Source organism: Vigna umbellata, chromosome 4 (assembly GCF_029865625.1).
Source record: "Vigna umbellata cultivar VRB3 chromosome 4, Vumbellata_1.0, whole genome shotgun sequence".
Lineage (NCBI taxonomy): Eukaryota > Viridiplantae > Streptophyta > Magnoliopsida > Fabales > Fabaceae > Vigna > Vigna umbellata.
Genome location: NC_142168.1, coordinates 33,480,088 through 33,621,160, shown reverse-complemented (window position 1 = coordinate 33,621,160; position 141,073 = coordinate 33,480,088). Strand labels below are relative to the sequence as shown.

Genomic DNA, 141,073 nt, shown 5'->3' with positions numbered 1-141,073 from the left:
ATAAAAGTTTTATGAGGTTTACGTCTTAATTGATATTTTATTTAGTTGTTAACAATATCATACCTTTCTAATATAAAAATATATATTTTTAATTTGGGAAAAAAATAAAATACAAGAGAACACTCAAACTTTTATACCATTTGTTTCAACAACTAATGTTGTTATATATAATAATTGATATAATCAAGTTTCACTATATCTAAAATTTACAACATGTAAAGTTTTAAATTGATATGTATGAAGATATTTTTAAAATGTATGTAAAAATAGATTTTCAAAATTGCTAAATTTATTTTTAGCTTAAATATTTAATCTCTGTTTATTTATACAAATTAAGTTAATGTTTATTTATATAAATATTTTATATCTCCACAAAAGTTCAGTAAAATATTAATGAAAGTATTAATTGTATAATATCATAAAATAGAAATAGAAAGAAAAAAATATTAAAAGGAATGACTCCTAAAGGTAGACGTTTTATTGTTATCATTTTAGCATAGAAAAACATTTAATACTTCATTAAGAAAATAATAAATATTTATTTATTATTAATTAAATTTCAATAGTGCATTAAAGAGACACACAACTTACCATAAATGCATATTTAAATCAAGGTAATAAATTCAATACAATTTACCATTGAACAATGTTGTTATTGTATAAAATATAAAATCATATGTCTTGTTTTGAATAATAAATATTTATTTATTTTGGATAAAGTTATTATAAAATAGAAGAATTTTAAATAACTTAAAAAATATAAGTAATTTTAAATTCTACTAATTTTCATTCTACTCCCACTCCGTTCACAAGAATGAGTCGAGTCGATTCAAATTAAAGGATTAATCGAGTCAACTTGAATTAAAGGTTAATCGAAGGTTAAGATTAAAGGTCAACAAGGGCCAAAAGTAGGAAAAGGTCGACATGAATTTTTGAGGTTAAGGGTCAGGACAAATCGGCCTGGGTCGATGGTTGGGATAAGTTGATTCAAGCAAAAATCAGAATAAGTCGATTCAGGCAAGGTCAGGATGAGTCAGTCTGAGCTGAATGTTGGCACGAGTTGTTTCGGACTGAAAGTTAAGTTGAGTCAGTCCGGGTCAAAGGTCGATACAATTTGGCCTAGGGCGTAGGTTGGGATGAATCCACTTAGGCTTAAAGACGAGATGAGTAGGCATGGGCTGAATGTCAACTGATCATGTTAGGTCAAAGCTCAAGACAAGTTCGACGAGCCAAAGGTCATAATGAGTTAGCCTCGGTTGAAGGTCGAGATTATTTTTCTAGAGCCTAAGATCGAATCAAGTTAACCTGGACCGAAGGTTGAGACAAGTCAGCCTTAACCAAAGGTCGAGCTGATTTGGTCGAAGTTCAAAATTGAGGTGAGTTGGCCCCAGATGGTTGAGGTGAGTTGGACCCGGATGGTTCATCCTAATAAGTTGAAGGTCGATAAGAGTCAACCCAAGTCAAAGATATACTGGAGTAAGCTTTGACCGAATATTGAGACGAGTCAATTCAAATCCAAGATAAGTGTCGAGTTGAGTCAATTCAGTCAATTTGTTCCAAACCTTCGTTTAACATAAATTGAGAAAAACTTTGACAATTATAAGAAAAAGAAAATTGACAAAAAAGACATTAATAAAGTTGACACTAGTCCAAAAACAGCAAACAGGAAAAATAAAATGTGGTGGCAATATAGTCATTAGAGTGAACTTATAACTATTGTTGTCATTTTAACCGTTGTTATATGCCATAAAGGTGAAACAACGATTACTAGTATAACACCATTAAAAATGTAAAAACAATGACGATTGGTTGTTATAAGGTTTTTATACAACGACGATTTAATGAAAAAATTGTCGTTAAAAAACACGTCAGGTTAAAGAGTTTTCACTTTTAACTTTATCATGCATGAACAGTTTCTTCATATTCAATTCTCGTCGTCGATGTAGCGCTGCTAACACAATTCAAAGTTGTTTTCGGAAAACCTTTTGCCGATGTTCATCGTTGCGTTGTCCACATTGGAGTTCGCCACTGTTTGGTCGTACCTTTCTTACATTTTGAGTCTTTGAAACCGTTGTTCATTGCACCACACTGTCACTTTTGTTCGCATTGCCAATGCCTCTACTTTTATAATCATTGGATGAAATTGTTTTAAATAATAAACACTAAATTTAAAGTTAGTGTAATGGTTATAAATTCAAAATTTAAAAGCTTTTAGTTAATGAAGTAATATTTCTTATTAGAAAATTTTGAAAGAGTATTACTTTTACATCATAAATTATTAATGATTTAAGCTATGATATTATTTTAATTCGTATCATTTAAATAATTGTGATTTCTTTTTTCTTAATTGTTATTTCTTTTTTCTTTTAAATTTAAAATGAAAATATAATTTGATTCATCTCGCCTTGTCTCATCTGTCACTTGTGTGTTTGGTTGGTAAATTAAAAATGCCAATCTGACTACCAATGTCAACACGTTTTACCATAAAATTTGCGTATTAAAAAGTTGTAATAATATTTTAAGAATTATAAATAAAAAACAAAATAAAAATTCAAACCATAATCTTATTAGACATCATACTCAGAGGACTTTATATATCCACCAAGTTATTACAGGAAGTTATTGAGAAATTATGGTATCAATCTCCAGATTTACGTTATTATTTTCTTTGCTTTTCACTACACTTTTTTCTTTGCAATTGAAATGGAGTGAGGTTGGAGTTTTATCTTTGGAAGTAGATGAAGGAATTCTTCCTCCATCTAGAATATATGTTGCAATCACCAATTCTTTACTTTTGAAGAACTTGAGTGTTCATTGTAAAGACAAACACCATGATCTTGGTATTCATATATTGAATTACGAAGAAACATACCAGTTTAGGTTTAGACCTAGTTTTCTTAAAAATGTTACTTTGTACTTTTGTCGGTTTAGGTGGGAAGAGGGAAGTTATTATTTCGACATTTATAAACAAAGCAGAGATATGTGTGTCAAATGCGTATGGAGAATATTTGAGGATGGACCATGTAAGATTTATCCCAATTATACTGATTGTTATGCGTGGAACCAATAAAAATTATAAATATGTACCTTTTAATTTCCTTTCCATAATTATGAAAATTAAATAGTATTATAATAAAATAATTGAGGATATTCTGAGAGAAATACTTATGTGCCAATTGAAGTGGGATGAAGTTGACTCAACGAGATTACCTAGGACTATGTGTTTCGATTAAAAGTGTATGAGGATTGGTCGTCTTTCCTTGCTTTGCTATCTTTTGATCGTGCCAACGCAATCCACTCTGATGAGTTGTTGACTTGCATAAGACACTCTAACGCTCAAGTCAGAAAGCTTTTTCAGGGAAGTCTATATTTTATTAAGATAGATCAAAGTTATATTACCTGCACATCAATTGTATATTTGTAGAGCTTGTGGTAACCAAACACATTGAATAACCATTAACGCAATATATTTTTAAGCAATCAAACCCAATAATACTTAACTCCGATTGATATATTTTATATAATACATTATGTAAAAAAGGATGATATAAATATAAATAAATAATTATAACAAGAAAAACATATTTAACATAAATATTAATAAAAAATTAAAATATCTCAATATCATAACACAATTTTAAAGTCATTGTTAATTTGTCGCCATCCTAAAACCACCACCACAATTAGCTTTATCACATTACCATGAAAGTTAAAAGAATATAAATGTAAAGACAACAAGGATTAATTAGTTTAGATATCATAAATGTTCATCAATGACGTACAATCCGCAATAGTAATTACATACGTCGATCTCATTAAATAACTATAATAAATGAGACTAACTTATAATAGAGGTTTTGATATAATTTCATTCACATTACTTAAGCTATGTCTATTACAATTGTAAGAACATTTATACTATGGAACTCATTCGAATCACAAGTTTAGGACTTAGATATTAAAAAAGCCATACATTATCAAAGTATACTAACATAATAAATTTAAGAGCTTAATCTTAAATTTGTAATATAAAAAATATTTTATTTATTTCTAAGCATAAGATAAAATAATATTACTTTTATTTGAACGTAAAATTTTATAAGACTCATACTTTAATTAATATTTTATTTTATTATAAAGAGAAAAATGTTTTTAAGATAATAAAATATATTTTTATTCATATAATTCGTATTTTTATTTAAAACTCAAGATTTTAAATTTTATGACATGTCATTATGTAATAATTGTATGTTATTTTAATTTATAGTTTGTAGATTATATTGTACCACATAATTTTTTTTCAACTTTTACTTTAATGCAAAGGTCTTAGTTAATTTTCATTCATTGAATATATATATATATATATATATATATATATATATATATATATATATATATATATATATATATATATATATATATATATATATATATCCAGCAACTCGTAGACTTGAAAGTTATCGAGGAAGTTATTGAGAAATGATGATATCAATCTCCAAAATTACTGTATTAATTTATTTGGCATTAACAACAGTTTTGTGTCTGCAACTGAAAGAGATCGAGGGTGGAGTTGCATCTTTGGAAGTAGAAGATAGGTTTTTTCCTCCTTCAAGAATATATATTGCAATGACGAATTCCTTAGTTTTGAACAATTTGACCGTTCATTGTAAAGACAAGCATCATGATGTTGGAACATATGTATTGAATCACGAAGAATCATTCGGGTTTACTTTTAAACCTAATTTCTTTTGGAATACTTCTTTGTTCTTTTGTCGCTTTACATGGAAAGAAACAACTCATTATTTCGATATTTATAATGAAAGTAGAGATACATGTGTTCATTGCATGTGGAAAATATTCGAGACTGGACCATGTAGTCTTTATCCCAAGTATACTGATTGTTATCCCTGGAAATAGAAACTACCTTTCCAAGATTATCAAAATTAAATAGTATTGTAATAAAATAATTCAGAGAGAAATACTTGATGTGTGTTCTATTATTTTCATTCATTTTCTACTTTTGCCTATTTTTTTTTTCTATCTAACCAGATCATAAAATATACTTACGAGTTTTTTTTTTTTTGCTTTTGATATTTTTAATTGTATTTTATTGAATATATAATTGAAAACATTTTCTCTTAACTCTTATAGAAATAATTTTAATATTCTACATGTATAACTTTATAACCAGAAAAAATAATGGAAATGAGCGGGGATCCATATACTCTATGATTTTTAGAGTATTGAACATAAATTACTCGTAATCTTAGGTGTCCTTTTTAATTTATAAGCTTAAAACCATTTCTTCTCATTTGACAGAGTGATATAATCATAGGAACAAAGGTCATTTTTTATCCTTTTCTATCGTGTTTGGGAATTAAAAATGTATTTCTTTTGCATAGTTTTTGTTGTTTGTTACTTTTTAATTTATGAGTTTCCAGAATTTTTTTATCATATATTTTGATGATAAACTAAAATTTTAGTTTGGATTGAATTTTAAAACTATTAATCATGTTAAAATTTAATGGAAATAAAATTTTTAATAAAATAAATAATGAACACGAGTTGAAATTAAAAAATAATGTAAAAATAAAAAGAAATTAATTATAGTAATTTAATTGATAATTTTAAATAAAAAAATTAAAAAATAAATTTTAAATAAAATGTTCCATTCTTAAATTTATTTTAAGTCTTTCAAATCTTGAGTAGCCCTAATTAAGTATTACCATTATTAATATTAATTAATAATTAAGTATTACCATTAATAATAGTAATTAATGTAAATCTAAATTAAAACTCATAAATACAAATACAATTAGAACAAACGAGTTTCAACATTTTAAATATTCATCAATAAATATCATAATAAATATCATTAATGGTACTGAATGACCTCATTAATACTCATTAATGAAACTTTATTAATTGAGACTTGGTTATTGTTTTCCCAAGACAAAAAAAATTACTAAGGTTTAGACAAAAAATATTTTTAGACTAGGATTTGATTTAATTTCTCTCACATTAAGTTATTTTATTTTTTATATTTCACTTTATATCGTATTATTTATAAAAAAAATTAAATTTTTTAATTTAATATAAATGTTTTATAAGGTTAACATCTTAATTAATATTTTATTTAGTTGTTATATATATATATAAATACTCGAAGAGGAGTTTACACTAACTTGACTACTAATGACATACATGTATCCGGTTTCACTTCAATTCAAATGTTATTTTTATTTGGTGAGAATAATAGTAAACGTACATTTATTTTAGTCTTTTATCAAAATTTGATTATAACAAATCAACGTTAAACAAGACACGTGAAAAAAAACCTTCAAAACTTATTCTTAATTCATTTTGTCTCAAACATCAACCCTTGTCTCATTTTTTATTGACGTGTTTTGTTGATAAATTAAAAATGTCAACTTACCTATCAATATCAACCTATTTTATCATTTTTTTAACTTTATAAAATCTGTGTAATTAGAAAATTTGTAATAATATTTTAAGAATAGTATATTTATGTAATACTTAGAAAACATAAAATAAAAGTATACTTGGAGGACTTTATATATCCACCAACTCTTACACTTAAAGGTTATATAGTAAGAAGTTATTGAGAAAGGATGGTTTCAATCTCCAAAATTGTGTTATTACTTTCTTTACTTTTAACAACACTTTTTTCTTTGCAATTGAAAGGAAGTGAAGATGAAGTTGTGCCTTCCGAAGTGGAAGAAGGGCTTCTTCCACACAAAGTAAACGTTGCAATATCAAATTTCTTGCTTTCGAAAGATTTGACTGTTCATTGTAGAGACAAGCACAATGATCTTGGAACTCACGTGTTGAAGTATGGGGAAAGATACGATTTTGATTTTAGACCTAATTTCTTTGCGAAACTTACTTTGTATTATTGTCGCTTTACATGGGAAGGAGCAAGTCATTCTTTTGACGTTTATAATCAAAATAAGGATAAATGTAATCAATGCGCATGGAACATATTAGAGAGTGGACCTTGTAAGGTTTTTCCTAAGCAATGTTATGCATGGAGAGACTAGAAGGAGTAGCTTATAACATTTACTTTTTAAGTTTTTTTCTAAAGTGGTGAAAATTAAATAGTCATATATTAAAATAATCGAGGGTATTCTACGAAAAAATATCTTGATGTGTTATATTATTTTCATTCCTTTTCTACATTTCTTTTTCTTATTTTCTTTATGTTTATCTAACCAATTCATGAAAGATATACATACGGTCCCCTCAAAAACATTCATTGTTGACAAAAGAAAAAATACGTTGTTTCTAAAGGACATGATAAAATGACAGAATCAAAAACCAAATTTATTCGATTAACTTCTTCAACATCTCATTCATACATACAATACAATCATATTAATTTCTTAAAGCTAACCATGTAACATCATAAAATGTGAAATAAAGAGTTTATTGCATACATGAAATAGTATAATCATTTTCATCTGATCAAACATATTAGCCAATTTAGAAACTAATTTCAATTTTTTTACAAATTATGCTTTCAAAGAATTATGAACTACCACAAAATTACTGAGGTGAACCAAGATGTTGTAAACCTTGCTCAGATACCTGTAAGTGAAGCTTATTTGAGTCGTGTTATAAATGCCCTGGCTAAACCAATTGACGGTCGAGGAGAAATTTCAGCTTCGGAATCTCGATTAATAGAATCTCCCGCTCCCGGTATTATTTCAAGACGTTCGGTATATGAGCCTCTCCAAACAGGACTTATTGCTATTGATTCGATGATCCCCATAGGACGGGGCCAGCGAGAATTAATTATTGGAGACAGACAAACAGGTAAAACAGTTAGCCAAAGAAACAGACTCCACTTGTAGAAACATAATAAGTGAAGATTCATCAACAACATAAATATTATCATCAACTGTCATTGGCTAAGTTGTCACTAAGCAGTAGGCTCTATTATAGGATCCACCACAAGATCCATAGGTTTCACCACATGATCCACAAGTTCTATCATAGACTTTAGGCTCCACCCCAATAATCACTACAAGAAAAATTTGAGTTAGCTACCGATATTTACATACAAATTTTATTTCGTAGGTAATGTAGGTATTACATACAAATTTTATATACGGATTTTTGAAAATGAATTACATACGGATTTTTAGCTACCAGAGCGGACCTCCGCTCTGATAATAACTTAAGAATTAAACTGTAAAATAATTCTAGAGGGCTTGATTAATCCTCTCATAATCTTCTATTTATAAAAATAAATTGGTACACATGATAATTAGGGTAACCCTAGACACAATATAATCGTGATAATTAGAGTAACCCTAGACACAATATAATCCTGATAAATAAAGTAACTCTAGACACAATATAATCATGATAAATAAGGTAACTCTAAACAATATAATAATAATAAATAGAATAAATATCCTAACAGAAACCTTAGTTGTTTCTAAGGTCATCTTGTTAGGTCCATCGTCATCGTCATCGTCGTACCTCTCTCGGCTAGCCAAAGTCACTACAAACAATGCTAGTGACTGTTGTAGTGTTGTCAGCAAGAACCAATGTTACAATTGCAAATCACCTCTCTTCTCGTTTCTCCCTACTCGTGAAACACCGCCTCTTCACCAGACTTGCCACGGTTGGACCTTCTATGGTCGATGAACCTTATCCTCCTTCCACTTCCACACCTCTACCTCTTGGAAGAGGTTTTCCAAGTCTACCTCTGATTCCAAGATTAAGTTCAGTCTTCAACACGAGTTTGGTGACTCTTTTCCTCACATTTTCATTCTTAATCTAAAGCGATCTAGAATGTAGTTATCAAAAGTAATTAGAATCTAGGATGTGGTTATCAAAATAATTAGAATTGTATAAACTGTTATAACCTACTATATATATTTAACTTTAGTTTCAAATTCAATTAATATGTGGTTATTTTAACTTAAATTGACTTGTACTGAATTTTGACGTTGTCTTCTATCAAATATTATTAGAATATTTTTGACAAAATACTTTATTATTTATTATATATATAGTTATTTGTTAGAATATTAATGTATTATTTTTTGAACTCTTTATTCAACTATTTGTGTTGTCTGACAACTTTGTAATAGATTTTGGGCTGTAAACATTAAGAAAAAAATACCCCTCACTTTTAATTATGATTCTTACGAAAACTTCATTTTAAAGCAATTTATTATTACGATTTTAATTTTTGACTGGGTTTATAACGAAGATTTTGGTCCTAATCGCCCTTATAAACCACTTTCATTTTTTAATTTTCAAAATTTTAGGTAAATTTTGAGGACAGTGTGTGAACACTGTCGTTATTTAGAATTTTCAATGATTGTTAAATTTATCCGTTTGACCATGATGGTTGGATGTATCCTCATTTAAAAAATACTTTTTAACGACGATTAATTTAATGAATTAGACACTGGAAAATTATTTTTAATTTCATGGATAGAGCTTTTTATAATAGTGAGACTACAAAAGATAATCTATATTAATATTTTTTTCTATTTTTAATAATTATTTAATATTTAAATAGTTTTTTAAATAAATTGTAGGTGAGAAAGTGGAAAAGAATTATTTATTTAAAATCAATTCAATTGTTGAATAATTTAGAGATTAGAAATGTGTTCTTTTATCTAGTTTTGTTGTTTGGTACTTTTTAGATGTATGAGTTTTGAGAGTTTTTTTTATATATTTTGATGATAAACTAAATTTAGATTGAATTCCAGAACTATTAACTAGATCAGAGTTTAATCTTTTAATAAATAATAAATATGAAATCTCGAATTAAATGAACATGAATACGAGTTGAAATTGAATAATAATGTAAAAATAAGATGAAATTAATTGTAATAATTCAATAAATAATTTTGCATAAAAAAATCTTTAAAAATAAATTTTAAATAAAATGACTCATTCTTAAATTTGTTTTACCCCTAATTAAGTATTACCATTATTAATAGTAATTAGTAATTAAGTATTACCATTATGAATAATAATTAGTGTAAATCAAAATTAAAACTCATAAATACAAATACAATTAGAACTAGCCAGTTTTCAGCCTCTTAAATATTGATCAATAAATATCATTAATGGTATAGAATCACCTCATTAATGCTCATTAATGAAACTTAGTTATTGTTTTTTCAAGACAAAAAATTTTTTAGTAATGTTTAGACGAAAATTATTTTTAGACTAGAATTTGATTTAATTTCTCTCACATTAATTTATTTTATTTTTTATATTTCACTTTATATCGTATTATTTATAAAATATTTTTAATATAAAAGTTTTATAAGGTTAACATCTTAATTAATATTTTATTTAGTTGTTAACAATATCATATCTTCGTAATATAAAAAAAATATTGTTTTACCATTTTATAATCTTAATATATATATATATATATATATATATATATATATATATATATATATATATATATATATATATATATATAAAGAGTAAATTAGAATAATATTATTTTTAAAAATCATAAATACTCGATGATGAAGAGGAGTTTACACTAACTTGACTAATGACATATCATGGATTTGGTTTTACTTCAATTCAAATGTTATTTCTTCCCGTGAGTATGATTTTTCCACCCAGATAAACGTATACTTTTTTTTTAAATAGATTTATATTTGACATCAATATTATTATTGTAACATTCTACGATAGGATGTTACATTCCATATAAATTTTAGTCTTTTCATCAAAAATTGATTATAACAAATCAACAACCTACCAATGTCAACCTATTTTATCATTTTTTTAACTTTATAAAATTCGTGTAATTAGAAAATTTGTAATAATATTTTAAGAATAGAATATTTATGTAATACTTAAAAAATAAAATAAAAAAGTCAAATCATAATATCAACAAAAGTATACTCGGAGGACTTTATATATCCATGAACTCATACACTTAAAGGTTATTGTAAGAAGTTACTGAGAAAGGATGGTCTCAATCTCCAAAATTGCCTTATTGCTTTCTTTACTTTCAACAACACATTTTTCTTTGCAATTGAAAGGGAGTGAAGATGAAATTGTGCCTTCCGAAGTGGAAAATGGGTTTAGTTTCAAAGTACATGTTGCAATATCCAATTTCTTGCTTTCGAAGAATTTAAACGTTCATTGCAGAGACAAGAATCATGATCTTGGAACTCACGTATTGAAGTATGGGGAAACATACGTTTTTGGTTTTGTACCTAATTTGTTTTTTAGGATTACTTTGTATTATTGTCGCTTTACATGGGTAGGAGGAAATCATTCTTTTAACGTTTATAAGCAAAACAAGGATGATTGTGAGCAATGCGCATGGAACATATTTGAGAGTGGACCTTGTATGGTTTATCCGAAACACTGTTATGCGTGGAGAGATTAAAAGGAATAGCTTATCAACATGTACTTTTTAATTTTTTTTAGTGAAAATTAAATAGTCATATAATAAAATAATTGAGGGTATTCTATGGAAGAAATACCTTGATGTGTTGTATTATTTTCATCCCTTTTCAACAATTCTTTTTTTTATTTTCTTTATGTTTATTTAACCAATTCATAAAATATAGGTTTAATGTCTCCGTAGGTCCCTATTTTGGTCATGAATTTCAAATAGGTCCTCTTTATTTTCGGCGTATCAATTGAGTCCTTATTTTTGTAAAATTGAATCAATTACAGGCCTGCCGTTAAATTGGACAAACGGCCGTTACAGTATTGATTAGGTGGCATGGTTTAATCAGACGTGGCATTTAAAATGATTTTTGTGGGTGGGGAATGTATTTATGTAATGAAATTGAACATAAACCACCTCAGATGAACACTGAATCATCCGATGAACACTGAAAATTCCATTATATTCTTTCTATTCAAGGTTACAAGATGTGATGAAATTGAACATAAACCACCTCAGATGAAAAGGAAGAAGAAAAAAAAACAACTCACAGTTTACAACAATAATCCATGGCAAAGTCAAAAGTGCTGAAGAACAAACTCATAGCACCGTACACGATTTATTGTGGATTGGGAATTGATGTTAAGCAAAACATACAAAGAAAAATCAAGAACCACAAAAAAGGGTCCAAGAAAAAGAAAAGAAAAAAAAAGGAGAAATCCCGAGTGTGAGTATCCAACCCCCTTTTGAAAGGATCATTCTGCTTTTTAGTTTCCTAATATGTGTGTACATATTGATTGTATCAGTACTACCAGCGAGCTAAGAGCTAACCCCTTTCTTTTCCTATGGCGTTTGAATACTCACCCCTGAAAGTGAAATAGAGATAGAGAGAATCTATTAAGTTGGAAGGCGGAAAGAAGCACTGGCTAAGACTTGAATGGAGATGGGGCAAGTGTACTAGCATATGAGTTTCCAGCTTTTGAATTAAGGTTTGTCAAACCCTAAGCTGCTACTTAGAAAGGGGGCGTAGCGGGTAAGGCAAAAGAAAAGGTGTCCGCCTAGACTACTGCCACTTGACTTTAGGATAAGGTTTTTGATTCTCTGACAACATACTCCATTGTTTCCACAAACAGATTCAAGCTTCTGATCGGTGGCACATAAAGGGTCAGAGGAACTGTGGAGAAAGCCACTGTGAAGAACAGCTGCAACATTTCTTCTTCTTTTTCTAATTCTTTTATGACCCACTTGGAGAAAGCTTGCAAAGGTGGAAGCTTTGGATTTAGGAAGAAAAAGGGTCTTTTGGATTTGGATTTGGATTCGGGTTTTGTTTGAGTTTCTGAAATTTTTGTGAATGGTGTTAGAGAAGAAGAAAGAAAGACTTTGAGTAATAAGACGTGGCATTTAAAACGATTTTAAAAAATGTGTTTCGAAACATTAAATGTCATTTAAATGCCACGTAACTGCACTCAATCATGCCACCTAACCAATACTGTAACGGCCGTTTGTCCAATTTAACGGCAGGCCTGTAATTGATTCAATTTTACAAAAATAAGGACTCAATTGATACGCCGAAAATAAAGAGGACCTATTTGAAATTCATGACCAAAATAGGGACCTACGGAGACATTAAACCTAAAATATACATACTTAAATGGCCCCGTCAAAAACATTTATGGTTGACAAAAGAAAAAAAAAAGATAAAATGACAGAATCAAAAACCAAATTTATTCCATTAACTTCTTTAACATCTCATTCACACATACATTACAATCATATTAATTTGTTAAAGCTAACCAACACGGTGCAACACCATGAAATGAAAGAGAGAGTTTATTACATACATGAAACAGTATAATCATTCATTTCAGAAACTAATTTCAATTCTTCCACTAATTAATATATTCAGATACATTATAAGGGATTTTTTATTTCTTGTAATTAATGTATTTCTTTAAATAATAATAGTTGTATTTATTTCTTTGAGCTCTATTTATGAGCCATCTAATAAAGTTCTTATGTTTTAATTATTTGTTTTAAGCATAATTACTTTTGTAGTAATTATTTAAAACGTTATTAGAAATTTTAATGTTCAAGATTTTATATTAATAGTATAACTACTAGAAAAAATCAATCAAATTAAATTTGTAAAATAATTTACATACGGATTTATTCGTATGTAATTATATCTACAAATTTATTTACATGTAATTATCTATGGATTTATCTGTAGGTAACGTTACCTACAATTATTTTACTTGCAGATTTTTGTTTGCAAATAATTCGTAGGTAATGGTGTATTATCTACAAATTTTTGTTGTAACTAATTGATTTTTTTCTTGTATTGAACTACATGCTCCACCACAAGTTCCATAAGCTTTAAAATTAAACCTAAAGAGACCTTAGTCTCATTCTGAACACTAACCACTTTAGGATGATAATTGTATTTTTTTTTTAAAGAATTTTCTTCCCAACCGAAATGACATTTATATCTTATTGTAACAGTTTAAAAATGGATAGATCATGACAAAAAAATTTACAATTTGAACAAAATAAGGACAATTTGTCACATTTTTAATATCAACCATAAATGCAAATTTTAGTCTTTTAAACAAAATTTGATTAATAAATCAACATCAATAAAACACGTGCAAAGAAACATCGAAACTTGTCTTTGATTCATTTGTCTCAAACACCAACCCCTTATCTCATTTGTCACTCGTGTATTTAGTTGATTAATTAAAAATGTCAACTTACCTACAATATTAAACCTCTTTTTTTAATTTTATAAAATTCGTGTAATTAGAAAATTTATAATAGTACTTTAAAAATAGTATATTTATGTATCAGAAAAAATTAAAATAAAAAGTCAAACCATAATCGTAAAATAGATATCAACAAAAATATACTTGGACGACTTTATATATATATATCCACTAACTCATGCACTTAAAGGTTATATAGTAAGAAGTTATTAAGAAAGGATGGTCTCAATCTCCAAAATTGCGTTACTACTTTCTTTACTTTTAACAATACTTTTTTCTTTACAACTGAAAGGGAGTGAAGATGAAATTGCACCTTCCGAAGTGGAGAAAGGGCTTATTCCTAACAAAGTAAACGTTGCAATATCCAATTTCTTGCTTTCCAAGGATTTGACTGTTCATTGCAAAGACAAACACAATGATCTTGGAACTCACATATTGAAGTATGGGGAAACATATGATTTTGGTTTTAGACCAAATATCTTTTGGAAGGTTACTTTGTATTTTTGTCGCTTTACATGGGTAGGAGCAACCCATTCTTTTGACGTTTATAAACAAGATAGGGATGAATGTGATCAATGTGTATGGAACATATTAGAGAGTGGACCTTGTAAGGTTTATCCCAAGCATAACCAATGTTATGTGTGGAAAGACTAGAAGGAGTACCTTATCAACACGTACTTTTTAATTTTCTTTCGAATGAGAAAATTAAATAGTACTATAATAAAATAATTGATGATATTGTACACTAAAGAAATACCTTGTGTGGTCCTATTATTTTCATTCCTTTTTTTTCTTATTTTCTTTATGTTTGTCTAACCAATTCATAAAACACTCATTGTTGACAAAAGAAATAGAAAAAAATAGTTGTTTCTAAAGATCAAGAGAAAATGAGAGAATCAAGAACCAAATTTATTCCATTATCTTCTTCAACATTTCAAACAGACATACAACACAATCATATTAATTTCTTAAAGATAACTCTGCGACATCAGTTTATTACATGCATGAATTGGATAACTGAAAAAACTATCGTAATGTAATAGCAGACGTGTGAAAGTTTATAATAATACCTAATATGATTTTATTTAGATAAACAAATTGGAAAGGGAACTCCACATGAACTAGCAACCCTTCTGGAACCAGGAAAGTTTAAGTAATTCTTGAAACTAGGGTTTTGGAGGTAACCACAGAGACATTGTATCTGTTCCCTCAGTTTCTGGCAGCAAGCAGTTGTTGGTAGAGATGACGAAGTTATTGCCCCCAAACAAGGACTCAGCTCCACAAGACTACATGTCACGCCTTCTGCCGTCGGAGCCACCTCCATCGCCACCACTGCCACCACCATTATTGCAAAAACAAACAGCTTCTTCATCTCTTTCTCTCACTTCTTCAATCTGTTATGTGTTCACACTCTAACATGGATGCTTTTTATGATCCATGGATTGGACTCAAAGTAAATAAACATACTAAATATTATCACAAACCAGTCTGAGCCTTCACACGTAACCTCCGCTAAAGATGTGGACAATTCCACATAGGTCACTTTCTAAATATCTAATAATTGAAAGGCTAACGTATAAATTAAAATTAAGATCAATTTAAACTGTATATATTTATAAATTTTATCTTATAAATTAATTTGGCAAAAGTTAAGTTAAATTATTTCATATGTTATTGGAACTTTATCTTAATAAATAATTTTATTTAATATGTATTAAGAATTTTAGTTTTATGAGTTTGAATGTAGTAAACAATTTTATTTAATGTGTATGAAAAAAATGAGTTTTAGTATGAGTTTGAATGTAGAAAAAGTGTGTTGAGGAAGTAATGTGTCTTATGAATGTTAATTTTGAAAGATTAATTTTGGAAGTCCTATATTTGTAAGTCATTGTTTCTCCTACGAGAGAATCTGTGTGGAGGAAAAAGTTGGCATGGCATTCAATTATTGGAATTTCGTGTTTAGTACTCATTTTTCACTCCTCTTATTAATAGAATTCAGAAGTTTGTGGTTTCTTCTTGGGCAGTGGAAGATTCGTTCTTCTTGGGCAATGGAAGATTCATGAAATGAATGCAAAATCCTCAAAAACGAAACTAGATTTGGTATGTATGTGATGTATGAAATAAAATTTATATTTATAACTATCTAAACTCTAAACTTCAAAACTTAAAAATTTTGTTTGTATTATCTTTTGAAGCCACACCAAGTAAAGATTTTTTACTCTTCTTTATTTTTTTATTTGTTAATATTTTTATGTATTGTTTTGAAACTATTTTATATTTTATGTTATTTATTGTCTTATGAACTTTGAAATTAAAATTATTTTTAATTATATTTTTGTGAATATGAATAAGTTTGTATAACTAGCGAGATTTACAGAGACGTATATAGAATCTATTAAAATTGAACTCATTTAAAATGCAAATTATAAGGACGCAATTTCTTTTAACAGGATTATTGCCAGTGTCGATTTAAATAGACAAACTTAAATATCCAACTCTGATAATCATATCTATCTAAATATTTATCAAATATTTTGTTTATAAAAAATAAAAATTACACAAAAAAAGTGATATTATAAAAAAATTAATATAAAAAAGACACGTCGTATTTTTTAATTTAAATAAAAACTAAAAATTATAATTATATAGTATTCAACTTATAGTATCAAATAAAGTAAAAAGATTTAAATAATTTAAAAGAAGAATATATATATAAAGATAGAAATAAGATGAATATACAGGTATGCAAACCTAATCGATCTAAATATTCTTATCAACACTTATGGCTTGAATGAATTATCACATTACGTTGCAAGGAAAATATCTACATTTTGCTATGATGTGCTCGATTTAACAATGGCTTCATCACAAGTAAGGAAAATTCAAACCGAAAACCTCTTTCTGGGATAACATTCTTAAACTCTTCACTCACCCATTCGAGGAACGTAATCACATCAACCAGAGATTCTGTCACAAAATTTTGCCATTATCAAACCCCAATTCAAACTTCTACACAATCTATACCTATTGACGTTTCAACACTACTTTTACAGATTTCAAACTACATTAAGGAATTCCAACATACGAAATGAAGAACGACTTTTCCTTTTTTACTTTGGAATTTTTATTTTTTTTTTGAACTTTTCCAACTTTAATCTCAGCATCACAAAGTTAATCTTACAAGTTTTACTACTGATTCGTCTAACTTGAGCCGAATCTTTCATAAATGTCTATTGCTTTATTAATATAGATTTCAAAAAGATATAAATTAAACAAAAATTTTATATATATTGTTGAAATTTTATTTAAGAACACAACTTAAATAGATTTTCTGTAACGTGTATCATCATTATCCTTAAGAATTTATCTACCTACCGTGTATGTATAAATTTACTAAGGTATAATAGAAATGTCTTTATATTAAGGAATTTAGAACTAGAGATCAAAACTCTTTTAAAGAATAAATATAAAGTGAGGATCGAATATAAAGAAAAGAGAAAATAAAAGTGAGAGTGAAAGAACATATATGTGTTCTTTTTGGATGTGAGAAAGAACATTTATTTATAGGAATAGTTATTTATAGGAATAGGAAGGGTATAGGTGAGTGAAAATAAAAATATCTCATAGTGAAGGAGAAAAGTCCAATAAATATATATATATATATATATATATATATATATATATATATATATATATATATATATATATATGAATGTAAAAATGTATATAACAACAACTTCAAACAAATTTGGAAGGTTTTCTTGTATGTAAGACCAAGGATTACCAATACTTGTTGTGTGCGATCAATTGCTCTTTTCAAGGGTTCTTTCCTTCGTTGTTCAGTTTGTTCGATGGGTTCATTATTTGTCTAAGATATTCTAACGCTAATGTCAGTATTTAGTATATGTAGAATTCAATATACAGTAGATTCAAAAGTAATAAATGTCTTACCTTTAGTCGTACATCAAATTGAAGGGTGATTCTCTTGTTGTGCTATGTGGTGTGTATCGATATGTCCATAGGATTCCTGGAAGTTGTTCAGCCCAATTCCCTTTAGCATTTCTCACCTTTCATTTTATTTTTGTAGCAGTCACCTTGTTGGCTACCTCTGCCTGACTGTTTTTCTAAGAGTGTTCACGGAGTTAGTGATATGTTTTATGCCTAACCCTTCATAAAATTCTTTTAATTTTTTGTGTGTAAAATGCTGACCGTTGACAATAATTATCATCTTTGATAGACCGAATCGATATATCAACTAAGTTTACGTTAAATAATGAAACATGATTTCGTTATGCAAACTTTTGTAAGTTTTACTTTTTATTAGGATAGAAAAATTTAAAAATCTTTTGAGACTCAATGGATTACATTTTCAATTATTTCATTTCTTAAATGTTTTCTGTAGATAAGTTAATTTAGTTTATTGAATTTTAATTAAAATTTTAAAAAAAAACTAGACAAATAAAAATAAAGAATTTGAAATTTTAAGCAAAAAATATAAGTTAGTTCCATTAAAAGAGTTTCAAAAGAATTGATTGAAAGATGTTGATAGATATTAGTAATTGATAAATAAAAAATAATCATCAATGTTAATGTTAGATAAAAGAAACTCTTAATAATATTGGTGAGGAAAACATTTTAATCAACATTATTAATTGACAAGATGACAAAATGTGTTTGATATAAAATAAAATTTACTAATGATATGTGAAAAAAAAAACTTTAACCAACATTAAATTTGAAAAACATTAGTTTACATTGATAAAAAATAATATTGATAATGATGATAAAAAAAATAATCTTACTCGATTTTAGGAGAATTTCACTTACATTAATTGAAATAATAATGTTGATTCTATGATATGCATATCTTGGTTGAGTCATTGATTTTTCAATTGAAGTGGGTTGAAATTGACTCAACGAAATTACCTAAGACCATATAAAAAAAGATGGTATGAATAAAAAAATATAAATACTAGACGACAGAACGTTTGAAAAATCTTTTAGGTCAAATTGAAACTATCTAGTAATCAAATCATCTTTACAAATTCTTAAAATTTTAATTTTAATTTAAAATGTTGTATACAAACAACTTATTTTATCATAAACATTTGTCTAAATTATATACAAAATGTAATATACCTTAAAAAGTTTATCACTCAAATAAGAAAAATCAATTTTTAATTAGTAAAACAAGAATCTCACTAAAAAGTCAAACCATAAACCAATTAGATATCAAACAAAAGTATAGTTGGAGGACTTTATATATCCACCTAACTCATACACTTAAAGGTTATTGTAAGAAGTTATTGAGAAAGGATGGTCTCAATCTCCAAAATTGCGTTATTACTTTCTTTACTTTTAACAACACTTTTTTCTTTGCAATTGAAAGGGAGTGAAGATGAAGTTGTGCCTTCCGAAGTGGACAATTGGCTTAGTTTCAAAGTATATGTTGCAATATCCAATTTCTTGGTTTCGAAGAATTTGACCGTTCATTGCAAAGACAAACACCATGATCTTGGAAGTCACATATTGAAGTATGGGGAAACATACGGTTTTGGTTTTATACCTAATTTGTTTTGGAGGGTTACTTTGTACTTTTGTCGCTTTACATGGGAAGGAGCAAGCCATTCTTTTGACGTTTATAATCAAAAGAAGAATGATTGTGAAGAATGCGTATGGAACATATTAGAGAATGGACCTTGTAAGGTTGATCGCAAGCATAACCAATGTTATGCGTGGAAAGACTAGAAAGAGGTACTTATCAATATGTACTTTTTAGTTTTCTTTCTAATGGGAAAATTAAATAGTAATATAATAAAATAATTGAGAGTATTCTACAAAAGAAATATCTTGTGTGGTTTTATTATTTTCTTTCCCTTTCTACTTTTCTTTTTCTTATTTTTTTTTTATGTTTTTATCTAATCAATTCATAAGAGACGTGTCCTTTGTTTCTTCACTTTCTTATTTTTTTTAATAGAGTATTGATCTCATGAATTAAAATCTATATTGTATTTATTAAATATATCATTCTATTTGTTATCATACCATTATTTTAATAAGTAATATTATTTAATATGTATCAAGAATTTTAGTTTTAGTATGAGTTTGAATATAGTAAATAATCTTATTTAATATGTATTAAGAAATTCGGTTTTAGTATGAGTTTGAATGTAGAAAAAGTGTGTTGAGGAACTTATCTAATGAATGTTAATTTTGGTAGTACTATATTTGTAAGTGATTGTTTCTTGTTGGACAATCCGTGTGTAAGGAAGGAGGAAAAAGTTGGCATAACAATTATTGGAATTTCGTGTTTAGTACACAACTTTTTCAAGAAATTCGTGGTTTCTTCTTAGGAAGTGGAAGATTCGATTCGTGAAATAATGAATGCAAAATCCTCAAAAACGAAATAAGTTTTGGTATGTATGTGATGCATGCCACACTGTTCTCACTGTTTTTCATCTTTTTTTCCTCCATTTTTCCTTTCTTACTCCTCCTTCTTCATTTTCGCTGGTCAAGCAATTTTGGTATTTTAAAATTTGTTTTCCATGTTTATAGATTTCGAATAATATTTGATGCGATTAAAATGTGCTTTTGGAGGAAAGAATTGGTTGATCAGTTAAGTTGGGTTTGAGAATTTGGATTTAGAAATGTGAGACTCCTCGTCGAAAATGGGTTTTCATCGAATTTCGAAATCCAATATAATCGGATCGATTTTTGACATTCGATACAGTCCTTTCGCGTTTAAAAACCGATTCAGTTATTTGATTTTCTTTTCTATTTTAATGATTTAATTTTATATAAATTTTATGTTTAAATTATTTGCATTTTTAAATTTTATGTGATTATAAAAAACAAAAACTAAAGCTAAAATTTAACATTTATAATAAATTTAACATTTACAATTAAATTATACAAGTAATTCAATATTTACAAATTATCTATTAAACATAATAAAACTAAATTAAATATTTAAAAATTATCTAATTAAACATTATAAAATAATGTAATAAACTTATCATATAATTAAACATTCAAAAACCGAAATCAAATATGAAAATCCAAAAATTACAACATGGAATACTGAAATTCGATTATTTCCTTATTGATTTTCGAAATCTAATAAAGATAGGATCGAATTTTGGTATCTGATGTTATGATTTTCAGATTTCTTTATCTGATTCATGTTTTTTACTTTAAACGCAATTTCTTCTTCCTCTTCTTCGGATGTCGAGATCCGATGTGCCCTTTATGCATATCGAAATCTAATAAACGAAAATCGAATTTTGATATCCGATCAAATTTCTATATCTGATTCCTTATTCATTGGATTTCCATATTCGTCTACGAAATACGTGTTTACTAGTAAATTCATGCACCTGTTTTGACACAAGAATCTTTAAAAAAAACTCCTTTATCTTACATGCCAACCACCAACACAACACCACCACCTTTAGATGCCTCGAATCACACCACCTTCAGTTGCCCTTAACACGAACAAGCTCAACAAAAATCTCTCTCAATCTCTCTGAAGGTCCACTAAATGAAGGAAGGAGAAGAAATGAAATGGAATGAAGGCACGACAATGAATTCAATCTACTTCAATCAATGCATCACTGAATTCCTCTACCATTTTGGTCAAAATAATTTATTGAGCAATGACCTCATTAATTAAGAGGGCATTTATGAAAATTGGGAGTGTAAGATAAAACCCTTGAAGATGCAGGGTGAAACGCCCTGGAAAACGTTAACCATGATCTTTCAGGCATGGGATCTTTTATGGGCTTTAGCCCAATATCCCAACCATGATCTTGTACAATGACGTTCTTTCTGCACCTTTATTACTACTAACCACACCTCCATACTAATGAAAAAGAGGCTGAAGTATTCTCCCAAAATACAACATATTATTACTATACCATCATTCCTTTCATTTAAATATTATTGAAAAAACTCTCGTGTTTTCATATATCTTAAAAGAAAAATGTTTAACCACATTTATATATTCCTATAACTGCCATCATTAATTGAAAATTGAAAAGCGTGCCAATTTAAATGATACTTAATTCATCTTGACCAGTTGACGCCAAAGTCCTAAACTGTTCATAGGCCTTCTCTCAAAGTGGCCCCGTCAAAAACACTCATTGTTGACAAAAGAAAATAAATAGTTGTTTCTAAAGAACAAGATAAAATGAGAGAATCAAAAACCAAATTTATTCCATTATCTTCTTCAACCTCTCATTCACACATACAACACAATCATATTAATTTCTTAAAGCTAACGCTGCGACATCAGTTTATTACATGCATGAATTGGATAACTGAAAAAGCTATCGTAATGTGTGAAAGTTTATAATACTACTTAATATGAGTTTATTTAGATAAACAAATTGGAAAGCGTACTCCACATGAACTAGCAACCCTTCTGGAACCAGGAGAGTTTACGTAATTCTTGAAACTAGGGTTTTTGAGATAACCACACAGACATGGCATCTGTTCCCTCAGTTTCTGGCAGCAAGCAGTTGTTGGTGGAGATGACGAAGTTATTGCAGCCAAACAAGGACTCAGCTCCACAGGGCTACAAGTCACACCCTCTGCCGTCGGAGCCACCTCCATCGCCACCACTGCCACCACCACTATTGCAAAAACAAACACCTTCTTCATCTCTTTCTCACTTCTTCAATCTGTTATGTGATCACACTCTAACATGCATGGTTTTTATGGTCCATTGAGAGGACTGAAAGGTAAATAACCATACTAAATATTTATGACAACAGTCTCAGTCTTCGCACAGAACCTCTGCTAAAGATGTGGTGGAGTAACTTTCAAAATATTTAGTAAATGAAAGTCTGACATACAAATTAAAAATAAGATGAATTTAATATATATATATATATATATATATATATATATATATATATATATATAATTTTATGAAATTAAATTAAATTTAAAAATTTATTTTTTAAAAATAGATCCGCCGGTCCATAAATTGGCGGCATAACCGGCCAACCTCATATGAGTTGCTGTTTATCCGGATGACGAACGACAAAGTTGCAAAATCATGGTGATACGGACGTCCAGTCTATCACGTCCGATCCCTCCCGATGTTGAGCGGAAGGATAGCGTGGTTAGACCATTACGATTATGCGGACGTCCAGTCTCTTTGATGCCCGGTCCGAATCAGTATAGTCATAATGACTTGTTAGCTTTTAATAAAACAATGGGTGAATCATGAATACACAGAAAATTAATAAGTCCATCAGCATTAACTTCATTGAATAAAAGTTGAACTTATCAACTTACTATCATTTATGATCCACCATAGATTATATTATTTTAATAAAAACAGATATGCCACTATATCAAATGAATGTTTAGTTAGACTCATCAACATGTCAATATATCGTTATTTTTTTAATTATGGCACAAACAAGTTTTCTTCTCTTCATCCTTGAAGTCACACTAACTAAAGTTTTATTACTCTTCTTTATTTTATTTTTATTTGTTAATATTTTATATGTATTGTTTTGAAACTATTTTATATTTTATGTAATTTATTGTCTAATGAACTTTGAAATTAAAATTTTTGTTTAAATTTATTTTATTTTAAAAGCACTTAAGTTATGTTTGAAGCATATTAAAAAAAAATTAATTATATTTTTGTGAATATGAATAAGTTTATATAACTAGCGAGATTTATACTCTTTCTTTCACTTTAATTTTTACATTTCATTTGGACAAATTTAAATAATACTAACAAATATGAGTTTATTTATCCTACTATAGTAAGTTAACTAACTATAAAAACTATAAAGTATAATTATGTAACCTCTTGGTGTAATTATGGCTTGAATCAATTGTAACTATAAACTATAAAGTATCTATATTTTGCTATGATGTGGTCGAATTAACAATGGCTTCATCACAAGTAAGGAAAATTCAAACAGAAAACCTCTTTCTGGGATAACATTCTTAAACTCTTCACGCACCCATGTTTCAACGTTCGAGGAACGTAATCACGTCAACCATAGATTCTGTCACAAAATGTTGCCATTATCAAACCCCATTTTAAACTTCTACACAATCTACCTATTGACGTTTCAACACTACTTTTACAGATTTCAAACTACATTAAGGAATTCCAACACATAATAAATCAAGAACGACTTCTTTTTTTACTTTCCAAAAAAAAAAAAACTTTTGAACTTTTCCAACTTTAATTTCAGCATACACAACGTTAATCTTACAAGTTTTACTACCGATTCGTTTCAATGTTACGAGCCATTAACTTTTAATTATTTTTGTTGGATTATAACTTGAGTCGAATCTTTCACAAATGTTTGCTTTATTAATATAGATTTTAAAAAGATATAAATTAAACAATATATATATATATATATATATATATATATATATATATATATATATTTGAAAATTTTGATAAGAACACAACTTAAATAAATTTATTGACACGTGCATGATTATTGTCTTCAAAGATTTATCTATGTAAATCTTCTAAGATACAATAGGAGTGTCTCTATATTGAAAAATTCAAAACTAGCAAGATTTTTTTTTAAAAGAGTAAATATAAACTAAGGATAGAAGATAAAGAGAAGAGAAAATAAAAGGGAAACTGAAAGAAGAGATATATGTATTGTCTTCTTTTATGTGAGAAAGAACACCTATTTATAGGGATAGGAGGATATAGATGAGTTAAAAAAGAAAAATATCATGCGAAGAAGAAAAGTCCAATGTTCACAACCACCACCATAGTTTGCATGACAAGACGTGCAACGTTAAAAAAAATTGATTGTAACAATTTTCTTGTTGCTTAAAAAAATAAAAAGATTTATGTAGTTTTTATACTTTGTTTGCACCTACATAAGCTATATTCTTTAACAATATATTGATTATCACAACTATATATATATAATTGAATGTAAAAATATATATAAGAATGACTTCAAACTAATATGGAAGTTATTCTTGTATGTAGGACAAAAGATACACTAAAACTTCATATGTGTGGTCAATTTCTCTTGTCAATGTTTAATCTTCTTCTTCAAGATTATTTCCTTCATCGTTTATTTTTTTCGATCAATCGGTTATTTGTCTAAGGTATTCCAACACTAAAGTCAATGTTTAGTATATGCATAATTCAATAAATACTGTAGATTCAAAAGTAATAAATGTCTTACCTTTAAGCGTATGTCAAGTTGAAGGGTGATTCTCCTGTAGTGTTGTGTGGTATGCATCGATATGCCTATATGATTTCTAAAAGTTTTTTGACCCAATTCCCTTTAATATTTCCCAACCTTTATTTTATTTTTGTAGTCATCACCTTGTTGATTGCCTCTACTTGATTATTTGTCTAAAAGTGTTTCATCGAACTAATAAAATGTTTTAAGCTTAGGCCTTGATAAAATTTCTTTAATCTTTTGTTTGTAAACTATTGACCATTGATAATAATTATCATTTTGGCATATCAAACCGACATATCAACTAAGTTTACTTTAAAGAATGAAACATGATTTCCTTATGCAACTTTTATAAGTTTTACTTTTTATTAGGATATAAAAATTTAAAAATCTTTATGAGATTCAATGGTTTACATTTTCAATTATTTCATTTTTTAAAATGTTTTTTGTGGATAAGTTAATTTAGTTTATTGAACTTTAATTACAATTTGTTTTTTTAAAAAAGAACTAGACAAATAAAAAAAAGGAATTTGAAATTTTAAGCGAAAAATATAATTTAGTTCCATTTAAAGAGTTTCAACAACATTGATTGAAAGATGTTGATAGATATTTGTAATTGTTAAAAAAAAACATCAATGTTAATGTTAGATAAAAGAAACTCTTATCAATATTGGTGAGGAAAACATTTTAATCAACATTATTAAATTTACATGATAACAAAATGTGTTTGATATAAAATAAAATTCACAAATGATGTGTGACAATAAAAACTTTAACCAACATTAAATTTGAAAAAACATTAGTTTACATTTTAACGAGATTTATATATTCTTTGATAAACGAAACCAAAAATAATGTAGATACTAAAAATATATTTAACTATTTTTAAAAAATATATATATTCCTAAAAGTGTTTAACGACGTTTATATATTCCTGTCATCTGTAATTGAAAATGGAAAACTTTGACCAGTTGACGCCAACGTCATGAACTGTTCATAGACCTTTTCAAAGTGGCCCCGTAAAAAACACTCATTGTTTGACAAGAGAAAGAAATAGTTGTTTCTAAAGAAGAAGATAAAACGATAGAATCAAGAACCAAATTTATTCCATTGTCTTCTTCAACATCTCATTCACACATATAACACAATCGTATTAATTTCTTAAAGCTAACCAGCACGCTGCAACACCATGAAACAGATTGTTTATTACATACATGAATTGGATCACTGAAAAAACTACCGAGATATCATCGCAGAGATGTAAAAGTTGGTAGTAATACTTAACATGATTTTATTTAGATTAACAAGTTGGGAAGGGAATCCCACATGAAGTAGCAACCCTTCTGGAACCAGGAGAGTTTACGTAATTCTTGAGACTAGGGTTTTGGAGGTAACCACAGAGGCATGGCCTCTGTTCCCTGACTTTCTGGCAGCAAACAGTTGATGGTGGAGATGACGAAGTTATTGCCCCCAAACAAGGACTCAGCTCCACAGGGCTACACGTCACACCCTCTGCCGTCGGAGCCACCTCCATCGCCACCACTGCCACCACCACAACTGCAAAAACAAACACCTTCTTCATCTCTTTCTCTCACTTCTTCAATCTGTTATGTGCTCACACTCTAACATGGATGCTGTTTTTGTACTCCATGGACTGGACTCAAAGGTAAATAAACATACAAAATATTTATGGCAACCACTCTCAGTCTTCACACGCAACTCTGCTAAAGATGTGGACAATTCGACATGCTGAGACCACTTTCAAAATATCCAATAATTGGAAGTCGCACGTGTAAACTAATATATATATATATATATATAAACTTTATTTAATAATTCAATTTTTTAAAATAAAATAAAATTTAAAAATTTATTTCTTAAAATATGATTAAAATTTTAATGATATATTTGTGTTGGTTGAATATATCATTTAATTTATTATTAAACTGTCATCTTAATAAATAACATTGTTTAATATGTGTTAAGAATTTTAGTTTTAGTAAGAGTTTGAATGTAGTAAATAATGTTATATAATACGTATCAAGAAATTCAATTTTTTAGTACGAGTATAAATGTAGAAAAAGTGTGTTGAGTAAGTAATGTTTCTAATGAATGTTAAATTTGAAAGATTAATTTTGGTTTGTAAGTCATTGTTTCTTGTACGAGAGAATCCGTGTGGAAGAAAGGAGGAAAAAGTTGGAATTTCGTGTTTAGTACACAACTTTTTCACTCCTCTTATTAATACAATTCATAAGTTTGTGGTTTTTGACGATTCGTGAAATGATGAATGCAAAATCCTCAAAAACGAAAAAAGATTTGGGATGTATGAAATAAAGTTTATATTTATAACTATCTAAACTCCAAATTTTAAAACTTAAATTATGTTTGCATTATCTTTAGAATAAACGAATTTTACTACTAAAAGTTTACTTTTACCCGGATTTAACGTAAAAGAAACTCAATACTACAACTTAATATATATAATAGGGTTTTTTTTAATTCCATATTATGAATAAAAAGTTCAATAGTTATACTATTTCTTTCACTTTAATTGTCATCCAATTTTTACCTTTTATTTGTCACCTTTATATTTTATATAAGGTTTTTTGTTTTTGTTTTTAATTTGAAAGATAATGCATTTATCAACTTTTATTAAAACAACGGATGATGATGAATGAGAAAAAAATTAGCAAATCCTACAACATCAACTTTATTGATTAAAAGTTGAACTTACTAATTTACAATTATTTATTATCAACCGTAGATTTATTATTTTAATATAAGCAAACATGTCACCGTATCCAATGAATGTTAAAACATGTCAACATATCAACATATTGTTACTCTTTTAATTATTGAAGCCACATCAATTAAAGTGTTTTATTCTTCTTTATTTTTCTTTATTTGTTAATATCTTTTATGTATTGTTTTGAAACTGTTTTATATTTTCTGTAATTTATCATTAATGAACTTTGAAATTAAGATTTTTATTATTTTTAAAAGCACTTGTATTATGTTTGAAGTATATTAAAATTATTTTTAATTATATTTTTGTAAATATGAATAAGTTTGTATAACTAGCTAGATTTATAGAGACAGATACACTGTTAAAAATTAATTGAACTCATTTAAAATGCAAATTATAAGGACATAATTTCTTTTAACAGGTTTATCGTCAGTGTAGATTTAAACACACAAACTTAAATATCTAATTCTAAGAATCATATCTATCTAAATATTCATGGTTGAAAAAAAGACTTTTGACGTTTCTTATTTTCGACAAACTTAAATATCCAATTCTAAGAATCATATCTATCTAAATATTCACGGTTGCAAAAAAGACTTTTGACGTTTGTTATTTTCGATATTCAAACGTCTAATTTAGATTCGACGTCTTACTGAGACGTCAATTAGACGTCAAATGTTTTTTTTTAATGTTAATTTTGACGTCAGACCCTCCTAAACCGACGTCTCTTTTATTTTTTATTTAAAAAATTATTTTTTTTTCTATAATATTATCATCCCTGAAATACAGAAAATCATTATAGCACATAATAAAATTGTATATACTATGAGTTTCAAGCAATGAAGATTGGCACTCGCTGCTGCCGCCAAGATTCATCAACTCACGAACAAAATTGTACCATAAGTCAAAATTAATCGGCCCAAACGAAATTTAATCGGTGCAAACAAAAGTTAATCAGTGCAAAATAAATTAATTGGAAGAAAATTGATCAAACTTGTTGCAGAAATTAGACGTTTTTCTCTAAAATATATACAAGTAAAGTTTTAAATGAATTGTATGAAACTAATTTTACAAATGTATGTAAAGTTAGATTTTCACATTATTTATATTTTACTTAAAAATTTAATTTTAGTATTTACAAATATTTATATAAATCATGTTTTTATTTATATAAATATTTAGTTTACATTTGATTGAAACAAATACGTGAATGTAAATAAATAAGATTATTTAAAGTATTTCCTGAAGTTTAATAGTTTTAAAATGACTATTATTTTAATATTAATAAAGAAAACTCAACCTACCAATTAGTTATTACAATTTTTAACCGGGAAAGTACGTAGTTAAAATTGAAATTATGATTAGTAGACACTATGACGTGTGTAGTAGTAATAATACATACACTACTTAAACAACTCTTTAATAAATATATAGGTAATTACACAACTTTACGATATTGATGCCGAATATTAAGCAAAATATTATTTAGAAGATTGTTTGTATACTTATTTTTCAAAAAAAAATTATAAAATTAATTGAACTAAAGCATAACAAGAATTAACATTACTAATAAACAGAAAAGTTAACAATTTAATATGAGCTGAAACAAATATACCAATGTGTGAAAACATTAACCATGATCTCTGAGGCATGGGATCTTTTATGGGCTTTTTCGTTCTGCACCTCCATTATCACTAACCACACCTCCATATTAAAGAAAAAGACTGAAGTATTCTCCGAAAATACAACACATTATTACTATACCATCATTCCTTTCATTTGAATTTTATATAAAAACTCTCATATTTCCATATATCTTTAAACAAAATGTTTAACGACATTTATATATTCTTATAACTGCCATCTGTAATTGAAAATTGAAAAGCGTGCCAATTCAAACAGTACTTTATTCATCTTGACCAGTTGACGCCAAAGTTCTAAACTGTTCATAGGCCTTTCCAAAGTGGCCCCGTCAAGAACAACATGAAATTACAGAATCAAGAACCAAACTTATTCCATTATCTTCTTCAATACTTCATTCACACATACAACACAATCATATTAATTTCTTAAAGCTAACCGGCACGCTGCAACACCATAGAATGAAACAGACGGTTTATTACATGCATGAATTGAATCACTGAAAAAACTACCGAAATATCGTAGCAGAGATGTAAAGGTTGGTAGTAATACTTAACATGATTTTATTTAGATTAACAAGTTGGAAAGGGAACCCCACATGAACTAGCAACCCTTCTGGAACCAGGAGAGTTTACGTAATTCTTGAAACTAGGGTTTTGGAGGTAACCACAGAGGCATGGCCTCTGTTCCCTGACTTTCTGGCAGCAAAGAGTTGATGGTGGAGATGACGAAGTTATTGCCGCCAAACAAGGACTCAGCTCCACAGGGCTACACGTCACACCCTCTGCCGTCGGAGCCACCTCCATGGCCACCACTGCCACCACCACAACTGCAAAAACAAACACCTTCTTCATCTCTTTATTCTCTCACTTCTTCAATCTGTTATGTGCTCACACTCTAACATGGATGGTGTTTTTGTACTCCATGGACTGGACTCAAAGGTAAATAAACATACAAAATATTTATGACAACCACTCTCAGTGTTCACACGGAACTTCTGCTAAAGATGTGGACAATTCTACCGTCTGAGGTCACTTTCAAAAAAAACAAAAACTAATAATTGGAAATAAATCTCACATATAACTTGTAAATTAAAAATACCATCAAATTTAGAGTATATGTGTAAATATAAATTTTAGCTTATGAATGAGGTTAAGTTATAAATTAAAAGTCTGTTTCTTAAGAGTTATAGATTAAAATCCATTTTAATTAAATTTATGTTTATTGGATATATCATTTCAATTATTGAATTATCATCTTAATAAATAATGTTATTTAATATGTAAACAATTTTAGTTTTAGTATGAGTTTGAATGTAGTAAATAGTGTTATTTAATATGTATCAAGAAATTCGGTTTTAGTATGAGTTTGAATGTAGAAAAAGTGTGTTGAGGAAAGTAATGTGTATAATGAATGTTAATTTTGAAAGATTAATTTTGGTAGTCCTATATTTGTAAGTGATTGTTTCTTGTAGGAGAGAATTCGTGTGTAAGAAAGGAGGAAAAAGTTGGCATGCCAATTATTGGAATTTCGTGTTTAGTACACAACTTTTTCACTGATAGAATTCAGAAGTTCGTGGTTTCTTCTTGGGCAGTGGAAGATTCGTTAAATGATGAATGAAGAGTCCTAAAAAATGAAATAAGATTTGGTATGTATGTGATGTATGAAATAAAACTGAATTCTGTTTGCATTGTCTTTAGACTAAACGAATTTTACTACTAAAAGTTTACTTCTACCCTTTAACTAAAAGAAACTCGATACTACAAGTTAATATGTTAGGGGGTTTTAATTTCATATTATTAAGGTTAATTTTATGAATAAAAAGTTCAATATTATACTCTTTCTTTCACTTTCATTTTTACATTTGATTTGGACAAATTTAAATAATACTAACAAATATGAGTTTATTTATCCTACTATAGCAAGTTAACTTGTAAAAACTATAAAGTATAATTATGTAACCTCTAGGTGTAATTATGGCTTGAATCAATTGTCACATTGCGTTGTAAGGAAAATACCTACATTTTGCTATTATGTGCTCGAATTAACAATGCCTTCATCACAAGTAAGGAAAATTCAAACAGAAAACCTCTTTCTGGGATAACATTCTTAAACTCTTCACTCACCCATGTTTCAACGTTCGAGGAACGTAATCACATCAACCACAGATTCTGTCACAAAATGTTGCCATTATCAAACCCCGTTTCAAACTTCTACACTATCTACCTATTGACGTTTCAACACTACTTTTACAGATTTCAAACTACATTAAGGAATTCCAACATACGAAATGAAGAACGACTTTTCTTTTTTTACTTTCGAATTTTTTTTTTTGAACTTTTCCAACTTTAATCTCAGCATCCTCAAAATTAATCTTAGAAGTTTTATTACTGATTCGTTTTATTGTTACGAACCATTTTTTATTATTTTTATAGGCTTATTAACTTGAATCGAATTTTTCACAAATATCTATAACAAGTATTGTTTTATTAATATAGATTTAAAAAGATATACATTAAATAAAAAAAAGTTATACAAACATTCTCTTCTAGCTTTCTTGCTTTGCTTTTTTTTTTACTCTTATTTCCAAGCTTAACCTGGACAATCTTCATGTCCAAATTGAGAGAGGAGTGATAAAGATATTATATATATATATATATATATATATATATATATATATATATATATATATTTAAAAAATGTATATAACAGCTTTAAACTATAATTTGGAAGTTGTTCTTGTATTAAGGACCAAGGATACACCAATACTTATTGTGTGTGGTTAGTTGCTCTTATCAATGTTTATTCTTTTTTTCCAAGAAGGTTTTCTCCTTCGTCTTTTGGTTTTGTTAGATCGGTAAGTTATCTTTTAAAGACACTCGTTACAGTTAGTATAGTCATATGTAGAGTTAAATAAATATAGTAGATTAAAAAATCATCAATGTCTTATCTTTAGTCGTACTAGGACTTCTGAAAGTTCTTTGACTCAATTCCCTTTAGCATTTCCTAGCCTTCATTTTATTTTTGTGGCCATCACCTTGTTGGCCGCCTCGACTCAGATGTTGTCTGAGAGTGTTCTACCGAGCTAGTAACATGTTTTATGCTTAGATATTCATAAAATTCTTTTAACCTTTTGTCTGTAAAATGCTGACCGTTGACAATAATTATCATCTATGGTAGATCGACCAAATAGACATATCAAGTGTTTCCATACGAACTGTTTCGACTGGATCGGTGGGGACCCTGTAAAAACACACAAACTTACTGTCGAAGACGAACGGGCGGGCGGCGAAGATACATGGACCGTGCGAACACTGCTGAATCCTACGAACCGGAGCTAGCTGCACTGACGGGCGGCACCAAGATGGACGATCGCTGTTCCACGCTCCAAACCGGGTGGACGTCCTATAATCCAGACGCTCTCTCTTTGCTCCAAGCCGGGCGGACGTCCTCCAATCCGGACGCTCGCTCTCTACTCCAAGCCGGGCGGACGTCCTCCTCTCCTCTGCTCCAAGCTGGCCGGGCGTCCTTCCGTACCTAGCGCTGCTCCACACTCCCAGTTGGGGAGGGGCCGGGTACCTGCTAAAGGCACTCCGACGCTCAAGTCAGTAATATTACAGAGCGATTGTGATGCGTGTATGCATCGTTATTCAAGTTTGTCCAGAGTTCATACCTGAGACCTTTATTTATAGTGAATTGTAATGGGCTTTTACCTTTTGGGGGCCTGGGAACGGCCCAATAATACCTTAATCTTCATTAAGGACTTTAATGTGTCATTAGCATTTAACCGTGTAATCAACAAAGTGTGTCGGTTGGGAATGATGGTCGGTCAGGGATGTTACCCTAGGTGGGCGTCCCGCTCTTGGGCGGTCGTCAAATCCTTGGGCGGACGTCAAATCCTTGGGCGGACGTCAAATCCTTGGCGAACATGCATTTACTAGATGGCTGGGCGCTCGGTCTATGCCGGGAGGTCTTATTAGTCAAAAAACATTTGTACTTGCTTGGATATGATCATCACCGATACCTTTATTTCCATCCACTTTGTAAAATAATTTATTGCTATTAATATGAACTTTTTCTATGTTGGTGCGGGAGGGAAAAGACCTATGATGTCCATTCCCATTGTGCGGAAGGTTATGGCGATATGAGTTGATGTAGTTGGTTAGCCGTTGATATGTTTCATTGACGTGCGTTTGGCGCTGCTTACACCTTTTTGACGTACTCAATGGTGTTTGCTTTTGAGGGTGAGCCAATAGAAAAGTAGTCATTTGAAACACATATGTATCATTTGACGTGGTGTTCATCTTTGAGTTAAAAGCTTAGAAGGATAATATACAAACATTTTTCAAACCAAATTTGTTTGAAATCTAACCATTCATTTGGTGGGTGATACATTAAGATGATAGAAGGTTAACTAGTGTTACTTTTTAAACAATATCTTATAGTAATTTACAATATATCGAACTAAAAAAATAAGAAAAGTGTAAAAAGTGGAAGTAAAAATCAGTTTTTATTGAAATTTGCAACTGTGATAGTGAAAAAAATTGGATATTGTTGAGACAACACTCTTATTGGTTGTGAGAATGGTCATGTTGTTTTCCCTTTGTCCTAAGTATGTCACTAAAATGTCCAAGCATGATGCGCCTTAATCTAGTGTCCTCTACTTGTGGTTGTGATGTTGTGGCAGCCTTGGGGAAGACAACTTTCTCTTCTGTGCTGTCTCTCTTTCCAAGCAAGCCACCATCACCAAAGAAATTGCTCACCGATGATGGAAGCCCAAGATGAGAACCCATTGACTTACTTGCACCTCCAAAACTTTCCCCAGTTCTTTCTTTCATAATAATTTCAAGGGCTTCTTTGTGAGCTGGATCTAGTGCATCCAAATCTTTCAAAAGGTTTTGTGTTGCAGGAAGGAGAAACTCTCGCACACTACTTGCAGAAAGATCTGTAATATAAACTCAGAATTAAACATAAAAAATACTTTCTAGATGATAAGAAAGAAATGTGATAGGATGGATCCCAAGTATTATCTATGAGAAAAATGTAACACTCATAATTTGCAGCATTCACTTTTAAAAGAAATTATATTTAAAAGGGTTAATTATGTTTTTATCTCTAAATTAGTGAGTTTAGTTGACATTTTTATCTTGAATTTTGATTCTGTTAGATCTCTCTCTATCCTTAAGAAATGCATAGATAAGAGTTATGTGTTTGAGCAAACCTGTAGCATCTAGAGCACGAATTGCCTCACAAAATGCATTGGCTCTTTCTCGCCGGCGTGTCAAATCACTTGAAGCAGTACCGGGCACGGCTGTAAGTTGAGAAATCTTAGATACAAGATGTACATAAAGGTTAAGAAACAAACGACAAAGTTTAAGAACAGCAAACGCAAATGACAACAAACTAGGTGCATTTTTGAACATTAAGGATATAATCTCTAAGTTGTTCTGTTGTATTTGGTACTGCAACGACCAACGCACGAATGACAGAAATAGTAACTTCATGGGATCCATCTTCGAGAAAAGCACCCATTTGAACACGTATCTTGTCAACTATCTACAAGATATATATCATTCTTGGTCAAGAATTTGAAATGTATAGCAGCACCAACTTTTAGCTATAAAACCAACATTATGTACTGAACATATACCGTGTCGTTTTTAAAGCGTTGAGCCACAACACCAAATGCTTCAATGCTTGCACACTTAACATCGAGGTTTTGGTCAGATCCAAGTGTAACTAGGGCAGGCAAAGCATGAGTTGAAGCAATTTTTGCATCAATATATGGCACCTAATGTTCAAGAACTGTCAATTTTGGTGTTTATGAGATTTAAATGTAAGAAACTGAAAAAGAAAAACAATAAGCTTACAATAGCTTTTAGAAGCTTGGCGACAGTGATTTTCATGTTGACGCTAGAGCTAGCAACCATTTCCCAAACTATAGTAAATATCATACCATGATTTTCTTCAAATATGCTGCATATAAGAAAGCTGATGACTCAAATACTCTACCGATTTTGAAATTATAAATACAAGAAAATTGTGCTATCTACAAACCTAATGAAGCGAATGGCATTGATAATCTCAGGAGTGTGCTTTGTTGGTTGATTCTCCTCTGAATTGTCTTCTAGAAGCAACTTTCTTGAGTAATCTTCCAGTTGATTACGTTTTCCGGGAGCACTCAAAATACCGGCCAACACAAGTGGTAGGACACACAATGTCGAGAGCTTCTCCGCAACAATAGATCTTGGTCTCAAACCTGGAAGTGAACAATCAAAACAAACCTTTTACGCAAAATTTCACAAAATAGTTGAAGAATCATTACCATTGATTCTTGATTTTATGGTACTAGGAAAAAATATCAAATCAGCATCATCTCCTAGTGCTGTTAAAAATACAGGTAGCATGATGCATGTCACATAGGAATCCCCAAACCTTTGAGAAACAGATAACAAAAACTGCAATTAAATAATTTAGATCAGAAATGACTCAATTACTTATGCTACAAAACACACAAAAAAGTAAAAGAAAAGGGAAATTATGAACGAGTTACCTTTGAAATTCGGCTCCTTAAGTTATCTTCTTTCCATGGTAGCAAGCACGACAGTTGTATCAGTTTGGGAAAGCACTCAAGATGCATCCATTCAAATGCATCCCATTCAACATTCCCCCTAGCAAAAGTGGAAAACATTCAAGGTTAAACACCATTTTGGTACTGCATTCGAGTATATAGTTTATGTTTTTGCATATATATGCATGACTACAATGCATATTCAACACAACGAGACAAGCATATAACTTCAATGAGTTTCTCTTCCAAACATGTAACTTCAATGAGTTTCTCTTGCATAGTTCATATTACTGATGGTATTATTTTAAAGTGAACATTTCATGTGAAGCTTACCTTGAATACAATTTAAGCAATGTGGTAGAAAACACAACTTGAGTAGATTCTACTTCGGACAAGAAAGGACATGTCTCAATTGCTTTTTCATACACGAAAGGAGTCAATTCCTCAAGCATTCTCAATAGAACATCTATATTCCAACGCTCTATTTCACCCAATGCATGTAGATGTGACTCTATACACCCTTCCATTACAGAAAGAGGTGGACAATGCTGTAATGCAGATGAGAAATTCAACTCAGAAATAATTTCCAACAAGGATTAAGTTCTCAGTGACGAGGGACAGCTAAATGCAAATGGGAAAACAAAGACCTGAGCAGAACTCAAAATATGTGAGAATAAAACTCTCAAAACATGGTCTAATTTGTTTCCCCACTTTACAACTGCAATAACCAATTCCTTCAGAGTAGTTTCGACCACCACTCCCGATCGATCACCCATCAATTGGAACATCAACTCCTCCACCTAACAACAAATAAAACAAAGCATGTATCTCTGTTCTTTTAATTTAAGTTGTCACATTATGTATGATAAGGGTAAAAGGCTCCATTTCTTATAGTACCATGATACACTTTTACATTTGACACATAGTAGAAGATAAAATAGTCATAAAAATGTAAATTTTTGTATTTTTTTGCAAGAAAGAAAAGAGTAAAAAGTAAATAAGGATAATATCAAATGAATATAAAAGATTTAAGCGTGTCAAAGAATCATTTTTCTTTCCTATACAGTCCCGTCAACCTGTTGCAGAGCTTACATTGCAGGCAATTCTTTAAAAAGTCAGAAATCTTCTCCATGAATGCCTCGAAGCATATATAGTGAGGCTGACCTGGAAATATTTATCCATGCCTTGAAAAAGTGGAAGCAGCATAGCCAAATTGTGAGCTGCAGCCTCTCGAACAATAATGGCACCATCTTCTATTAGTTGTTGCACAATAGACAAAATAAGGGAATCCCGAATCTCAGGCCGCACAAATTCTGCAAGCTCGCCACATGATTGAGCAACAAGCAGTCTACGTTCCTCGTACGTGTGATTTATCTAAAACCCACAATAGAAAAAAAAACCCTGAAAATCTAGTTTCTAGGTTAGAATGACAAATAAAGGTGAAAAATTATGGGAAGAACATACTTGTTCCCAACACTGAGGAAGCAATTCTGTTTCTGTTCTCATCTCTCCAACATTCTTTGCAAGGCTGACACATGCCTGAAATTTTGAAAGTTGCATTCAACCAAAATCTTTAAACTAACATAAGCAAACCAAATATAACGTACATCCATTATTATTCGTCTTTGTTGTTCATCAGGGCGCTTGATTAAGTTGAATAATGTATGGGTCAAAGAATCCCGAGTCCTGCTATCTGGGTGGTGCTCAATTGCACACATCATTAATGGAAGAAGTTCCTGCAACCAAACAGCATTAGTGCAACATATGTTGAAGATCGTGTAAGTGTAAATAAAGAAAAGTGAGTAGCCACCTCACGATGATTGATCAATACATAAGGAACAATTTTAGGCAAAGCATCTGCAAGTATCTGAATGGTTCTTAATCCCTGTCAAAGAAAAAACATTTGTAAGAAACATAAACAAAGAGAAATTAAATACTTTCAATTTGAAATCTCATCAGCTTAACTTTACTGAATCATTAATCCCCTTCATGTGTATGCTAAAGAATAAAGGTGTAATGGACTTGCCATCTTCTCTGATATTGCTTCATCATTTGCATTGTCTGTTTTTGCATTTATCTTGTTATCCTCTTCTTGCTTGCTAACATTTTGTTCAGGGATATTTTCAATATTTTCAAAAGCACTATTTGCATTTGCAGGATTGAACAATGCATATGGTTCATCTTCGTGTTTATCAGTATATTTGCTCATAGTTCGAGAAGTTGTTGATTGAGCATCTTCATTGCGTATGATATCCAGTGCTGCATCAATAGGGTAAGAAATTGCACCTTGGTCCTCATGAATCTCTATTTCTGTGTCTTCTATATGTAAAATTTCATTTTCATAGCCAACAAATTTTCCATGTTCAGGAATTCCTCTGTTTTGTTCCTTTAACCATTCAACTTCCATTTGCAACTTGTTCATTTCTTCCTTGTAATTATCTGAAGACGGAAGTTGAAATTTGTCAACATCACCAACAACCACATGATTTCCTGAACCAGATCGTTCGATATTCATTTTCAGCTTACTGATCTCAATTCTGCTAGCATGAAGATCTTTTCTTTGATTCTCCAAGGACTGCTTTAAAACTTGCACCTAAAAGTTAATATTAGTTTTCACGATATAAAAAACGAGTGAGTATTGTTGGACAATATCTCATACAAGTAAGCAAAAACTACCATGTTCTCTTTGTCTTTAAGATCTTTGTGCAATGCCTCCAAGGATTTTGTTAAGTCTGTAATCTGACCATATGCCATATCTTTATCCTTCAACAAGCTTTCATTTTCTTGTTTCAACCTCTCATTTGCTATCAAGAGTGTGTTACTTTCTTGACCTTGGGTAATGTTTTCCTGGATATTTACATGTGTAAGATTTAACATGAGACCATGAAAAATATCATATTTTAAGAATCATAAATATTAATATTTTATTTAAAATTTTTATTTATATTCACTTTTATTAATTAAATATAATATTTTATTGTTAGAAAGGTTGCAAAGTAAGGGTAAAAGAAAAAATAAGTAGGTGTCAAATGATAATTATCCCTTTAACATAAACAATAATGAGTTTTATAAGCAATATTACAGGACTCATTCAATTTTCACACTTACCATCATTTTCTAAGGGATAATGATATTTTCACAACATTTTTTTACAACATTTTAACATCATCTAAATGTCATTTTGTGATTGGTCCAAAATTACTCCATAATCAATAATCATAAACACCAACATGCATTAATCACAGAATGACACATAGATGGTGTTAAAATGTTGTCAAAGTATCATTATCCTTTTCTAAGATCCATTCAAAATTAGGTGAAGTTAATGAGTTGTTTAAAAATAATAAAGAAGTTTCCTTTGTTAAAAACAAATGAAACTTTTAAATTGAAAAGTAATGGTAAGATTAAGAAGCTAAGTGAATGTGTGAGAACAAATCAAATAACAAACAATGGGTTTAGCCATTAATCTACAGTTTAGATAGTGTTTGATAAGAAACTTGCCTACACCATGAGTTAAATAATCACCTCAGCAACCACTGGAGTTGATGAAAGATAATGGTAATAGTAATGACGCAAGGCGTGTGGTACTGATGCATTTGTGTTATTCCAGTTCTCCAAGTTCTGGTCTTTAACCTACAGGAGGAGTCAGAGTTTAACTTAATTGTCTTGCGTTGCAAATTAAACATTTTTACACTTTAATTAAATAATATTACAATGATTTGTTTTTTCATGCAAGAATTTTTCCTACTAATCTCATTGCATGGTTTAAAAGGGAAAAAGAGAGTGAAAAATGTTGAAAGAAGGACATTTTGTAAAAGTGTCAGCCAGCTAATTAGAAGATGACAGACATCAGCCCACTTTGTAATTTCGCAGAAACAAGATGACATCAACATCTAACTGTTTTTGTTTCGCTGATGAAACACTGAATTGGTTGTGACAATATATGACAACCCTTTTGGAACAAGAACTTATTCAAATGTGTAAATAAAAAATTCATCTACTGTAACTCTCAAAGATTGTGTTTTTAAGCCGGTAAAATAATGAATGAAAGCATAAAATTTGTTCTTTAAGGTTTTGTATGGAATGGGTTGAAGTGAAAAAATGATTAGAGGTGAAAGAAGAAGAAGAATGAATAGAGTTGGTGAGGGTGGAACCTCTTCGTAGAATGTCATTGCAGTGAGACGGTAGCCAGCAAAAAGCAAATATTCCTTCACAGCACAGTTAAGATCTCGACGCTCAGTGTCGGTGAGAGGTCCCATGGCGTTTCCATTCGGTTCCCGATTCTGTCCCTCCCAAGCATCTCCGTTTGACAGGGGAGCTGCGGGGAGAAACGCAAGAGTGAGTGAGTGATTGAAGAGACAGGAAAATGCAGAGTGTGATGGAAGAGGGAAGGAGAACCGTATAGCTGATTGAGGCGTTGGGTGTGGGAGTGCAGTTGAGATTTGAGTTTGGCAATGTCTTCGTTGGCCAAACGGAGTTCGTAATCGGTGATGGCCAGCTTGTGTTCGGATTGGTTTTTGAGGTGGAGGAGGGTTTGGGGATCGGCCGTGGGGAGGGAGTTGAGGCGGGAGATGTCGTTGGGAGGGAAGCGGGAGGGGTCGGCGAAGTAGTTCTGGAGGCGAATGGCCTGGTCGTGGCGGCCATCGTCGAGTAGCTCGTGGAGGAGCTCGAAGGCGGTGAGGAGGTAGTTCTCTTCCAGGAGAAAGTTCACGACGCAGTTGAACAGCGACGAACGCTCCACCTCCATCATTCTCTCACACCCTTCTCTCCATTCCCATACTTTTATTTCTTTCAACTGGATTTCCATGCTTTTCGCTTCTTCTCCCTCTCTTTTACACCATCCGTCCACCATTTTTCTATTTTTGATTTTCATGCAACTCCTCACCATCCAATCATCTCAACTTTCTCAATCAAACACTTCCATCTTTATCCCAATTCTTCTAAATAATCTCTCATAATTAATATTCTCTTTTATCAAGAAAAAAAAAACAGTGGCTCACATGATTTCCGTCTTTGCAATATGCGAAACGAAGCAGACAAAGAATGAAAGTGATATTTTAATTGATTGGTCTAATGGAATAAAATAAATCTGAGAACAACTTAACGATATATTTTGATGAAGAGGAGGAATAACAGTGGTACTGTCCAATGGCAACCAGTCATGTGGACCTCCACCCTCTTTTTGTACGTTTTCAACCCTTTGAGCTTATTTACAATTCTCAGCCACAAAACTTCTCTCTCTTGACATGTTTCGTTTCTGAGCTAACACTTCTCAAACAACACACTCGTTTCAGGTATGGCATTTCAAGCCTTTCTGCTGTTTTTTTGTGTATCACTGCTTATTTTGTGGTTTGGCTAGTAAGCTGTGTGTATTTTGTGTTACCCTTTTGAAAAAAAAGCTATGTTTATGAAACAAACGAGAAGTGAATACTTATGAATTAAGCCTTCATTTCCATGTGAGTACACCATAGCAAAAACTGATAATTTTTTTGTTGTGGTTCCAAACTGGAATAGGATATATGCATATGGATGGCTCCAGCTCAAAGCCTGGTGGTAACTCAACGAGAGTTGGTTTGGTTAAAACTGCTGTTAACATGTATGGTAACAGGATTGCAGATGTTAATGGTCCTTTGCTGAGAGAGGAATTCTCCACGGTATGTCCTCATTAATTTTCATCTACCTGCAGTTTATGACATTCGTTCTACTAGAATTTTTTGTGCCTTTTTTTCTCAACAAGGTAATCTAAATCGAGATTTATTTATTTATTTATTTGAGACTAAATTTTTTGTGAGATACTATTTACCATCGTGAAAGAAAATCTATGTATTATCCTTTTAGAGCATTTGATGACAGCATTGTTTTATCAAATATTTATCAGAAGAACTCTTCAAAAGCAAAAGAACTCCACAGAGCAAGAAGGGATATTGTCCTGTACAAAGAGAGCAAACAGGCTGCAGAATCTGCGAAAGCTGAAGCAGAAACCAAGCTTTCTAATGCTAAAAGGACGGTGAAAGATCTTTTCTTCATGATCGGGGAATCGAGCTACAGGGCAAAAGCGCAAACGAGAGATATGGCATCACTAAAGAAGTATAGGAAGCCAAGCAAGAATGTTGGTGATAATGAGCATTCACGAGTGATGAGAGAATTGGAACATGCTAAACGGGAATTGTTTCAACTTAAGCTGGACGTGGCTTCTGTTCTGGAAGAGAAACTTCGAGCAGAGAAGGAAATCGAAACATCGAGATCCAACGTGCTGTCATGCTCAAGAGTTGCACGAAAACTGATGATGGAGATTGAAGCAGCCAACGAAGAACAGGTGGTTGTTGAATTGGCCCGGATGGACGCTTTGAAAGAATTGAGACACATGGAAGCTCTGGAAAATGCAAGGAACAAGTTGAAAGAGGCCATCAAGGAAATAGGCGAGTCAGAAGAGCTTGAAAGGAAATTGGCCACAGCAATGTATGAGATTGAAATCTTGAAGAATGAACTGAAGTTGGTGAATAAAAGGGTTGAAAGAGGTGAAACAGGAGACGTTGGTGTGTTGGAGACTATAAAAGAAGAAATAGAGGCTGCAAAGAAAGATTTAGCTTCGATTAGAGATCAAGGTTTTAAGTTTATGGCGTCCATGGATGTTATAAGAAATAAGCTGAAGCAAGTCAATGCAGAAGCGGTTCATTTGAAGAACACGGAATCAAAAAAAGGTACAAAAGTGAGAAACGTCAGTTACAAGCTTTTGAGAGCAAAGTCTAAGCTAGAAGCCATGACTGCTGCTGAGGAAAAGGCTGAGTCAGTAGCCATGAACTTGTCACAAACTCTTGATGAGCTCAGGTCCAAAACAGAAGCAGCAAAGAAGGAAAAAGAGGTTATAAAAGAAGAGGTTACGGCCACCAAAGAAGAGATAAAAAGGCTTTGTTGGAGATAAACGAGGGAGAGGAAAGGTTGCAAGGTGCCATGCAAGAGCTGGAAAGAGTGAAATCATCAGAAGCTTTAGCCTTAGAGAAGCTGAAGATTCTGAGCGAGAACGCCATGAGAGAGAGAAGCTTAACAAATCCTAGTACCTTGATTATGATCTCAAAGTTTGAACACGATTATCTGAGCAACCATGCAGCGGAGGCAAAAGAAATTGCTGACAAGAAAGTTGAAGCGGCGAAGGCGTGGGTTGAAGCTGTGAAGGCCAATGAGAAAGAGATAGTGATGAAAACAAAGATAGCTGAGAGAAAACTGGAAGAGAAGATGGCTCCAAAGAGAGTTAACAATGAAGAGTTTGAGAATTGGTCAAAAAAGAGAGAAAAATATCCATCAAAGGAGTTGCAGCGTGCCATGTCAAGAAAGAGCAAGAAATCTGAAGGAAGCTCCACACCTTCTAGGGTTCATAAGTTACAGAAGGGAGCTTCACCAGGATCTCGTCCTCTCAGTCCTTTCATTGTAAAGAAGAAAAAGAAGGTCGTACCAAATTGGACCAAGATTTTTAGAGGGAAGAAAGAAAAGCATTAGCACACTTATATAACTGTATTTCGACAAACTGATGTAACTCTCTAAAAAACCAAACAACCTCGTGTATCAGTGAATCTAATTTTCTGTTAAAGTAGATCTTTCTCGTACCCAAAATTATAAATTATATATTAATTAATATTTAAATGACTATATTAATCAGAAATTTTAAGTTTGGCAATTTTCTTTTTCGTTAAATTGAGTTATTTGGATGAAAGGAGAAACAAATAGAAACGTTGCCAGATGTCAAATGGTGATTGGTGAACAGCGTTGGGTTGGGGTGCCCCGAAATCAAAACCAAAAAGGTGTAAAAAGTGATAAGATAAGGCAACGAGAGTGAGAAGCATTTTGCTCTGTTTCCCCAATTCCCACCATGGAATCGACGGCCACTGCTGCAATGACCTTCGCCGTTCCCTCCACCAAGGCCCAAGCCCGCTACCGAGTCCTGACACGGCCCACCAACCCATTCACCGTCCCCGCCGGCGGCGTGGCCCAACGCCCCCCCGCGCGCCACCTCTGTATCCGGGCGGCGATTCCCCGCACGAAGAAAGAGGAAACTGTGGAGACGGTGCGGGAACAGTTGGAAAACTGCTACCTTCTTGCGGGCATAAACTACAAGGGGTTCACCGTGAAGCAGTTCCAGGAGCTTCGGAAGACGTTCCCCGAGAGCACGAAGCTGATCGTGGCGAAGAACACGCTGGTTTACAAGGCCGTGGAGGGAACTCCCTGGGAGACGCTGAAACCCTGTATGAAGGGCATGAATGTGTGGCTCTTTGTTCACTCCGAGGAGATCCCCGCCGCCCTCAAGCCCTACAGGGACTTCCAGAGGGAGAAGAAGCTCGAGGATAACGACTTCACCGGCGCCGTTTTCGAGGGCAAGTTTTACGGGCCCGACGAATTTAAGAAGCTCGAGACTTTGCCCACGCGCGCCGAGATTTATGCCACTCTTTTGGGGGCTCTGAAGGCCCCTTCTTCCGCTCTCGTCTCCACCCTTCAGGCTCCTGCTAGAGAACTTCTAATGGTCCTCAAGGCTCATATCAAGAACCTTGAAGAGCAACAAGGTCTTCCGCAGTAGATATTCAACATGCGTATGCCTTTTGTTCCTATCCTTTTCTTGCTTTCTTTCTGTTGTTCCATTGTTTACTCCTCTGTAGATTATGTGTTGTTTTGCTGAAGGAAAAAGGAAATTGAGAATGCTGCATAGGGAATTGAAGCCCTTTTCTTTCAATCTTACCTTTTAACTATTTGCTATTAGTTGGAGTGCTGGGATTTGTTTGTTAGGATGCGTACATATCTGCATGGAAAAACCAGTTCAAATACAGAAACTCACTACTTACGTTCAAATGTTGAGTAAGATTCACATCATCTGGGCAACAGATTTCACTAGGATTTCTGCTCCTGCTTTCAATAAATGTTTACATGTCCAGCTGTTTATTTTCTACCACACTCTTACTGTCTTCTTCTTCCTCTTAACAATGAATGACAATTCAAAGCATTTTCCTGTTCCTAAACTTTCGGAGAATCCCAAGATAGCATTGATTGTCTCTTTGGTCTGAGGATTGGTATTAGCATTGTAAAAAATCTCATATTTTTTCATGTTGGTTTACAAATATGGGATATCCTTAACTCGGTTGCTTTCGATGCCATTTGCTCTGAAAAAGCATGAAACTGTCATCTGCAAACAATTAGTGGGTTATGCTGTGTAGATCCCCACAAGCTTAAACTTTCATAATAAGCGCAGAAAAAAAACCCTTCACAACCTAGGATAAAAAGATAAGGGGATTCTCCATTAATCTGTATAGAAAACCCTACAGAATGCATGTATATACCCATCCAATGTATCCACTTTTCACAAAACCCCAACTTCTGCATAATAGTTTTAATATATCTCCATTCCGCGCGGTCATAGGCTTTACTCATGTTAAGCTTCAGAGCTACTTCTCCAATATTTGCTTTTCTCTTGCACTTCATACGTTAACAACCTCTAAAGCAACCAAGGCATTGTCTGTGATGACTCTAAATTCCACAAAAGTAGCTTGCTCAGGGGCTATCCACTTTTCCAGATAGAGTTTAAGCCTGTTAGCCAGAATTTTGGAAACAACCTTGAAAAACATCGCAAAGAGAGTCTTTCATAAACGAGGGCTTCTCTCTCTTGGGTATGAATACAATGTTATTTTCATTCATCTAACTGGGTAGGGCACCTTCTCCTAAGAAACTTTTATAGCCATGTTTAGCCCATTCGGGCCAGAGTATCAGAATGCATTTTGAAAGAGAACTTTCTTAAACCCTTCACCTTAAAAGGCCTGGTTAAGCTAACATTATCTGCTGCATTGATTCTATTACTAACATTTCGCAGCACTCTTCACAATCACCACTACTACATACCTGAACAAGTCACCAAAATAATTCTTGCAATTTGGCACGTACCTGTTTGGGTATAAGAGATAACTCCAGTTTCGTCTTCCAGCTTGGCAAGTGTGTTGTACTTCTTCTTGGCTGAGGCATGTCTCTAGCTGTTTAAGAACATTAAGATCAATGAAGTTATCCAATCAATGTGGGGAAACAAGCATCAATTATAAATTAGTTCACCAGAGAACAATCCTTATAACATAAATGAATAATGATAGAGATACATTTTTATTTTATATACATCTATTGCATGTTTGTTTCTCAATGCATTTTTTTTATATCACATCATATAATCTATTATTTTTATTCTCCTTCTAAGTGTTCATGAACAGGTTTTATGAACATCAACTCATTTCTCAATAAATTAGTCTCGCATCTTAATGAGAACAATTTTCCATTCATTATTATAAATAGTAAAAAAAATTGTAAGTTCACAAAAAATGAGGTAAAACTAATTTAAAAGTATAAATATTGAGAATTAGACGTTAAATTTAATTAAACTTCTTAAAATGTGAGATCTTTTGTTTTTTTTTTTCGTAACAAAAAGTAAAAGCACCATATTCAAGAATTCAATTTACATGAGCATATACGTCTAGAAACTACAGTATACTAATGTGGAGAGTGCATTAACATGATGATAATAAAGAAGTAGAAGCACACTTGATCTTTCATTTTTATAACGCTTCTCTCTCTCTCGAAAACCATCACAAGTGGTCTGAAAAATAACAACAAAATCTCCTTTTAAGTACTGGTTGACTTCTGTGTGTTGCAAAGAGAAAATTATAATAAGTTAATGAAATTCATAGTAAAATAACATTTTTAAATTCATAATAATAAATAATTTATTTCTCCTTGTTGGAGCCAACCGGTGAATCAATTCAGTTCCGAAGTGAAATTGTGGAAACCAAAACAAGTTCACAAATTATACATAACATTGTTTTAAACAACATTACATACATTTTATTTATTTATTTATGCTCATTAACTTGCAAACTTTAAGATATTAAAATTTCTGTAATTATATTCAATGTACGGCTATTCAAAGTGACATGCCAAAGAAAAGTCATATACAACTACCAAAACATACAAGCACCACTATAGGGGGAAAAAAAACACATGATGGAACATTAAAAGCATCATGGAACATTCAAAGTCATCATGGAACATTCAAAATTGTGTCTTCCAGATAATACAAATCAATGTGGCTGTGATATTTCTGTGTGCTGCGGCTTGAGGCTATCCACATGCAACTGAGCAAGAGCTTCAGATAACAACTCTGGGGTGGCTTTTCTCACGGTTTGGTGTTTAGAAGGCAATGCCGGAGGTGGGGGCTGAGATTTGTATATCTGATCACGAGTAAGGTTGTTGTCAAGTTCATTTCCACTCTCGGCTGATTCCACGGAAGTAATAGATATGTTCTGAGATTGAGATTGAATATGATGCATTGGACTAACATCAATCTGCGGTGCCTGATTTTCGTTGTAAGGGACGTGAACGAGTGCTGCAGTTTCTGTGTGTGTTAAATAGTTCTGAGAGTCAGAGGTAGAGTTACGTGGTATACGGGAACCTATGGATGAAAGATTTAGATTCATTGATGCTTGGGTAGAGGCAGTCATAGGCAAAGTAACAGGTACGAGGTATACAGGGAAAATAGGATTGGTTTGATAAACCAGATGCGTCGAAGGACGAGATTGCTGATAAATACAGTGGCCAGTCGGTAATGAGTTCAGGGGAGCATGAAGGGGTAAATTGCGTGTAGCAGATTGCACCACTGAATTAAACCGTGGAAATGAAGAATACCGTGCATTCAAATTTGCATTATTGGAAACAAAGAGGTTCTGACTTTCAACTTGAACAGTCTGAGCACTGAGAGTGGCCTCCGAAACATGAAGCACAGAGTCCTGATAACACGTATTCTGCCGCTGCGAAATGATGCTGGAAACAGTACTATCACTGAACAAAACACAACCAGAGTTTATTATTAAAATCTTGAGAAAGAAACAAAAAAAAAGTGACTTGGTGAAGAAGTTAGGGGATAAGGTAGCGGAATACCTTGGAAGAGATGAGGGGAGGGATGGAGGAAGAAGAGAGGAAGCGAAAGAGGAGGTGGTGTCGAGAGGGAAGGAGTGGTGCATGATGGAGGAGCTCTTGAGGGAGTCCAAGAACCATGACTCGGTTTTGGGGTGGCGGAAAGCAGGGAAGACGAAGAGTCTGATGCGGGAAGAGGAGTTGTGGTACTCGTCGACGAGGATGTGGAGGTCTTCGTTGGAGGCGAGGGAGATGAGAGAATCAAGGTGAAGGTGGGGGAGCTGGTACTTGAGAGTGAAGGGGTATTTCAGAGAGAGGAGGGTGGAGAGATGGGTGCGGAAGGAGGAGAGCGTGGCGAGGGTGCGGTGCTGGATGGAGAGGATACGGGTTTCGCCGCCGGCGTAGAAGAGGGAGCTGGTGCCGGGACGGGGGAGTATGTGGCCGCCGTAGCTGCACATGAGACGGAGCTTGGCGGTGGATGCTTCTTCTGACTCCATCCGGTTGAGTCGGTTGCTTCCCAATTGAATTGAATAAGAGAAAGCTTTGATTCTATTTTTGAGAATAGATATTCAGTAAATTTATTTACCTACCGACTTGAACAGTGAGGTGAAAGTGAAAAGTAACGAGAAATTGGAGGTTACGTGAAGTATTCGTTTGGATGACATAAGGTTCGAAAGCTTCTAGATCTTCCGCTGCTATTTATTTCTTAGTCAAAACTCTTCTCTCATAATCTCACCAAATCAATCTCCTCTCCATCGGAAACCATGAATCACCACCACCACCACTCTCATCCTCCTCCTGGGCCACCGGGGCCACCGGGTCCGCTGCGAGGACCGCCAGGGCCACCGCCACCTCCTGTCCACCACTCACCGCCGCCACCCGATCATTTTGCTCCTCCACCACCACCGCGTCATCATGCCCATCCGGATCCATTTTATCCTCCACCGCCACCCCTGCATCACCATCCTCCCGGACCTCCCGGCGGACCTTATGGGCCTTCTGGCCTTCATGGACCTCCCGGGCCTCCTGGCCTTCATGGACCTCCCGGGCCTCCTGGCCCTCATGGGCATCCCGGGCCTCCTGACCCACATGGGCCTCCTGGGCCTCATGGGCATCCCGGTCCTCCTGGGCCTCCCGGACCTCCACCTCCACGCGGGCCTTACTTTTGAGGAATACGTACGTAGTAAGCTCCACATGGCTATATCTGTTTTCGATGTTTTATTATTATAAATGTTCCAAAATAATGTCAATTTCAGTGCAATAATTTATGGTGGAGCTTTGTTTTATTATCGTTCTTCTCATTTATATTATACTCCCCTCATTGTATTTTATGTTCTATTTTTTATTCATACTTTTTATTCTAGATGCCTTTGCGTTTGGTGCTTATGCTGATTTTTTAATAAATTCGTATCCTTACTTTTCATAAGCTAAAATAATATTTAGGGAAAACTTTATGAAGAACTTTTAAATTATTTAATAATTTATACGATCAAATTTAATTTTTTTATGTTGTTATAAATACTTAATTAAATCACATATCCAACCCCACTGAGATATAACAGAATAAAATAATTTTTTAAAAAGGCTGGACCAATGCTGTGCCCACGAGTCCCACGATTCTATCTGTCCGAGGTCACTTATTCTATTATCCAAGAAAAAACATTATCTATTTATTAAAACAATATCATTTTTTACAGTATTTTTTGAAATTTCTATTTACTTAGCATTCTTTTTAAATATTAGAAAACGATCCAAATCAATAATAGGTTGTTCCAATAAGGAAACCACGGCAATTATATATTTTTCATTTAAATTACATCTCATTTTTTTTAATTAAGTAAAAGAAAGGACATTTATTGACATTTAAATTGTGAATTTTACTTAATTTTGTGATTTGTTTATTCTTGAATCACGGTAGGTGGTACTATTGCATTGCATTCTAATACCGGTGCCTATTTTCATCAATCAACTGCAATAAGAAGAAAAGGAAGGATCAAATTGATTTTGGAAAAGAAAAAGTCTCTGCCATGGATGATTAGATATTTGTCTGTAATGTCTTACCCAGCTTAAGGGTAATTTTTTAAACACCAAATATTGCAAGAGAAATGAAAATATGATAGTGAGAGAGTTGCAAGTGATTGAGAAATATAATGGTGACCTTTCACTGGCATTAACAATCAACTAGTGCTTTCAACCAAAAATGGACCATACCCCATTCACTTTTCTTTTGTTTGATTTTACCACTGAAAACACATGAGACATATTATGAACACTAGAGAAAAAGGTGAAAATGATCCGTGGGACTCGTGGAGTGTTATTATTATCATCAATGGAATGTGCAGTTCAAGCATTTACTAAAGTATGCAGCAAAAGAAAATTTTACCACACATTGCTGAACACCTTCATATCATGCATCAAAGTAAGAAGAAACATGTCCATTAATCTGATATGTTGTAGTAAACATTCAGAGTCAAAAGCAAAAACAATACAAAACTCTCATCACATATTCACACAACTTGTCTACATGTTAATATAATTAAATCCTGACAGACACAAAACAGAAACAAAAACACAGTCACAAAGAAAGCTAACACACTAGACTATATCCTCTATGGCTATCTCTCTTTATTTCCCTACTTCCTTTCCACAATCAACTCAAAAACCAAAAGAGCAATGACAGTGTATTGTCTGCTCTTCCACTCTTTTTATTGTTCACTTGCCTTGAACATCGCAAGCAAATGGAGTATGAGTTTTACTTGAGTTCTCGACCACTCTCTCCCTAGCTTTAGCTGTCTGCAATAGTAACAGCAACAACCAAGTACAGTAATTTAATGTTAGCTATGTATTCGGGTGATGTCTCACTATCATTCAGCATGCATTCCACATGCAAAGAGTCTAAAAATGGAAGAGTATAGATTTATTTATACATGTGAGAAAACTAACTAGGTTTTTGCACCAAACTAGGCAAATATGCCCTCTTTATTACCAAAATGGGCAAATTTTGACCCAAAGTGAAGTCGTGGGGGGCCAAAACGACTTCAATTGAAGAAGTCGTGCCCCCCTGCACGACTTCACCCTGTTCATTTGACCAGGGTTGAAGTCGTGCACCCCCAACACAACTTTACTTTCTTTTAATTTTTAACTTTTATTAATCTGGTGCGATTCGGCAAGATTCTGCAGAAACGAGTGTACGTCCGAACAGTGCTCGACCAAATCGTGGTCGGCAAAATATAGGTGATGTAAATGGAGCGTACGTACAAATAGTGGTAGGCCAAGTGAGCGTTCGGTTTTGTATTCTCATGTAACGAGCGGTAGGATTCTTCCTTGAATAAAAGTTAGTAATATATTAGACGTTCGTCCTTAATTTAGTACTCTCATGAAGCAATCTCGAGCTCGAGCGTTCGGTCTTGGTAGATTAATGATTGTGAGCGTTCGTCCTAATTTGGTAATCCCGGCTGGTGAACCTGAGCGTTCGGTCTTAAATTGGTAGGTTTCAATCTTGAGCTTTCGGTCTTCGTGAAACAGTGATCGTAGGCGTTCGTCTTTAAATTGGTATTCTCAGAGAGTGATCTTTAGCGTTCGGTCTTGGTTCTGTATTAGTATTTTAGGCGTTCGGTCTTAAGTTGGTGTTCTTAGGCTTCAATCTTGAGCGCTCGGTTTTTGTGTAATAGTGATTATAAGCGTTCGTCCTAATTTGGTATTCTCGGATAATGATCCCGAGCGTGCGGTCAATCTTGAGTGTTCGGTTTCAATCTTGAGCGTTCAGTCTTTGTGACTTAGTGATTGTTTAATTGTGATTGTGAGCGTTCGGCCTTAAGATAGTATTCTTAGGTTTAAATCTTGAGCGTTCGGCCTTGGTGAATTGTGATTGTGAGCGTTCGGTCTTAAGTTGGTATTCTTAGACTTGGATCTTGAGCGTTCGGCCTTTAGTTGGTTTTAAATAAAAGTATAAAATTTATTTATTTAATAATATTAAAAAACTTTAATTATTAATTAAAGATTATTTTAATTATTTTAAATACATTTAAAAATATTTTTTAGAAATTATAAATGATTTTAATTACTAAAAGTTAAAAATTAAAATAAAGTAAAGTTGTGTTGGGAGTGCACGACTTCTCTTATTGAAGTCGTGAACCCCCCTACGATTTCAAATTTTTTTTATATTTTTTTATTAAAAATGGTATGGTAATCGATTACAACATGTGGTAATCGATTACCATACCCTAAAGTCGTTTTTGGGGTGCACGACTTCAACTCTGGTCAAATGAACAGGGTGAAGTCGTGCAGGGAGGGCACGACTTCTTGAATTGAAGTCGTTTGGGTCCCCCACAACTTCCCCATTTTCGTAATTTTGGTTGAATTTGTCCATTTCGGTAATATTAAAGGCAAATATGCCTAGTTTGGTGCAAAAACCAAACTAACTAAAACTAACCTCTTTCTGCCAATCTGTTAGTGCTGTTACGATAGCAAGAATGATTGCTTGTAGAACAGACCCTGATAGAATTCCCATCCAAAGTCCCTTGGCATTTAGTTGTAGATGAAAACCCAAAAACAAACCCGTAGGAATTCCTACAAGATAGTAGGCTCCCAGGTTCACGTAAGCACCTATTTGTTGAAATCCTCCACCTCTTGCTATCCCTACAAACGTTCATAGATATAGATGCAACAATCAACAATGTTGTTATATTTTAGATGTATACACAGAAGAAGAAGGAGATTTTCAAGTCGAAGAAGGAGATTTTCAAGTCACCAGAAAGTGCTCCAATTAGACTGTCTACACTGACAGACACACAAAGGAGGGGAGCTATGCTTGCAACATAATCCACAACTTCCATATCATTGCTATATGCGTATCCTAATATATGTCGGCAACTGAAGAACACTATGCTCACAACAACTGCCTCTGCAACCACAAGAATCACAACCACACGAACAACACCTTTGGCTGTCCTTGGATTCCCTGCCCCTAGTTCGTTTGAAACCCGAGTGCTGCAAATCAAACACCATGTCAATCTGTGGGGTGATGTAACAAGTAAAAATACAGAAAGGAAATGAGGAAAAAAAACACATGGAAGAATCAAAACAGTCATTCAACGGAGAGAGGAGAGCAAAATCTGATTCAAATCTTGCCTGTGTTTTCTGTGACCATGATAGAAAATTTATGATTTTTTTTTCCTTTTGTGTATGCTACTCTGGTAGCCTTCTTTACCAGTGTAAGAAATTCATATTTGATATAATGCATACACAGTTTATATCCTTGTACTTCTTTTTTTACAGGTGTCTCTGCATTAGCACAAGAATAAGATACTTTCTAACGTAATATTTGTTGAAAATCACAGTATTTTGAAGATGTTAACTTTTGTGTAGATTTTAGATTTTAATAATATAACGTAAACTATTAGTAGAGAATGACGCAACCAGAAAAAGCCAACCTTGCAGAAGCTCCAACAGCATAAGGAATGACGTAGTGTAAGGTAGTAGCGTTAAGGCTGCAAGGGTGTGATAAAAGTCAAAAGATGATGACATCAGAGTTATTTCATAGTAATGAAAGAAAAATCGATTCCACCCACCAGATTGAGAGTACTGCGGTTTCAAGCTGGGGATTAGGCAAAAGCCCTGCAAGTAAAGTTAGCAGCTCAAAAGACCACCATTCAAAACTGCACACAAGTGTGAAAAATGCAATTAGCAGAAGAAAAATAGAGCAAGAAAAAGCATTGTGTTATGGGAGATGCAAAGTCATATAATGTCATAATTACCATAACATGAGTCCTGAAGGAATAGCTAATTTTAAGAACTCTGGAATGCAAAGTAAAGCACTACTAGAAAACACTATGTTGGTTTCTTGACAAGCCGGGGAGTAGAGTATGTAAATTGCAAGCCAAACCACATTCAACCAATAAGAAACTCCAATGGCTAATGCAGCTCCAACGTGTCCTAGGTCCAACGTAAAAACCAGACCCCAACAAATAGGAATATGCAAACACAGTGAGGTAATTGAGCTGAAAACCATGGGAAAGATCATACTCTGAGTCTGAAAGTAGCGAGTCAAAGCCTGAAGAATAGCATAGCCAAATAGTGCTGGTATGAGGTATATGCAGTACTCACAAGCTGCACGAGAAATTTCAGGGTCTTGACCAAACAGCATCAGTATTTTATCAGTGAATATCCACATCAGAGATATGGGGACACAAACCAACATCAGAGTCAATGTAGCACACCAAGTGTAGTTCCCAAACTTTCTATACTCTTCTGCACCATACGTTTGCCCGCACAAAGTTTCCAATGCACCAGACATTCCCAACTGCAATGCAACACAAACGTTTCAAAACACAAATATAATTATCTTAAGGAAAAAACTTGAATGAGGGGATTTTCAAGCTCTCAACTTTCAACCCTTTGCACAGATCCAGTCTCAAAAGCAAGGTTATCAACCAAACTGAACAACTAAGCACTAGTAAAACACAAATATTCAATAGGATGGCCCATTGTACTTTTTACATGTGATCTAGCTGATATGCTAATACTAGGTACTGATCACCTGGATCAAGGGCCCTCTCCCAAGAACTAGAAAATATATATCTATCCAGTAAAAAAACAAGCAAAAAGGCTAAAGATGCTAACTTTAAAAAAAATGAGAGAAATAAAAGAAAAAGGGTGCATTGAAGCAGAAAGAGAAAATGGCAGGGAGAGTTGTATTTACAAGGACACTGAATCCGGTAACTTCAGCAAAAGAGGTGGCAATAGCAACCCCGGAGAAGGAGACCAGTACTCCAAGATGTCCCACCATCATCAGCGACACAACCTGGAGAAGATACTGTGAAACAGTAACAGCCACCATTGGAGCCGCCATGGAGCTTACCCTCTTCAGCTCTTGGCAGAATGTACTCTCCGATGATGATGATGCTACTTCTTGTTCACCACCCTTTTCTAGCAGTGGTTCTGCCATCTCCTTACTCATCTCTCTAGAATTTTCCATGGTTTGAAGAAGGTGGAATGTTCATGCCAAAGATGTGCTGCAAGGAGAGAGAGATATGGAGCAAAAGTGCTGCTTCTTTCTTCCTCCTTTTTTACCAAACCAGTGGTATATTTATTTATGGTCAAACGTGCTCAGCCACTGCAAACTGCAATAAACCATTCATGCTAATGAACCAAAATAATAAGACAAAAACAACTCTATACATAAGTAACCAATCGACAAGATTCTGCATCAGGAATTAACTATCAGAATGTAAAAATAAAAGTGGAACTAGATATTGTTAAGTTTGTATGGAAGACTAATTATTGACTAAAGCAATAATTTTTTCATATAAAATTGACAATGAAATAAGAATAACAAGGAGGGTATTTTATTATGTGAATTATTTGTGTGATAATGAGTATTTAATATTGGCTAAAAAGATGCATGAAGGTGGCAAGACCATATGCATTATAGGAGTTGTGTCTGTGTAGAGTTTTTAGTTTCATGAGACTTTGAAGTGGGACAAACCAAAACCGTGATCGTTCCACCGCGTGCATTCCATTACTTTAGTTTGATGTTACTTTTCAATGGTACAGTTCTTTATTTTGGCTTTTACCATAATTTAAGTCAGTTGTATAAGAAACATTACAGTTAAACTAATAACAAAAAGGGAAAGTTTAATTTAATAATTAAACAGAATATTGAAGTCGATTTAATGTAATAGATTTGGTTAACTTTATAAAGAACAAAAAAAGATGTCTATTAAAATAATTATTTAAAGCTACAAAAAATGGAGCCCGGTGTAATAAAACTAGAAAAATTGTGCATCTCCATTTTAAACGAAAACGTGTGTATTAATCCAAAAGGCTAAGATAGTCTGGCCTTTAATATATGAGGTTACCTTGTAACTTGTTATGATCACGTAATATTATTAATTATGATATTCTCGTAAAAATAAAATTCTTTCATGTTTTAAATTTTAATATATAATTTTAATATATTTTTATCTTTAAACTTTAAAAGTTTACGTTACTGAAAAAATGACATGTGATGTAAGTAATTAGTCACCAACATTCATAAAGGTGATATTTGTTGAGAACAAATTTACTTTGTTGCGAATAAACTGATTTACATCTATTGTTGTGATTGTGTTATTATAACAACACAATTTATAGACTTACATTTCTAATAGTTGTACCTAAATACACAAAAACAATTAAAAATAATTAATTAATTAACTATCCATAAGACTTTAATAGTTAATATATTAGTTAATGACTAATATACATTATTCACAAATGCTAATACATTTGAGTTTATAATAACTTTAAAAAAACTCTCTTATAAACTTAAATACTTATTTTATTCTTCGTTCGGATCAGATTTTTACAACTATTGAACAACATAGTAGACAATGGTTTCATATACATATAACTTGATCTCGACTTCTCATGTGCAACGACTCCACATTTCCTTCCTTCACATATTCTCAGATGAAATTACATACATGTGTTTTCTCCTTTCATGATTGATCGAATTGTTTGTCAACTCAATAACTCCCTTGTTATCCACTTGTATCACCATCCCTCCTTCCTGTTCCATCTCCAGTTTGCTTAGAATATTTCTAAGTCACACTTCATAACGTACACACCATGATGTTACAATATACCCGACTTCACACTTTCACAATATTACTATGGGTGCTTTTTTGAAAGCCAAGTGAACATCATCTGGTCCATGAAAAATACATACTCGGATGTGTTTTTTCGATCATGTACATCTCTATACCAATCATTGTTCAAGTACTCTACTAGTCGGTAGTTATCCAACTTAATATAGTATAGGTCGAGTGATATCATTCTCTAAATATACCTTAGGAAAGGCTTCTCCATTTCTACTAAGATGGTTCACCATGGTTTCTACACAAGTTTTGTATTCAACTACTCCTTCAATCTCATTCATCTTCATATACTCCAACTCACTATTGTTTGAAGTCGAAATTGTTTCACTTGATCATTTCTTTTACACCTTCTCCCATATATCCTACGCTTATTTTGAAGATTTGACACTTGCAATCTTCTCAAATTCAGACTCATCAACAACTCGATACAACACATACAAAGATTATTTTTTCTTCATATACTTTACTTTCAATGCATTTATCTCGGTATTCGACCAATTTGTTGTGTTTGTTATTAACTCATATTTCTCACGATATACTTAAAGCAAACAAAAAATAAATCAATTCACTTCTGTTTTTGTTGTGTTATTGATGTAAGAAATAATAAAATTTATTAACTCATATATTTCTCACGATATGCTTAAAGCAAACAAAAAAGTACTATAAATGACTAATTAATTAACTACTTATAAGACTACAACAACTAATACGTTAACTAATCATAAGGGTTAACACATTATCTACCTACAAGGATTAATAAATATAAGTTTATTTCAAACCTAACAATATCATTGTCTAGACACTCGTTCTTGTATTGTATAATTCAAGAAAAAATAAAATTTTCATTTTAATATGTGCTTTCTTACGTGGCGGAGGGACGTTTGTAAAAATAATATGTTCACATAATAGTTCAAAATTAATGTGCATGTTTTCTGCTTTTATCAAATAATACTACAGCAGACAACAAAGGAATAATTTACCACCCATTACCAGTAATCAAAGTAAAAAAGAAACATGTCCATTAATCTGATTATTTATGTGTAAATATCACCCAAAAGAAAATCCAATACAAGATAGTAGGCTCCCAAGTTGACGTAAGCCCCTATTTGCTGAAATCCTCCACCTCTCGCTATCCCTACACACATTCATAAATATTGATGGAACGATAAAAAATGTTGTTAGTGTGTATGTGTGTGTAGTTGTAGCTATATACAGAAGAAGGAGATTTTGAAGTCACCGGAAAGTGCTCCATTTAGACTGTCTGCACTGAGAGACCTACAAAGGATAGGGTTTGTATATATTAGATCAAAATTGAAAATACTTCAAAAATATGAAAAATAATAAAAATTATATTAAATATTAATAATTTATATTAAATATTAATGTTAAAATTGTTGTATTTTGTGCTCAATTATTTTAAAAGGCCGGCGTTCCCGTTTCCCGATCCACTTTTCTTCGGTAATCCTGTTTTCGCAGGCTTTGGATATGCTCTCCATCCCCGTTATTTGTTGGATGTATGGGTTTAGTGGTAATATAATATTATTTTTAAAAAAATTGAATTTGTTTTAATAATATAGTAATTATATTAAAAATTTGTTGTTTGATAGATTAAGATTTATATATATATATATATATATATATATATATATATATATATATATATATATATATATATATATATATATATATATATATATATATATATATATATATATTATTGTTTTAGAATTTAAAATTGTTTGTTTGAGTAATATAGTATTATATATTAAAAACTAACTGTTTGTTTGTGATGTGTATATATGGTTGATTATTGATTATTATCAATGATTATTGATTTGTTGTATATTGATTTAATGATTACAATTAATTTTGTTATGATAAATAAGATAATTATAAATACAATATAATCATGATAAATAGAATAATTCTATACACAATATAATCATGATAAGTAAGATAATTCTTGATACATGATAAATAACATAATTCTTGACACAATATAATCATAATAAATAAATTATTGACACAATATAATCATGATAAATTAGGATAAATATCTTAACTTACACTCATATAAAAAATATAAAATATTAAACATCATATTGTTGAAATATAAAATATTATAAGTATTGGAAATTTGTAGAGAAAGATAGATTATAGAAAGAAATTTGTTATATATATATATATATATATATATATATATATATATATATATATATATATATAACAGAATATAAAATATTTACAATATTTCAATTTTGATTTCTTAATTCTAAAATAATAATTAATTTCTAAAATTGAAAAATATTTTAAGAAAAAAGAGAATTATGTATTCAATTCTAAATTTGAAAATACATCTCGAATTTAACATTGTTTCAATAAATTTGAAATCACACTAACATAAAATTTAAAATAGGAGTTTAGTAATATTTACTTTAAAAGTGAAACTCAAATAAATTATAACGGAATAACTCTTGAAAAAGAAAATAAAAAACCCTTACAACTATAAAGAAGAAACTATAAATAAATCAGAATATTGGTTAATTATATGCATAATATACAAATACCGCATCACCTTCATTTGTAAGAGACAAGATCCCGAAGCATTACTCCTTCAACAACGTATTTTGCTTCTTCCATTATCACAGGTTTATTTCTTTGTGTTTTTATGTTGGGTTTTCACTGCGATATTTTTATATTTTAATGATTTCTTGGTTAATCTTGTAATATATTTTTTCTTTAATTTTCAGAATGGATAATAATAGAACCCAAATAATCTATGCAGAGCCTTCCCAAATACAAATACACTCTAGTATGCTCTTAGAGAGAAAACAGAAAGAGCGGTTAAAGAATGAGTTAAATGTAAAAAATAATTAGATATTTAAAAAAAAATTACCTCGAGACCTTATGTCTCCATAAAATATTTGAAGTACAAAAGTTCTTATTGCGTGGTAACTGAGCATATATTAGAAAAAATAAATCTAATGGATTGGATGTGTAATTAATTATGTTTTCTTCCTCAAGCTATTTTCTTTCAATCTTGTATTTTAACTCTTTGGAGTGCTGGGATTTACCAGTCTTGTGAATCTTAATTTTGAAAGATTAATTTTGGAAGTTCTATATATTGAAGCTACTGCGAATAAACAATACAACAAAAACATTTCATTTTACTACAGTTCGGCTTTTACCACGTATAAACTAATAACTAAGGGTGAAACTTTAATTTAGTAATTAAAAAGAATATTGAAGTCGATTTAATGTAACAAACAAAAAAACTATTAGGAGATGTCTATTGGAATAAAAACCAATTTAATTTTATATAATTAAATTAAATCTTTTAATCCATATCTTGCATTTATTTATGTGTTTATTCTTATTTAATTGCACAACAATCCCCCTTAATTTTCTTTCAAACACCAAAATACTGATAAAGTTTCTTCCTTTATTAGAATTATCATTATAGGCATTTAGGTAGTTTATCATTTTATTTTATTTTACTTTTTATTTAATTTGTGCACAACATTCTAACACGTTTATCTTATTTTTATTTGCACCAATTTATTTATTTTTAAATTTTGTATACTCTTAACCCTTAAATGCAGGCTTTATAAGAATTTATTTTAGTTTAATCAATTTCGTGTTTATATGTTGAATAAAAGTGTTAAATGATTGTTTCAAATACCAAATAACATTGTAATACAATACTGATGTATTAATTCAAATAAATAATAAATATTAAAAATTAATAAATATTGATAACTAAAACAGTAATTTGAAATTTTAGAATAATAAAAATCTAATAAATATATTTTATATAAGTAAAGATACCAAAAATATATTTAATGAAGAGATAATATTAAAAGACACTTAGAAAAAAAAATTTATTTCTATATAGTATAGGTAAAATTGTAAAATTTTAAAATAGAAATCGAGTTTAAAAATGCATCTCGAATTTAACATTGTTTCAATAAATTTGAAATCACATTGATATAAAATTTAAAAATACGAGTTTAGTAATATTTACTTTAAAAAAGAAACTCCAATAAACTATAATTAAATAACTTTTGAAAAAGAAAAGAAAAAAATGCTTACAACTATAAATGAATTTAGTCGTGATCCTTAAAATTTGGTGAGCTTTTTCCTTAATTTGGAAACTTTGAAAGGTCTTTAACATTATTTATCGATTATGTAAGAAAAGATGGATACACTTTAAGATATTCCTTATTAGTCAACATTATTGCATATTCAATTTAAATATATTTTGGGGAAAATCTTGTGATGGATTTTTTTTTTAATTTATTTGTAGGAAGATTTTAGAAGGAAAAAAAGAGAATGAGAAAGGAAAAGTTAATTTTTTTTATCAGCTTTTGAGTGGTCCGATCCATATATATGATATGATTGAAGAAACTACAAGGACGTAAGCTTACTTTCGGTACAATAATTATATATAGATACATAGGTCTTACACCAATCTACACAATCCACCCTTTTATGCTCTTACACCATTTATAGATACGTCTGCTAACTTCACATCTTTCCTTTTTTTTTTTTTTTCTTAAAAATATTCTTTTTAGATTTCATTTTTTTCATTATCTAAGGAGAGTTAGAGGTACTTGTCAATCGATTAAATTTTTGTACTTCTTATTTACTTTTAAAATTCTTTTTTCTTTTCTTTTTATAAATTTTTCCACAATAATAGTTGAATTTTTTTTTCAATTTGGTTAAGGTTAAGTTGTTAAGTTCATACTAAAATTTAATTATGTTTAGATACTTTGATTTACTTATTTTTATAGATTTTGAGTAATTCTCTTATTTAAAAAAAAGTACAAGTAAATATATTTATGTTTTTTTATAGGACTTTATAATATATTATTTGAATGTGAATGTAATTTGATCATAAGATTTTAGTTTCTATAGGTTTATTTGGATGTTTAAAATTGAATGTTATTTTGAGTTTTGGATTAATACATTATTGTTTTAGAATATTTTGAGTTGAAAATTATTGTTATGAAGTTAAGTTAATGACATTGAGTTTTGAATAGTAAAGTTAAATTCCTTTAGTTTTTCTTATGTTAGTTTGACGTGGAAGAAAAAAAAAATATATATATATATATATATATATATATATATATATATATATATATATATATATATATATATATATATATATTATGTATGTGTATATGTATGTATTTATGTGTGTATGTATGTATTTATATGTATATGTATGAATGTGTATGTGTGTATTGAGTTTGAGTGACTAATGTTAAATTGAAATAAGTGAAGGATGATGTTTAAGCAAGTTATATATTGTATTGATAGTTTTAAATTATTTGAAAGTTGCATTTGTTAAAGTGACTTTGAATAAAACTTTTGGAATCGATAAGTTTTGTTAAATGAGGTTGATTTAGTGATATTTTTGAGCAAATGAAAATTTTTTCTCAAATGAAAATAAAACTTATTACTCTCGATCCTAAGAAAAATTAAGATTGCAACTCAATATTTACTTTCAAATTTTTGCTTAAATGAATATTTTTTTGATTCAGTAAGATAATTGTCACTTAAGTAAAAAAATTTTGTTCAATATTTTTTGTTTTTAATTTTTTTTCTTTCTCCTCTCTTCTTGTCTCTTTAATAAATTATATTTAAATGTATGTTATAAATGTAAAATGAATGTTGGTTTGTTGTATATTTAATTAATTTGTTATTTTTGTTTGATGAATTATGTTGTATGAAAATGATTATCAAGAATGATAAGACTTGTAAAATTTGGTGTCACAAATTAAATCATACGCATACCATTGTTTGATTTATATATTAAGTATTGATGCATAGTTGCAATAGAGATTTCCTTTTTTCACTTATAGTTTAAGTCACATAAATTAAGATATCATATGGTGAGAAGTTAAAGAAAAAGGTTTTACACATAGTAAAATATGTGGATGTTTGAAATTGGATTGTAATGAATTTATCTTCATCATATGTAAATTTAAGCAATGGTCTTGATCAAATGTTAGTGTCTAGTTGGACATACTTATGAGACTTTTAAAAACATCAATTAGTATTCCATTTGTTGGATATCCTTTGTATATAGATTTATGCATTATCTATATGGTTGTTGTATGTTGATTTTTGAACTGAAATTGAACTATTAGTTTTTAATTAAAAAGTCTCCTTCTATATACAATTTCTTATGTTAGAAAATTTATTTTTATGACTTATCGTTGTTGAATGTGTTTAATATTGTGACTTACAATGACTACACTATATACACAAACAAGTATAAGTATATGTTTAAGAACACAATTTGAAAGGGGTAATATTTTATTTGTGACTCTATTTTTATATACAAAAAAGTTGTATTTATACACGAATATTTTGTATATATTTAATTTTGTATTTTGAAAGGCTATATAATTTTGTGAGGGTGTTACAATCACATAAATTCTTGCAAGATAATATATGACTTTAATTTTGATGATTTAATCATATATTTTCAAGAACGAATAAGGAAATTCTAAAAGAAGAAAAACAAGTACATAAAGATTATCAAAACCTCTAAAACCATTTAGACAATGTATAACAATAAAGAAGTACATCTTCAAGACAATTGTATAGCACATGACAAATTTTATTTTCTAGGCTGATTACTCTTCAACAAACTCAATTAACAAGTTTTCACAATAATTTTGATTTCCAAGAGTCTTATTTAAGATATTTATATATAAAAGTTATTTCATGCATAAAAAAACACTAATGATTTAAGTGATTTTGAGTGATTTTACATAAATTAAAAGTTTTTTGCACGCAATAACGCTATAAAGCTCATCTTAGTGCAAGGTTTCTTTTGTAGTTTTTTTTTCAATACTGAGAAATATGAATATGGTCTATGTGTTTGTTATGTTAAAAAGAAGGACACAAATAAGATCATCCTTGAAGGTTTTCTCAAAGATGGCCTGTGTTTTTCCTCAATTACAACACTCTTTTCATTTTCAAAGTAATATTATTAGTGCTCATCCTTGTAACAATACTTTATTTGTTTGACATGCTAGACTAGGCCATGCATGTTTTAGTATAATTAAACAAATCTTACATAGTTGTAATATTCCTTTTGCAAAATTCTATCAAATTGTTTTGTGGTGATTGTGTTAAAGCATAAATGCATCAATTAAATTTTTTGCCATCCACCTTTGTTTATTCACATCCTTTACAACCTCTCTATATAGATATATGGAAACCATTTCCCGTACATTGATGATGCTAAATATTATGTAACCTTTTCAGATATTTTGTTTTTCCTTTGTTTAAATCTTTTGTTGAAACACAAACTAATCGCAAACTACAATTTATCCAAACAAAAAATACAAATGAGTTTTTTAAGTCATAAATATTTTCTTCAAAAATATGGTATTAGACATAAGTTAACATGTCCTTATACACATGAGCAAAACAACTTCATAAAAAAAAAACACGACACATTGTTGACAAAGGTTTAGCTCTTTTATCTTAATCCTCTTTTTTAAGAAAATTACGGCCAAAAGCCTTTCTTCCTGTTGTACAAATTATCAATATTTTACCCACCACTATTTTACATGGCCTAACTCCTTTTCAGAAACTTTTTAATCAAAAGCTTGATTATATATATATATATATATATTTTTTAAAATGTTTGGTTGTACTTGTTACGGGTTGGTTTGACCATATATAAAAACAAGTTTAATTTTTGTTTTGAGCTTTATGTTTTTATTGGTTACATTAATCAACATAAATGTTATCTTTGCCTATCTTCTTCGCATAAAAAATATATCTTGAGACATGTGATTTTTGATAAACAATTTTTTCCTTACTCTCTTTTGAAAAATTCTTTTCAAATAAGCAAACCTCATGGATTACTTCTTACTCCTTTGTCTTCATCAAATTACTCCTTAATTGGTTTTAGTGATGCTGATTTGGATGATCAAAAATCTACAATGAGGTTCTGCATTTATCTTTGTAACAACATCATTTCATGACACTCTTACAAGCAAAAAATGGTCTCTTGTAGTAGCACTAAAGTTCAATACATGAGCATTGATGCAATTTTATCAGAAATTATGTGGATCTCTTCCCTTCTACATGAGTTTCATCTTCATTCCACTACTCCAACCATCTATTCAAATAATTAAGCATCGTGTTAATCTCTGCTAATCCTATTATGCATTTTCGTACAAAGCACTTTGAATTAGATCTCCATGTTGTACATGACAAAGTTCAATCACAACAAGTCAAACGTGTTCATCTTCCTAACATATGTCAAGTAGCTGACATTTTCATTAAACTTTTATCTGATAGAAATAAATTTAACTTGGAAGGTAGTATCATCTCGTTCAAAAGAGATGTTATATATAAGTTAGATATGTAGTATGACATTTCTCTTATTTAATAACTTTCTTCTCTTTCTATATATAAGTTTGTGTCTTTTTCTCTTAAATTAATGATACTAATTTTTTTTCATGTCCTTTTAGTTTACTATATATATCAACTTATAAACAATATAAAATTATTAAATATATCGAAATACGTGTTAATATGTTTTTCTTTAGAATTTTTTTATCATCTATATTAAATAGAAATATAATAAAACACACTTTGGAAAATGACGCAAAGGAAATATATAAACATTATTATACCAACATGTTTATCCATGAAAACTTTGCTGTATGTGTTATACGAATACGATTATTATTATTATTGATGCACATATTCTCCATTCTCAACCAAATTCTACGTCTCCCTTCTATCATTTATTCCTTGATAACTTTCAGAGACACATAATAATGTGACACTGAATGCATAAAATAATCGAGTTTATAATAAATTAGATACACAAAAATAATCATTTACCAAAGTAAAAATCCAACATTCCTCATATTGCATCTATAGAAAAAAAAAACGCATAAATTTATAAACTCAACCCATTATAACTTTCATGCGTACAAATAAAAATATCCCATGTTCTCACTTTAGCTTTTATATTATTCCTTTTCTTTTTCTCATTGCCTTTCCTACTATATAACTTACACAAAGGATTTGATAAATATTAAAATCTTCAGAAATATGTTTTTCAGAAATGCTTTTCACACCCCATGCTTTTCTTCTACACCCCTTAAATATTAAAATCATCAATTTACTCTTCGGTTTAAAGATATTTCCGAATTATACAATCAAAACTTAAAAAATATATATATGAAATTACACCATTCAAAATAGTAATTTGAAAATCCTCTTTGACTTTTGGATTTTAACTGTGCAATTTAGAAGTTAATATTATATTATGAATTACTCCTGATTTTTTTTATAAAAAAATAATTTCTATATTGTGTAAATTGAAATATACTTTTAGATTTGGAATTGACTTTAAAATTGAATAATTTGAAGGTTATTTAATTTTTTTAAAATTGTGAAATCCAGAAAATTCTTGTAAATTGTTACACATTTGGTGACAATGATGGAAAGAGGGTGGCCAGCATGAAGTGGAGGAAGAAAAACTGGAGGTGCAGGAAGAAATAGCCTCCATGTGGAGAAGGAAACAGTCGGAGGCCCAGGAGCAGGCCCTGAATTGGTGGTTTGAATGATTTGAGTGGTGGAGTGCGTGAAAAGAGTGGAAAGAGACGAAGATGTTGACGAAATGATGTGAATGATTCCATACGATGGTTTGAAATGCTGAAACTCACTTTATGTGAGAACTTTGAATACTGAACAAAAGCCCCGTCCAAGTTTGCTTCATTTTTAAATGTCTCAACCTTATCTCATACAAATAATAAATCACAACTGCTACATTTTTTTCATTTAAACAAAAAACATCAGAGTGAGTGGAAGCAGACTTTTCAAAATTTGAAGAAGAAGAAGAAGAAGACGATGAAGATGGTGAGTGAAGTCTGAATTGAGAATCGAAGGAATTGCGAAGTGGAGAGATCGATCGGTGAATGGAAGCTATGGTGTGGGAGGGAGTCATGGAACTCACCAAGTGGGCGCAGGAGAAGAAGACCGACCCTCTTCTGTGGTCAATTCAGGTCAGCGCCGCCCTCAACTCTGCCGGCGTCTCCCTCCCTTCCGTCGACCTCGCACACCGTCTCGTCTCCTACATCTGCTTCGACAACCACGTCCCCCTCGCCTGGAAGCTTCTCGAGAAAGCCATGGCCGTCAGAATCCTCCCTCCCTTGCTCGCCCTCTCCCTCCTCTCCACCCGCGTCCTCCCCCACCGCCACCTCCACCCCGCCGCCTACTCCCTCTACATCGACCTCCTCAACCGCCACGCCTTCTCCCTCTCGTCCAACATCCACTTCCCCAATTACCCCAAGGTCATGGCCTCCATTCACCACTCCCTTCGCTTCTCCCAGCTCTACTCCTCCCACGACCCCCACCCCGGCCTCGTTCTCGTTCACCTTCTCTTCACCCTCGTCTCGCAGTTGCTCGAAGCTTCCTTGGACGACGAGGGACTTCTCCAACACAAGCCCAGATGGATCGCCAGATTCCCCGATTCCGATGTCGACAACATGCTCATCGACGCCTCCCCCAACCACACCAAAGACACCTTGCACCGCAAAAACACTGCCATGGCTATTGAGACCATCTCTCTCTTTCTTCACCACAAAGTCACTTCCAGAATCCTCTCCCTCGTTCAACGAAACATGTAAATTACTCCTTTTCACTGCCGCTTTCGTATTATCATGCTACACCAAAACTTGCTATATACACCTCGTTAGCTACTGTTGGACGGATTCGTTCTGTTCTCTAGTTAGAATTGAAGTTGAATTCCTTATGCTTATTCTCAAGCTCGTTTTGATTGGAGAACATTGACAAAAGTACCTTAAGAACTGCATTTATTTCTGTTTTCGCTGACTCGGTGGATGTTTATTTGTAGGCCAGCGCATTGGGGACCTTTTGTTCACCAGCTTCAGCGGCTTGCCGCGAACTCGACCGTGTTGAGGAGCTTGAAGCAGGTCACTCCTGACTCGCTTTTGCCTTTGAATTTTAACTCCGCTCCTGGGATTAGGGGTTTGTCTTCTGAATGGAAATCGACACCTAAGCTTGAACTCAGTGCCGTCATGGCTGGCTCCTGCGCGGTTCAGTCTTGCAATGATAATTGGTCTTCTCTTTGGCTCCCTATTGATCTTATCCTTGAGGATGCAATGGATGGAAATCACGTGGCAGAAGCTAGTGCTGTTGAAGTTCTTACCGGTAAGCATAAATTTCAGTGACGCAGTGGTTACTGGATTTAACGGCGAATCTGGCAATGATAAGAGTTGTTTTTTCCATGCGTTGTTGAACTTCATGGTTGAAGTGATTGTTGGCTTATTGCAGGGTTGGTTAAGGCTTTGCAAGCAGTTAATGGTGCTGCATGGCATTGTGCTTTTTTAGGTTTATGGATTGCAGCACTACGGCTAGTTCAAAGGGTAAGATTTGAGCCAAGGTATATTAGTTAACTAGAATTTGCTGTAGGGGATGATTTCTTCTACGTGGAAAAAGGGTAATTCCTGAAACCAAATGCAGACTAGCAATTTCATATTTTGGACTGGGACAAACACTTTGTGTGTGTGCGAGAGAGAGAGATAGACTGCTTGATGGACTTAGCAAGTGCATGATAAGATGTAACCCAAAGAACATGAGATATTGCAGCATATCTGTTATGTCTTTTACTTTGTTGGTCGGTTTACATTCATCTGATTTACTGGTTTTTAACAAAATGCAATTAGTTACTGTAGTTTTTATACTATTGGCCTCGGTTCCCTTGTTTTAAGACTTACACGTTTCCCCCTTTGTTAGGAGAGGGATCCAAGTGAGGGTCCAGTGCCTCGCCTTGATACCTGCTTGTGTATGTTATTGTGCATTACAACCCTTGTAGTTACTAACCTTATTGAAGAAGAGGAAGGGGAACTCATTGAAGAAGCTGAACGTAGCCCTACAAATCAAAGGATGGACAAGCAGGCTTTGGGAGAGCGTCGTGGGGAATTGGTTATCAGCTTACAGCTATTGGGTGATTATGAAGATTTACTCACTCCGCCACAATCTGTTATTTGGGGAGCCAATCAGGCTGCTGCCAAGGCTACATTGTTCGTATCAGGACATAGTGGATACTTGGAATATACGAATGTGAATGACTTGCCCACCAACTGTTGTAAGTAATTGCTCTTATAATATGAAACTATAGTGCTGTTTGGTTTGGTCATAGAAAGAACTCACAGCTGGAGTACCTAACTTAAAATGAAAGCAGACAATTTAAGAACAATTAAAGCACTTTTGTTCACTTGTATCTTTTGTAATGTTATAACTAACATGTCGGAAATTTCGTGATTAAGAAAATGACAATGTAGGAATACTAATGAATGCAAACAGGCAATATGGATCTGCTTTCGTTTATCCTGTTAATTGTTCCTTAATAAATTTCAGGGCTATCAACTTAACCTTCGCTCAATCTCTATCATGCTCCTGATATTTTTGCTGTGAATATCAAGTTTTCTCTTTGCTTCTGATTATTTTTCTCAGATGTGTGCTCTCATAAGGGTATCTTGGTTTGTCTTGGGCCCCTTATTATACCTCTTTGGTTTGAGAGTGATAGCTCATCATTGTTTTTTCTTGCAGCGGGTAACTTAAGGCATCTGATTGTGGAGGCTTGTATAGCAAGGCATCTGCTTGATACCTCCGCGTATTTCTGGCCTGGTTATGTTAGTGCACCTTTCAATCAGCTGCCTCATAGTATTCCTAACCATTTACCTAGCTGGTCATCATTAATGAAGGGATTACCACTGACTCCTCAATTGGTTAATGTCTTAGTTGCAACTCCTGCTTCTAGGTATGCTGCTACCTCATATCATTTCTGCAGTCATACATTACATGTGCTCTGTAGGACTTTTATACGTTATCATGAATTTTTGTCTGTTTCTTTTTTAATTTATAGTTATCTTTATATGGTTTGCAAAAACGTTGTAGCATAGAGTTAATATTGAAATACCATAGATTTACTGCATATATTATTTAAAGAGTTGTTAAGGAGTACCTTTTCTTAATTCAACTTGGGCAGGGTAGTAATAAGTCTATTGGTTTATTACTCCCATCCAATGTATCTTGGACACAGGACCTTATTTCATCTGGTGAACAAAATAGAAAATTACTTGTACAGAGACAAAGTAGAAATGCATACATAGATATTTAATAGAGATAATGCATACATAGATATATAATAGAGATACGCATTCAAAGTGTGCATAAATGTGTTTTTGAAAGTAGTAGCTGTCCAATTGCCTGTAGTATGCTTAATACCTGGGCTTCAGTTACACTTTTCTGTTTCCTGAAGTTCAGGGTATCGTATGCTCTATTCTGTATATTTACTAGTGGTAAAACAACTGAATTTAAGCTCGTGGATGTAATGGAAGCTTAGCAGAGATTGAGAAAATATTTGAATTTGCAATCAATGGCTCGGATGAAGAAAAGATATCTGCTGCTACCATTCTTTGTGGGGCATCTTTAGTACGTGGTTGGAACGTGCAGGTGATCTGAACACCATTTTCATTTTATTTTATTTTTTGCTTTATTCTTGATAATTTATTTTTGTTTGCTTTCCTTCCTTTTCAGTTTTTGATTGTTCACTCATGATTGTAATGATTCTCTTTGGGTGTAGGAACATATTGTTTTTTTCATAGTAAAGATGCTTTCTCCTCCAGTTCCTCCTAAATATTCTGGGACTGAAAGCTATTTGATCAACCATGCTCCTTTGTTGAATGTTCTTCTGATTGGAATTTCATCCGTAGACAGTGTTCAGATATTCTCCCTACACGGTGTGGTATGTTCTGATTTAATATAGCAAGTGGTGTACATTCTTGTTTCACTCAAGAAAAAAGGAAAATTAATATGAATGACATTTTTAGAACAACCCTCCCCAATGCATACAGACAAAGAAAATTTGTCTTATTAAAATTTTTTGTACTATCAATCAAAAACAGTTTTATTTTTTCCCAAGAAAGGAATTGTTAATAACTTCAAAAATTTGGGCTTAGGGTTTAACTTAATCCCACAAAGCTAGCATGTAAGAAAAAGATTACACACACATTAGGAAGACTACATTGAAATATTTCCCTAGTCAATATGATTTCAACACCCCACCCTAGATGCTCAAGACTAGACATCTAGAATGTGGACAAATGTGGGTGACATTGTAACGGCACCCCTATAATTAAATTGGTTATATCTCTAGTTGATACTAGATTCGAACGTGTTCCTTCACACTTAGGATTGGACATCTAGAGTGAAGACAAATGGTGATGGCCCAATAACATCACCCATGATGCCTAGGAATAGACATTTAGGGTGTACACAAATATATGTAATCCAATAAAAATTCTCAGATATGCTTTGATACAATATTAGAATTAAAGTTTGGGGCCTAACTCAAGTTCCATAAAACCAATTTATATGGCAAGGATTGTCAAAGTCTTAAGAACTACAATGATCCCTTCCCTAATCTATGAGGAATCACAATAATAACTATTGAAGCTTTTAGTTTGTTGTCCTATTCTATGCATTCATTTTACTTTCTTCTTTCAGGTTCCGTTACTTGCTGCTGTGTTGATGCCAATATGCGAAGCTTTTGGATCATCTGCTCCTAATGTCTCATGGACTGCTGTTACTGGTGAAAAACTCACTTGTCATGCAGTGTTCTCTAATGCATTTATTCTCCTGCTGAGACTATGGCGGTTTAATCATCCACCTGTTGAGCATGTGATGGGTGGTGCAGCAACTCCAGCATTAGGATCACAGTTAGGTCCTGAGTACCTTTTATTGGTTCGAAATTGTATGTTAGCATCCTTTGGGAAATCACCAAGAGATCGAGTAAGTTGTAGAAGATTTTCAAAAATGATAACTTTTTCTTTAGAGCCTTTGTTTATGGAATCCTTTCCAAAATTAAACATTTGGTATCGGCAACATCGAGAATGTATTGCATCCACCTGCTCTACTCTTGCACCCGGAGGGCCAGTTTCTCAGATTGTTGAAGCGCTACTAAGCATGATATGCAAGAAAATAAATCGAAGTGCTCAGTCATTGACGCCTACAACTTCAGGAAGCAGTAATTCATCTTGCTCTTCACTGGATGATGCTCTGATGAAACTCAAAGTGCCTGCATGGGACATCCTTGAAGCAACTCCATTTGTTCTTTATGCTGCTCTTACTGCTTGTGCACATGGAAGACTCTCTCCCCGTGAATTGGCTACAGGTTTGCTCAGTTCACTTGTGGATATATTCTAGCTTTTTTTTTTATAATTGCTTATCATTAATAACTGTTTCAGGATTATAACGAGGCTTTCATGTTTTGAAATGTGAGAATGTCAGTTGTGGACTAATGATGATCAAATATTGAACATGACTCATTTTTATCGGAATAACTTAGAAAGTGAAAAGATTGAATATAAGTGCTTTTTTTTTCCATAAAAATGATATTGTTTTACCAAACCCTTGTAATTTTCATCTCATTCACTTGATTCTCCTTGTCCACTTGTCAGTGAAATAAATTGTGTTTGCTAGGATTGGGAAGGTAGTTAGGAAAATTATTATAGTTGCTTGGAGGAGTTAGTTCTTAGAGGGGATTTGCAATGTAAACAAAAGGAGGAGGATGCAAGAGAAGAGGCACCCTCTTGATTGTTCAACTAAAATTGAGGAGGACGTAAGAAAAGACTTGGTCATGTTTGTTGTTGTACTGCTACGTTTCTCCCAAATCCAGATAGGTTTGTGCTCACTACTAGTCTTGGTAGTTGTGTACTTGTTTGACAAAATCACTGGTGATGTAGAAGTTCGCAATTAAGCTAAGGAACCATAAAATTATCAAGCAATATTAAAAGGTATTTTTTTAAAAAACTTCAGTGTGTTCAAATATGAAGGCTAGGCCATGCTTCTTTAAGTTGTCATAGATTAACTTATTGGAATAATTGCACGCTAATATAAAAATTGTAAGTTTGGGAATTCATTGAAATGGGTTGCCAATGTCTTCTTTTTTAAGTTTTTGTTAGGCTGTTGTTTGCTTAATAAATCATCTGCCTTATTTTTATCTAGGTCTCAAAGATCTGGCTGATTTTCTTCCGGCAACTTTGGGAACTATTATAAGCTACTTGTCAGCTGAAGTAACACGAGGCATTTGGAAGCCTGCTTTTATGAACGGAACTGATTGGCCAAGCCCTGCTGCAAATTTATCCATTGTTGAGCAACAAATCAAGAAAATTTTAGCAGCCACAGGTGTTGATGTCCCTAGTCTTGCTATAGGTTTGTCAAGTTTACTTTCTTTAGATGAATCCTTCTTTGTGAGTTCAATTTATCCTTTCCTGGGTGATTGTTGCGGCATTTTCCGTTTTCTCCCTACAGACCAACTAACCTGTCATGTTCTGCATATTCGTAGTTATTTTTTGGAAGTAACTCGTGGGTGATGAGTAAATTCTCAATTAGATAGGGGCTATATGATTGTCACAGAAATATGAAGTCATCGTCTCCAGTTTTTTACAGATCGTGTTTTCATTATCTGTTAATGTGAACATCAGCCAAAAATGAAGTGAACATTTTCTATTTATGTTAGGAATATGAGAAATGTCCAAGGATAACATCTTTAGAATATTTGAGTATCTGTGATGATCTCATAGGACCATCTTCAGAATCTTTATAATCATAGGGATATGTAGCTAAAACCAAAGTTATTATAGTATGATTTATAGACATATCATGTTTACAGGAATAAAATTTCCTATAATTATTTGTATCTACTGTAACAATCTTGCATAAAATGGACTCCTTTGCGTGGTCCAGACAGTTTTCAGCATCTCTTGTATCTTTTTTCTATGTTTGAACAAAATTGATCAGTTGACACTGCTTCTCTAACTGCTGCTAGCAGATGGTAATGCTCCACCTGCACTTCCTTTGCCATTGGCAGCTTTTCTGAGTCTCACAATAACATATAAACTGGATAAAACTTACGAGCGTTTCGTTGTTTTGGCTGGACCATCTTTGATTGCCCTTTCTTCTGGTTGCCCCTGGCCATGTATGCCCATTGTTGGTGCTTTGTGGGCTCAGAAGGTGAAGCGTTGGAGTGACTTTTTTGTATTCTCTGCTTCTGCAACTGTCTTCCACCACAGTAGGGATGCTGTAGTTCAGCTCTTAAGAAGTTGCTTCACTTCCACCCTTGGACTTGGTTCTGCCTGTATTTATAACAACGGTGGTGTTGGCACGCTCCTTGGTCATGGCTTTGGTTCTCACTTCTACAGAGGGATCACTCCGGTTGCTCCTGGGTTTCTCTACTTAAGAGTTCACCGGTCTATTAGAGATGTCATGTTTTTGACGGAGGAAATTGTATCTCTTTTAATGCTTTCCGTTAGAGATATAGCTAACAGTGGGTTGCCCAAGGGTGAAGTGGAGAAGCTAAAGAAGACCAAGTATGGGATGAGATACGGGCAGGTTTCTCTTGCTGCATCAATGACACGTGTAAAGCATGCTGCTCTTATTGGGGCTTCGTTTCTTTGGATATCTGGTGGTTCAGGTTTGGTTCAATCTTTGATTATAGAAACTCTACCTTCCTGGTTTTTGTCAGCGCAAGGGTTAGAGCAGGAAGGGGCAGAACCTGGAGTTGTTGTAGCGATGCTGAGAGGTTATGCACTTGCGTGTTTTGCTGTACTTGGTGGGACGTTTGCCTGGGGTATCGACTCTTCATCACCAGCATCAAAACGACGACCAAAGGTTCTTGGGATTCATTTAGATTTTCTTGCAAATGCACTGGATGGAAAAGTATCTCTTCGCTGTGATTGTGCAACCTGGCGTGCGTATGTGTCAGGGGTTATGAGCTTGATGGTGAGCTGCACGCCACTGTGGATCCAGGAACTTGATGTTGGTATATTGAAAAGAATGAGCAACGGATTAAGACAGATGGATGAAGAAGACTTGGCTCTGCGCCTACTAGAAATTAGAGGGACAAGCGTCATGGGCGAGGTAGCTGAAATGATCTGCCAAAGTAGATAATAACCGACCAGAACTCGGGAAGGAGCATGGTGCATATGTGACGGTAATACCAACACCTAACGAAGTTTACACTCATTTCAGGGGGAAATGGAACTTCATTTCATTTGCTAGTTGCTACCATTTCTGTACATAGCAATGTAAATTTCATAATTTTGTATTATCCCATTGAATTTAGAGCAGTTACGTTTAGGTAGCAGTATGAACCTTTGATCATAAAATGTATTACAGCGAATATTGTCTTAATGTGTACTTGTAACATTAACAGATTCATGAAGAATTTTTTAACACTTGTATTTCCTGAAAAGCATTTGGTTATTATACATTTCCTAATACCAGCAAGTTCAGTTTTTTTGAAGAGTACATCACCGTTCTTATTAAACAATGGTTTGGAATATGTTCTTAGGATAGAATTAAATAGAAAAAACGTTGCTGTTTTCAAGACAGACTATTTGTTTTATGACAAAATGAAATTAAGAAATACTTTTGAAATTAAAGGATAAATTGTGTGGAATAATTCTTGTTTAAGATGGTTATTAAATTTTAAGTTCATGACATTTTGATCTTTGAATATAATATTTTTATATTAATGAAGTTTCAGCTGTACTCGTTGAAAAAACAAGAACAATGTGATAAGTTGAGAAGTCAAATAATACACCCGATGTCCACAGACAACAAGAAACGCGTAAACGAAAGGGAAATGTTTTCCTTTGATTTTACTTTGATAATTGAAAGCCTTCAAGTTGTTTTCTGAACGGACCATCATCTAACTTCACATTCCTTCAATCTGGTAATCATAATCAAATCTTGAGAAATGAATAGTATTATGGTTAATCTCCCTTATATAAAGAACATAAATAAGATAATATATTTATAATGTAGAGAACGTGGGTTAAATTCATTCACAAACGAAGATGTAAAAAAATAACATATGAACATGTTTTTTTAATTAATGTAATATATAACATTCTCTTCTAAGTTGATAGGTATAAATGGTATGTATCAAATTTGTTATAAATATAATTAATTTTTTATTTTAGTAAAGATTTAAATGACATATTTGTTAATTAATTATTTGAGTTTATAAACTTAGTCTTTTGATGTCTTTATATAAAATGATAATCAATTTTTTGTACAAAATAAGATTAGAACTTCTATGAAAAATAAGATTAGAACTTTATATCAAGAGCAATCCGATTGTCATATATAAGTATCATTATTTAAGTGACATCTCTAAATTATAATTTTTTAAGCAATTGTTTAAGTCAAACAAGTTTTAGAAGTGGCTGAAAGCCATAACTCTATATTATGTTTATGTACTAGATCTTGCCACAATACTTTGCTTTTTATTTTTCTAATAGATCAAGTTACCACCAATGGACATACAGTACCCAAAAGTGGATCCTCTGTCACAGGGAGATCTTGCCTAATCAACGTCTTAATAGAAAACACCTTTTGAATGGTTATTGAAACCATATAATAACTCTTTTCTAAAAAATTATTTAATGTACTTTAATATACAGATTATTGTATTTAAATGATCTTTAGATGACAAATTGAGAAATTGGCTTATCATAGTGACTACAAAGGAAATGTCACAACAAGTAATTATAAGGTTATTTAGTGTCATCTAACTTATCATTAAACGAGTGCGCATGGACATAATTAGTAAAGACTCATGGGTAGAAGAGAGACCAAAAAACACCGTGAAGAAAGAGAGAAAAATCTTAAAACATAAAAAAAGTCTGATCGAATCAATAAGATCAGATCCAAAAAGAAGATAAAAAAAACAACTTCAATACTTTGAATCATTACCGAATAGGATAAATGTTCATGTGTTAATTATGTAAAAAAAAAACAACATAATTAATATAAGAAATTTTTTTCATGTTAACATAAAACTTAATATATCTAACAAATATCATTCAATTTCGCTCTCAATTCTAACTAAAATCCAACAACAACAGAATTGAAGATTATGGCAATGAAATCTAACAATTGAATATAAGAATGGTCTAACAATACTCCATGTCTAATGTCTTGAATTAGTTTTAGTAATACATACAATTCCAATCACAATGAAGAAAAAAGAAACTAAAAGTAATTGATGTCCCATAATCACAAGAAAGCCACAATCTGGACTTGGTCCTGCAGAGAAGTATTCTCCACATGAGGCCTTCTGATTATGATCTGGCACACACCGGTTCCTCTGCTATGGTCTCAAGCAAAGGTTTCTTTGACCTGGTGATGGACAACCTGTGCACGAACTCGGGGCTAGAAAACTCTTCAATGTCGTCAAAGTTGAACTTGGGCTCCTCCACTTGTTTCTCAGGAACAACTCTCACTTTTGCAGTGACCCTTTTGGCAGTGAGTAACAAGGCACCCATGTCAGATGGTCTGACCACAGAATTAAGCCTTTTCATGGGATGCATCACATAAACATTGCCACACTCAAGCTCCTCATCTGCGTTCAGTGCACAAAACCTTTGTCCAATCTGTAGAGACCGAGTGTTCACCACAAAGAAGCTTGGCATCTCAAGCATGAGTTCTGCTGCTTTAACTCCTTCTTCAAACTCCTCAATCTCCCCACTTGGAAATATCACCTTTATTCCTCTCCAATGCTTGCTCCCTGCTGTTGATAGAGTGCATGAAATGTAATTCCCCATCTTCAACTTTGCTTATATGCAAACACAGATAATAACTATGTGTGTTTATATCAGGCTTTCAACTTTCAGTCTATATATATATATACACACAAGAGAAAATGTGATGTGAAACAGTATAGTTAGAAATTTGAGATTCAAAGGAGGAAGTTAATTAAATACACATAGAATTGACATTGTAACAGAGTCCGCGTTAGTGCCAACAAGAAGCTTCTGTGGCATTTTCGTGTTGTATCTGATAACTTGTTTACTTATTCTTTTATATGTTTAGAGACGGAAGCTTTTGATCTGTAGCCATGACAGTGTACGCGTGAAACCCAAATGCAATAATATTCCTTATTATTATTATTATTATTATTATTATTATTATTATTATAATAGTCACGTCACAGGTGGTGTGCAATTATTCCTTCAGCACAGATGACAAATCCCATTATCTGCTGTGCCTTCCGCACAAAATAAGGAAGTGACTTTATTTATTATATTATACTATGTATACTTTTGGACGCAAAAAGTTTGATCAATGCATGTGAATTTACGGAATTGACAATTTGTAAAACACTAGCTTCGAAGCTTTATGTGACATTGTCATTTGCGGTGACCGTGTCGGTTAGCTTGTCGATAAATCATAAACAATATTCATAACATCATTCGTCTCTCGTTTTTCCAAAAGCATGATCTCTGTGATACGTATGAACAGAATTATATCGTGATTGCAATAAATAGGAAGTCTTATGCTTGCTTCTAAGTTGTTTTTAAAAAATAAATATGTTTATTTCTCCATCCCATAGACTGTTGGATGACATCTCATTCATCTATGAACTCATATTCATGATTACCTACACATGTTTCCTACGCCATTGGGATCATAAACTAATTGGCTTCATTCCTTTTGCATTATTTTTCTCTTGGGTTTGCGTGCGTGATGATGACAAGTCTCGTGGTTCCTTCTTAAGTACTAAATTAATTTGCTTAGTTTGTGCATGAATTGATTCCGAAAGAGTTAGTATGCTAAATCATTAAGTAGTTGGAACGGAAAGTTGGGCGGAAGCAATAGCAGTAGCGCGCTACCACATTTTCCAATCGTCACACCCTGTGTAGTGTATTATTATATAAGATAATGTAGAAAACGACTTGCAAGATCACAATGTACACGCAGTAAGAACTTTCCTGATCCATTGCGACTTCATAAACCAGAAAAATGGTTCAATTAATCAATACAGGTAAAATGACAACAGAGTTCAGAACATTACCATATTTTTGTTTAAAGTAGTACAGTACTATTTGCAGATATTGACTTTAGAACAACATCAGTAAACTCAAAATTCTTTCGGATCAACTCTTCTAAAGTAAAAGAATTCTGGATCACCTTTTCCAGAATAAAAAATAACCCAAATCAACTATTACAAAAACTATAACACGAGTACACTTTTTTGTGTTAATCCAATCCAGTTATGTCGACCCATTATAACTGCGGACTTGTATTACCCAGCAGGGCATAATGTTAAGTTTCCGATTATACTACTCAAGTATTTCATTTAACACTTTTAAAGAATAGTACAAAAAAAAAATAGAGATACAGTACTTTTGTTTAGATCATAGGAGTATCACAAAAGTCATGGAGATGCGTGAAGAAACAGCCCATATTCCACAGTAGCCAAACGTTTAGTTGGGATCGAAACCAGGGCCACGAAACGTGCGTCCAAATGCACTATAAATAGTTAAAACATAGTATATAGAACGTTCAAAGTGCAGTATATTAATGAGCAAAACTTGCTTTGAAAATGGGATTGACGCTAGATTTAAACCACTTAAAAAGATGGGATTAAAATTAAAAACACAACATTATGCAAACACGAATATGTAGCTCTGAAAATAAAATTGAAAACTGTGAACTCAAGATATAAAACCATAACTTTATTATTTTGAGAGCCACGCTAATGTGTTCAACTTCTTTTGTGGGATCAGGAGAGCCCAGAACAAAGTAATGCAGTCAAACAGAAATCATTTATGATTCCACTACCGAGCAAAATTTTCGACCGAATCCTGTACCTAATCGCTGGATCAATATCGGAACATACATGTTTAAATATAATCAGCTAGAGAGCAAAAGCCTTAAAAACAAAGTAGAGCTCTCAGAGGGTTTCCTCCCCGAATAATAGATAGAATTTCTTTAAACTTACGCAACTTGAGCGACGGTCTCTGATGCATCTGTTTCTTGCCTGAAAAATGTAGATGGCCAGTAAAACTGTTAATTCAATCCAAAGTAAATGCAAATAAACTCTCAGACATAAAAAAACATAATAGGAGTTTAATCAACAATTTTATTCTCAATTGTTTGGGAGCATTGGGTGGGTCAGTCAGGGATAGGATGCTGCAAAGCCGAAATGATCCTGAAGTTTCTAGGTATGAAGACATAATCATTTTAGGTAGGTGAGGTAAAAAAATACTCAAGGTTGTATACATGATCATATAAAATGGAGAAATTTAACACTTTCAATTAGCTAGCATAAAAGCTTATTTATGCACTTTAATCCCAAATTCTGTAATTACAGCATGATGAAAACAAGCAAAAACATAAGTTCTAAAGTAATACGCCACCAACTAAACTACAATACTTTGGTTAAACCCTTAAACTAAAGGACAATTGCAATCATTTTCGTTTCAACAGTACATAAATGGAATTTAGAATAAGATAGGAAAAGACTATCCAAAAATGTACTGGTTTTTACCTTTCAATTCCTTCCCCAACTTCCATTCTGAGAAAGTTCACAACCCTCACAGATGAACCCACTTCCTTGGATAGATTATCCAGCACCGCCTGCAAAGAAGAATGAGAGATACTAGAAATCAATTACTAAACAAACAAATTGGTCCAAGATGGATGCTTCACAAAAGGCACACAGCATTACACACACATAAATAGCAAATACACATCTAAAGAGTATGCACTTCGTAATTCCATTAAATACATTATAACGCTACTAGTCAAAGACAATCAGGAAGCTTATCATGAAATTCTACATCAGGGTTGTGATCCTGGAAATATAGAAAAAAGCTTAATGGCACTGAAAACAATAAAACACATTCATTTTCTGATTAGTGTCCGGAAACATACTAAGGCCAACCTAGAGTTTGAAACTTTGAACGGCTACCCACAGTTTTATACTGCATATTTGCTTGGAAGAAATTTTCAGCTTCCCAGCAGCAAATATAGGTTTCTCATTTCCTAATTATTATCATAAACTCGGAGTGAAGGAGACATCACTATTTAGAGATGATTTGGATTATTGGGGCATGTGGGCTATATGTAAGTCCAAATAAAAAAAGGTTTCAACCATAAAAGGAAGTAGAAATCCAATAATGTGGTAATAAGTCTGGCATCTCGAAGAAAGGCAACCCAACTCTTACTCTCAAGTGCGCCTCTCTTTTGCCTTTTTCAATGGTGAAGACATCATAATTGTCACTTTTCGCCAAATTCACAAGTTAAGGCGATCTAAAACTTGATGCAGGGGCTGTTTACAATTTTTTTAATCTCTCGTATCAAACATGGTAACGAATAATGAATGCATTTGCTGCCACCATAACCTTACCAAGAATTGTAAACACCACAACAAGTACTCACACTGACAACCACCATATGGCTATAGCCATCATAAATTCCACCCTGACATAAATCACAAATGAATCCATTTCAATTCACATACCTGCACATTCATAGTGTCATTCATAATGAACTTTTGGTCCATAAATACAACATCCTCGAAATACTTGCGTAGTCGTCCTTCAACCATTTTCTCTATGGCCATCTGAGACTTACCAGAGGATTCTGCCTGAAATAATTAAACCATAGTAAGAGTTTAAATTTTCGTTTGGTTTCTAAATATTGGTAAAGAAAGTGGAACTTTAGCATATGAAGTATATGAATTAAGAAATCCAATAAAACATCGGGCAGATTACAATTGCTGAACAAAGTTTTCTTCCAATTCTGAATTGTAATTGCTAGAGAAGTTTTGGTTTATCAATCCAAGAGTTGAATTGGTCTAAATAGGCCAACCCTAAATACTTATTAATCCAGGCATATATTTATTTATGGCAGGAAAAAGGTGGATGAAAAAAGGACCGTGTTTATGCACAAGAAGGTTATCATTCTTGTACAGGTGTAAATGGCCACAGTTCATAAAGAAACTAGTTCAAATGTCCATTTTCCCAATTGAACCATTCCTTGCCAATTGAAATATAGTTAAGACCAATTAACTACAAGGCAGATTAAACCTACAACGCCATCTTAAACAGTCCTTGGAAAGACACTTAAGGCCTTTGTCATTTGCCATATGGTCTGTTGCATCAATGAAAGCATCGCAACTTTCAAACCTATCTCCCTCATGAGAAAATAAACGTTATATAAGGAAACAAGAAAATTAAATTAGCACAGAACAATTCATACAATATCTGAGAGGGTGTTAGCTTAATTTTCTGTTATGACAGCTTGCTATTTTTGTTGGTCATGTTTGCTTGCCTCTTTTGTAGTTCTACAAGTACTTTTCTTTAATTTAGATTGCTGAAATAAATGACAGATTTTCAAGTAATACTTAAAGACCAAAAGAAACAGAAGCCGAGCAATGCCATATTAACTACGATTCATGTATTCAGCACGGGCCTGAGCTTCAATCTAAAAGAAATCAACCTATACCTGAGATTTAAGAATTTCCCGCTCATTTTGCAAAGCATCTGAGGGCACGAGTTCCTTTGTTAAAAATGATGGCTTTGCTGCCACTACATGCATGGCCAATTCTGATCCAACACGCTGTAGAGCTTCCACTTGTGTTTTACCGTCATCTACTTCAAGGGATAAAATTCCAGCAATGCGACCCAAACCTAATCAAACAGGAGAGAGTCAGGATCTTTATAGGGTTAAGTTTCTAGATACCACAAAGCATTTGGTACTCAGCACAAGATATAGTAAAACAAAATGTAATTGATCTCATTCGAACAACTTCATGCATGTAAATACATACATTGCGCCCCAACGTTTCACATGCAAAGCAAGAGTGGCAAAAGAGTTGTAAGAGAAGAGCAGAAAGTAAAAGGAAGAAAAGCAAGAAGTGGAATGAATTTTTACCATGTTGGGGACTGGTATGAAGATACGTAGATATAAAACCGTTGGAGGAAGCAGGCAAGACATAACCTCTTCTAAGCCTCACATTCTCCCCCATCATGGCAGCCACTTCAGTGATTGCATTTTGAACGGTTGTTTCTCCACTGATCTTTGGATGCTCAAGATTCAACGTCGTGTCCTGGCAAATGAAAGCGATTATGTCAATAAACACATGCCGTAACAACCTCGTAGCTTGAGAGGATTTTAGGAAACGAGGAAACTCAGTTCATTTGTATAAAAGAGGTTTATTGCAACAACATCGAGAGCGTTATGTAACGTACATGCAAAGATTGAGGTCCGACATGAAAGGCAGAAGAAGAAGAAGAGTTATCGAGCGACAAAGCTTGCTTTGCCAAACACAATGCCTGAGGATTGAAGAAGAGAGTAAGTGAGAAGTGTGTGAAAAAAAGGGGTAATTGAAAAATGAAGAACACGAAGAGACAAACCAAGTGTCGGAAAATATCGTTTCGGGCAACAAAATCGGTCTCGCAGTTGAGTTCGATGAGAGCGACTTTGGCGGGGGTTTGGGCGAGGGCGAGCAAACCTTCGGAGGCGATTCGAGACGATTTTTTGGAAGCCAAAACTTTTCCCCTTTTCCTGAGCTCCTTCTGAGCAGCTTCGATGTCCCAATTGGAATCCACCAGAGCGGCTTTAACGTCCTTGATGGGAGCGCTTGTTCTCTCTCGCAATTGTTTTATCAGATTCACGTTCTCCGACGCCGACGAAGAATACGAACGATTCCGGCTTATGAAAACACAAACACGTTTTGCGGCTCCGTAGAATGCCATTGCAAAAGAGAAAGTGCAGCTCAGTTGATGGAATGCTAGGGCTTTTCAACACACTGTAAAATTCATCCTTGACAATGGAAAGCTCGAATTTTTTTCCAAGGTACTAAACTTACAATTTTTTTTCCTTCCCAAATATCATTAAAAAAAATTGTTATTAAACTAACTAAATAATTAAAATACTTTTATTATTAGTAAATTTATGAATTTATTTGTTTAATTTGTATTTATATAATAAATAATATTTTTTATATTTATTTTAAATTTCAATTTAATTATTCCAATGCCTAATGAAATTGTAATAATTCAAAAAATAAGTACATGTTTACAATATTAACTTAAATCATTAATTTAAATTATAACTTAAATTTTCAATTTTTATTACCAAATAATGTTCTCACCGTTAAATTCTTTAAAATGTTATAACTTTTAAATCACAAAGTTTCATTATACAAATTATATTTTCAACAATGCTATGTATTTAGAAAATAAATAATTGTAACATGTCATTTCGTTACCAATTTTATCTAACTTAATTTAATACATTATTCCATATATTACGCAGCTAACTTAATAAATTTATTAAAGTTATTATAATACTTAACAAGTTTGTAAAATATTAATAATTTTATAAAAGTTGTAATTCCTTTTTTCTTTTTACTTTAAATACTCCTTTCTTATTTTACTTTACGAAAATTAAAGATATTAATTTAATTTTAAAATATTACACTTAAAATATATATATATATTAAATCAATTAATTATAACAAACAAATATATTATAAATCCTTATGTGGAGATTTTCAACCTATTGACAAGGCTCGAAGTAGCAAGCAATGATGAAGAAGAATACATGGTCTTTGGCAATACAATTTTGTTTTAGTATTCAAGAAATCATTACTCCATGAGTCAAAAAAGGTTAAAAGAGTTGGAATATCTTTTAGTGGCTGGAATATTAGTTTTAAGTATTATTTGAAATATTTAAACCTGTTTAAAATATTACCTAACTGTTTTTATCTTAACTACAGAAGTTTGCTTAAAATTAAAAGACTTGCGAAAAATCTACAAGTACAATAAATTTCGTCAAGCAAAAGGTGAAACTTTATTTATCTTTTAGATTCTAACTTGATTATCATATTTTTAATATATGAAGTTTAAATTTAATTCAATCCTATAAAATAAAATTTATATCAATTTATATATTATAATTTGATTTTTCTTTAATTAATATGAAAGTTCTTCCAATTTCAATTAAATTTATTTTTTAATTGAATGAATAACCAACCATCAATCCTAATTTCCAATTAGATAAATTAGTCCTCCTTTATGCGCTTTATCATTTATTTGAATTAGGTTTTCAACGAAAAAACTAATTTGAGAAAAATATTTTAATTTCATGATAAATAATTAAAAGTATATATATCAAGGAGGAAAAATTGGTATTTACAAAATAGATCAGGGGTTCATTATTGGAAACTAAATTAAGAAAAGAATTGAGCATAAGGAAAACTATAACCCTAAGCATTCATTCACTTCCATTCTTTGTCCCTTAAGTACTTTTCAAGTCATTCAAATTAAATTAGCCTAGACAATATAAGAATTTCTGAAATTAGTAACCATCACTAGTACTTTGTGTATGATATTGGATTCTGTCCATTGTTACTGATAATAGTAGTAAGATGCACTAGTTCTTCTACAATGCAACCAATTCACAGTTCTCTATCCCTCAAAATCGCACAAACCAAAACTTCATTTTCATGGTTAGGTAACATACCCATTTAGCAATGGAGGTCATACACGGCTGGACAAAAGCAGAGTAATATCAAGAGTGGCCAAGGGAAGGTCTCGAGACGGTGCTCAGAACAAGGTTTAATTTGATCATTTTGGATGATCAAAGCCATCTCTAGACTGCTTTGAGAAGGAAGAGATGAAGCAAAATTTATGAGATGAGGACAACCTAGAGAAAATACAACTCCTAAAAAGACAACTTGATTTTTCTTTGACAATCAAACTCTTAAATTTGAATCCAAAATGGTTTCAGTAGAATTAACGTGGTTCCTTTCATATCCACCGTGATATCAGACATGTACTAAGTAATACATTACCAATAGAAGGAACTAACTTTAGTAACTCAGAATTGTTTGCTTAGTGCTGGATGCTGAATCTACATTACTTATTTTTGGTAAGTATTAGCAATGTCAAATTTATTTATTTTTTTCAAATTGCAATACAAAACCATTCATTTTCAGGACTAATTAAATTGAATATTTAAGCATGTTCATCACTCCTCTACAAGTCAAGTCACACGGTATAAATGAAGTACATAATGTCGAAATACAGAAATTTTGATCAAATACAATGGGTAAAGGGAACTAACTCATCATAAGGCGTACATACACTTAGTCCGAAAAGGATTATGCAGGGCTCGCTTCCACGATGGACTCACTTGGTGAGCCTTTTACAGTGACGGTTATATGACAAGTGCGCTTTTTAATTGGATGAGCACGCCCTCGAGCCACAGGTTTTACCCTTTTCATTGTTCTTCCTTCATTAACCTCTGCTTTACTGATAACTAAACTTCCCTTGCTTAAACCCAGGTTATTGGTAGCATTTGCTCCAGCAGAAAACACTATCTTCAGAATGGCTTCACAGGCTCGATAAGGCATGAGTTCTAATATCATAAGTGTTTCATCGTATTTTCGTCCACGAATCTGATCGATCACTCTTCGAGCTTTATTAGCGGACATGCGAATGTTTCGCCCAACAGCGTACGCTTCCACGGATTTGCTGCTCTCCTGTCCTGCACCAGCATTAAATTTAAATATCGGTTACATGTTTTCCCAATTCCTTCTAAGCTGCAGATCTCTAACCAGATACAACTAGACCCGTAAAATGTAAAAAGCTAAATATTTGACAGCCTAAAATTTCTAATGTAAGCCTTTGTTTGTGTGAGAGTGAGACTCAGAAAGACCTCATACTCTTCAGTCAGTCACTCATGTCTTCTTTGCATTTCACACACCAACATTTAGGAAGAACTGTCACCCTTTAATTGAAGGAAACGTACATGAACTGATGGTGGTATGCTATATATATATATATATATATATATACGCCTCAACCAATTTATTGAACATTAATTAAAAGCTACAGAAACTTTCAAGAATTAAAGAATCGCCACTAAGTTTATGCTACAGTTGAAAAACAGTCTCAAGAAGTGTATGAGAGGCAAAGGCATCCGATTGGCGTTGGAATGCACCGGATGATAGATGTGGTTGACGTGCCCCATGGATAACTAATGCAGATGTTAAAACTTGTAGAACTCTCAACCAATACTAACTCAAATCATTACGCAGCCATAGGAATTGGGAATTGACAACAGAACACTGATTGCTGAATAAAACCATGTTGACAAATAAACATTCATAATTGTGAAATTGGGAATTCACAATACAATACTGATTACTGAATTTTACCCCTGGAAACAAGATGAAAGAAGCACACATAATATGAAGAAAAAGGTCCGTTTGAGACCCTGCCGATTGTAATATATCTAAATGAAGGGTATATATGGTGAGAAGAAGGCACATTAGACTGTAATAGAATAAATTGGGGCTAATATTTGACGTAAATGGAGCGCAAACAAGAAAATTGAGTAAGTAAATAGTTAGGTTAGGGTTGCGATGTTGAAATCAGAAGAGAAATAGAAGAAGCATGCTATGGAGAAGGGTCAATAAAAATGAAGGAGAAGGAGAAGGAGAAAGAGAAAGAGCGCACCTCCAAACTGGGAAGCGTGGAAGCGACAAGCGAGGGGGTTGTCATTGATGTGGGAAGTGTTAGGTTTGATGGAAATGAGGGTTTTGTCGGTAAAATGGGAGGGCGAGGAGGAGCATCGAATTCCGGCGAGCTTGGGCTGACAGTGGAAATGGAGTTGGGGAGCGATGCCCACAGGTAAAGGTGGATGCTTGTGGTGAAGACGAAGGAGAGGACGGTTCACCGACAGAGAAACAGCCATGTCTGTTATGCTATGTTACTTACCCCTGCTCTGCAAACCAAGGAGTGAGAATGAGATGGATAAGATAAAGGGGAGAGAGGGGTTTCAATTCGGTTCTTTTTCAAAATTAATATTTAGCTAATTAATTATTTATTTTCTTTTTTCTTGTGTAAACCATTTTAAAAAAAAATTACCTTTACTATTTTTAATTTTTAATATGTTGAATTGATTAAAAAAATTATGTATAATTGTGATATGAGACAGAGAGAGAAGGAAGGGAAGTAGAAATGCATAGCTACAGGTGGTGTGGTTCTATGCCCTCAACCGCCACAGCCACAACCGCAACCACCATGATTCGTAGGTTGTGCTGTTTGCAGAGCGTCTCTCCTTCCCTCCCTTTCTCTTCTGCTTCCACAACCACCAAGAAGCCCCTTGTCTTCTTGGGCGCACCTCAGGTCTCTCTCTATCTCTCCGAGCACTCATGCTACCTTCTTCAACTTTTTCTGTTTCACTTCATTCTCTGCTTTTCAGGTCTCCGCCATAGTCCTTGACACGCTTCTCAACGCTTCTGCTTCTCCACATTCTTTATTCGAGGTTTCTCATCCGATACACACGCCATTTTCTTGTAATTCAACGTTCATTCCATGTTTACACTGTGTATGCAATTCATCAGGTTGCGGCCATCGTGACTCAGCCACCTGCTAGAAGGGACAGGGGCAAGAAGCTCGCCCTCTCTCCCTTGGCCACTCATGCTCTTGACAGGGGCTTCTCCCCCGATCTCATTTTCACTCCCGATAAAGCTGGAGACGTACCTAGCTTTTCTATCCTATTCTGTTTATTGCGTTTCTTTTCCTAAATTTGCTTCTTTCTCATCCAATTCAATTCCTTCAGGATGTTTTCTTGTCAAATTTAAAAGCTTTGCAACCTCACCTGTGCATTACAGCTGCCTATGGCAATATATTACCTACCAAGTTTCTAGATATTCCTCCATTGGGTTTGTCACTCCCTCCTCTATTGCCAGCCATTCTATTGCTAAATCTTAAGACCTCTATGACACCTTTCCATTTGCAAATACCTCAGGAACAGTCAACATTCACCCTAGCATGCTGCCATTGTATCGTGGCGCTGCTCCTGTTCAAAGGGCATTGCAGGTTCCCCCCAATTATTTCGTCAATCCCTAGATTCTCAATGTTTCTATTTCATTAACTTACTTTGCTGGTGGTTTATATTGATTTGTACACTAGGATGGTGTTAAAGAAACTGGAGTGTCATTAGCATTCACCGTTCGTGCTCTCGATGCTGGACCTATCATTGCTACTGAAACAATTCAAGTTGATGATCAAATAAAGGTATGTTTTCTCTTTGTCCGTCTCCGCTACAATTGGTATGAATGGAATGGAAATGCATCATCAGCCCTTTGATTTATATATCAAAGAAGATAAGTGTTTTTCCATATAACCTTTATCCTTCATTTGTAACCTAAATTTGAAATGTTTCTACTTGTTTGGATATGTAAAATTGGTGCATATTATATCAAGGGTTACAATCTCCCTTAATTGTATTAATAGTATTTCAGGTTCGTGATTAGAACATACGTTAAAATTTTATGGGTTTAGCATTATGGATTGCCTCTAATCATACCTGTCAACTTGTTTGGTAAAACTTACAAAGCTGGTATACTTTTTCTCCCTGCTTCTGACAAAACTTTAGATTTCTGTGTAGGCACCTGATTTGCTTGAGCTCCTCTTTCATAAAGGTATGATTGTTCCATTTTTGTCGTTCTGTGTACCTTTCTCTTGGTGATCTCTGTACTAAGTATTCTTATTTGGGCATTTTGATAGTGTTCTACACTGATTGAGTTCCTACCTTTATTTGACAAAACAGGATCTGAACTTTTGATTAGGGAACTTCCTTCGATACTTGATGGATCAGCAATATTAAAGGCTCAACCTCAAGATGACTCTAAGGCTAGATTGGCTCCTAAGGTATGTGAGCCTTGATTATGTTCACATGATTTCATTTAGCAGTTAGCTGTAGTTCAGTTAGAAAACCTGTGAATGTCAAAGATTGAATTGGTGATGGTTTGTATTACGTGCCTTTCTGTTCAGTGCAGTAAACATCCCATTATTCATAAGGAAAAGAAAACACTCGGGTATATACAAGGAGTTGCTCATTTTTTTTCTACTCTATGCAGATAAACTCAGATGAATCATGGCTATCCTTTGATGAAGAAGCATATGTTCTACACAATAAGGTAAACTTCTTGATCTTATCTGAAGGGCACAGTTGTGACATAAAACAATTTTAGGTTCGTGCCTTTTCAGGGTGGCCAGGAACTCGAGCAAGAGTGTTAGTGGTTGAGAAAAATGGTGAGCAGAAAACTTTGGATATTAAAATTATAACCACACGACTTAGCAGTCATGAAAGTGTGCAGTTCAATGAAGCAGATGATGTTGCATTTGTTGACGGAGCGTTGTTATTTCCATGTGGAAGGGGTACCACAATTGAGGTACGTTTTTGTATTATGTTTGCACCACCTAGGTAGATGATGATGGGTGGAAACCAGTTACCTTTTGAAATTTATGACTGTATATATTCCCTTATGCTGAAGCTGCTGCTTAATAATTATCTTTTTCTGAAAATCGCTATTAAATATATTTCATGCACGAGTTTCCATAAAAAATGGGAAATTTCCGCCCTCTTGTTCTCATTTTGCCCAAGTACTCTTTGAAATTCTCTGACCGTCTTGCATCTTGGAATCAACAGGAAATGTATTTATCTATGAAATTAATGTCAACTATAAAAATGGAAACTCCTGTAACGCATTCAAGAGGCTTTTGTACTTTCTATGATTACGTGTTTGTCTCATCCAATAGGGATTGGATTCTATGATTGTAATTCTTGCCTGGCTAATGACAGTTGTGTTTTTTAACAGTTTTTTAATATAAATCTTACTTACCTTTTCAAAAAAAGAATTGAAACAAATAATATCAGATGAAAGAGCAGTGTCTTTGGGAATGCGAATTGTATATCCTCACTTTATTGAAAGAGCATTCGTACTAGAAAATACAAAATCTTCGAGTTTGAAATTACTTGCTTTCTGAGATACAGTTTACCAGTGTTTTTCTTTTATATCACGAGGAGCAAGCATTAAGGAAGCACTTGCTCTTCAGTCTAAATAAGAACACTTTTTGTACACAAATTTAGTATAGGTATGAAAGCTCAAAATTCTTGCATGTCAAATATGCCTTTCTGAATCAGTGACACAAACTCTTTCAGGTATTGGAAGTTCAGCTTCCTGGAAAAAAGGCAGTAAATGCAGCTGCTTTCTGGAATGGACTGCGTGGGCAGAAGCTGAAGAAATTATGAGGGTGGTTTGTCAAACAAGGCATATTTTAAATTAATTTTTAGCTGTTTAGGAAATCGATTTTGTTTTGAAATTATTTAAATTTTTATTTTCATGTTAAATTTTTTTATTTATGCGTTTTTCTTGACTGATTTTATATTTTATCAAGCTGTGCATTGTGTATGTGCTTTCCCACAATAGATTAACATATACTTATTTCAGCTAGCTAAATTACAAGCTCATTGCATATGAAAAGGTGGCACAGTGCAAGATTTATTTCTCTCACTTAAACAGATCTAACTAATACAAAATTTGAGTGTTTGGATGGTGCGCATTACGGTTTTTCTTCTATCCCTTTCCATCTGTTTGATGTGGGTCTAAAGAAGAACAACTTTAAACTTTCGGTAGGCAACAAGCAATAACATATCGAGTAAATCATTGTGCCATTTGCTTTGGGATTGGATCCATAATCATTAATCAATATTATTCTTGCGGAAAGTATTAAACCATTTTCTTCCTTCCTCCCGCCGTTGCGCCGCTCTTTTATTTATATATTTCAATCTTACCACCATTCTTATCTCTTTCGGACTTCAATAATGCCCATATTCGGCCATCTACCATAATTAATATAAACATAAAATTACAGGAATGAAGCAAAATGGGAGCTTTATATCATGGTTTGGTTGAGGAAAGAAAATAATTGCTTGTTTACAACTTCTCATTAGTTTAAACCTGCTTACAACTTTGATAATTAATTTTAACAGAACAGAACAGACTAACTCACGAGCTAACAAATACAAAACCTTAATGCTAATAAGCTGGTTCTAAGATATTGAACCATTCAATAATGAAACAGTGGATAAAATCATATAATAAAAGGCATTATTGGAGCAATATGTTAGGGTGAAGTGTCCAAAGGCAAATCATAATCATTACAGAAAAACTGAAAGACAATATAAATATAAAGAATCGAAAAAAATAAACTGTGAATAAAATATGGCCCTGGCAGAGGCAACACCAATGCAGCGTTAGAGTTGCTAACCTTTTAAGAACATATGTCCCCATTAATAATTACAGTTTATAATATATAATACAATGCTGAAGTACTGCTTTTCCAACTAGTCCTCTCAATCTATTATATATAAACCCTATTCATTGCTATCAATCAGTCATCACAAAATGGGTGCACTTGATTACCTCTCCCACTTTTGCACTGTAACCACCACTAGGACCAAGCACAAACCAATGCAGGTAACAACTTCTTCCTTCACCTTGCTCCTCTCATCTACTCACATGCGTTGAGTTGCTTTAAATGTTAATTTCAGACAGTTGAGATCAAAGTGAGAATGGACTGCGATGGTTGCGAAAGAAGAGTCCGAAATGCAGTCACTTCACTAAAAGGTGATGCTAAATATAAATATATACAACATTTTCTTCTGTTTGCTGCAATACACTCAGTGTTTGATATGCATGTTCCAAAGCAAGAGGAGTTAATACATATCTCTTATATATCTTCTGTTGTTTTCAGAAGTTTCAAATCAACTAGAACGTGATTTATAATGTATATAATATATATAAGAAATCTAGTTTCTAACATAGTATCATAGTGATGATATAAAGTTTAAAAATTTATTGTTTGTTGGATGTAGGGGTGAAATCTGTGGAGGTGAACAGAAAGCAGAGCAGGGTGGTTGTGAGCGGATACGTGGATCCAAACAAGGTGTTGAAGAGGGTAAGGAGCACAGGGAAGGTGAGAGCTAAGTTTTGGCCATATGTGGAGCAGCATCTTGTGTACTATCCATATGCCACAGGAGCATATGACAGAAGAGCACCTTCTGGATATGTCAGAAACGTTGTGCAGGCCTTTCCAGATCCTCCCCAAGACAACTTTCTCTCCTTCTTCAGTGATGACAACGTCCATGCATGTTCCATCATGTAATCCATTACCATCTCCCTCAAATCAAATAAAACAATAACCTTCTACTCTTCTTCATTTCTCTCTTTTCTTCTCTTCTCTTCTCTTCCCATGCCTGCATGCTTCTCTGAGAAACCTGCAATGCTGTCTACGTATGCTCTTTTTTTCTTTCTCATTTCTCCATGTTATCTAATGCATGCCTAATCATTGTACGTTAGGAAAAATGAAAAAGAAAAAAAACTATGTATGTAAGTCATAACTTATTTATGTTCTTTAATTTAGATAACATAAATATTTTTTCATTTTTTGCAATTTATTTTTACCACTAATGTTTTCTGTCTGTATCTTTTCTAAATAAATATATATGTATGTATATCATTCCTTTCAACTTCTATCATCCAGAAACTTAAATTGGAAACTTTTTTTGAGGAAATCAAGCTTAATACTACTCTAATAAATAGAATAATTATTTATACGTGTACATGTGTTTAACAACACTCTTTGTGCTCATGTGGAAGATTTTTGGTTGTATTTACCTATGATTTTCAAAGTTTAAAATAATATTAATTTCTTTTTGTCATTTATACTCTTGTTTTTCACTTAATTTTCAATTAGTTATATACATATTTTATTGTCATGGAAAAATGAAAAAAAAAATCTTATAATATAATTTGGGTGATGTTACTTTGATACTCTACTTTTTCACTTACATTCAACTTACAATTTTATGCAATATTGTTCTATTGTAATATTTTATTTTTATTACATTAAACATTATATTTTATTATAAAAGCAATTGTGAAGTATATGTAGAGTAGATTAAAAGGGAGTCTAATACAATATTTTTCCATAATATTTTGAGAAAAGAGGAGAGTAAGTTGCTAAGACTAAAAACAATTCCCGTGACCAAGAAAATTAATTATTAATGACAAGGCTCACCCATTGATAACAACTTAGAACACACACGTCCCTAAATTTTGGCTTTATTGCAAAACACATCCGTCAAACTTAGCTTTTACTGTTCTTAATTATAAACAAAAGGACCAGTGCATTATCTCAAAACAATTCCTTTTAAAATGTTCTGTCTTTTTTATTATTGTAATCTCATGTGATGATCCCACCATTTAAAACAGTACACCCACAAATGTAGAATGATATATATCCCAGTTAATTGGTCTAGCTTTTGACTTTACAGTTTCTGTGTATGCACTGCATAATCACATAATAATTTACTATAATGACAGAATGCTTAATTTATGGAAACACTTTTCTGCATAATTTCCCTTCTCTTTTCTCTCTAAAGAGAAAACTTACATCCAATAGTATTTAATTTTGAACAAAAACAATAACATATTGATCAAATCTAACCCTAATGAAGCAATCTTAAGTAAACCAAACATAACATTAACAAGTAGTTATTTGATCTTCATTGAACACAGTTCCTACTAGATATTACATAACATAACATGTGTACGTATGATGTTTGAACTTTAATCTCAAAAGAGTTTCAATATCCAAAAAGTAGTCCTGTAGAAAGCAAGAAAGAACTGTCAATTCAGTAATATACATGTTATATGTATAGATATATCTATATATATATATATATAATATATACCTTAGGTGTATAGTTATAGAATGATTAGTTGTCAATGAGAACCACTCCGAATTTCTCCCACAAAGCTATAACCTCGCTCTGGCTTCTGTATTGACGCCCTTCCCTATCATAGTAGTACTGCAAATTCATTTCAAAATAGCAGTTATAAGAATTTGTAAGAATCACAACAGAAAACAACATACTCACTAAACAACAAGAACATATAGCAGTGAAAGCAAATCAAATAACGATGTGCATGCACACTTACAAAACAATACATGAAAAGATGAAGAAGGAGAAAAAAAAAGATTACCCTGTAGACCCTGCCAGACAACATGTGGCGTTCTTCCGCCACCCAACCAGGAAGTAGCCACTGGTAGCCAGGCGATGTGTTGTCGTGGATGGTGCAGAGCATCTGTTCATTTCCGGCGCGTGGGCGAGAGCATTGTCGCTTGATTTTGGACAAAGTTTCCTTTGTTTTCTCCGAAAATGTTTGGTTATTCTTCCTCTTCCCCTCACCACCATGTCTTTGCTTCCCACACTCGCTCACCATCTTCACCTTCACTCTCTCTCTCCCTCTCTTTCTCTCAACAATGTCTTTTATATATATATATATAAACACTACAATTTCTTTTCTCTTTTTTCTCAATATTTCTTCATGCTCTCCACCTAAAAACAATTTACATTGTTAATAATTAATAACTATAACTAATAAAAATATAATTAATGTTACTCTAAATAATTACTTAAAGTGTCAAAACATTTACCATATATCTCCCTCTATAATAATTAGTTTAGTTGATTTTCCATTGTATTATTTTCTCATCAGAAATTTAAATTAGTCTTACTAATTAATATCTTCCTAAATTTGTCACAATTTATCATAATTAAGTCATAATAGTATCACTTATTAATGTGTTTTTATTATCAATATAGATTTTAACAGAATGATGAGTATTTTATTGTTAAATTCTTTAGTTTTTAAATATATGTTACTACTTCCTTGATCATTTTAAAAAACCAATTAATTTTATATTTTTATAAAAATATACATTTAATTAAGTGCCAGTTTTTGACAAAAATAAAATAAAATAGGTAATCTGTTAATATTATTAATTATTCTAATTATATTAATGAAAATAGTAAATAATTTATTTGATTTAATATGGTGTGTAATTAATAAATAGTGAAATAATTTATTTATATAAAATAACATATTAAACTACTTATTTAATATAGTAAAAAGTCACAATATGAACATTTTATTCTATTAAGTTATTATCACAACATGTATATGATCCTAATATAAGGATTTGCAAAATACTTAAGGGTAGGAGGAGTAGATATGAGTGAAAATTAATTATTTTATTATTTAAAAATAAAGATATAAATAAGAAATCAACTTTTATATATTATAAAAGTTATTATCTTTCTAAACATTTTTTTTATTCTCTCTATATGATTAACCAATTTATTCATCAATTTGAAGATTAGAGTAAACCATAAGTACTCCAAATCAAAATAAGGTAATTTACTATCTTTTTTGAGTCACCTCGCTAATATACTTATACATGACTCTTGTGGGTTCAAAATAAATGTCTATGTGTCAATGTGATTACTAGGATGTGTTCAGATCCCTTATTTGAGTTTGTCTTTGTGTAGATATAAGATATTGTGAGAGTTTGAGTCGCAGAGCTTGATAGAGAAAAAACTTAAGTCCAAGTAAAGGAAACTAGTTGTTTTTCTTTTCATTTGTGAGATTAGTTTATTCTTTGTTGAGTGAATTGCATGTTTGTAATGAGATGTGATCATGTTGGTTGATTAGTTATTGATTCTAGTTGGTTTGATGAATCAAAATATATCAATTGAGTCAAATGTTGTATTGAAGGTAAATTTTAAATTGAATGTATGTGTGTGTGCCTTTGTGTGTGCATGTGTGTGTTTGTGTGTTTGTGTGTCTGTGTTTGTGTTTTTGAGTGTCTATTTGTGTCTATGTGTTTGTGTATGTGTGTGTGTGTTTGTGTGTTTCTCTATGTTTGTGTGTCTATGTGTGTGTGTATATTTGTGTGTCTATGTGTGTGTGTATGTCTGTGTCTATGTGTTTGTGTGTCTGTGTGTGTCATTGGGTGTTTGTACGTGTATATGTTTGTGTCTGTGTGTTTGTGTGTATGTGTGTGTCTATGCGTGTCTATGTGTGTGCATGTGTTTGTGTGTCTGTCTGTGTATTTATGTTTGTATGTTTGTCTGTGTATTTATGTTTGTGTGTCTGTGTGTATGTGTGTCTGTGTGTATTTATGTTTATGTTTTTGTGTGTGTGATTAAGTGGAATTATTCTCTTATTAGAGACTTTAGAGTTGTTTTCTTTATAAAATTTTTTGTATATGTATATATAGTTTATATTCCTCTAGACAATATATTGTATTGTAAAATTATTTTGAAAATTTGTATTAAAGAGGATCATAAACATATTAATACAATGATGAACGTGACATTTAGTACAAAAAGAGTGTTACATCAATTATATCAAAAAAAAAAAGTTACACGAAATTGTTTTGATTCAATAAATGACTCTGAATTTAAATTGAGGCCTTTGACATGCATACAATAATAATAAGAGATATACAAGTAACGTATCAAAGAAAGAATTTAAAATTGTAGTTTCTTTTACGAATTTTTAAATTTCATAATTTTAAGTGTTTTTTCATAAATATTTAGAAGTTTATTTCTTTTAAATCTCATATCCAAAAAAAAAATTACTGCAAAATATTTAAATCATATAAAAATAAATTACTGTAATATGTTGACAATTATTTATACATGTTATATTTTAATGATATTGTGATCATTGTAATACATCAACAATTTAGTTTAGTTATTCTTACGAAAGGATTAATTCACAAAATGTGACATAGATTCGTATTAGTAATTCAGTAAAATCAAATCAAATCTAATGAAAAAATTATTTTCTTAACTTCATACAAACCAAAACGAAATTGAGTAAGTTAAGAGGTGTGTTTTTAAAAAAATAAATAAATGACCTATCCAATAAAGTTTATTGAACTCCAATATATACTCATAGGTAAAGTACTGAATTAAATAAATTCTTATTCAAATTATTAAAATCAAATAATTACCTCCACTTGTTCTTATTTGAATTTAGAGTTCGTGTAACAAGACAAAATTGAAATGGATTCTTTTATTGATCTGAATATCTTAAAAAATAAAGTTTCTAAACTTAAAAAAAATTGTAAGTGGATCATAATCTTCCACAAGATTTTAAATTTGTAGTAAGGTCCTTTAGTTCTTGTGTAAATGTATATCATGATTTAGTAGGATCTACGTGTTTTAAGGTCAATCTTAAACATATATTACGACAATGAAAGTTTTTTAAATTTTAACAAAATTGTTTCCAAATATATAGTAAATGAAAAGTTATAAAATATGAATACTTCTAAAAACTATTCATTGAAGCAAAACTTCAAAAAGTTAAATACCAATTACTGTACCAAATTATGAGATAACCAAACTACTGTATAAAGTGAAAAATACCAATTTGTTACTTATAGGAACAGGGCGCTCGAGATGGTCTTGGATTAGAGAAGGACTTTTTCTTCCAATTTATTACTAACTGTACCCTATACCTCATTAAAATTCCTTACTGCACCATACTACTGTTATCATCACTATGGAAAAAAGATGGTTTTGAAAATAAAGTTCAAAAAAAGTTTTTCATGTTCTATAAAATTCATACGAAAAGATATAATAAGTTTCAAAAATCCTATTTGACAAAAATTGTTCTACGATACATTTTGTGTTTATGAGGTAAAATGTTATTTTTAAAAATGTCATTTTAAAAATTATGGCGTTACGCAAAGAAATGAGGGATGCACAAGAAAAAGCTTCAGAAGTTGTACTTGTATTCATTGGGTAGAGAATTGGAAAGCAAAAAAGATAGCCCCTGAATTTTCCTGTCAATGAACATCAATTACAACGATGATAATGATACGAGTGCTACCCTCTCGGCTATAAAATATGTAATGCTGAAAATCGGAATCATAATTTTGTATATCAAGAACATGAATGCGTGGTTCATTTGATAGTTTCAGCTGATTCAGACGCACAGTGAATCTAAACAAAATAAAAATACAAATATATAATAATAGTGAAAATTGCATGCACCATTTTTGACAAAATAAACTCCTCGCCTTCTCCAAATCATCACTCCAGAGAATAACGTAAACGGATACAAAAAGTTAGAATAGAATGAAAGGGTTACAAGCAGGCAGCACTTCTTCCAGAGGAATAAAACAGCCGTCTTTCCCTTCAATAACCCTACTGATCAAACAATTTAGAAGCACTTTCTATGCACAATTGATGGTCCAGACTCATCGTACTCTGCCTTTGCAATCCACATCTGCACTCAAAACAAGGTTTGTTGGGTCTCGTTAGCAACCACGCAACAAACAGCACAATTCAAGGATATATTATATTGATAAAGAACAGACCTGCTGGAAGGTGCTCAGGGATGCCAGGATAGAACCTCCGATCCAGACACTGTACTTTCTCTCAGGAGGTGCAACCACCTTGATCTTCATGCTGCTGGGGGCCAAAGCAGAAATTTCCTTGCTCATTCTATCAGCAATGCCAGGGAACATGGTTGTGCCTCCTGAAAGTACAATGTTACCGTACAGATCTTTCCTGATGTCAACATCACATTTCATAATGGAGTTGTATGTTGTTTCGTGAATGCCTGCTGCTTCCATTCCTACCATGGATGGTTGGTACAAGACCTCGGGACACCTGAAACGCTCAGCGCCAATGGTGATAACCTGCCCATCAGGCAACTCATAGCTCTTCTCCACTGCAGAGCTGGTCTTGGCTGTCTCAAGCTCCTGCTCATAGTCCAGGGCTATGTAAGCCAGCTTTTCCTTCATATCCCTCACAATTTCGCGCTCTGCTGAGGTGGTAAAAGAATATCCACGTTCAGTCAGAATCTTCATCAGAAAATCAGTGAGATCACGACCAGCCAAATCAAGACGAAGGATGGCATGAGGGAGGGCATAACCCTCGTAGATAGGGACTGTGTGACTGACACCATCCCCAGAATCCAACACAATACCTGAAAAAGAGCGAAAACAGATCATCAAATTGGAAAACTGAAACGGATGACTAAAACAGACACCTCCTGTGGTTGATGAGGACAGTGTTAGTTTTGAAACAATTCCATACAAAGATCCATTCGCTCGTAAACCAGATGACGCTGCCTCTCATTCTACGGCCTGGACCTAACAAAACCAAATAATTTGAAAGGATGTCTTACCGGTTGTACGACCACTGGCATAGAGTGAAAGAACAGCCTGAATGGCTACATACATGGCAGGGGCATTAAAAGTCTCAAACATGATTTGGGTCATCTTCTCGCGATTAGCCTTAGGGTTAAGAGGAGCCTCGGTCAAGAGAACGGGATGTTCCTCTGGGGCGACACGAAGCTCATTGTAGAAGGTATGATGCCAAATCTTTTCCATATCATCCCAGTTGCTGACGATACCATGCTCAATGGGGTACTTGAGAGTGAGAATACCTCGCTTAGACTGAGCCTCGTCACCCACATACGCATCTTTCTGGCCCATGCCAACCATCACACCAGTGTGGCGAGGACGGCCAACAATGCTGGGGAAGACAGCACGTGGGGCATCATCTCCCGCAAACCCCGCCTGAAAAGATACACAGGAATTGGAAGGAAGCAAGGAAAAGAAAAAGTCAATGCTAAAGAATTAGGTGGAGAAGCATGAAGCGAACAGAGACGCATCGTCTACCTTAACCATTCCCGTTCCATTATCACAAACAAGGGGTTGAATATCCTCAGCGTCTGCCATCTTCTAATATCTGCTCTGCTGAAAAAAAAAAAAAGATACATGAAGCTAACATAACAATATGCATATCTCACATCGTTGCAAACGATTCAATCGCTAGTTAGGCAGAAATATAAGAAAAGTTGCAGATCTACAGATCTAAACGAGAGGAACACAATGAGGTTGAAGAGGAAGATTGATTGATTGAGAATGCGATGTACCTTTGGAAATGCGAGTGCGAGAGAGAGGAGAGAAGAGGAGAAGAGAGGATGAAAAATCGATTCTCAGTGACAAACACAAAATGAACGAAATTCCATTCAAATGAATATAACAACCATCAAAACCAATCGGGACCGTCGGATCATGCCTCCCAATTTTTGTCCATTTTAAATTTGGAGAAAGAGAGAGAGAAATTCACGCTGCTACTGCTACATTTATCGCTCATTCTTTTCTCCATTTACACCAATTCTATTCATTCTTTTACGGAGAAAAACAACGGGTGCGGTTAATTTCAGAAATTTTGTTTAAATAAAATAGAAAAAAGAAGGGACAAGAAAAGGAAAAGGACGAAGGAAGAAACAGTTCAACCCTTCTTTTCTTTTCCTCTAAGTGTGCAAAGGCAAAGATGTAATGTAAGATTTAAGAAAATACATCAATCATTCTACGCACATCATCTCTTTCACTCAGCCAGCCAGCCACCCTTTAAGATGAATCAACTTTCAATTACAATATCTTACTTGAGGACCCACACCTCCAACCACAATACTTTTCCACCACTTCAAAACTGCATTGCAATGTACGATTTAAGAGTACCAACCAAACATTCAGAAACAGATCGCCAACATTAGTCTCGATAACCAACATTTATAGGACATTTAAAATTATACCACACTGCAACATTTTTTGCAAGCGTCTCTTACCTGTTATCTGTCCTCTCTCTACCAATTACCACTCTCGCTCAACCATAACCACTGTCATTTTCTTTAAAACAAAGTACTCCTTGGGCCCTCGGATTCTGTCACCTAGCCATAGTACAATCACAGGTCATTTCGTGTTTTACCACTGTAAAATTCCATCTTCTCTAATATCCCTGATATCATATCATATAAGCGCCTTGAAATATAAATAATTTTAAATCGTGTTTGATCTAAATTTTTTTAGACCGAGATCATTTTTTTTTTTGTATTTCAAAATGGAATTAGTAGAGTTATCCATGACAAACTTCATCCAATGTTTTAACTCAATCACAATTCTGGGTTAAAAAATCAACTCCTTAGCATGACACCAGACATACTTATTATATTACGTTAAATAACATCATAGTTTCTAATAATGCAGTGTAAATCTAAACAGCAATAAGCTAGTGTCTTTCGGAAGGTAATTTATTTTAGCATAATTTTATTAAAATTATTAATTAAAAGATGGGTCTCGTGCTCACAGCAAGCTGCCCGTCACAACAGAAAAATCGTTTGATTTGGCTGAAATAAAAATCCTTTTTGCATTAAAAAGGAAATTTTAAAATACCAGACATTTGTCAATTCTATTGATAAGCGCATAAACTGCATAATACTCTGAATATCTAAGAACCATATACATCAGACTTGATTTTAGATTGCCTTGCACGTCATGCTGTCAGGGGTAGGAGCATTTTCCTTTTCCATAAATTGCTAATCCGATTTCCATTAATCTTTAAAGATCATTAAATAAAAGAGAGTATAAGAAGAGCATATCAATCACTCAAGGGCTACAAATTATGGCTACAAATGATACTATCACACATTGGCCTCTTCTATGCTCCCCCTACCAAGTTTGTAGGACATTAAAACGACATATTTACTCCATCATTGCATCAGCCGAAATATCAGCAGCAGGAACAACAGACTTTCCTTTGTTCTTCCCTGCACAGTGTTACCGCAAATATTAAAGTTAAAACGCATAATATTTAGTAAAAACAATTTTAAGGTTATTTCTTAAAATTTCATAAAGTTATACAATACTGATATTTAATACATTGAACTTTAAAAAGTATCACGCAACAACACAATAATTTCTACACTACTTTCCAATTTCACAAACCTTATCAGCATTCTTCGTTTAGCATGCAATCATCTAAGTTATAGCTAAAACCAGTTCCGATTGTAATCAAATAGATTTCATCTTGTCAGTTAGCATATGTGATTGACATACGATACAACCATCTCATCACTAGTATTGTAGATACAATAGTCATAGCCTGGCAGTCTGGCATAACATCAGGCAAGACATATGCGATCCGTGTACAAATACAGATCCAATACAACCCCATTCATTACTTCAATATATATTTTAATTTCAACTTCGGATATGATCAGGTTAAACTAGGTTATGCCTTTCGGCGAGTTAGATGTTTCATAACTTTAATCCATCCTAAATACAGCAAATCGCTATTGGACTACAGCAGATTGACCCTCCCCTCTAATATCCTCTTAGCTAATCCCTCAATCATCACTGTTTCGTGCTTATAATCCCCACCTGACTAAAGTCAAAGGCAGAGAAAACATGTATGAACTCGTGACTTAATCTAGGATCAACTCAAACAACAGAGGAAATACATTAAACCCTTAATATAAGTTTGTAAAGGTGGATAAGAATGTTTGTTAGGAATTAAACAAGAGGATAATTCAACCCAAAAGGTGGATAAGAAAGTTTTTAAAGGATCATTCCACAAACTAGGTCAGGCATAAACTAATTTTAGCCTGTGGACATGCTAATTTCATTTATTTTCTAATTTTTCACTCCTAGAAATCATTAATCAACCAAACAGGCCCTAATATCCTCAGTTACATTCCTATTTTATAATGCCCTGAGAACTACAAATTGGCAAAATGTGAATGCATATATTGAGAAGCTAGTTCGACCAAAAAATGTCAGTATAGCCAACAGCCTTTGTCAAAATTAACATGTGTTCAAACAGATGTACTTATTCAAAACAAGTGTCCTAAATTACTTATTCAACTTTAACTAGTCCGTGCAAATATACTGCATAGCCCATGCATTGCACACATTACACCTCGTATAACTAAATTAAGTAAAGAGTTAGCCTATGAGGAAATAACTGATGATCAAATCGAATTAACACTGCTCGTATGTAGCAGATTTAGGTATCTTTTACTAGCATTACGTATTCGTGAAACATCGGTTTTAAAAGTCCTAGAAAGAAATTGGGAATTTGTAGTTTGGTACATTATTGTACTCCTGTTTCATAAATGGAGTGCTCTTGTTGTGTATAATATAACATATAATATACCTTTGTGCAAATGTATCCCAAGTTTTAGAAAAAAAAAAGAAAGTTAACCCATAGATATACAGAATCTAGTGCAAGATAGAACAAGAAATTATAAGTATGATGGACTTACCTTTGCGCTTGGGCCCTTTAACTTTCACAGTCTTCTTCAAGCGAACCATTACTGGGGGTTTAGGCTTATCTTTGTTATCCCCTGCTCCCAAAATCAAACAAATTAGCAAACATGTTTTCTCGTATTAGCACAAAACATCATGATACAAAAATTTATGATTCCATGAAACGAATAGCAGGTACCTTCAGCAACTGCCATTTGAACATCTTCCATGCTTATCAAACCATTCTGTATGGCGTCCTTTTGCTCCTGAAAAGTGAAAAAGAAAATTGTGAGAATTGAGTGCGTGAAGGATAGAAAAAGCAAGCGTGTGGAGTACCCGGCGCCATTTTTTGAAGAGCTTCCGCTTTCGTTTTCCAGATATGGAATGGGGCTGTTCCCTGATCTTCAGCTTGGCGGTGGAAGGGTCTCCGTGAAGCTGTCTCTTCTTCTCTGCTATGAGAGCTCTCCTTCGCTTCTGCACCACATTGAACTTCGCCATGGCAGACACCAAACCCTAAACCACCGTTCCCTTTTTCTTCTCTTAATAATATCCCTGCTCTTTATAATTATTTAAATAATACTATATTTTCTTGCCTAGGGTTTGTAATTCTGATAATAAATTTTTTATTAAAATTAGAGTTTTATTACTCCTTTTTAATTTCCCCTTATAAACATTTTTTCACCGTATCTTATTTATCTTAAGCGTGCTTGTCCCTTGATCCGTTGGCATATTTTTTAAATAATTTTAATAAAAAATTATTATTGTATATAAATTTGTAAATAGTAAAATATAAGATACAAAATAATAATGATTAAACAAACAGTATTTGAAGATTTATAGTTTAGGGAATAATGTATATTTTAAAATTATTATGCGTTAAATATTTTAAATATTTATTGTTATATAATTTAAATTAGATCATAAGAATATTAAATATATTGTATTTTTAATAAGGTTTGATTAGTAATTTGGTAAAAAGGTCTAATGTGATTTTTTCATTAAACGGGGCTAATGGTATTTCAAAATGTTATGTATTAAAATTTAAAATTGTTACGTGTCAAAATTTAAATCATTTTATATTATAGAATTTTTTTACTATGACACGTGATAAAATATATTCATAATTTTTATATGTGTCCATATTTTGACCATGTGACACTTTGAGTATTAATTTAATATAAGAAATCACATTGAATTACTTTTACAAAAATAGAGATTTAATTGAATTTTTTAGAAAATATAAACTCAATTGAATAAAATGAACATAAAAAACAAAATGAATCAATGACTAAAATATACAAACCAAATTATTAAATAAGTCTTTTAATAATAAATATTATTTTATTGAAATAATGTTATTCGATTATAATAAAGAAAAAAAAGTATAAAAACATTAGTTTGATCTAATTTAGATATAATAGTTTGATGACTATAATGAAGGTTTATATTTTCTATCTTATTAAATATGTGATGACTCTTCCATAATATTTATATTTATATTATGTAAATGAGATGTTACGTTTATGATAGTTTGCTTTAATTTCAATCAAATAAACAACCATTGTCATTGTCTTTTATCAATTTTTTTAATTAAATAAAAAGTTTATTTTTGATATAAAAACAAAAAAAAATATAACTTGCGTTTATGTTTGAAATAATAGTTCAGAATTAAATCTTTCATTGTTGAAGGTATAAATGACACACATCATTTAGAAAACATAAATTCGAAGAAAAAAAATTATGGTATCGAAAGAGTTTTATTAGAGACGACAACGGGTCAGGTTAGACACGGATAGTGTATACCCTGTACCCGACCCGCATAAAAAATCGTACACATCATCTGCCCCGCTATCCGTTGGATACCTACATAAAAAAATTTGTGGAATTTTTTCAACCTACGAATACCCGTTGGATACCCGCAAATATTTTTAAAAATTTATTTTATGTTTTTAAAAAATTATCTTAGCTTTCCACAATGCATTTTGAAGGAAGTATGGGACATGGACAGTCCAAAAGGCTTTGGGCTTTTGAAGAAGGGTCCAATGCTCCAAATCCTATTCCAGTGCTAGAAAAACATCTTCCAACCATTAGTATTGAAAATGAAGAAGCAAAAGTCATTATTAGTGAACCCATTTGAAAAATCATTGCAACTATGGCCATTGTCAATTTCCTACCAATAATATATGAAGTTCTTCCACCACCTAAACTTCTAAATAGAGAAATAGCACTCAATATACCATCGTATTATCTCTTGATTCTTTGCAACTTGCAGAAATTTGAAATTGTTGTTGGATCCGACTTATCAAATGCCCGTTTGGTTGTGTTTGGTGTTTAGAGATTGAAATGCAATAAGAAGGTAGCATTTAAGAGCTGAAAATATTTACAAATATACCTTTGTCGAGGACACGCCTAAGCCTTGAGTCACCACCGCCAAGTGCTCGAACGCGAGCAGTGCGTTGCCACATCCTTGTCGAATATCTTATGGTTGGTGGGCTTTTCACGACGAAGGTTGTCGTTGTCCATGGATAGATCGTCTCGACGGGCAGGCGGCGGGAATGGTAGTGACCTCGTCTCCACCGATGAGCTCACAGATAACAAATTTGAAAAGGAAACTAAGATTGAAGAAAGTGGGAAAAGGAAAAAGAGGTACTTGAAAGAGAACAATACCGTTTTTGGCTGACATACAGTGTCTCAGATATGAGGAGACTCATCTATCAACAACAACTTAAACCTCAAAGTCCCATATATAGTAGAAAATGAAAGCAAATAAACACAACGACAAAAAGAAAAAAATAAAACCTCCAACAACTTAAACCTAATAAAGGATAAATATGTAATTTTATTTTCTTAACGGATAACGAATACTTGCGGATACGAATGATATGATATCCAAATTCGACATGTTAATAAACTGGTATTAAATTACATATTATCCGTTACTCACAGGTATCTAGTATTCGCAAGTATCAATTACCCATAACGAATTTTATCCGCAGTATATGTAGGTGCAAGTTTTTTTTTCATTTCTAATTTTTACAATTGACTTGAAAATCATTTAATTATATATATTAGAATATTTTATTAAACATTTATAATTTGCCATCATCTATCGACATTTACAATATATAAAGTAGAGCTTCCTTTTTTTCCCATGAAAATAGAAGTGATAGTTGAAAAAGGAAGATGTTGAAAAAGGAAGTAAGTAGAAAGCAACTAAGTGCGATACTGTACTGGTAAGTAGGAAAAAAGTGATTGTTGATTTGGACCAAAGCAAAAGAAAGTGATTATTCTAAAATACCATCTTGAGACTACCCGCAAAACCGTGGGGCGCACACCGAAGGAGACGTCGCCGTTTAATCTTCAGAGTCCAAATCAGTGGGCCCAGCCCACAGTGTCGTTGGGCTTAGGATCTGAAAGCTAAAACCACGCCCCAAGCTCTAATACTGTCTTATTAATGCATATTATAACACACACACACATACATATATATATATATATATATATATATATATATATATATATATATATATATATATATATATATATATTCTTTGCATAAAATTGTGATTAAAAAAAAAGGTTACAAGCACTTTAATAAATAACCGCGGTATCTACTGCTGTACCTTCATCATAACTATTAATAAATACAAACTTAATTTTGGAAAATAAAAACGCAGAATTCAGTTGTGGAAAGGCGCAAAAGTGCTTCTCTTTCTGTGATTCTGTGGGAGTTGGGGAAAGTGGTGGACTCGTGGCGACTTTTAAATTCAACAAACATAAAAATCCCGTAAGGCGTGTTGGGTGCTGTTTGGAAGACAAAAAAACATAGGTTTCTATTGTGCAAAAATAAATAAATAAATAGATACTACAGAGCGTGAGATTAAGACCCTCTCAACCTAACCCTTCCGACTCAGACCGAGGCTGGTGTTGTCCCAATCTAAGGTTTGTTTGTGCTTCCGCTGTCGTGTCTGATTTTTGGTTTTGTTTATTTCAGTTTCATGTGACATATCCATTGATCTGCATCTGCAGAGAAAGGAGTAGCAGTCAAGGAGTGAGTTAGAATGGCGAACATAGACATCGAAGGGATCTTGAAGGAGCTACCCAATGACGGGCGTGTTCCAAAGACCAAAATTGTGTGTACGTTGGGTCCTGCTTCCCGATCCGTAGAGATGACCGAGAAGCTTCTGAGGGCAGGGATGAACGTTGCTCGTTTCAACTTCTCTCATGGCAGCCACGAATATCATCAGGAAACCCTCAACAATCTCAAAATTGCTATGCACAACACTGGAATACTCTGTGCTGTCATGCTCGACACTAAGGTCGTTTCGCCGTTACTTTTCATCGGTTCAATTTTTCTGTTATACTACTGTGTGCCCTCTTTGAATTCTTCATTTCCTTTTTTCGTTGCCGATCATACTTCCTTTCTTCATTCACTATTGAAGAAGTGCATTTATTATGCATTTGGGGACACTTCTAAGCTCAACCTTTTTATAGCTTTTATGGAAATTTGGTGGGGGCATTTCTAGAAAGAAATGCGATTCTAAACAATTAAAATGATATTTTTGGTGTTTCAAATCAATTTTTTAGCTTTAAATTGCTTTAAAATTGTGGTTGATATGAATGTTTTCCAGCACGTGAGATTCAAGGAGAAAGATTATATCTTATGCTCTAGGGTAGGGAATTGTGTAATGTGTACTATTTTTCTCTACAAATATGCCTTTTAGATAAAGTGTTTTCAAGCTCAGATTGATTCACTTCCAATTCAGATTCATCCAAAATGCTCAAAATTGAAATCATTCAAAGCCTAGTTTGTTAATGCTCACCCTGACACTACTTAACGTATAAAATTAGTTATGCATAAAGTTTAACACTTCTCACTATTCGTGCAGACATGATTCTCCCATGTCTAGATTCATTGCCTGCTCTAATTTCTTTTAAGTGATCAATGATTTTGGTGATGGAATGGTGGTAAGTGTTAAGTTTGTTGTTTCCATTTATAGTGTCATATATAGCTATTAGCTTGTGGACACAATTTCAAAGTGCCTTTGGCCTTCTTGAATGAATTTTCTGACAAGTGTATTGTATCCGGTTGCTATTAAATGCTTAAATTTTTCGCACTTCTCATGACCAGTTTATGCTCTAGTTTTACATTTTAATGCAGTTGTTGTACAGCTTTGTGTTTTTCCCCTGTAAATATCTTGTTGAGGAGAATATCTTGTTCTTGTCATTGTAAAGTTCTGTTTCTCTTATGATGATGGATTTCTTATTCAATAAATCATTAACATTCCGTGTACATCTGCTATATGCTGTATTTCTGCAGGGACCTGAGATTCGGACTGGTTTTCTGAAAGATGGAAAACCTATTCAACTTAAAGAAGGACAAGAAATCACCATAACTACTGATTATGATATTAAGGGGGACCCGGAGATGATATCGATGAGTTACAAGAAACTGCCTGTCCACTTGAAGCCTGGAAATACCATACTGTGCTCTGATGGGACAATCACTCTCAATGTCCTGTCCTGTGATCCTGATGCTGGTACTGTTAGATGTCGTTGTGAAAACACTGCCACCTTAGGTGAGAGAAAAAATGTTAATCTTCCTGGTGTTGTGGTGGATCTTCCCACACTCACTGAGAAGGATAAGGAAGATATTCTTCAATGGGGTGTACCCAACAAGATTGACATGATTGCTCTTTCGTTTGTTCGGAAAGGCTCAGATCTTGTTAATGTCCGAAAGGTTCTGGGTCCACATGCAAAGAATATTCAGTTAATGTCAAAGGTATTTTTTATTGCATTCTTATGCAATTTCCGTAATAAAAAACCTTGTGCATCTTTCAAAATAAACTAGAGTGTTTTTTTATTAGTTGTGATCTATTTTTCCTTTGTGGTGGTTTCTCAGTTGATGTGGAAATAGCTGCGTTTTTTCCTCATCATCACGATTTGCACATCTACTTCAGGAATAGTGTTTGTTGTGTATTGTAAAAGTGTAATTTATATTGGTCAAGTGTAATTTTTACATATGCTGAAGGTTTTCTTTTGCCAGTTCGTCTCTTTCAATTCACAAAACCTGATTTATATTTTAATGATTTTATGATATTCCAAGGTTGAGAATCAGGAGGGAGTCCTGAATTTTGATGAAATCCTTCGGGAGACTGATGCATTCATGGTGGCCCGTGGTGATCTTGGAATGGAGATCCCGGTTGAAAAGATTTTTCTGGCACAGAAAATGATGATATACAAGTGTAATCTTGTTGGGAAGCCTGTGGTCACTGCCACCCAAATGCTTGAATCAATGATCAAGTCCCCCAGGCCAACCCGAGCTGAAGCAACTGATGTAGCTAATGCAGTTCTTGATGGAACAGATTGTGTCATGCTTAGTGGTGAAAGTGCCGCCGGGGCTTACCCTGAACTTGCTGTGAAGATCATGTCTCGTATTTGTATTGAAGCAGAATCATCCCTTGACTATGGTGCTATCTTCAAAGAGATGATAAAGTCTACCCCCTTGCCTATGAGTCCACTGGAAAGCCTTGCATCATCTGCTGTCCGCACAGCTAACAAGGCCAAAGCAAAACTCATTGTTGTGCTGACACGTGGTGGGTCTACAGCCAAATTAGTTGCTAAGTATAGGCCAGCGGTTCCGATATTGTCTGTGGTGGTTCCAGTTTTGACCACAGACTCATTTGATTGGACCTGCAGTGATGAGACGCCAGCAAGGCACAGCTTAATATACAGGGGCTTGATTCCTATATTGGGCGAGGGATCTGCTAAAGCTACTGATGCAGAATCCACAGAGGTGATTCTAGAAGCTGCTCTTAAGTCTGCAACAGAAAGGGGGCTTTGTAAGCCCGGTGATGCTGTTGTTGCGCTGCATCGTATCGGAGCTGCCTCTGTTATAAAGATCTGCATTGTGAAATAAGTAACGCAAGATATGCCGATGAGTTGAATGTGTTATTTGCCTGCGTGGCACAAACTGATGCAGAGCTATGTTTTGGCTTTTGTTTGTGAAACTTTTGTGCTGTTTATCCATTATATCATAAAATGGAAGATTTAGTTACTAGCTTTAGATGAAGTGAGTTTTGTTGTTCGCTGTTAATACTGCGGAGTACTCTGAAAGAGATATCATGAAAATAAATCAGTATTCGTGTTTTTAACTACGATTGGTTTTGCTGTGATAGATACATCGTTTCATTATCCTCAAAAAAACTGTTGGCTTGGGAATGGCAAGTGTTTATTTGAAGTAGGGATGACAAAATTGTTCTGATTACGAAGCTGTACATGTTAGGAATGAACAAGGCAATGCCATTATAACATTGCTACAAAAAACGAATTAGTAATGTCGATATTAATAACTTTGTTTACAATTTTTAACATCAAATTCATGCTACTCTATCTTTTTTTTAATAGAAATATGTTTCATTTTACTCATATATACATCTTAATTTCATTTAGAATATTTTCAGTTTAACTTCATTTTTTTTAATTTCATTTAGTCAATACCTTTTCAATATTTTTTTATGTTTTAAGTTATATCTACATATGCTTCTATTTAAAGATGTGTTGAATTTATTTTATACGGAATCATATTATATGTCAACATTTTACTTTCACAACTATCCGTATATACACAGTTCATTTTAATATAATATGTAGTTCAAACGTTTAATTATAAATTTTAATCATATAAAAATATTATTTTATCATATATCAATAATCAATTCTTATGTTAATTATATAATTTAAAATAAAAAAATTTATATCCAAATATTATTTTTTTAATTTTATTATTATTATTAGTTTTATTATTATTGCTGTTATTATTATTACTATTAATATTGATATTATTATTATTATTATTATTATTATTATTATTATTATTATTCGTATCATTCATTACTATTGTTTCGGATGTGAAGGGTTGTGTCGTCCAATGTCTCCATGTCCTCCTCTGCTCGTACTTCGTGTGGCCGGTCCTCCGTAGGGAGACCTACGAAAGATTCTCCGATGCCAAAGTTAGTTGAGAGCAATGGCGTTTTTCTATCGAACAGTAATAAATAAATGTGCAGTAAATGCAACCTATCTAACACTCATCTTGGATCTGGATTTATAGTTTTCGCTATGGGCTTGGAATTAATGAAAAGTTAATCACGGTCCAAATTCAGCCCAATAGCTTTTAACCTTAACTTACCTTAAACCTGATTAATTAGTAGTATGATCGGCCGGTCTCCCAAAGTTAGGCTTTTGAACCAGCCGACCCCTATAGGCGGCATGTATAGTGAACGACATGTCCGGCCGCCCTCTTAGTGTATCCGCATGACGAGGGTAAGGTTTCGTGATCTCGGACGCATGTGCGTCCGGTTTGGTGCGCCAGACCTTCGATGACGAACCGAAAAGTAACGTATTTGGTCTATTGTAGACATCCGGTCCCTACTGGTACAACTATTATTATTATTATTGATATTATTAGTCGTATCTCTTTATCATAAAGAAATCAATATTAAAATAATATTATTTTATTTTTAATCAATTTGTTATAAAAGAAAAAAATATCCATAATCAATTATTTAATTTCTTTTATATTATACAACTTTTTATTTAGATATTATATTTATAATTATATATAATTATAATATTTAAATATAATCATCTAAATAAATTATTTATATAAATATAACAATAACTATATTAACTTTTAATACAGATGAAAAAAAAAAATTCGCCAGGTTCTCGTACTAGTCATAAAATGGATGCCAATCATATATTACATTCATACTCTTGTTAAGAAACACTCCAACCTGACATATCAAACGATAAAAATGTTGAGGAGTTATTAATGAAATTTGGTAAAAAAAAACATTGTTTTTGTCTGGTCCGCTACAAAAAGAGACGATAAGCATTTGAGAAGCAGAGGGAGAGAGATGGCGTATGGATGTTGTTGCCGGTGGCAGTGGGTGGAGGCCAAATCCATGGGATTGGGATGTTGCTACTCTTCCTCGGCTGCTAGGACCAAGACGAGTCCGAGTTTTCGTCTTCGTCTTTGTTCTCCTCCTCGTCCCGTCTCTGTCACTGTCTCTGTCTCTGGTCTCTCCGATTGTAACCCTCACACTGGCAGTGACCGAGAGGACATAAAAGGGTCGGGAACTTCCGCCAGAGGTCGCAGACTGCTTAAAGTTCGAGAAGAGAAACAGAAGCGTGAATACGAGCGGCTCCACAACTACCCTGCTTGGGCAAAGTAACCGTCTTTCTCTTCATTCCTCCATCAGCAATGCTTCTTCTATTTATTAATTGATGCTTTGCTTTGCCTTCAGAGTCCTCGAAAATGCCTGCAAAGACGACGAAGAACTCCGTGGCGTTCTTGGAGATAGTATTGGCAACCCTGAACTCATGAGGAAACGGGTGGAAGATAGGGTTCGAAGGAAGGGTCGAGACTTTCAAAAGTCAAAAACAGGATCCGTCCTTGCTTTCAAAGTCACCTTCAGAAAGTAAACAAACATCATCTTTGTCCCTTTCTCTTCTCCTCCCCTCTTCACTCTTAAACCATACTTGCATTTCCACAATTTCTGTGTGTTTATCAAAACCCATTTTCAATTAGCTCTGCATTCCCTCTTTCAGCTTCAATCCAACTGATTCTTATATCTGGTTTGAATTGTATGGACCACCATCAGATCGGGATGTTAATCTAATCGGTAATGTAAGTGTTTAGTTTAGACTTTTAGCTTTTAATATGCAGTTATATTTATTCATAAAAATTTTCTGTATTCTTCATGTAAAATGCAGGTTATTCAATCATGGTATGTCATGGGTCGCCTTGGTGCGTACAATTCATCAAATTTGCAGGTGAGCCATGTTCACTTCTTCAGTTTTCTGTTGCTGTCTCATAATAATTTAGTGTTGGCACCATCTTTTATATTTATCACAAGATAGAAAACACAAAGAATAATGCGCAGGAGAAGATGGAAATGAGATTCCCAATCCCGATGGTTTCAGTGTATTTATTTACAAATGCGTGCTTGGAGCTCGATGAAATACATAAAAATACTAAAATATCTCTCGGAGTAATGTTTTTAATCTTTATGTTTGTCCAGTATTGTCCATTTGTAATCCCTATTATTTATGTTAGAGCTTCAAATCAATGTAAATAGAAGAATTACATCGGTCTTATGATTGCACATATCATTATAGTTTACTTAGTATTGGAGCCTGGTTCCATCCACCATGATCCATGTCCACTGTGCCATGTTTTAAAAAATATAGAACTCACTTTTGTTTGTCTTCTCTACATGGTATTTCTGTCCAATGACTATTTGAATCCCGCAAGCTTTGAACTAACCTTGGTCATGACTAATCACTGCCATGCCCGGGGTTGTGCTTCCCAAGCTGTCTCTGAAGTGCATGGCTGTACCAGCGGGATTCTCCTCCCTCCAATAAGTCCATATCTAGAAACACTGAGCAGTGTCCTTCACTTTGCTATGCAGTACATACGACCTTCTGTAGCAGAAGTTTCTGTAGATACTGAACCTTGTTCAGCACATATCAAAACATCACCTTTGCTTAGTTGTCTCCCATAGTTTCCCAGTTTGCCTTTGCCAACCAATCCCCAGCCTTTGTCCCCGACTCTCCTTGGAGTCTTTTAGTTTTTGTTTCCAACCATTCATTTTTTTCATCAAAGTTTATTGACTCTCTTTCCCAAAAAGGGATATCGCCAACACATCCAGAGGCTGTGAATTAGTTATCAGTAGAAGACTCTTGAAATAGCAGCGTTTTAGGAAAAAAAATACAGTTTTAATGTTTCTCTATCCAAGTAGGAAATTTGAAAAATTAGTGAGAAGGTGGATTAGAAAGTGGCTGAAATTCTAGGTTGAACAATATTTAAGAAACATCGATATTTCAAGCTATAGAACTCCAATTGAGGTTATTTCAAAATGAGGGCAAAGTTTGCGTTTTGAACTTCAATCTACGTTTTGGAATCACATAATTTGGGCAAGTAGAACGAGAGATACGATCATAAGATAATTCTGGACAAAAGTGAGTTTCTAAATTTCGAGTAAAGGAAGAAAAAGAGGTGAATATGAAAGGTGGAAGGAAAGAATCACTCTCATTAAAATAAAAGAGATAAACTCTAATTTTTTAAATAAAACTCAACTTGTTTCATTGATAAAAATGGTTCAGCTTATATAAAAGCTTTAGCTATCAAAAATTATAAAGAATTTATTAATTATAATTACATTTCACTTAAGCTAATAATGATTCACTTAAACTAATAATGATCTCATTACTTAATGGTTGATTGTAACTGAAAGCCTGAATCCCTAAAACCCTAAACCTAAACGTATAGCCTTGAAATCCTGAAACCTCAAACTCTGAAGCCCTGAAACCCCGAAATCCCTAAACTCTAAACTTAAAACTTTGAAACGCTGAAATGTTGAAACCTTGAAACCCTAAAATTTCGAAACCCTGAAACCATGAAAACCTGAAACCTAAAACCTAAACGTTAAACCATGAAACCTAGAACCCTAAAATAGGAAACTCAGTAAAAAAAAAAAAGAAACTCTAAAACCTTATAACTCTAAATGCTAAACCCTAAACGAAAATCCCTGAAACCTCGAATCCCTAAATTCTCTAAACCTCGAAACACTAAATCACTAAAACTCTAAAATGTAAAACCTAAACGTAAACCCCTGAAACCTTGAAACCTTAAAACCCTCAAACATGAAATCCATGAAACCCTAAAACCCCAAAGCCCCGAATCTTGAAACTCTAAATCTCTGAATCCCTAAAATCTTAAAATTCTTAAAACTTAAAACCTAAAACCTAAATGTTAACCCCAAAACCACTGAAATGTTGAAACTGTAAAACCTCGAAACCCTGAATCTCTTAAGCCTAAACTTTAAACACCCTTGAACCCTAAAACCCTAAAAATCTGAAACCTTAAAATCCCGAACCTCCAAAATCCTAAAATTTCGAAATCTCGAAACACTGGACTCTGAAATCCTTAACCCTTAACCCTAAACACAAAATTTTGAAAACTTGAAACCCCAAAATCCCAAAACACTGACACTCTGAAACCTTGAAACCCCGATACCTCGAAACCCTAAATCCTCTAAAATCTTAACCCTGAACGCAAAACCCTTAAACCCCAAAACTCTGAAATCCTGAAATCTCAAAACCCTAAAACCATGGAACCCCAAGACTCGATGCCTCGAAACCTTGAAACCATGAAATCGTGGAACTTGGACACTTGGAAACACTGAAACGCTGAAACACCAAAACTCTTAAGTCCTTAAACCTTGAAACCTTAAACCCTTAACCCAAAACGTAGAACCCTGAAACCCTTAAATCATGAAATCGGAAAACTCTAAAACTTTGGAACTGCAAAATCAAGAAACTTTGAAACCTTGAAACCTCGAATCTCAGAAATCCTGAAACTTCAAAACCCTAAAATCTCGAAACCCTAAACTTTGAAACCTCGAAACCCATAGACCCTAAAATCCTGAATTCCCGAAATCTCGAGACCCTGAATCCCCTAAACCCTAAACTTAAAACCTGAAACCTTGAAATCCTGAAATCTTGAATCCTCGTAACCTCAAAACCCTGAAATCTCGAAACTCTGAAACATTAAAACTCTGAAACATTAAAACTCTGAAATTTTGATACCCTGAATCTCTAAAACCTATACCCTAAACGTAAAACTCTAAAAACATGGAACCTTAAAACCATTAAAATTTGAAACCTTGAAACCCTAAATACCTAAATCCTTAAACCATTTATCCTAAACAGAAAACCCTGAAACCTTGAAACCCCCTTAACCCCAAAACCCTGAAACTTCGAAACCCTGAAATCTCGAAACCCTAAAACCTTTAAACCTCAAAACTTTGAAATCTCGAAACCCATAAACCCTGAAACCCTGAATTTCCGAAATCTCGAAACCCTAAATCCCCTAAACCCTAAACTTAAAACCCTGAAATCCTAGAACCTTGAATCCCTGAAACCTCAAAACCCTGAAATCTTGAAACTCTGAATCATTGAAACTCTGAAATTTTGAAACCCTGAATTTCTAAAACCTATACCCTAAAGGTAAAACCCTGAAAACCTGGAACCCTAAAACCATTAAAATTTGAAATTCTGAAACCCTAAATACCCAAAACCTTAAACCATTAACCCTAAACGAAAAACCCTAAAACCTTGAACCACTGAAACCCTCGAAACCCTAAATCCATAAAATCCTAAACCCTTAATCTGAAACGTAAAACCCTTAAACCATAAAATCCTCAAACCTTGAAACCTTGAAACTCGAAAACTCCAAAATCTCGAAATCCAGAAACCCTAAAACTCTGAAACCTTGAAACCCCGAATCCCCGTTATCTTGAAACATCGAATCCTTGAATCCCCAAAACTTCGAAACCCCAAAATCCTAAATCCCGAAACCCTGAAACCCTAAAATCTTGAAATCCTGAAATCTTGGAACTTAGAAACCCCGAAACACTGAAATCCCGAACTCCCAAAATTTGAAACCCTTAATCCCTGAATTGAATCTCTATTGCCAATAATATCTCTTCGTATACAATATGTTATAGGGATAATTTTCTGTCTGTATACAAAACAGTTAGGAATAAATACTGAAGATTATTAGTGATTAGTTCCTTTCACACTCGTTTATTTGTTGAAATATATAGGAAACTAAGAAATCACCAATGAGACTCATTACTATTGGCGGAGTAAGTCTCAGTTTCAACAAAAAATTCATCTAATAGTAATGAATACGTTTCAAAGAGTATTAGAAAGTATATTACTAACTTTTTAGTAAATTATTTTTATATCGACTTTCTTATATCCCTAATGAAAGAAGCACTTTTAATTTATACACAAACAAGGACAATTAATATGATTTTGTTGTTTGGAACTCGTCAATTTTAGCTTAGTTCAAGAGGCTATGGCAATGATATGCCTGCATGAGCTGAGTCATGGCACTGTCTTCTATATCTAGCTTCCTACTTGTTCCTTTACATTCTAACAAGAACTGAATTATCTTGAATTGATGACAGATGGCAAATTCATCAATGGAGTTTGATCCGCTATATGATGCACATAAGGGTTTCAAAGTTATGCCATCATCTTTCCATGATATCAGTGATATTGAGTTCCAGGACAACTGGGGTCGTGTTTGGTATTAACGCTAGAACTCAGCTCTTTAAAAATGAAATAAGGAACTCATCTAAGTATATATTGAAATGTTGGCAAAGTCTCTTTAATCACACGCAGCTTATTATAGTATCTAAAAACTTAAAGTCGTAAACAGAATTATTTAAATGCACAGAGAGCACATTAAAAAATCCCCAAAAATATAAAGAAGTGAAACTTTGAAGTTAATGTGTATTGATCAACTCAAACTAAAAACTTTAAAAAAATACTCAAACAAAACCAGTATCGTAAAATAAAATGCCTCTCATCAAATGAATCAAAAGAAGAAGTCATATTTTAGTAACTCAGACAATACATAAATTACTGTTTGCTTAATTTTTCCTAGGAGTGATTTGGATTACATGTTTGACAAGACACAAACTAGAAGAAAGGGAGATAAAGGAAACATTCAAAGTTATGAATTTAAAATTCTAAAATACATGAAAAATGGAGTTAATTACATTATAATTGAGATGAAGGAATAAAGTACCAAACAATTGGAGTAAAAATCTTCTTATATGAATGACACTTTACATTAGTTCATTCACATGTAATGTGTTTTATGTAATTATATAATTATATAACTGTAAAATATGTGATTTAATCAAGATTTCTGTTGGCACAAAACATATTTAAGCTTTATACATATATCTTACAGGGTGGACTTGGGGACATCTGATTATTTTGCAATTGATGTGCTTCTCAACTGTCTAACTGGCTTGAGCTCGGAGTAAGTTTGAATACTAAACTTGTTGTGACTAAAGTGAGGATACATGTATTACAAATGTGTTTGTCTTGTTAGTTGTTTTATAAAAGCTACTGTGATTAACCTTTTTTCTGAATGTCAGATATCTTGGAATCCAACAAATTGTTTTTGGTGGTCGCCACATGGGTGATTGGGAAGAGGGGATGACAAGCCCTGAATATGGTTACAAATATTTCAAGATTTAAACTGGAACTCCTTGCAGTTGACTACACTCAGTTTGGTTCAAAATGGGTTGTAAGATATGTGCATACGGAAAGGTAAACTTTTTGGGTGAGTTTAACTTTAGGGTCATTATTTGTATTTGGTATTCTTGTCATTCAGTCCCAATTTAGGGTGAGTTTAACCTACTCAGGCTGTGCCTGTTAGAGGAGGTATTGCACAAGTGGAAAATGGCATTGCTCTTTAACTCATCTGTAATTTCATTACTAAAAAGCGGAAGCATGGTCTGGTTGTATTTGACATAGTATGCGCGAAAGAATGATGGTATGGTACACTGCAAGAGACAGTTTGACATAATTTGACAGAGGAATGTCATGCATTCTCTTATATTAGTTAAACTTTCTCAGGTATATTCTATTCTTCAAAAAGTAAGATTACGCAACTTAACTGCGAGACAAAATTTTGCTCCCAGATTTAAAATTAAGTTATATTTAAAATGAACATTTTTCAATGATCTACCAATAAATAATTTTACTTAAACGAGCATTTCACTTTTGGCTTGAAAACTTTTCTCCAAGAATTTCATTGCGTAGTATCCACCTTCCTCTGGATATCTGTCTGTTCTATCCAAATTCTTTTTCGACATATACTCCCCATGCATGAAAATAAAAGAACTCCCAACTTTACTCAACATTAAAAATTCCAAGTGATGCAAACTCTTAACGCATTTTCTATTGTGGAATCAAACTCCAAGTGTCTTCAAAGATTAGTCTGTACAAGTTTAGACTGAGTCCGTTTTTAAATAGCCTAAAATATGGGAATCATATAGTCCATGAATATACCTGATCATTTTGAATGACTATGATCTCATAGAGCATAAACCATTGTCATATTCAAGCAAAATCATTGAAAGAAAATCATACAAGAATATGCAACAAATAGAAATATGAACGGCGCCACTCGCTATGCATAACGGCACTTAAAGAACCATAACAAAAATCATGAAATTTCGAAATGAGATTAGACAGGCGGTAAGTATCTTGCGCCACATATTGGGTTAGTTGTGGAATGGACTACTTAGACCTTCGCATGAAGCAGATGACGACTGGTTAAAGTCAGCTGTGCAACCATCAGCAGAGGGTGACATCTCTCAAGCTTTAGCTTCGAGTATATGTCGCAGAATTAGCAGTTATCAGTGCCTCCACTAATCAATTTCCATTAACTTTTACCGGCAATAAATGTACATACATGAAAAAGCTTCTTTCGACGCCCGAGGACAACGCATCAAACTATTCGGTGGCTTGTTTAGAGGTTTAAATCTTTAAAATGCACAAAACCCCCAAAAGCACCGGCAAAACATGAGCAACAGAAATCATTGAGCCAGGACAGGATCATGAAACATCCTGTAAAGCCAGATTCAACTCGTGTGCAGATTTTGCAATTGATCCTCCTCTTCTACAGGAAAAGAGACAACAAGCAATGTAATTAGCACAAGATATTCTAAATCACCACATTAATAAATCGGCTCGCTAAACATCAGTTTGCTTTGAGTTTTCAAATATTAATGTTTCTATGTTGCCTTAAGAGTTCAAGCCAAACTAGCATTGCCAAATTGGGCTTAAATAAATGGACATTTTTTTTTCCATACAAGCCAAAAAATAAAGTCGAACTGATACCTTGAAAGAGAAGGTAAAAAACGTTTGACTTTTTCAAGTTCTGGGAAGCATAGGTTGCAACGTTCTAGCCTGACAATCATTAACACGCAGCATAAAATGAATGAGTATATATATGTGTTTGTACATACTATTATATATATAAAAACCTGAGGAATCAACAAAACCTTTTCTCTGCCTCAATATCGACACCAACAGGTAGTGGAGCTGATACAGTTGAATAGATTACCGAGCCAAATATTCTGACCAGTTTCAATAGCATTTCCAAGGATATTCCCTGATGTCTACATACATATGAATATCAAATTTGTCAGCACAACGAAATCTATGAAATTATAATTTAAAAATGTAAAAACATCAAAATTACCCATCTTCTATATTCTCTAAGGATACAATCACAACATTGATGAAGATTTTGTAACTGGAAAATATTTAGGGTATATGGTCAAGTAGACCTTGACAGCTGATCTAACACGAATGCCTAAGACACATTATAAATGATTACTTGTAGAATTTATTAGATAAATTATCCCATATTATTGATGGTTAGTCATAAAACATGCAATAAAGAGCCAAAGAGTTTGTAGCTCACTTGAAACCAGCTCAAATTTGAAGCACCATCTGACAGGAGCTTGTAGTTCCCCAATCCCCCTCATAAAGGTTAACTTATTTTGTGGGTTTTTATAGTTTACTGAACTTTCAAAGTTTTAACACTATTAATTTTTAAACTGGTCGTACTTGCTGGCAGCTATTAACTTTCATTAAGTTATACATACATGCAAGAATACACATTAGTGTTTCATCAACTTGTGTTGTGAGTGTCAAATAAAATACCATCAGCTATCTGAGTCTTTATAATTTGGCAAAATTAAAATTTTTAATAAAAAAAGGTTTTTTTAGAAGTACAGGGGATTCCGTTAAAATCTTTCAAATTATTGGGATTTCATATAAATTTAACAAAACTACAAGGATAAAAGATCTACTAATTAATCTATCCAAAGAAAAAGACGATAGACAGGATCCTTGAAAGAAATACTACTAATTCTTTATACAAGAAAGAAATTCGAAACATTTTGTCATGATTATAAGAAACATAAGACCCCTTTCAAATGTATTAATTTATTATGAAGTCTATTAATGAAACCACCACTCATTCCCCATGAGTAGATGAGTTATTGGATTAATAACAATTACAAATCATACTCACGGTTGAAAAAATTATTACATTACTGATTTCATTAAATATAACTACTATTTAAACCATTTAATTTTATAGGTATTAATAGAATAAAATTTAAATTTATGACATTGTTAATTAAAATTAACTTCTTTTATTGGTATTGTTGAATTACGTATTTGTTTGTAATGTACAAGGACCAGATGAATCCGTAACTATCAAAATCCAGCAGATCTTTGTTCTTACACTTAGAGATTGATTCCTTCAAATAATAGAAGGAATTCAGTTTCCCAAAGAGATTCCTGAAAAAACTAGGGTGCTTGCAAGAGAAGTGAATAAATAGAACCTCAGACTGTCATGTATGGCACTCATCAATTGTCTTCTGAAACAAACATTGAGAAGAAACTTGTCCTTGCTTGAGAATATAATTGTAACATATCACAGAACTAAGGGAACGTTTGGTTTGAGAAAACATCTATAAACTTTAGTTACAAAATATCATTTTGTTTCCTATTTTCAAAAGTTGCATTGGAAACAGTGAAAACAAAGACCAATAAAAAGTTATCTTAGTTTAACAAAGTAATTATCACTGTCACTCCATGGCTCCCCGTGACTTTTCTCCTTGGATAATTTTTTCTCTCCACAGAATAAAAAAAGTTAACATTTAAAGTTACTGCATAGTACTGCTAAAAGAACCTAAAAGTTCGTTCAATACACAAAATTGAGAGAAAATATATTTAATAAATTGTCAAGCAAAATTAATCCATTTAATTTATGATCCACTCCTCTCCCTTAAATCCCCAAAAAAATGGCCTCCTCATTCTTGCTGTCGGGGAGTACCTTCCACACCAGTTAGTACTCGTGTGGATAAAAAATGTTATCCAATAAAATTCAAATAAGGTAAATCAAGGCTCTAGTTACCCACATTGGATTATTCTAACCACCTGCTTTATCAAAAAATAGTTGTTCCCCTCATTCCCACAGAAATCTGGTTCTTATACCAACTGTTATACTAGTGCGGATGACACTGAACACATGAAAGGAACATTTCATAAACCATGTAACTATCACTTTATCTTACTTTCAACAATATTTTATGTCCTCTATAATGCATTTGTCCAGCACAAAGCATTTAAAATTCTGCCTTGCATCAGAAGAGATATCACTCACCTTTCCATTTCACTTTGTAGAAGGTCAGTTAGAAGTGGTAGAAGACCAGTGCATATATCAAGTGTAATGATATCAATTTTTTCCAATATAATGCTAACAACATCCGCAATCACCTGGAATAAAAACTATTTATATAAGAATTATGACAACATATTAACAATACCACGGTAAGGACAAAATTTAATGATAGTATGCAATAACGACAAAAAAAACTCTGCTCACAGCATGATCATCCATCTTTGTCATTATGCCAATGACCTCGTTAACATCATTCCTTTCCCAACATCTGAAGACCATCTGCAAAATAATGCTTTCGAAGTTCAGCAAATGTATAATTGCATGTAGGTATGGGTCAGTTACCAAAACTCTATTCAAGTCTATAAAAATCCTAAATGTTTATTGAAGGGAATTTATCTTTTCATACAAAACCCAATTTCTCGTTCTCTTGATTTGGAAAATTTCTCTGCGTCAGGCTGTGAATTCTACAAATTGGTATGATTCAATTCGCCCAGGAAAAAAAAGAAACTCAGTTCAAACTTCAGAATGGTTCAGTTAGTTGTAGTGGTTCTGGTTCCACATGTAAACAACTATAGAGCAACGATAGAACTTTCTGAGATAAATATTTGCTAATAAAATGGTCTTAGCTTCTGGTTAATAGCTTTCTAAGCCGGTTTCTTCTTTTAATATAAAAGTTATGATCAAGCATTGCCAAACTCTATAGGATGGTATAGTGAGAGATCAATTATCTAGAAAATCTCAAAATATCTGGAATGATCAATCTCTTAGGAGTGTTTTCACACTTCAATATTTCATAATATATCATGATCCACTTCCTCAAATTAGGCTTACCAGAGTAATATTAGTATAAATAAGGATTACAGTTGTCTTTTGCAACACATCAATAAACACCAAATATGAATATTATATTCCATAATAAGGAGTTTGTTTTCTCTTTTTCTCCTCCCCTACCTAAATCCCTATGACATGTAATGATCATATGAAATTCTCTCCTCTTGATCCTTTTTTTTCTCTAATCTGAGAGAAGAAAAAGAATGCTGAAGCACATCAAGTTCCCTGGCCAGTTGACACTCAACATTCAAAGACTCTGGCTCATTATCATATAACATATAGCAGTAAGACAAATCCAAATAAATTCAAAGAACCCTGAAAAATATTTATGAAATCATAATTAAACCATCAATACCTGTAACTTAGCTGAACGAGCCATCATTGAACTGAGAAATTCATCATGTTGTTCCATCACATCAGCAATGGAATCTTCATCGGTAGCAGAAACCGTAGCCTTCTCAGTAGAATGTGCTCTCTGTTTAACTTTGAGGAATAAGGAAATTACATCCACCAAGTAAAAAGAAAACAGAGAAAAGGACACAAGACAAAGCAAACAACGGCCTCCTCAATACAATTAAATCAACCATTAAGGAAGCATTCAGTAGGAAAATTCTTTCAAGTTTTTCAAGAATTTTAGGTTATCCATGTTAAATTCTCATGTTTGGCATGACAATTTTAAGAACCATTCTCAAGAATCTAGCATTCCCAAGAATAGCATTTTAACTATGTTTCCTAGTAAAATTATATATTTCAATTCCAGTAACATGTTTAGACATTCCAGACATATTTATAACATTCCCAAAAAAACATGATTTCTAGGAAAGATTGTTGCAGAAAAAACTATACAAGAAACACCCCCTATGTTGGTTCAAAATCCATGGACTATCAAGTTTAACACGAATGTCTTCACTCGTTAAGATGTTGTGAACATTTTGCTGATAGAAATGTGTGCAACAGCACGAGTAAATTATTTTTCAATACATATCCTTTTGATGGGACCCATAATCAGTCATCATAAGTGGCTGATGTGGTCACATCAAGTTTGAGATGAGGAATGTCGCAAGGTATGTATCAGGTAACATGACACCTAGTGGATATGCTACTTTCTTAAAGCCAGGCAAAGCAGTATGCAGTTGAGACCAAAGCATCTGAGACTAAGATTATTAAACTATGGGTTTTAAATTTTAGAGAAATGCTAGCCGCAAACGCTTTTGAACAGACTCTTCACTATTGGTCGAATTTATTAGATTACACATTTTATGGGTTCCCAATTTCGTATTAAAGAGACCCACTTGTGATATTGTAGTGTTCGATAAATTTTAGTCAATAAAAAAGAATGTTAGAACGGGTGTGTCAAACAGTATGTAGTTCCTTAATGTATACTTTATGTGGATGCAATTCGCCAATTATGCAGCTTTCTCTCAATTACATTGACTGTTAAACTTTGAACTACAGCCTAATGTTTCTACAAAAGATTTGACGTGTTGCCAAAATTGCAAACATGCAATACCAGCAACAATTAAATATATCATGGAGATAAGGACAAAAATGCACATCTTAACATGTCTAGATTTTGAACAATGTTCTATACTAGAAAGAATATGAATAGAAACATAGACAAGAGTGGTACGTATATGAAAGCAGGAAGAAAAGGGAGGCTAAGAGAGTGATACCGTTGAGAGATCAAGGGGAAAAAGAGATGCGGTGAATTGTGAAGTTAGTTGTGGGGGCAGAGAGAAATGATGAACTGAGAAGGAAGAGAGGGGATATATAAGGTGTGGAAAATTAGAATGGTAGGGAAAAAAGTAGTAATAGAGGCAAAGTAAAAGTGAGGGTCAAGGACATCAAAGTGCTTTTGTTTTCTTCCTTTCAGTAATCTTTGGTTGCAGTCTGAGATTTGCACAATCTCTTTTTTGTGAGGACCTGAAATCCTAGTGGTTCTTATTTGTATATTTCATTTGTAATTAACTCCCATCATATTACGGCAGTACTTTCCACAACCATATGTCACAAGAAAATGATCACAGGTCCCACTTGCCCTTATAATAGAAAGGGTGCAGATATAAAATGAGTATGTATAGAGTGGCCCACTTATTCTCTGAAACTTGATTGCCCTCTCCCAGATAAAAGAAACTTCAGCGCATTCTTACAAAACAAAGAAATGGATTGATTATACCAGTATTTTTTTAAGTGTTCTTTAAGACCAAAGCTATGAATCATCATCATAAGTAACATAAAATAGAAATAAAAAGGCTATAAATAATTATAGCAAACAATAGAATTGGTATAATACCCCACTGAAAGGAAGCACATGAACTGATGATATCCGTCCGTGAGAAATCCCTTGTCTAGGTCCTTCGTAATTAAGAGGTCGTTCCCTCTTTTCTAAATTGAGGAGTGACCGCATTCTCCCTACATATTATAGAGCATAAAATTAAGAAACCATTTATATTAATGAAATGACAACCAACAGTTCACAAAAAGAAAGATACCTCCTTTTTGCACTTCTACAGAGCATACATCCCTGTTCACTTTCAAGCTTCGAGCTTCGTCTGGGGCAAGATGAAATTCTAAACACCATTAATACACCATCCAACAGGGTAAGCACACCCAGATTTTCACAAACAAATACCCATCAATCATTGTAAAAACCATAACATGAGGCAGTGAACCTTCACACCATTTTGCCTTAGTACATTGTCTACGTTTAGTCTCATTATACCATTGTAATTGTATTCAATGTCCATTAAAAATCAAGCAGAGATCAAACAGCTACAACCAGACAACAAAAGAAAACTTAAGCAAAGGTCCTTCCAATCACATGACAAATTGAGATACATTGATACACCTCAAATTATTCCTAATATGCAAATCAATTTCCAAGTCAAAACTTCCAGCAAGTTAACACTATGTTTTGAAACCTAAGTCGCACAATTATTAAGAGCAATTACTTTCGTATGAAGAAAGACTGGGAAAGCATGCCATCTTTTCTTATGGCATCCACATTCATGGTATCCCAAACCATAAGACAAGAATGGTTTGCCATAGTAATTATAGGTCAATGTGTGTGTTAGGATATTTATCCTATTTTATCATCATTATAGTGTGTCAAGGGTTACCCTATTTATCATGATTATATTGTGTCTAGGATTACCCTATTTATCATGATTATATTGTGTCTAGGGTTACCCTATTTATCATGTATTTATTTTTATAAATAGAAGATTGTGAGAGGGATCAATCAAGCCCTCTAGAATTATTGAATTATTTTACAGTTTCAATTTTAAGATGGTATCAGAGCGGGTTGATCCCGCTCTGGTTTCTGTTTCGTAATATATATCTGTCCGGTGCCACAGGTCTTCGTCGCCCGCCACTGTCCGCCGCTGCCCGTCGTTGCCCGCCGCTGCCCGCCGCCGGCCACCGTCAACCGTCGGCCACCGTCGTCCGTCGCCGGCCACCGTCCGGCCACCGTCGCCGCCGGCCACCGCCCGCCGTTGTCGGCCACCGTCGTCCATCACTGTCACAGTTTCCTTTGTCTAAACCCTTAAGGTTTTTTTGTTCCTCGCTAGTACTATTCGTCTTCTTCAGAAATGGCGTCTGGCAGTACTCTTTCCTTCTCTGGAAGTCCATCAATTACCTCCGAGAAGCTAAATGGAAAAAATTATCTATCATGGTCTGCTGCCGTTGAAATGTGGTTCCTTGGCCAAGGGCATTATGACCACCTTGAGCAAGATGGAAGCCATGTGCCTACTGAAAAAGCTGATCAATGGAAACAAGCAGATTTCCAGTTGTGTGCCTTGTTATGGCAATCAGTGGAACCCAAACTTCTTGTATCTTTGAGGGCTTTCAAAACTTGTCACTCCTTTTGGAAGAAAGCCCAAAGCATTTATGCCAACGATATTCAACGTCTCTATGACACTACAAACAAGCTTGCATCTCTTAAAATGACAGACCATGATATGGTGTCCTTCATGGCTGAAGCCCAATCTGCTGTCGAAGAACTTAGGATGTTTTTGGAAGTAGATCCATTAGAGGATATCAAAAAGAAACTAGACAAATTTTACATGGTGTTGATCCTTCGTGCCCTACATCCCGATTTTGATCATCTCAGAGATCAACTTCTAACTAGTCATGAGGTCCCCTCTATGGAAACATTGACCACTCGCCTTCTGCGTGTCCCGATATCTCAAACTCAAGAAGCACATGAACTAGTGGAACCATCTGTTATGGTTGCCACACGAGGAAGAGGAGGACGTGGCACTAGAGGAGGAGGACGAGGAGGTCGGGGACGTACTCAATGCACATATTGTAAAAGGATGGGTCATACTCAAGAGAATTGCTACTCCTTACATGGTTTCCCTTCCAAAACCGCCAATATTTCGAAGACTGAAACTTCCACTTCGAAAACTGAAGCCTCCACTTCTATGTTTTCTGAGGATGAATATCAGGAGTATTTAAGGTTAAAGTCTAATAGCTTGGCACAACCATCTCAATCTCCCAATACATCAACAGCCTGCGTTTCTCAATCTATGGAATGTCAAAATTCATGGGTAATTGACTCAGGTGCTTCTGATCACATTTCTGGTAATATCTCTTTGTTCTCATCTATTTCCTTTCGAGAAAAACCTCGTTTCATAACCCTTGCAAATGGATCTAAAACTTCTTCCAAAGGAGTCGGTCATGTTTCTTTGTCTCCCTCCCTTAATCTCAACTCAGTCCTTTTTGTCCCTAATTGTCCTTTTAATTTAATTTCCTTAAGCCAATTGACTAAAATGTTAAATTGTTCAATAACCTTTGATCATAAATCTTTTGTTATACAGGAGCGTGGTTCGGGGAGACAGATTGGAGAAGGATATGAAGCTGGTGGATTATACCATTTTGGATCTCGTCCAAGGGTGTCTTGTGTTGCTGCTCCTAATCCTAAAGTGCTACATGATCGACTTGGCCATCCTCATTTGTCCAAATTAAAAAAGATGTGTCCTGAACTTAGTGGTCTCCAAACCTTAGAATGTGAGTCATGTCAATTAGGAAAACATGTTAGATCTTCCTTTCCTAAAAGGTCTCAATCAATATGTAATTCTAGTTTTTCCATCATCCATTCTGATATATGGGGACCTAGTCGTATCTCCTCCTTTGGTTTTAGATATTTTGTTACCTTTATTGATGAATATTCAAGATGTACTTGGGTTTATCTTATGAAAAATCGTTCTGAATTGTTAGCTATCTTTACATCCTTTTTGAATGAAATCAAGAATCAATTTGGTCAAGTAATCAAAATATTCAGAAGTGATAATGCAAAAGAGTATTTCTCATCCTCCTTTTCTGCCATCTTGAGTTCCCATGGTATATTACATCAGTCTACTTGTCCTCATACACCACAGCAAAATGGTATAGCAGAACGAAAAAATAGACACTTGGTTGAAACTGCTCGTACCCTTTTGCTTGGTGCCCATATTCCTGTCCATCATTGGGGGAATGCCATCTTAACTGCATGTTATCTTATTAATAGGATGCCCTCCTCCTCTCTTGATAATAAAGTCCCTTTCTCCATTTTGTTTCCTAATGATCCTCTCTTTCATACATCTCCCCGAGTGTTTGGCTGTGTATGTTTTGTTCATGACATGTCTCCAGGTCTAGACAAACTCTCCGCTCGCGCTCTCAAATGTGTCTTCTTAGGCTATTCTCGACTTCAAAAAGGATATCGGTGTTACTCTCCTGAAACTAAGAAGTATTACATGTCTGCCAATGTCACATTCTTTGAACAGACTCCTTACTTCTCTTCATCTGTTCAGGATGTTTCTATCCTCCAACAGGTCCTTCCTATTCCAATGGCTGAGTCACATAGCTCCACTGTTTCTGTCATTCCAAGTCTTGATCACAATCCTTCTACACCTATTTCTCCACATACTGAGATCATCCCACACAGGGCCCCAATGGATAGTCCACCTTCCCAAGACAATGGTGAATCTCCTACTTCAGATTCTTCTCCCTCGTCACCTCGTCCCACGCCTCCTGGTGCAAATGATTCAGCATGGCCTATTGCCCTCAGAAAAGGTACTCGTTCCACTCGGAACCCTCATCCCATTTATAATTTTCTAAGCTATCACCGATTGTCGCCCTCCTATTTTTCTCTTTTATCCTCAGTGTCCTCTGTTGTTATACCCAAGAATGTGAAAGAAGCACTTGATCATCCTGGATGGCGACAAGCTATGATTGCAGAAATGCAGGCTCTTGATCACAGTAATACTTGGGAGCTGGTGCCCCTTCCCCCAGGAAAAAAGGCGGTTGGTTGTCGATGGGTGTATGCAGTTAAAGTTGGCCCTGATGGTGAAATTGATCGGCTCAAAGCTCGGCTTGTTGCAAAAGGTTACACTCAGGTTTATGGTCTTGATTATTGTGACACTTTCTCTCCTGTAGCCAAGATGACTACTATTCGTCTCTTCTTTGCCATGGCAGCCATTCGTCACTGGCCACTTCATCAATTGGATATCAAGAATGCCTTCCTACATGGTGATCTTGAGGAAGAAGTTTATATGGAGCAACCTCCTGGGTTTGTTGCTCAGGGGGAGTCTGGTATGGTATGCAAATTGCATCGATCTCTATATGGCCTCAAGCAATCCCCACGTGCTTGGTTTGGAAAGTTTAGCTCCATTGTTCAAAAATTTGGGCTAAAACGCAGTGAAGCAGATCATTCAGTTTTTTATTGTCATTCTTCTCTCGGGAAATGTGTTTACTTAATAGTATATGTTGATGATATTGTCATTACAGGAAATGATGTTGTTGGAATATCTCAACTAAAAGAGTACTTGTGTAGACATTTTCAAACCAAGGATCTTGGAAGTCTCAAATACTTCTTAGGCATTGAAGTAGCGCAATCAAAAGATGGAGTTGTAATCTCCCAAAGGAAGTATGCTCTTGATATATTACAAGAAACAGGTATGATTGATTGTAGACCGGTAGACAGTCCCATGGACCCAAACCAGAAATTAAGGACAGAAGAAGGTGAATTATTCTCCGATCCAGAGAGGTATAGGAGGTTGGTTGGCAAACTGATTTATCTCACTATTACAAGGCCAGATCTATCCTTTGCAGTTGGAGTGGTTAGTCAGTTCATGCAGGCTCCATGTGTTGACCATTGGAATGCTCTCATTCGCATTCTAAGGTATGTAAAGAAGGCTCCCGGGCAAGGATTGTTATATGAAGATAAAGGAAGCATTCATGTCTCTGGGTATTGTGATGCAGATTGGGCAGGTTCACCTATTGATAGACGGTCTACAACAGGATATTGTGTTTTTCTGGGAGGAAACATTATTTCATGGAAAAGTAAGAAACAAAATGTAGTAGCTCGATCAACTGCGGAAGCCGAGTATAGGGCAATGGCATCACTAACATGTGAACTTATATGGGTGAAACAATTCCTTCAAGATGTTAAATTTTGTGACATCCATACTATGAAGATGTATTGCGACAATCAAGCTGCTCTCCACATTGCATCAAATCCAGTGTTTCACGAGAGGACTAAACATATAGAAATTGATTGTCATTTTGTTCGTGAAAAGTTGTTGACCAAAGAAATATGTACTGAGTTTATTGGGTCAAACGATCAACTCGCAGATGTATTGACCAAGTCATTAAGGGGTCCTCGGATTGAGTTTATTTGTTCCAAGCTTGGTACATACAATTTGTATGCTCCAGCTTGAGGGGGAGTGTTAGGATATTTATCCTATTTTATCATCATTATAGTGTGTCAAGGGTTACCCTATTTATCATGATTATATTGTGTCTAGGATTACCCTATTTATCATGATTATATTGTGTCTAGGGTTACCCTATTTATCATGTATTTATTTTTATAAATAGAAGATTGTGAGAGGGATCAATCAAGCCCTCTAGAATTATTGAATTATTTTACAGTTTCAATTTTAAGAGTGTGCTTTTGCCACACAGCCATAGCCCAGATCTGACCAATATACAAAGTTTCTTTTGTTCACTGGTGAGGCATATAAATCAATCTATGTTTATCTTCTCCAAAACTAATTTCCATATCACACTTGTATTACTTTATTATTGTGAGCAACATCAGGGCTTTGAGGCTTAGGATCATGACATATAATCAGATAAGATAATATCAAGAGAAACAAGAAATATTTGTCAAAAAAATCACTTAAAAGCTTGAGTTACTATGTACTTAAAAATGGCCTTCATCAGACACGTCAAAAGTTTGTTACATGTCAATAAAGCACAAGCTCACAGCTACACTAATTGATAAAAATTTATCCATAACTCTGTTGAAATCATAAGATTTAGATATGGAAGGAGTAAAAGAGAGTAAACAAACTCCTAGTAACATGTATTAGATTATATGGTGTGATGATAATGAGGTTCCAATAATATGGTTCACAACCATTTGACCAAAACTTAGACAAGTGCAATAACATTAACAGTACAAATTACAGTTAAACAGATTATGACTAGAAAACATATTGCATAAATATCAAAGGAAAACAAGTTGTGTGAATACAGGATATGTAAAACTTTGTGCTGATTACTAGCACAGAGCTCAATGAATTTATTCATATTTGCCAGTCTCAAGACACCTAGCATAATTTAAATCTTTAAAACATGTAGAAATACCTTGCGTAGAGCTTACAGAAGCGGGGAAATTATTTTTTTCTGCAAAACCACTTAATTCACTGCTCTTAGATGCTGCAGTTTCAGTCAGAGAAGGGAGGGGCTTATCCACATCATCTCTATTATTTGAAAATTTACGCATATCTGCTGCCTTTGACTGTAAGGGGAATGGCATTGTTCTTCCAGCAACTCCAACTTCTTTTCTAGAATCAGCTGCAGGCTCTGATGACCTTGCACTAGTTCTGGGGACAATTACAGGTATAATATCTGATTTATTAACAATTGGAACATTGGATGTTGTGTGAGATTTCAAAGAACTCCTTTTCTGAGCTGTTGTATTAACCACTGTGGTTGAACCACCAGGTACTGTTTTGGGACCGGAGTTCAAATTAATCCTTTGAGGAGTAGTTGGTGCACTTCCTGAGGCTTCATGCAATCCATAAGCACATAGTGAGTGATAATGATTAATTGATAACAGAATCCAGATACAATAAAGATTACATAAAAAAAAAATTGACTAAAACAAATTCAAAAAACAAAATAAGAAATTGAGAAATGAGGAAGGATATATACATGGCAAACATTTTCCCTCCTTTAAGGGGTCTGAATCTTGAGAAGAAACTGACAACCGCCCAAGAGATCTCGTTTCCTTTAGTAATTGATCTGGATTTTGTGAAACAGATAGCCTAGCCTTAGCACTGATCTCATTTAGAACAGTCATATTTCCTCCTGAGGATTTAGTTTCTGATTGACCATTTAGATGGTTCACACTATTAAGTGCATATGGTTCTATACGCTGGACAAGAGATCAGAAATGTAAAAGAGGCACATTAGTATTAAATGGTATCAAATACAAGTCAACAATTCCTATAAGAAGCAAAATTTTATCTTGAAGATAAAGTGCCTTTACCGAGATGTCCACTACCCAGACTCCAACACAGCTTTGATTGTATGAGCAGCCAAGAAGTTTTCCTTCATGAACATTAAGATCTGACAATTTAGACCAACCCACATCCACCATATCATGGCATCTTATAGGTTCCCACGAGAAAACCTAAACAGAACCAAGCAAAACATTATTACCTTCATAAATGATTTACCTCAAATAAATAAACCAAAAAACAGAGCATACCTTTAAACTCTCGTGTAAACCACAAAGCAAGGTCCTCCCATCAGGACTAAAAGTAAGAGAACGCACTCCAGATGTCTAACATATAAGAAAAAATAGTCCAAATAAACGAAAAATAACTTGACAGATTGATCCAAACGAATCATCTCGAAGAAAATGGTCAATTTCCTATGATAAAAAGTACCTCAGGACCAGCTGAACCAATAAGCTCAAAGGTTTCAAGGTCCCAGAATTTAACTGTTCTATCTGCCGAACCTAAACATGGGAAGAGATAAATGAAATAAAATTAAACTCGAAATCACTGAAATTAACAAAAAAAAAGAACTTCCAGAAAGATAACAGAATAATCCAGCCCTGTATGTGTTGCAGTAACCATAAATAAAATAATATAAAGTCATCCACAATTATTATTTGTTTATTTATTTTTAAGAAAATTTCCTACTGTTTAAAGTCAAGGTATCCCAAATTAAATAGTATTGACGTGTTCAGAAAGTTGTATTATGTTAAGTGTATCGATTGGTTTTAAGATGAAATCTAACACATGTTTTCTCTTTCATAACTTGGGTTCATCATTGAACCAGACCTAAGGGAGATCACATCAATAAAGTTCTATCGTTTCTTTCTCTAATCTCGAAACCAATAATACTTATCAACTGATAATACAGAGGAGTCTTTCACAGTACACTCAATAATAAAAACTGGAATTGTAGGGAGAGGGATCCAATCTTCAATGAGATGGGCGGAAGAAGACAGCCAGCAGGCAAGGAGAGACAAGGAGCAGTAGGAGGATGGGTGAAGAGACAGAAAGGGTTATCTCGAAATATCCAAAGGGAGAGAAAGGGGGAGGGATGTAGTATATCCTATTGGGATTAATGCTAAGGAGCTTGGTTTTGGAGGGAGAAATAGTTGACATGTCACACTGTGAGCTTTGCAAGTTGAGTAACTTGTGTTGTTCCAAAATCTTAAATACAAGTCACTTCATAATATATAAATGTTTATGGTTAATAGGAAAACAACATTGCAAGCCTCAGCTTCAGAGCGAGTGTTGAATTGTTATTAGGCTTGTTGTTTAATAAATTAGAAGCGGTATCAAACTAGACTTGTCCAAGTTGCACCATGTGAGCACTTGATCTAAAAGCTTAGTATTTGTAGGCATTGTGCAAGGATAGTGTTTTGTTATCACTTCTCATGTCAATAAAAATACCAATAGCGTATATTCTCTTTTCTCCATTTCCATCAATGCCTATAGTTCAAATATATATGATGGTATAAATACGGGTATAAAGACAACACAGTCCCGGGGAAATACATTCTATCCAGTTCACCATCTATCTGTTGAAAAAGAAAATATTAGGACGAAATTGGGTGTATAATGTAGCAAGTATAGGATTCACTACAAATAACAAACCAAACACACACACTCTTGCTAAGGTAGAAAGGTACTTATTTTCATGATTTCATCAGAGAAGTAAGACTAACCTGTTGCTAGTAGAAACTCATTGGGATGAAAATCTATACACTGGATCTGGCCTTCGTGACATTTAAAGTCATGCAAGAGCTTCCCTGCAGTCAGATCCCATAACTGCCAAAATATACATTATAATTTACATAATTGATTAAAAAAAACAATAGATTCTTATTTGCAAACGAAGCACAGCATGCCAAAATTACATTAATCACAATTCATAAAAATATTAAGATAAATATACTGCGTACTATGCAATAAGTCCATGATAATGAGTATAAAATTTTACCGACTTTTTCAAGAAGTCATACTATAGTCTATACTAATTGAAAGATTGGATAATTTGCTTCCAACTCAGCGGCAAGGGGAACATTTCTTCTATATAACAAACACACATTGGAGAAAAACATTAAAAAAAAGGTAATCACTAAAAGTAGACTCAAGAATGCAGCAAACTGTCCATTCTCTCTACATGCCACTAGAGCTAGTTTACGGCAAACGACATCATCAAAGCAATGCAAGCATTTCCCTCCAATCAAATGCACAAAATGAATGCATAAACAGAACACAACCACAAAATTTTAGCCCCTTTATTTCTGGATAAGCTTTTATAAAAAGCCATGGAAAGTTAAGGTTTGCATGTTTAAAAATAAATTTTGTATTGCTTGGATTGTGATAGGGAAGTGTAATACAAGCTTCAATAAGACCATTCTACACACCAATAAAGAGCAAACACCTCAAGAAATCTACATAGTACCTAACACACCAAGATTAGATTCCCATTCAGTTTGTGAAGAAGTAGCAGTCCACAATACAGCCCTAGCTGGCCTCATAGTACACCAATAATTTTGCGAATCCTGCCATGGACAGCTTAATTTCTTCTTTTATCTTTACTACCATTACCATGTGTATACCTTCAGATTATCATGTTTATTCTTTTCACCTGTACTACCATATTATGTGTATAACCTCAAATTATCATGTTTATTATACTCACTTCTATATCTGTTCTCTCTCACTCACCCAGTAATGGAGTATAAGACTTTTCTTAGCTACTGCTTTGTGTAACAGTAAAGAGAAAAACATGCATATTCTGTATTAAGGTACATGTTTGAACAAACTTCTCTAAAAGGACTTCTAGGAAAGAAAATGAAATGAGCTTTTCTACAAGTTAGAATTAACTTATGAACAAGTTAATACAAGCTCTCTCATATAGCTATTCCAACTTTTTATCTTTTAACTTGTCCAAAAGCTAATTTTAACTTCTGAAGACACTGATCTTTTTTTTTATCCTTTTTATCTCTTAGAAGTCTTTTTAGTAAAGTTTGTCCAAATATACCCAAATTAGTATAGGATATTCTTCCAGCTAAGCCAGTGGTTATGCCAGCTGTATTTTCTGTTATGGGTAGTTACTTAACTACCCCTATCTGTGTATTATTAAAATATGTTCTCTATACTCAGATATCAGAATATCAATAAAATCAGAACTTATATCCTCTTTCAGTTCTTTCACCCTCTGATTACAAGCATTTCATGGAACAAGGTTACAACAGTAGACACCTGAACTTGCTATTTTTCATTGAGGGTATTCATTATCATGCACATAACCCAGCAGTTTTCATTCCGTGGTTCAATATGTACCAAGCTTGAACTGCAAATCTTAGTTATTTTTATTTGAGGCAAACCATGCAATACATAGGTATATATGGTTCAATATGATTGACTTATTTTTCCTTGTATAGTTGAAAAACCATGCAAGGCAGGTCTAGTTATTGAATCTGACTCTGATAGTATCATGAAAAGGGAAAGCAATTATAACCTTTACAGTATTGTCCTCTCCACCTGAAACAACCCAGCGTCCATCTGGGGTAAACCTGATTGCATTTACCCCTCGAGTGTGACCTTTGTATGTATGGATACAACCCTTCTTTCTGATGTCCCATATCTTAAGATTGGTGTCTAAAGAACCAGATGCAAAGAACTCTCCAAAAGGATGGAAGTCCACTGATGTACAATTGGACCTATGACCAGTAAGAGTACGAACAACTACCAAAAGAAACACAGCAAGTCAAAGAATAAATTTGTCGGTATGGGCAAGAAAAAGTACTGAATAAATTCTGAGATTAATCAAATCTCTTTTCATTGGTGAATTAAAACCATTTAAAGTGAATGGCAAGAAACTGCGTACTCTTTGCCTCTTCTAAGTCCCAAAGTTTGATAGTGCCACTTGCAGCACCAGCAGCTACCAAGACTTCAGAGGAATCAAAGCTTACGGAGTCTATTCCACTTGAATGTCCTGACAAACTCTGCAGTACGGGAAACAGATCTTACTTAAAATACAGAAACAAATATTATTTTGTCTACAGGAACATATTTCTGTAAAATATGATTGAGACAGACAAAAGTAAATAAAAAGATGATGGCAGCATTATTGGTGTAAAAACAAGAAAAAGAATGTATCTAGATAAGAAACTGATCAGTTGTCCCCAACGGCCAAGAGGACATCCCAATAGCTAAAAACTGAGTACCATCTAGGTTCTAGAAGGTCTAATGGGTTGAATTTGTCAGAATGGGATAAGCAGCGCAGCACATATTGGGTTGTTTTCAACTGAAACCAGAAAAAAAAATGGAATCCACTCACTTTGAACATTTGAGAGAGGAATCCCTTTCACCTAATCTCAAATATATACCATAAAGATGTCAAAACAAAAACACCAGAAGAGGATAATTTCTAGCTTTAAAATTTATTGGTCTGTTTAAATTTAATCCCGACCAACTAAACCAAAGCCCGAATACATCGAGCGTAGTCACAATATGTAAGAACAAACCCAAATAAAAGAAATGGAAACGATGATGTCGTGGTGTGACATTAGGTATAACTTAGTAAATTAATCCGAAGGTACCCTGACGAGAAGTTTTCATGCAACACCATTTTCATCAGCGGCCATTTACTGTGCAAACTAGTTTGGAACAGCTCCAAATAATAAAAAATGATTTTCAAATGTGAGAGGGAACAAGAAGCCCGCACAAGGAAAACAATGCTAATAATTAAGGCGCAACTAAAAAAAGATGAGGAGAGAGGAGGAAAACGAACCAGTATGGCATTAGGTTTGCCAATAGCCCAAAGATTGACCTTGTGGTCTTCACCTCCAGTGACAAGAACCCTGGATGATTTACGTCCAATCTTGAGGCAGTTGACGGAAGAAGCATGTGCTACAAATTCCTCTGGACATAACTCATCAAGGCCAAGCCAACCAGCAAGTACCAACCATAACCCACACACACAACAGAAGAATAACAAAGCAAAGTGGGCAACAGATAGCAGAGAGATCTGAAGATGAAAAATAAAATGAATGGCAAGAGCACAGCATAGATCAAACAAAATGCAGAAATGCCAAGAAGGATACGAAGCTTGTAGGCGCGTTTGGTAGTCATCGGTATGAATAAAAAACCCTAGCAATTGCAGTAGTGACAGGAACAGCAGCTCTCGATTAGAGACATTCGAGTCCCGAGATCTAATTTGGTCCACAAAGATACCCAGATCTTCGCTACCCAAGCTGCTCCAGGCCCCCACAAAATAAATGTCGGTCACGGCAGATCAAAATGGAGAGAGTGAAACTGAAATGAAACAAAGACCAACCGAACCTAACCTAACCTTCTTTTTTATTCTTGTTCTTGTTAGGTAAAGGGCGGTTGGTTGCAGTTGCAGTAGCAGAAGAGATTGCTTCAGAGTTCACACAGCATGATTCAAACAAGTAACCCACGTAGAGAGATACATTAAATTGTGCCTGCTCTTCTCAAAATTTTCCACAACCAGAGAGTGTGTGACTGATACGATAAGCCTGAAAGGTTTACGAATTAACAGTAATAATGCTAACGCCGCCGTCGCATGGAGCGAAGGACTCACCACTTCCTTGGATCTAGGAGTGAGTGAGTGAGCGAGCGAGCGAGTGTGGGAGCCAAAAGCTGAAACTGCTCGGCGCTTTCACGATCTCTGCGTGACCTTGTCCCTCGGTAGTCGGTAATCGTAATGCTTATGTTCAAATTAACCTGAGAGTGGGAAGGTTCAAAATATATTTGTAAAAATAGATAGAAAAAAGGAAAATATGTAAATAAAAATAGGAAAGCTACGTTCCACGTTTTATCCTCTCTCACCTCCCTCCCTCCGCAAATCAAAATTGAAAAGACCACACAACAAAACTCAACTCCAATGGACTCCCTTCACCTTTCTCATCTTTAGCTACTACCTTCCCTAATCAGTCGTCATCTTTCACTCACTCACATCACAACCACTGTTCATTCCACCTGTACCTTTTTTTTTCATAACTTATTTTCAAATTTTATTTTAGAATATGCAGTGTGCACTTTTTTTTAGTATTTTTTCCCTGACTAAACCTTTTTATAAAAATACCAAAAGTAGACTTATGCCGAATTAAATTATGTTAAGGATTTTGTTTTAAAAAAGAGTAGAATTCGGTCTCTAATGTGAAACACTGTGTTCATAACAGATGGTGATTGGAACTCTGAAAAATCGAGTTTCGTTTAAGGTTTTTCATTTTTTAAAATGGTGAAAAGTGAAAGGGAGGAAAAATGTAAAAAAGAAAAAAACAATTAAAATTAAAAGTAATGGTTACAAATGTGAAATTAAATTTTAATTTGGATTAAAAGAATGAAAAAAAATATTAATAAAGAATAGTAAATGTTGAGTATAATTTCAATTTCCGTTTTGTAAACTAATTTAGAATGTAAATTATTATTGTAATGATTTGTGTAACAATTTAATGAAACACCGAAGAAAGTTATAAAAGTTTAATACATTGATATTATTATTATTCATTGTAGAAAGAAATTTAATGGAATATATAGCAAAAAAAATTAGTAAGAATTTAAAGTTGAATATTAAAATTTTATGTTTTGTTTTTGTGAGTTTAATAACAAAATAAAATAAAACAATATTTACAAATAGAATAAACATCCCAAAATATGTTACTTGAAGTATGTTTTGTAATGGTTAACAAATTTTTCTAATATTAGAAACCAACAATGACCATATACGATAGTCATTGGGAAAGGTCCTTACACATCAAAATGTATTAGAGTAAAAGAAACATTACTTTTATTCAAACTCGTATGATATGAGGTTTTATGGCTTTTAGCAAAAATACAGGTATCACATGTAAACTCAGTATTTTTTAAATTTAAAAATAAATGTCTTAGATAACTGAATGGTAGATGTCCCAAACAACGATGCCATAACCATATTTCTCGTTCTTTGCTACTAAAATGTTGGTGCACATGATATGCTTCTCCTTTGCTAAAATCATCTAGGTAGTATAGCCCTTCTCTCTTAGCACCACGCTCAATAATCTTCTGGTTGAAAATATCCTGAAGAAGGCAAAATGTGAAGTACATTAATACCACACTATTGAATTCTTCAATTATTTGACTTACATACATTTATTTATTATATAGTGTAAGAACAATGAGAATGTGAGATAAGGAAAGTGAGGGTGATAATGTCATAGTTCCAATGCTTGTGACTAGGTATGTAATTTCATTTGCATTTGCAATGCAAGTCTTAGTGGCAGGGTTGAATGGGAGAAGTCAATGGAATCAAATATCATATGGTTTGTTGCCCCAAAGTCAATAATTCATGCACTTGCATACCGAGAACTAAAAATTAAAATGAAAAAAAAACAAATATATATATTTTTCTTTTTAAGAGATTTTTTTTAAAAACATAATATTTTTTAGATTTTTTTTGTTGACATGCTTTTTTTCTAGTTTTCTTTCTTGATTTTGTAATCTTCTTTTCAAATAAAATTTATGTTTTCTTTAAATTTATTATTTAACTAGTTTTTGAATTTTGATGTTTATCCATTTATTAAGTTTGATTTTTAACACAACTTATAACTTATTAGTTGATATTTCACGTTTCAAGACATTACTTATATTTTCTACAACTTTTTATAGTTATGCAAAATATTTCTAACTAAAAAGTGTAAGATTAAATTAAAACAAATATTGACCTCTCAAATATATAAAAACTCTCATTTATGTTTATTGTGCAATGATTATGTGAATTTATTATTATTTGTCATTCGATCAGTTTGGATATACAACAGACCTTTCAGGCAGAACAATACTTGGATTTATGAGTGAATAGTTGGAGATTGGGGAATTGGACTTGAAGACTTGATCTCATACCTGAAACATTTTGGCACTCACCATAAGGTTGAGCGAGCATCTCTTAATCCCATAGTAAC

At 33.3% G+C, this 141,073-nt stretch overlaps 18 protein-coding genes and 3 pseudogenes across 25 annotated transcripts; 7 read left to right on the top strand and 14 right to left on the bottom strand.

The window, feature by feature from the left end:
* Positions 1–15,072: 15,072 nt before the first annotated feature.
* LOC148199966 (non-specific lipid-transfer protein 2 pseudogene) lies at positions 15,073–15,638 on the bottom strand (annotated as a pseudogene).
* Positions 15,639–22,373: 6,735 nt separating this feature from the next.
* LOC148199965 (non-specific lipid-transfer protein 2-like) lies at positions 22,374–22,883 on the bottom strand. The gene has a single exon (XM_088114295.1). It carries the CDS (start codon positions 22,843–22,845, stop codon positions 22,555–22,557), a length of 291 nt encoding a protein of 96 aa, XP_087970421.1. The 5' UTR covers positions 22,846–22,883; the 3' UTR covers positions 22,374–22,554.
* A 3,585-nt stretch (positions 22,884–26,468) lies between these two features.
* Positions 26,469–27,051, bottom strand: LOC148199964 (non-specific lipid-transfer protein 2-like). Its single transcript, XM_088111996.1, has one exon. It carries the CDS (start codon positions 26,962–26,964, stop codon positions 26,683–26,685), a length of 282 nt encoding a protein of 93 aa, XP_087968122.1. The 5' UTR covers positions 26,965–27,051; the 3' UTR covers positions 26,469–26,682.
* A 3,066-nt stretch (positions 27,052–30,117) lies between these two features.
* Positions 30,118–30,677, bottom strand: LOC148199963 (non-specific lipid-transfer protein 2 pseudogene; annotated as a pseudogene).
* A 3,583-nt stretch (positions 30,678–34,260) lies between these two features.
* Positions 34,261–41,379, bottom strand: LOC148199962 (uncharacterized). The gene is made up of 19 exons (XM_088111263.1): positions 40,739–41,379; positions 40,495–40,658; positions 39,866–39,973; positions 39,017–39,187; positions 38,367–38,933; positions 38,151–38,225; positions 37,948–38,076; positions 37,805–37,879; positions 37,505–37,714; positions 36,988–37,140; positions 36,674–36,888; positions 36,323–36,440; positions 36,095–36,227; positions 35,827–36,028; positions 35,640–35,745; positions 35,420–35,560; positions 35,202–35,325; positions 34,991–35,110; positions 34,261–34,714 (listed from the first exon to the last, which is right to left on the bottom strand). The coding sequence occupies exons 1-19, from the start codon at positions 41,226–41,228 to the stop codon at positions 34,338–34,340; spliced, it is 3,678 nt and encodes a 1,225-aa protein (XP_087967389.1). The 5' UTR covers positions 41,229–41,379; the 3' UTR covers positions 34,261–34,337.
* A 120-nt stretch (positions 41,380–41,499) lies between these two features.
* Positions 41,500–43,928, top strand: LOC124825623 (protein PLASTID MOVEMENT IMPAIRED 2-like; annotated as a pseudogene). The gene is made up of 3 exons (XR_015785448.1): positions 41,500–41,634; positions 41,855–41,994; positions 42,219–43,928. The product of XR_015785448.1 is annotated as a protein PLASTID MOVEMENT IMPAIRED 2-like (transcript).
* A 217-nt stretch (positions 43,929–44,145) lies between these two features.
* LOC148199961 (large ribosomal subunit protein uL10c-like) lies at positions 44,146–45,059 on the top strand. Its single transcript, XM_088111265.1, has one exon. It carries the CDS (start codon positions 44,205–44,207, stop codon positions 44,904–44,906), a length of 702 nt encoding a protein of 233 aa, XP_087967391.1. The 5' UTR covers positions 44,146–44,204; the 3' UTR covers positions 44,907–45,059.
* A 2,303-nt stretch (positions 45,060–47,362) lies between these two features.
* On the bottom strand, positions 47,363–49,047 carry LOC124825610 (protein PAL OF QUIRKY). Its single transcript, XM_047298262.2, has 3 exons — positions 48,910–49,047; positions 48,293–48,817; positions 47,363–48,193 (listed from the first exon to the last, which is right to left on the bottom strand). Exons 2-3 carry the CDS (start codon positions 48,763–48,765, stop codon positions 47,437–47,439), a joined length of 1,230 nt encoding a protein of 409 aa, XP_047154218.1. The 5' UTR covers positions 48,766–48,817; positions 48,910–49,047; the 3' UTR covers positions 47,363–47,436.
* Positions 49,048–49,101: 54 nt separating this feature from the next.
* On the bottom strand, positions 49,102–55,431 carry LOC124825611 (protein DETOXIFICATION 3-like). Its single transcript, XM_047298264.2, has 7 exons — positions 54,969–55,431; positions 54,025–54,569; positions 53,839–53,925; positions 53,701–53,757; positions 53,019–53,257; positions 52,701–52,906; positions 49,102–51,061 (listed from the first exon to the last, which is right to left on the bottom strand). Exons 1-7 carry the CDS (start codon positions 55,242–55,244, stop codon positions 50,981–50,983), a joined length of 1,491 nt encoding a protein of 496 aa, XP_047154220.2. The 5' UTR covers positions 55,245–55,431; the 3' UTR covers positions 49,102–50,980.
* Positions 55,432–66,574: 11,143 nt separating this feature from the next.
* Positions 66,575–75,224, top strand: LOC124825612 (mediator of RNA polymerase II transcription subunit 33B-like). 2 transcript variants are annotated; one of them, XM_047298266.2, is made up of 10 exons: positions 66,575–67,579; positions 67,811–68,127; positions 68,251–68,342; positions 68,713–69,064; positions 69,529–69,739; positions 70,320–70,434; positions 70,565–70,726; positions 71,488–72,154; positions 72,988–73,194; positions 73,814–75,224. In XM_047298266.2, exons 1-10 carry the CDS (start codon positions 66,873–66,875, stop codon positions 74,929–74,931), a joined length of 3,948 nt encoding a protein of 1,315 aa, XP_047154222.2. In that variant the 5' UTR covers positions 66,575–66,872; the 3' UTR covers positions 74,932–75,224. The 2 variants fall into 2 exon arrangements, with proteins under 2 accessions (XP_047154222.2, XP_047154221.2); XM_047298265.2 differs by having other exon boundaries at positions 73,811–75,224.
* Positions 75,225–76,860: 1,636 nt separating this feature from the next.
* LOC124825606 (uncharacterized) lies at positions 76,861–77,821 on the bottom strand. Its single transcript, XM_047298257.2, has one exon. It carries the CDS (start codon positions 77,592–77,594, stop codon positions 77,112–77,114), a length of 483 nt encoding a protein of 160 aa, XP_047154213.1. The 5' UTR covers positions 77,595–77,821; the 3' UTR covers positions 76,861–77,111.
* A 961-nt stretch (positions 77,822–78,782) lies between these two features.
* Positions 78,783–83,614, bottom strand: LOC124825613 (translation elongation factor Ts (EF-Ts)). 3 transcript variants are annotated; one of them, XM_088111212.1, is made up of 8 exons: positions 83,196–83,614; positions 83,031–83,114; positions 82,714–82,888; positions 82,285–82,469; positions 81,299–81,424; positions 80,324–80,412; positions 79,775–79,813; positions 78,783–79,302 (listed from the first exon to the last, which is right to left on the bottom strand). In XM_088111212.1, the coding sequence occupies exons 1-8, from the start codon at positions 83,535–83,537 to the stop codon at positions 79,257–79,259; spliced, it is 1,086 nt and encodes a 361-aa protein (XP_087967338.1). In that variant the 5' UTR covers positions 83,538–83,614; the 3' UTR covers positions 78,783–79,256. The 3 variants fall into 3 exon arrangements, with proteins under 3 accessions (XP_087967338.1, XP_087967339.1, XP_047154223.1); XM_088111213.1 differs by lacking the exon at positions 78,783–79,302 and adding an exon at positions 79,494–79,650; XM_047298267.2 differs by lacking the exon at positions 78,783–79,302 and having other exon boundaries at positions 79,494–79,813; positions 83,196–83,613.
* A 2,162-nt stretch (positions 83,615–85,776) lies between these two features.
* Positions 85,777–87,618, bottom strand: LOC124825615 (large ribosomal subunit protein uL22c-like). The gene is made up of 2 exons (XM_047298270.2): positions 87,309–87,618; positions 85,777–86,334 (listed from the first exon to the last, which is right to left on the bottom strand). Exons 1-2 carry the CDS (start codon positions 87,544–87,546, stop codon positions 85,949–85,951), a joined length of 624 nt encoding a protein of 207 aa, XP_047154226.1. The 5' UTR covers positions 87,547–87,618; the 3' UTR covers positions 85,777–85,948.
* Positions 87,619–87,779: 161 nt separating this feature from the next.
* On the top strand, positions 87,780–91,054 carry PDE194 (formyltransferase). Its single transcript, XM_047298268.2, has 11 exons — positions 87,780–87,980; positions 88,057–88,119; positions 88,199–88,333; positions 88,417–88,519; positions 88,606–88,676; positions 88,770–88,874; positions 89,248–89,281; positions 89,410–89,510; positions 89,720–89,779; positions 89,834–90,034; positions 90,805–91,054. Exons 1-11 carry the CDS (start codon positions 87,813–87,815, stop codon positions 90,892–90,894), a joined length of 1,131 nt encoding a protein of 376 aa, XP_047154224.2. The 5' UTR covers positions 87,780–87,812; the 3' UTR covers positions 90,895–91,054.
* Positions 91,055–91,208: 154 nt separating this feature from the next.
* Positions 91,209–93,035, top strand: LOC124825616 (heavy metal-associated isoprenylated plant protein 21-like). Its single transcript, XM_047298271.2, has 3 exons — positions 91,209–92,122; positions 92,197–92,272; positions 92,521–93,035. The coding sequence occupies exons 1-3, from the start codon at positions 92,051–92,053 to the stop codon at positions 92,808–92,810; spliced, it is 438 nt and encodes a 145-aa protein (XP_047154227.1). The 5' UTR covers positions 91,209–92,050; the 3' UTR covers positions 92,811–93,035.
* Positions 93,036–94,425: 1,390 nt separating this feature from the next.
* LOC148199960 (uncharacterized) lies at positions 94,426–94,933 on the bottom strand. Its single transcript, XM_088112276.1, has 2 exons — positions 94,694–94,933; positions 94,426–94,518 (listed from the first exon to the last, which is right to left on the bottom strand). Exons 1-2 carry the CDS (start codon positions 94,931–94,933, stop codon positions 94,426–94,428), a joined length of 333 nt encoding a protein of 110 aa, XP_087968402.1.
* A 3,485-nt stretch (positions 94,934–98,418) lies between these two features.
* Positions 98,419–100,763, bottom strand: LOC124825617 (actin-1-like). 2 transcript variants are annotated; one of them, XM_047298273.2, is made up of 5 exons: positions 100,454–100,763; positions 100,197–100,271; positions 99,701–100,094; positions 98,886–99,499; positions 98,419–98,794 (listed from the first exon to the last, which is right to left on the bottom strand). In XM_047298273.2, exons 2-5 carry the CDS (start codon positions 100,254–100,256, stop codon positions 98,729–98,731), a joined length of 1,134 nt encoding a protein of 377 aa, XP_047154229.1. In that variant the 5' UTR covers positions 100,257–100,271; positions 100,454–100,763; the 3' UTR covers positions 98,419–98,728. The 2 variants fall into 2 exon arrangements, with proteins under 2 accessions (XP_047154229.1, XP_047154228.1); XM_047298272.2 differs by having other exon boundaries at positions 100,197–100,274; positions 100,454–100,761.
* Positions 100,764–101,862: 1,099 nt separating this feature from the next.
* On the bottom strand, positions 101,863–104,161 carry LOC124825619 (uncharacterized). Its single transcript, XM_047298275.1, has 4 exons — positions 103,947–104,161; positions 103,810–103,876; positions 103,628–103,708; positions 101,863–102,130 (listed from the first exon to the last, which is right to left on the bottom strand). Exons 1-4 carry the CDS (start codon positions 104,106–104,108, stop codon positions 102,066–102,068), a joined length of 375 nt encoding a protein of 124 aa, XP_047154231.1. The 5' UTR covers positions 104,109–104,161; the 3' UTR covers positions 101,863–102,065.
* Positions 104,162–107,302: 3,141 nt separating this feature from the next.
* On the top strand, positions 107,303–110,767 carry LOC124825618 (pyruvate kinase, cytosolic isozyme). Its single transcript, XM_047298274.2, has 4 exons — positions 107,303–107,552; positions 107,640–107,929; positions 108,931–109,392; positions 109,717–110,767. The coding sequence occupies exons 2-4, from the start codon at positions 107,672–107,674 to the stop codon at positions 110,527–110,529; spliced, it is 1,533 nt and encodes a 510-aa protein (XP_047154230.1). The 5' UTR covers positions 107,303–107,552; positions 107,640–107,671; the 3' UTR covers positions 110,530–110,767.
* A 1,636-nt stretch (positions 110,768–112,403) lies between these two features.
* Positions 112,404–119,105, top strand: LOC124825620 (structural maintenance of chromosomes-like protein, putative (DUF3531)). The gene is made up of 7 exons (XM_047298276.2): positions 112,404–112,842; positions 112,919–113,092; positions 113,223–113,301; positions 113,388–113,447; positions 117,653–117,774; positions 118,447–118,518; positions 118,637–119,105. Exons 1-7 carry the CDS (start codon positions 112,529–112,531, stop codon positions 118,737–118,739), a joined length of 924 nt encoding a protein of 307 aa, XP_047154232.1. The 5' UTR covers positions 112,404–112,528; the 3' UTR covers positions 118,740–119,105.
* Positions 119,106–119,539: 434 nt separating this feature from the next.
* On the bottom strand, positions 119,540–139,113 carry LOC124848726 (katanin p80 WD40 repeat-containing subunit B1 homolog KTN80.3-like). Of its 3 annotated transcripts, XM_088113178.1 has the most exons (21): positions 138,963–139,113; positions 138,715–138,857; positions 138,463–138,595; positions 138,215–138,364; positions 137,902–138,032; positions 136,996–137,113; positions 136,627–136,853; positions 134,822–134,924; positions 133,527–133,597; positions 133,346–133,420; positions 133,124–133,267; positions 132,787–133,009; positions 132,217–132,639; positions 126,075–126,152; positions 125,876–125,994; positions 123,938–124,057; positions 122,956–123,030; positions 122,734–122,846; positions 120,554–120,670; positions 120,390–120,458; positions 119,540–120,168 (listed from the first exon to the last, which is right to left on the bottom strand). In XM_088113178.1, exons 4-21 carry the CDS (start codon positions 138,240–138,242, stop codon positions 120,105–120,107), a joined length of 2,298 nt encoding a protein of 765 aa, XP_087969304.1. In that variant the 5' UTR covers positions 138,243–138,364; positions 138,463–138,595; positions 138,715–138,857; positions 138,963–139,113; the 3' UTR covers positions 119,540–120,104. The 3 variants fall into 3 exon arrangements, with proteins under 3 accessions (XP_087969304.1, XP_087969303.1, XP_087969305.1); XM_088113177.1 differs by having other exon boundaries at positions 138,463–138,857; XM_088113179.1 differs by having other exon boundaries at positions 126,075–126,134; positions 138,463–138,857.
* Between the last annotated feature and the right edge of the window lie 1,960 nt (positions 139,114–141,073).

Excerpts from the sequence above, each read along its gene's own strand:
- LOC148199965 (XM_088114295.1), bottom strand. The coding sequence starts at position 22,845 with ATGAAGAAGGTGTTTGTTTTTGCAATAGTGGTGGTGGCAGTGGTGGCG.
- LOC148199964 (XM_088111996.1), bottom strand. The coding sequence starts at position 26,964 with ATGAAGAAGGTGTTTGTTTTTGCAGTTGTGGTGGTGGCAGTGGTGGCG.
- LOC148199962 (XM_088111263.1), bottom strand. The coding sequence starts at position 41,228 with ATGGTGAGGAGTTGCATGAAAATCAAAAATAGAAAAATGGTGGACGGA. Across the intron at positions 37,141-37,504 it reads GCATGGATAAATATTTCCAG|GTGGAGGAGTTGATGTTCCA; the intron begins GTCAGCCTCACT and ends ATTTGTTGTTAG. Across the intron at positions 36,228-36,322 it reads TAAGGAGCCGAATTTCAAAG|TTTTTGTTATCTGTTTCTCA; the intron begins GTAACTCGTTCA and ends ATTTAATTGCAG.
- LOC148199961 (XM_088111265.1), top strand. The coding sequence starts at position 44,205 with ATGGAATCGACGGCCACTGCTGCAATGACCTTCGCCGTTCCCTCCACC.
- LOC124825610 (XM_047298262.2), bottom strand. The coding sequence starts at position 48,765 with ATGGAGTCAGAAGAAGCATCCACCGCCAAGCTCCGTCTCATGTGCAGC. Across the intron at positions 48,194-48,292 it reads CTCCCCTCATCTCTTCCAAG|TGATAGTACTGTTTCCAGCA; the intron begins GTATTCCGCTAC and ends TGTTTTGTTCAG.
- LOC124825611 (XM_047298264.2), bottom strand. The coding sequence starts at position 55,244 with ATGGAAAATTCTAGAGAGATGAGTAAGGAGATGGCAGAACCACTGCTA. Across the intron at positions 52,907-53,018 it reads TCTAATTGGAGCACTTTCTG|GGATAGCAAGAGGTGGAGGA; the intron begins GTGACTTGAAAA and ends GAACGTTTGTAG. Across the intron at positions 51,062-52,700 it reads TAACAGATTGGCAGAAAGAG|ACAGCTAAAGCTAGGGAGAG; the intron begins GTTAGTTTTAGT and ends TTACTATTGCAG.
- LOC124825612 (XM_047298265.2), top strand. The coding sequence starts at position 66,873 with ATGGAAGCTATGGTGTGGGAGGGAGTCATGGAACTCACCAAGTGGGCG. Across the intron at positions 67,580-67,810 it reads TCCCTCGTTCAACGAAACAT|GCCAGCGCATTGGGGACCTT; the intron begins GTAAATTACTCC and ends GTTTATTTGTAG. Across the intron at positions 72,155-72,987 it reads TCCCCGTGAATTGGCTACAG|GTCTCAAAGATCTGGCTGAT; the intron begins GTTTGCTCAGTT and ends ATTTTTATCTAG.
- LOC124825606 (XM_047298257.2), bottom strand. The coding sequence starts at position 77,594 with ATGGGGAATTACATTTCATGCACTCTATCAACAGCAGGGAGCAAGCAT.
- LOC124825613 (XM_088111212.1), bottom strand. The coding sequence starts at position 83,537 with ATGGCATTCTACGGAGCCGCAAAACGTGTTTGTGTTTTCATAAGCCGG. Across the intron at positions 82,470-82,713 it reads TCATACCAGTCCCCAACATG|GTTTGGGTCGCATTGCTGGA; the intron begins GTAAAAATTCAT and ends CTGTTTGATTAG. Across the intron at positions 80,413-81,298 it reads ATGACACTATGAATGTGCAG|GCGGTGCTGGATAATCTATC; the intron begins GTATGTGAATTG and ends TCTTCTTTGCAG.
- LOC124825615 (XM_047298270.2), bottom strand. The coding sequence starts at position 87,546 with ATGGCTGTTTCTCTGTCGGTGAACCGTCCTCTCCTTCGTCTTCACCAC. Across the intron at positions 86,335-87,308 it reads CCACGCTTCCCAGTTTGGAG|GACAGGAGAGCAGCAAATCC; the intron begins GTGCGCTCTTTC and ends ATGCTGGTGCAG.
- PDE194 (XM_047298268.2), top strand. The coding sequence starts at position 87,813 with ATGCATAGCTACAGGTGGTGTGGTTCTATGCCCTCAACCGCCACAGCC. Across the intron at positions 87,981-88,056 it reads TCTTCTTGGGCGCACCTCAG|GTCTCCGCCATAGTCCTTGA; the intron begins GTCTCTCTCTAT and ends TCTGCTTTTCAG. Across the intron at positions 89,780-89,833 it reads CATATGTTCTACACAATAAG|GTTCGTGCCTTTTCAGGGTG; the intron begins GTAAACTTCTTG and ends AAACAATTTTAG.
- LOC124825616 (XM_047298271.2), top strand. The coding sequence starts at position 92,051 with ATGGGTGCACTTGATTACCTCTCCCACTTTTGCACTGTAACCACCACT. Across the intron at positions 92,123-92,196 it reads CCAAGCACAAACCAATGCAG|ACAGTTGAGATCAAAGTGAG; the intron begins GTAACAACTTCT and ends TGTTAATTTCAG. Across the intron at positions 92,273-92,520 it reads TGCAGTCACTTCACTAAAAG|GGGTGAAATCTGTGGAGGTG; the intron begins GTGATGCTAAAT and ends TGTTGGATGTAG.
- LOC148199960 (XM_088112276.1), bottom strand. The coding sequence starts at position 94,933 with ATGGTGAGCGAGTGTGGGAAGCAAAGACATGGTGGTGAGGGGAAGAGG. Across the intron at positions 94,519-94,693 it reads TGTCTGGCAGGGTCTACAGG|TACTACTATGATAGGGAAGG; the intron begins GTAATCTTTTTT and ends ATGAATTTGCAG.
- LOC124825617 (XM_047298273.2), bottom strand. The coding sequence starts at position 100,256 with ATGGCAGACGCTGAGGATATTCAACCCCTTGTTTGTGATAATGGAACG. Across the intron at positions 99,500-99,700 it reads TGCCAGTGGTCGTACAACCG|GTATTGTGTTGGATTCTGGG; the intron begins GTAAGACATCCT and ends GCTCTTTTTCAG. Across the intron at positions 98,795-98,885 it reads CCCTGAGCACCTTCCAGCAG|ATGTGGATTGCAAAGGCAGA; the intron begins GTCTGTTCTTTA and ends TTTTGAGTGCAG.
- LOC124825619 (XM_047298275.1), bottom strand. The coding sequence starts at position 104,108 with ATGGCGAAGTTCAATGTGGTGCAGAAGCGAAGGAGAGCTCTCATAGCA. Across the intron at positions 103,877-103,946 it reads TCTTCAAAAAATGGCGCCGG|GAGCAAAAGGACGCCATACA; the intron begins GTACTCCACACG and ends TTCACTTTTCAG. Across the intron at positions 102,131-103,627 it reads TAAAGGGCCCAAGCGCAAAG|GGAAGAACAAAGGAAAGTCT; the intron begins GTAAGTCCATCA and ends AACACTGTGCAG.
- LOC124825618 (XM_047298274.2), top strand. The coding sequence starts at position 107,672 with ATGGCGAACATAGACATCGAAGGGATCTTGAAGGAGCTACCCAATGAC. Across the intron at positions 107,930-108,930 it reads CTGTCATGCTCGACACTAAG|GGACCTGAGATTCGGACTGG; the intron begins GTCGTTTCGCCG and ends GTATTTCTGCAG. Across the intron at positions 109,393-109,716 it reads ATATTCAGTTAATGTCAAAG|GTTGAGAATCAGGAGGGAGT; the intron begins GTATTTTTTATT and ends TGATATTCCAAG.
- LOC124825620 (XM_047298276.2), top strand. The coding sequence starts at position 112,529 with ATGGCGTATGGATGTTGTTGCCGGTGGCAGTGGGTGGAGGCCAAATCC. Across the intron at positions 113,093-113,222 it reads TTCAAAGTCACCTTCAGAAA|CTTCAATCCAACTGATTCTT; the intron begins GTAAACAAACAT and ends TCCCTCTTTCAG. Across the intron at positions 113,302-113,387 it reads ATGTTAATCTAATCGGTAAT|GTTATTCAATCATGGTATGT; the intron begins GTAAGTGTTTAG and ends TGTAAAATGCAG.
- LOC124848726 (XM_088113177.1), bottom strand. The coding sequence starts at position 138,242 with ATGACTACCAAACGCGCCTACAAGCTTC. Across the intron at positions 132,640-132,786 it reads GGAGGGAAAATGTTTGCCAT|CCTCAGGAAGTGCACCAACT; the intron begins GTATATATCCTT and ends GATTGCATGAAG. Across the intron at positions 123,031-123,937 it reads CTCGTTCAGCTAAGTTACAG|ATGGTCTTCAGATGTTGGGA; the intron begins GTATTGATGGTT and ends ATTATTTTGCAG.